Source organism: Telopea speciosissima, chromosome 4, assembly GCF_018873765.1.
Source record: "Telopea speciosissima isolate NSW1024214 ecotype Mountain lineage chromosome 4, Tspe_v1, whole genome shotgun sequence".
NCBI lineage: Eukaryota > Viridiplantae > Streptophyta > Magnoliopsida > Proteales > Proteaceae > Telopea > Telopea speciosissima.
In genome coordinates this window covers 1,786,811-1,929,150 of record NC_057919.1, presented here as the reverse complement: position 1 = coordinate 1,929,150, position 142,340 = coordinate 1,786,811, and the positions used below count along the sequence as shown (strand labels likewise).

Sequence of the window (142,340 nt, the reverse complement as noted above, 5' to 3'; positions counted from 1 at the left end):
GAAAAACTCATCTGTTATTCAATAGCAATAAGTCAATGTTCACATGCATGAGGCTATTAGTACTGCTAATGCAGATCTCAGAATGCATTTAAACAAATCAATCAATCAATCAACAAAGTGTTATACTGTCATTAATAAATTAGAGGATTCCTCCCTCTCTCTTTCTCTCCCTCACCCCCCCCCCCCGGGCGGTGCTTTGACAATGCCAAAAAACAAAGTAAGAACTAACACATTCAACTGAAATGATGATACTTCTCATCTTAAAAATAAAAAACTGAAGGTATTCTTTTGAGCTGACGAAAGTATAATTGTAGAAGCAACATAATTTATTATTTTTTATATGTAAAAACCTAAAAACATAATAAAAAGAAAAGGAAACAAGTAAAGAAGGTTCACCAAAGTGCTTGTCAACCCCCTTAAACAAACCCTAATGGAAGGGGATAAATTGGAAACCAAGGAAACAAACCAGTCTCCCTCTCTGCATGTAGAAGATTCTTACTTTACACGAATCCTGACCAACAAAAAAAAAAAGAGGGAACTTTGTTAAGTTGGCACACCTCTAGAAAAATTTTCTTCTGCAAAAAATCTTCAATATCGAGCCTAGCAGCTGTAGCCAATAATTTTAGAGCCCTCCCTTCCTGCATTCACAAGGGAGAAAAGAGGCATCAGACAACCATATCCAATCAGTTACGTGATAAAGTTGGTGGCCTACGCAGTTGGATATGTATCTACAACATCACAGGTAGAGAAGGCACACTACAATGGGATAACTCAGAATGAGGACCACCACATCCTAATTAACCAGAAAGGCACTATGCACTTACTTTCCCAATGAGAATTATCTTTTGGGAGTTCTTCTCAACAACTATTTCAACTTGAATAAAATCTTTTGAAGTGGGCCTGGTTTTGTAGTTTACCACATTGACCTGTAAATTGCAAGAAATATGAAAAATCCCAAACTCTATAAACATATTTAGTCTAAAAAGCAGCTCATTGAAAAGGCATTCCAAGGATAATAGAACTATATTGCAAATTAATCATAACTTCAAGTCAAACTGAATATACCTGACATGCATATGGGACTTCATTACGGTATTGCATAAATATTTTCTCTCTAACAATTTCAGCTACAAAGAATCTTTCGGGGTGCTCACTGGCAATGTCCTGTAAACTTAACAGAACAAAAGGGTAAGTGTTCCTACAAACTGCTCAGAGATAAACTATTAGTTTAAGAGAAGAATATGTTTCTCAGAGGCTTCACCTTTAAGCACAAAATGCCACTACCTAGGTGACAGGGATGCGAAGAAAGAAAAATATCCAATTCATATGAAGACTAAGATACAACTTACAGAGGATTAGCAGAGAAACTAAGGGGGGAAAAAACTCCAGTTAAGAACCAAGGAAAAATGTCATTCAGATCTTAGCCATTCATCATTTTAGATCTTTAGCAATTTATTACTATTAACCTACGATTATTTTTCTACTAAAAAACAAAAAACCTAGGATTATTTTTATATTTAAGTTTTAAATTCAGAGTTAAGAGTTTAGATAAAGAAGAGCAAGGTTTAGGTTTAGCATTCAATGTAATTTGGTATTTCTTTTTAGAAATTTTGGGTTTTATGTTGATTTTGATATTTTCTGTAACTTTCTTTTTTTTTTTTTCACTATTTTTGGTTAAATGGTGGTTAGTATTCATAGCATATTAAGAGTTCAAGTTTACTTATGAATTAAGTTCTCAGTACCACTTAAGTTCAACTCTTAGGGTATATTAGGGTTATAAGTTGCAGTCTTTTTATGAAATGAATCTCATAGGGTTTTTCACTACACAGTAGGATAGTTGAAAAGCAATTGAAGCAAAGCTCAAAACTGAAACCTAGGAGAACCATTGGTGATCATCTTCTGTCCTCAATTATTATTTATTCTTCTTGTGTTTCTACTTGTTTCATATAATATCATACTCTCATTATCCTTTTTTTTTTTTTTCTAATCTGTTTCCTCCCCACTATTTCATCCATTTTTTCTTGGCTTTACCTAAAATCTTCTAAACCCTTTCCTTTTTCCCTATTTGCATTTCTAAAACCAAATCACCACCCGGCAATAGACCCTAGAATAGAGATACAACAGTTGTCACCAGTTAATCCCACCAAAAAGGAAAACCTTAACTCCTTTCCCACCACCCGTCTAGTAATACTGATGCAAGTAGACTTTGAAACTTGCAGATAACAAGCCAACTAGAATTATGAACATAATTGTTGCAAAATAGAAGAAAAAAGAGATAAGAGGTTTGTTCACCATGAACAAAGCAAAAGTTTGACATTCAAACACTTGGAAGAGAACCATTCCCTCAACAGCCCAAAAAAACTAACCTATTCCACTCAAAATATGTTAAGTACAATGCTTTATAGTTGATAAGTTCATTCATTAATTAGACTCTTCGATTCTAACCAGAATTCTAGATAAGGGCTCTTAATATGATTCAAGTTACAATTTAGCAACCACCATGAGTGCTTAAACCCTCTTTTCTTAAACAAATAATGACACTAATTATGAGATTGAATTTAGCTAGAATTAATCTAATTAAACTTCTTCCAATAGAAATTCGGTCATAGCTTGACACTCTATTGGTCATAACTAAAGATAACTAAATAAGCTTCCAAACCACAGATTGAGGGATCAGTATTGTATGGGCCAAGTTAACTTGGATCGGCCAATCCAGCAGATACCATTGACCTCCCCCGATTATCCCCACATGAATAGGCAAATACCTGCTGAGTTAACTTGGAATTAGCCAGGAGTGACCCAATTCAAAGTTACGACCCTAAATCCTGTTACAAACGGCACTAAAATCATGCTAAATGGATGAGTTTGACCTTTCACTCCAAGGAACAAGGGCGGACATAAGGATGAAAAGGGGGGGGGGGGGGAGCACTAGAGTATTTGAAAACCCTTTGTGTCACTGTATGTATACGAAAATTTAATATACTCCAATGTATATACAAAAAATACATATAGCCTGTCCCCACCACTTCATTCATATGGTTGTATGTATTGTAAATTGGTTGGAGGGTGAAGTTTAGTCTCACGTATTTGTGACTGGATGAGTTATATTTTATTAGTCTACTTTTAATGTAATTCTCATCGTTTGCTTTAATTTTTCTCCATCACATTTATTTAATTTAGTATTTAGTATATATTGCCAATATCAGGTTAATTTTAAATGCTATTCATGTGTTAATCATAGAATTTCGTTTCACAGGTTGACCATGGTTTGAGAAATTTGCCACGCTTAACAACTGAAGTGTTCCAAATTGTGTTGGCATTTGTTATTTAGAGACAAGACCAAAGTTTACCTCAACCTTTTGAAACTCTTTAACTACAAGCAGGATTGATAACAGAAGCCCAGAGACACTACATAAGTACAGATGCAAGTCTTTTACATTTAGCAACACGCAGATCTTTCAAGCCATATTAAATAACTGACTACAGCAATTCTGTAAACTCAATACACCGTTGAAATCTCAAAACTTGCGTGAATTTTTTTTTTTTTTATAGGGGGGGTGGGGAAGGTAACAGCCCGGAGACTCGAACTCGAGACCTCCTGGTGAGCATGGGCATGAAGCGCACCACAGCTCACTAAACTGCGCCTTGACTTACACTCTCTAAAGACAACAAATGTGAATAAACTTGAATGCTTATAAGTTATAACTAAATTTGTGGTGTTCAAGAAGCCAGATAAGTAATCCATGGAGGACTTTGGCCTTCAAAATTAATATGTCACTCTTTTAAGCAGTGTCATTCTTGTTCAAGTTTTCAAATGACTTCCTATAATTGTATTTTCATACTTAAATATCTCAAGAGGACAAGTTTTGAAGAGAAAGTGTATTTTGTTAATGAAATGACAAAGCAGAAGAAAAAAAAAAATACACAATGGCTTTACACAAAAACAAGAGTAGCCTTTAATGTACCTTTGGATAGTAAGCTGGACCAACAGGGAGTTTTGACAGTATCCAATCCTTCACATCATCCACTCCGTGACCATATTTAGCACTCACAGGTATGACCTCATCAACATCGGTGGATTTCTCGTACCACTGCAGTGACTATATTACTACTTTTCCATTTCTTTTCTAAAGATGTTGAATCTAAATAAAAGCTAAAGATGAAATGTACGTAACAACTAGGCTAATGCTGATGTCAATCAGTAACAGTGTGATATATGCAAGGGATCAGATCCAACAGCCAATGATTCCCCAGAAGCCCTTCACCAAAAGCTGAGTGGACCCAATCCAATACCTGAACTATCTATAACATAGACATTTCCTCTGTCAATAAGGTATATTTCTTTTCTGATTATCCAAGTAAGTTTCATTTCTAAGATTGTTATAAACGATAATGAACCATTTGGTGAAGTAGACATCTTGGAAGACTCAATTTTGATGCTTCTCAGATTGCATGTGTGTCATATCGACTCCATACTTTAAAGTTATTAAACGGAAAAAATGAGAGGGAAAAAAAATTTAACTCTGTTTGCATTCTGGCAAATATATAAGATCCCTCTCAATGTCAGAATAATCATAGAAATTTCATAGGGTACTAACCTCTACTTTCTTCGCGATCTCACCTGGCTTAATTAGGTCCTTCTTATTCAACACCAACAAAGTAGGTACCTTATCTTGGATACTTCCAACCCCTTCTTCCAATACCTTGTCAATCTAGAAACAAATGAGAACAATTTAGAAAAGGCAAAAAGAGTCCCAAAAATAACTCACCCAAAGAAACGTACCTCTTCAGGTATTTTACATGCATCAACAACAAGAAGTACACAATCTGCATTAATAGCTGCACTGCGAACATTGCTCATCATCATATCATCCAACTTGTGCATCTTCTTTCCTATAACACCAGGTGTGTCATAGAGTATCATCTGCACGCTAACCCATAACTTGGATGAATAAAAATATTACAGAATCCACCACAGATAGAGGTTCACTTAACTTAGTTGCATGAAATAGAAGCAGTAGATCCTATGATAAAAATTAAAATTAAAATAAAAGAGGTTCTTCTTCAGTATATATGAAAAGTCAGAAAAATGCACATGATATTCATATAAATTTTAAGAATAGAACAAAATCCATACAGCTGACATCAAATAATTGGAATAAGACATTGATTCCATTATTTTTCCACATACATCTTACCAGCCTTAGCCGTTACAATTATCTGGAAAATGGTAAAATAAGATGTTGTCTGCAATGATTCATGCTAGCCACCTCCCCCCCCCCCCCCCCCCCAAAAAAAAAATAAAAATTTCTTGCATTATGGATGTGACCCTTGTGCTAGTTGACATACCAAGGTGTTTGAAAGGTGGTAAGAGGGGAGTGGAAGATTCTTTCAGCCGCTGCAAGCTCAGATAATTTGGTGGGGAAGGAAAAAAAGAATCTAAGATGTTAGCTTTCCAGTTGACCCAAATGAACTAGGATGATCCTACAGTCACCAAGTCACTCTGGGCTTTATTATAGTTTCAGTACCATTTTCTGACTCCAGGCTTGTAAAGTCAGCTAGTTACATGATGCTTTCTCTATATCAGGTCCATTGATCCTCTAACTCTTTCGCTTTATGAACTAATTTTATATATAGCATGTGCATCTACCTAGTTCACAATTTATACAATGGAGTCTTTAGATTTTTCCCAATCAGATCTATGATCCAATTGTAACATGAAACAAAGAAAGCTTAAAGTTTTTCAAGGTAACAAATTCCACAAGAAAGTAATTATTGTTGAAAGCAATGCACCTGATAATCAGGGCCAGAACATATACCAAGGACTCGATGCCTTGTGGTTTGAGGTTTATCAGTAACAATTGAAAGCTTTTGACCTATCATTTGGTTTGACAGTGTACTCTTCCCGACATTAGGCTTGCCCAGCACAGCAACATAACCTGCATTTATTTCTCCGAAATTAACATTACTTTGAGGAGCTTCCCAAAGTTTCATAAAAGTTAAAAAATGAAGTTCAAGAACACCTGCAAGTAAAACTCAATATGATAAAGAATAACTGATGTAAAAAACTAGAGAAACAACATCATAGCCCAAAATTTTATTTGCTACTATGTGACATGGTCTCCTAGCTGACTGTGTTGACTCTGTCTTTTCATCATCAACCCCAGTGGTTGTACAGAGTGTTTCCCACATGAAAATGATAATTCCGATAACATAACATATAGAATCTGCCAAGATTACATGTCAAACTAACTAATAACAAAAAACGGAAACAAAATAAACACATAAAATAAAGGGAAAACAAGACTAACCGCTTCGATGATTAGGGTCAGTCTCAAGGTTGAGTCCTTCCATCTCGTAATCGTCGAACAAACTCAAGTTCCTGTCTGGTTTATCACTCAAAGACAACAAAGAAAGTTCGTCGGAGGAGCTTGTCCAAGCTCGGTACTCTATTTCTTCCTTGAAATTTCCCATCCTCGTAATCCGCTTCTCCCACACGAGCTCTCGATTTCGCCCGCCGACCAACGTTTCCCGTGAAGGGTTTCGGGTCGTCGACCGCGGAAATAGGACCTTATCTTGAGGACAATGAGATGAATAACAAAAAACATTTTCACCTGGAAGAGTGGTTGCACGAATATGTCGAGCGACCTCCATTGGTTTCAACTTTGGAGCGCCAAACGTTCCATTTATCTGTTCGAATTTAATCATCATTTTGGGTAAGAAGTCTGAAACCTCACCCGCCACGCACACCCAAACTCTTTTTATTTTATTTATCTATTTTTTGAATATTAAAATTCTTTTTTATTTTTAAGAGCATATGGCATAGAGTACGACGAAATGGTATTTTACATACGGGCACGGCAAGATCATTTCATGTGAAGAGAGAAAAATTGATAGATAAATATAGAGGTGCTAGTGTATCCTGCCCTGCTGAGAGATAAGTATAGAGGTACTAATGGAACTCAGCTAAGTTCATGTACGAAAACATTCTCGATTTCTCATATACTTGCAAGTCATCCAGATGGAATCCAGAAGAGATAATTAACTCTTTTCCCTTTTTCTTTTCATAGACTGATTTTTATTGGATTGCTCTTTCATGTTAAAGTCTCACCTAAATGAAAGTACCCTTTCCCAAGCTAATTCAAAGGGATTAGAGATATTTTCTTCACAATGGTGTAGAGAAATTCGGTGCTTTTAATATTGTCTTGTATTATTAAAAAAATATTTAGGTCCAAAAAATTCGTATTAAACTACCAATTCAAAGGGTTATTTGTGGAGATTTTCTATTACCATGGATGTAGAGAAACCTGGTATTTTCCTTTTTAATAATGTCTTCGGACTTTGGTCAAGAAAATTTGAGTTAACACTACAAAAGAAACACATGAGTGTGTGTGTGAGAGAGAGGAATTGAGCTCCTCTCCAGGAAGCCCGGAGCCCAGCGCCCAGGGAATGCCCAGCGGTTGGGCTGTGCTGCAAACATTCCGATGACTGACTATTTGCACTGAGATGTGTGCGGCACTGCCCAGCCCTTGGATGCCCCCTCCCCCTGGGCATTGGGCTCTCTGGAGAGGAGCCGGATCCGAGAGAGAGAGAGGAGTCTGATTAACCACGTGGGAGTTGCAACGGATTAACAACCCATTATCTTTGTTTATATGGGTAACATTCACTCTCTTGAGCTAAGCATATTCTCGTGTTTAAATGGGCCATTTGATTTTGCTTAGCTTTATCAATCTTATAGAACTTCCCTTATATGGGGTAAAAAAAATTTACCTTTTTAGGCTTATTTGATTTGATTGGTGTTTTGGTCTTCAGATCAATCAAGAATCCGGACCATCCTGTTCATGATTTTGGCCTAAAAAATTAAAATGGTGGAAACAGATTATACCTGGGGAGTTGGTTGCAGAGGTGTTCAGACACTGTATCATTGTATAAAAACTATCTATAGAGTTTTTCTCTTTTCCCCAACCAACACAAACCCCCCCCCCCCCTCAAATTTTTTTATTAACTAGCAAATGTAATTATTTGAATATCATGGATAAAACAAGCGTATTAGGGTTATTAGAATCAGATGATTCTTCAGAGCATATAAAACAAAGATACAATGGACTAAGAATACAAAGACTGGTGCAAATGCCTGCCTTGTTGCAGATTGCTTAGAAAAAAGGAGATATCTAGTTGTGCTCAACTGCCTATACAAATTCGGTGCTTTCACACAGCATCTAGCAATGGGGAATATAGTGTAACTGATAAAAGCAAAATAATGTCACTCAAAGGCCAATGTATATGACCTTTCCTTCGCTTTTGAAGCTTCATTGAGAACATGGTATCATCGTCATAAGCTTACGCCTTGGTTGCATCATCACCATCAGGAGCTTGAGAAGACATGGAGTGATATGATTCTCTTCCTGTTGGTAGAAAAGACCATGCTAGGGCCACAGCACCAACTGCAACTGCAGTGCCTATTGAGCTCCAAACCCACCGACTCATTCTTTTCCTTCTATGTCTTTGACGCCGAGCCACCTCTTTAGATACAACATAACAGAAATGACATAAATCATAATAGCAAAAAGATGGGTAATAGAGAGAGGAAAAGAAAATGGATGGAAGACCAGAACAGCTACTGTCTAATTTCTTGCAGGCAAATGCATTAAAATAAGTATTTATGTATTTCAAATTTTCTACATGCATATATATAAAATAACAAAATAGCATTTCTAATCATAGAAGTTTCGGCAGATTGTGATGAGAAAGAGAGAGAGAGAACTCACCAACAGCTTCTTGGTTCCTCTGAGACATCTCACGATTCACAGCTTCATAATAATGTAGCCGGTCACATAATCGAGCGATTTCAAAGTTCTTTGACTCAATTTGAGATTCCATCTCTATCTCAACCTCAGCCCTTGCAGTGCCTCTCGCTATAGAATTGGAAACCATCTGTGCAATATAGATTTGCTGCAACAGCTCTTCTCCATGATTAAGATCAGAATTTTCATCTTCTGCGGCAATGGTTGAAGCTGCAGGAATTGTCAGCCCCAAAAGAGATAATTGTTCCCTGATCCTTTGCCACTGTTTATGCATACTATTGAGGGTTTCCTCTGCTTGCTTCCGCCTCTCAATCTCTGTTAATAAATTCAATCTAATCTCACGCAGTTCAGCTTCCATGTCACGAAGGGATGCCTGCAGTCCACCCTCACTGGAGAGGTCTGCACTGACTAAGATGTTAAAGCTTGACCATGATATATTAAACACATTTGTTTTCTTCTTAAAGATAAGTCATCACATGATTACCACAACAACAACAACAACTACTCAGCCTTATCCCAACTAAATGGGATCGGCTAAATGGATCCTTACCAAGACAATAACTAAAATAATAGTAAAGGAAAAGACTATGACAACATCGACAGAAACTCAGGAAAAACCCACCTAAATGGTGTCGGCAACAAGGACCGTTGTCACATGATTGATGAATCAATATTTAGGAAATCAACTAATAGCTTCAGAAACTCAATAAATGGACTCAATCAAAACCAGCCCATTTTAAGGGGTAAAGCATTTACTATTTGAAACCTCAAAATATCCTTGTACAGCTTGAAAATCTTGAAAGAACTATTATAACTCAATTGAGTTCAGGGAAAAAAATAATTAATGAGGATATAGGCAGATGATACCAAAAGAACTTGTTTTTGGTAGGCTCAATTTTTGAGTCTCTTGTGTAAGCATGATATAGTGCAGAGACAGTAGGCTCAGTCTTGGAGTCCCTTAGTGTACACATGATATAGTGCAGAGCTCCAAATGGTTATCAGGGAAAAGCCTCTCTCTCTCTCACCTCCCTGATTGGTGCATTCTCCAAGCCGCCAGCTTGTAGAACCCTCTCCTTGTTATAAACATAGTATTACTGAAGATGAGGGTACCAGAATGCCCCAGATACAGCTCAATAAAATCAGATTTTGTAACACTTGAAAAATAAAACAAAGTGAAATTATTTTCAATTAGGAGTTAATGATGAACTGCAAACAACCACTAGAATTGTCATTATTTCCGCACCCCCCTTCTTTTCTTTTCTTTTTTTTGGGGGGCGGGGGGGATTGGGTTTGGGATACCGTTTGGTGAACCCATACAAAGTTTATGTTATTAAAAAACATGGCTCTTATTAAGGCCTGTAGCATTTATTGACCCTTTTTTTAACCTTCACCTCCCCACCTGGTCCATGAACTTCATTCTTTCCTCATGGAAATTCTTGACAAATCTCCTGCACTGGGGTAGGTGGTTTATGTTGATGTCGGGTCACACAGATCAGGTAATTTTTGCCCTATCAATTAAGTAGAAAGAATGTATACATCTGCCTAGTCAACAAATGTTGTATTATCTACATGTATACAGTTATACCTATAGAAATAGTTACACCAATGCACTCCCTCCTGAAATATCTAATCCAAGTCCGCAAAAGCCTAAATGTGCCCCTGCATGTCTTTGACCCCTGACAATTCACAAGACACATCTTACCACTGATCTACAGCTTTACCAGAGAGCAATATGGCATGTACTTAAGTACATTTTATGAAAATTAGGGACATTGAGCATCAAAAGGGATAAGGCTGGGCTACCTTGCCCTCCTGTGTCCAGCCTGTGATGCAGTGATGGTGTATGCCGTATGCCACTAGCTTACCGAAAGCTGGTGGCATGCCCAACCCTCCTCTCCTCCAAAGGTTGAAAATTAAAGTCTATATGTTGGGACATTTCTTAATTTTTGACACACAAGATCTAAGTACTAGGCACTATGACTATGAGTGACAGAGGCAAAGATGAAGAATTATACAAAGATATTGGCCAAAACAAAAAAAGATGAAATGCAAACGGATTAATGTAAGTACAAGGAAGATAAAGAGGAAGGAACTCTTACCGTCCCAAGCATCATAATATTCCCCCATCGGAGTAGTCAACCTGGACAAACGCTCAGCCCCACCGCTGTCGTCCGCATCATTATTGCTGCTGAAACTCATGGACTCCTGAGGGTCATAGAAATCTTCAGCCTCAAAGTCTCTTTCCAAATTGAATGTGACCGACTTTGGCAAATCCTCGGTCCTAACCAACCTGTTGTCATCCAAACCGCTGTTTCCAATAGCGGGGTCGTCGTGGAAACCATTCCGACTCGTCTCCTCCTTATTAGGGCAGCAAGCAGTAACAATAGCAGGAGGTTGAACAATCTGTGTCGAACCAACAACCGTACAGTGTGCGTCTCTTCCATTTTCATCGGTGGTGGAACCTCCTTCTGTAGGTGTAGCTCGTTGGTTCAAGGAGATGTCGTCTTGAGAGACGCTCTTAAGAAGACGGGGACCACGCCGTTTGTGATTGATGATGTAAGGGGAGGGAGGGAAGGATCCGGATGACGGAGAATCGGGGACAGGGGTTACCTCAGGGGTGGCGTAGAGCGCTGGAGATAGCTGTGGCAAGTGCTTTTGTCCCGTTCCCGCCAATGAATGTCGTCTACTCAGCTTCGAATAGGGAGGTTTAGCAATGGATTTCGAAGCTCCTGGATTTCTTGGTTCTAGAAAACTATCCAGGGTGACGGCTGTTATAGTCGACGGCATGGACTCCTCGCACGATTAAGCAATTTTGAATCACCGAAACCTTATTAAGCCCAAAAGTGAAACCCTAAATCCGAAACTTTAGGGATCAACTCCAATCAAAATCACAAAACTCAAAAAGGAAACCCATAAAAACACACGACAATATCTTGCTGTCCTTTTTCGTTCTAAGGCACCATCACCATGGCAACCCAATCAATTCAAACACTGGTAGCAGGCTCCTCCCTTCTCAAGGTCTTAATAGCGAAATCCAAATCAAATCGAATTGAATACCGGCAAAAGAAGATGGACATGATGGACCTGAGAGAAGGGAAAACCATTGATAATCAAAATATATATATATACATGCAACAAAAAGAAGTTAAACAATTTCGACTTTGTTTGAGATGTAAAAATCAGGTACAAATATTTGGAGAGATTATTACCAATTAAATTGTAAGTAATCTGATGAACAGGATGGTGGTGGTGGTGGTTATTGTAAGAACAGTAACAACCCATCCTTCCTCTTCACAGGTAGTCAGGAGGACTTATTAGGATCAGAAACGGAAACCCCCCTTTGTACGCTCGGCTCCTTCTCACCCACCCGCAAAATTTTGAAAAGACCGCATTTTAAGTACAGGGAAGTCGAAGAGGTCCTCTGGAAGGAAGTTTGAACGAGCTTGATGTTGATGGTGAGTCATGTCTACTCACGAGTCACGAGTGGGGGGTTCTTCACTTTGTGGCCGGCCACATGTCACACGCTCCAACGTCAGGGATCGTTAATAAACTCACAATCGTGTCTTCTTGTGAGTCACGAGCTTAGGTAGATGCCATCTGGCGGCCGGATCCCAGCTCACTATTCAGCCGTAGAGGCAGAGATGATCGATGATAATGGTTTTACTGTACGGTATCAGATCGGGTATCGATTACCTGTAGAATCGATACATTATCAGTATAGAATGATCGGATAAATTTACCTCTAAAATTTTTTTAAAAATATATTTTTTGATATTTATTTTAAACAATTTGTCTATATGGTAAATCAAATTTGTTGACTAGCATAACCGATATGGGTGACAAACCTCAAACCATGTTGTTGTTGAAGGAGGAGTTTTGCTTTGATAACAATGGAAAATTTTTTTTTTAGAACGCTAACAATGAGATTTAGAACATTGTTTGTTGAATTTGATCTGTTTGGATTGGATTTGGTCTGTGACCAAATTTGAGTGTAGACATTTTGGAGCATACAAAAAAGAATTTTGGGTTGGATTTTTAAATCTAAAGAGTAAACTCCAAAGTTCTTGGGGCCAATTTTGACCCATTATGATTCATTTCAAATCAGAATCGGCAAAGATCAATTCAACCCTAATTTTGAGTTTAAAATCCTTGATTTGGGGTCTTCTAGCTAGGGTTTATAATTGCCTTAGCCCTAGATTTTGGACAATAATTAGTTGGATCGGATCTCAATTTGTTTTTTTAAAAAAACCATGGTTTGTTCATTAGTGTTACTCTCTCACTTTTTTTTCCCGATATGATACCACCAATACTTAAAATCCTTGGCGCATGCGCAATGCCCTCTTCTGCCCTTTCTTTATTTGCAGTTTAAACGGTTTTATTTATTTATTTATTTATTCAGTTTAAATGGTGGTAGTGCTCTTTTTAATATATACGTTAGTTGACAACTCATTTCCATTCAATTTCTGAGCAATTCTTAAAAAAAACACGCTTTTGTCGTTCCCCGTTTAAACTAGTGATGAACGTTGAACCCATATCTGGCATCAACAATGTGACTTTTAATTGACTCCTCCTGCACTGAACCGTAGTCCAACAGTCCATGCATGTTTATTACTTACTACATGTCCGTAGGAGTTGAATCGTATAATTAAAGTATAGAGACTGGATTGTAATTAGGAACTTTATAAGGAACACAGAAATCCTATAAGTGAGAGAAGATATATATATCACAACAGGCATGCTGGTCCTATATATATATATATATATATATATATTGGGAATACAGAAGAGGAGGAGAGGGAGAGACATGATTTACAGGTAGTCCAAGTTGCACGATATATGGAAGTGGGACACATCCAAGCTGCGCTGCGCTGCGCTTGATTCAACGGTTTCTGGATCGCATAACCTTCAGCTTCATCAATATTAATCTTCTACTTATTTTGGGAGTTTTGGTTTCGTTCGTTGCTGTTTCCATTAATTTTGCGTTTCAAGTCGTCTTGGATTCTGACAAAACAAAAAAGAGATCCAGTGTCCCTGCTGGCTTTGTCGATCTAAGTTGCGGGACGCCATGGCTATGTGAGGATAGCTAGTCGCTGCAGCACGTGAAATCCAGATCTGACCAAGGATGGGCTTCATAAATGAAATCCATCTAGATATCCATGTGACGTCCCTATGTAAATATGAATGTTACCCAAGTAAGTTCCCTACACATTTACAGTTCTGCACAAACCCTCTCCCCAAAACCTTCCCCCCCCCCCCCCCCTCCTCCACGAAAAACAAAAAAAAAAAGGAATATGTTGGGTATGTCATCAACTTTCGGTAAACTAATAGTATACACCAATCACAAGGCTGGACACAAGAAAGTAAAAGAGTCTTTTCCAAAGGAGAAAGAGAGAATGGCACATGCTGGGCACTTTGGTGGTATGCTCAACCTTTTTATATAAATAAATACTTAGGTTTTCACTAAGCTAAATATTTATCATGTTGAAGATTAATTTTATTTTGGGAGAGATCACTATCTGGTCGTGTCGTGCCTGCATTAGGGCCAATAAGAGCATGTGCAAGAGCATTTAATTGAATGGAATTTTTTAATAGAGTGTTAATTTTGCATGGTCCTGTATCTAGGTGCAAGAACTACACGATCGGTTAGCGTTCTTTTTCCCTTTTATTTTTAAAAAGAAAAAAACTTATACCACTCGCATATCGTAAGCTAGCACCCAGTGTGTCGATCTCTCTCTCTCTCTTCCCCTCTTTTGAAATGATCCTCAGCCTCTCAAAATGAGAGATCCTATGAGTAGGCATGTACACCTTTTTTCTCTTTGATTTTATGACCAAGTGTCGAAATTCCAATGTGTAGCAGGCTATATGGTGGAGAGGGCGGATCCGAGACTTGACATATGGCTAACAAGGGTTGTACTTATGTAAGATCTAGTAAACCAGCCCTCCATATCGCCCAAATTGGTGAACAGGAAAGGGAAGCAGTCCTCCGTAGGACCCTGTAAAAAGGGCATTTGCCCATGCTGAGAAAAGGACACAGAAACAAAGTTATCCCGTATGATTGTGAATCAGGGCATCATTGACGTTGAGGAGGTGCCGGTTTTACTTGGGTTATAAATAGACGCTCCTCACAGATTCTAGCATCGTTTGTCCCTAAGAAATTCTGTTGGAACCTCATAATGTAGCTAGTTGGTCTGTAAGCCTTCGAATGAGCTGTGGCCTGTGGATGAGTTGATTGTGATCCTTTGTGCCTAGAGCAGTCTTTTGAATCCAGAGAAGTTGGGTCAGTTGATATTTAGTTCTGTCATTACCACTTCTTCCATCCCTAATGAGATGTGGCAAAATATTACTGTAATTTCCGGTTTGCAATGAAATGTCAAGCTTACAGGGGGGGACCGGGAAACCCTGATGGAAACTAGAGGTAGAAATTAACAATTCTTAAAATCCTAACCATACACTAGATCAGCATTCCTGTTTCATTCTAAGGTATTCTCTTGCAATTTTGCTTCGTAGTTTGCAGAACTCAGAGAACTCACCCTCCCTCCTCACTCATGCCGAGGTAAAAAATTTTCACCATGAAATAAAAAAGCCTACCCAGTGCACAAGGCTCCTGTCACTACGGAGTCTGGAGAGGGTCATAATGTACGCAGACTTATCCCTGCTGCTTTCACAGAGAGACTATTTCCAGACTCGAACCCAGAGGTCACAACGGAGCAACGTTAACCATTGCACCAAGGCCCGCCCTCAAAAATTTTCACCATGAGAACCAACCAGAAATAATTTTGTTCCCCAATGAAAAAAGCAATTCGGATCAGAAACTGGTGATTCAAAAACCCCTCATAAGGAATTACGGATACTCCTAAAAAATAATCTCAGCACGTCGTGTAACTACAAGATAGTGAGCAACGAAAAGAGAGAGGGAGCAGTTCACAGAAAGAGAGGAGGATAATTTGGTCTGAAAATTAAGATAAAAGGCTTGAAATCAAAAGAAGGCATAACCTCTTAAAGTAACAGTGAAATATGATACACAACTGATTGTAAATGGGAAAATAGTGTGTTTACCTTGAAATAGAAGTGTGAAGTAGCAGTCGAGAGTCGAGAATCCTATTTCTGGAAACCTGTGGTACAGTGAAAACAAGCATGGCTATGAAGAAACATAAACCAAATGTTAGGAGGTTTTGGGCCACCGACTACCCATGCTATCTTCTTCTTCAGACTTTAAAGAAAGTAAGAAAATATGGAAATAAGAGTATTTTGTTCCTTCGCTCAAAAGAGAAAAACATGTTGGTCAAAAGTTAGTTACATTTTCTCAGGTTTTTTCTCACCTACGCAACAAACAATCGGATCTCCTACTACGTAGTGTACAACTCGGAATATTTTAGGACCCTCAAGTATTCCAAACTACCAATGGACCCTTTCTCCTGAAGACACATGGCCGGTAACCATTCATAGCTTTCCCCATCAATGCCATTGCACCAATGCTTGGGAATTGCTTCTTTTCAAGTTCATATAAAGCTGCCTTGGAGCTTTGAGGCTCACAAACCTGATTTCCGCCTCGCTTCACCAGTTGTGCTGCTGTCTTATTATGGCACCATCTCCGAATCCAAGAGTATGTAAGATCTGAACATTCCTCAAACGTCTTACTGTTCATCTTCCCCTTTCCAAAATTTTTAACCATCATGTCCTGTGAGATGCTAGTGCTGTCATTCATAATTTTGCTGTTATTTGCTTTTCCACTTGTGGATGCTTCACCCATTTTCAAATACTTGGTACCATGGGGAAGAGAATCAGAGGCATTTAGCTTGATACTCTTAACCCGTCTTCTGTCTGGCTCGAGGCATTGGTGGCTGTCTTGATGAGGACTGAAGGTTGAACTACCAGGCTGCTTACCGAGGGAAAGGAGGTGCTCTGCCTCCAAACTCTCAGTTCTTGACGAGCTCAACTTCCCGTCACCCATACCATCTCCTTTGGCTGAAGCAGGTGGCTCTTGGTTCATATCTGGTAAATCAACCACTGCTTTTCCTTTTTCAACCTTTTTTCTCAGTAAATTCATTGTTGCTTGAAGTTCTGCATTTCTTCGGCATACATCCTGCAAAAACAGGTATTTTGAAACAATTGAGATAGTGGTTCCAATTTTTACAACACGAAATCCACTGCTACATCAGCAGATTCAAAGCACCAAGGGGAAATCAAGCAACCTAAAAATGGAATTCACCCCCTTCCCCCCCCCCCCCCCAAAACATCCCCGGGCGAGAAAGGGTGACCATTCACCCAACGCCTATGCCAACTATCAGCAGAGTATGACAACAACCTCCAGAAATTCTTTCTATTAGGGAAGAAAAAGAATAGAATAATGTATTTTAATGATCACATACACAAAATAATGTAAACAATGGATATATCAAATAATATACTTGATCAACGAAAATTCATATGAAGTCTGATAACGGAACATGTTGTGTCTGAAGACAGGATTCTTCTTAGCGAGGAAGATCCACATCCCAGAATCCATAAACAGAGGGATCTAATGGGGCTTCATTTGAAAAGGTACTTGTACACAACATTAGCATGAGTTTCCAGCTTTCCATGATGGCCCTTATCCATATTTGAGCCTTTTAATTGCTATGGGAGTAATATATGTAACGTGACATGCTTTAGAGAGTCAAAACTAGACACTAGTCATTTTTTCTTTGGCTTAATTTAGGTGTGGAAATGTGTCCTTTCAGATAGATTTTTGGGCCAGTAGTAAGGTTTTTCAGATGTCAATAACCAGCCCAAAATCTTGCAAGTTCAATTTGATATGGGAAATGTTATGATCAGAATACTTGAAACAGTATAAGCTTATGAGGTGAGCTTTTTTGGAATTACCTCAATTAGGTGTTCGTGACAGTTTCAAGATTTCTTTAGGATTAGTAACAGTGTTTTATATTCCATCCATAAAAATAGAGATGAAGTTATATAAAACAAAAATCCATCAATCATTAAAGAAGAGTTTCTTTGGCTGGCGTATATTTTTGTGCATGGTGTTGCCAGCTCTATCAAAACCCTGCCCAAGATCGTGCAGACTCTAACACATGCTCAAGACTTAAGAATTCAAATCCTTTGAACATGTAACAGCAAATCATATGCCCTCAAAATACCGGATAACCAAAATGGATGAATTGATTGCGAACAAGGTTTTAGAGATCAGGATCCAGAAATGGATCCGGATAGCCCAATCCATGAAAAAAACCTAGGATCGGATTGGCCAGAACCTTGAGGAAAGGATAGCCTTTACCTAGGATCGGAGACGATCCAATCTGGCCGATCCGCGACTGGATCCATGGATCCTTGAATCCTTGATGGAAAATGATGTGTCACAAATCAGATTGCCCCACTGAGATGCATCAGATGAAATGCTTATATTGAGTAAGTCAGGAAACAACTGTTTGGCATCATCAGCTGATATATTAAAGAAGAAACAAGTTGGGGACTAATGGTTGTGTGTGTCACAATTGTGCAAGGCTCAATTGTACCTTTTTTGACAGATACGAAGCTGCACCTGCATAACATACAAGAAAAACCAATGCATCAGGTCAGAAAGATTATTACAAGAGGGAATGTTTACAGTACCATATTTCAGTTGTATATTTTAGCAAATATTACAAGGACCTAGCTTTCCATAATACACATTGAATATTTAGGTAAGTTTTAAAATATACCTGGAAGCAAGTTGTTTGCCTGAAAAACATCAACAGTCATGGCATCAGCTTCAGCCGATAATTCATTCTTTAAACCTTCTGAACTTGGCTTGGCATTCCAAACATCACCTGTTACATCAGTTGCTCCAGAGTTCCTTTGAGATTGCAGCTTAGCTCCTAGGTTAGTATCATGACGAAAATCAGGAGGCAAGGTCAGCAATTCATAAAATGCATTTCCTTTGTGTTCGGTTGATACTGTTGATTCTCTGAGCATTTTGCAACCCTCAGACAACAGTAAATGATTATTTGCCTGAGAAACCTTTGGAGGTCTTTGCGGCAGGGCCTCCGCAGAATTCCCAGTTGTCCATCTTCTCAGTGCTTCTCCATCATGAACAGAACATTTAGGCAGTCGGCGTAGTGAATGACTACCATAATTCAGCTCTTCTGATTTGGTGACCGCTGGAGGACAGCTGTGGCTTGGTAAAAACTCAGAACCAGGAAAGTTACACCTTTTACCTTGTTTGCCAATAAAAATTGGGAATCTCACTTCACTGGTTGAAGGATCACGTAGTTGCTGACTCTCACAATTCTCCTCCAGGGGGGAGCTTCCAGAATATGTAGCAGTTAGTCGGTCATCCATCTTCTCATGGCAATTACAGTTTTTGTGTTCTCTAGTGGCACAATTGGACTTTGTGATACATTCATTTGATGTTAGAGGATTATTTTTCCTGTTTCTGCCCTCATAAGACTGTATCGGTAATCCTCGGGTCTCAAACCCATACAGCAGAAAATTAGAAATTGAGGCTGTATGATTTTCCTGCAAAGTCCTTGAAACAGGGAAGTTTTTCTTCTCCGGAGATTCATAAGGTGTCACCAGATCGCCGGAACTTTGTGACACACCTTCAGCAGGATGATGTGCTCTCCATAAACATTTTACTCCAGTTGGAGCTGATGCAAGCACTCTCAAAGAAAGGTGAGCCTCATTCTCATGCACAGAATTTGTACCAAATTCAGACCTGTCATCAATCTGAGATATTGGTTGATGTCTTCCATTGAAAGATAAGTCGTTCTTAGAAGTCAAAATACTCTTTTTCCTTTCATCAAAGTTAGACACTGGAAAGGATTGCCATTTTCCGACATTGCTGAAGTTTAATGACTTCATTGACAATGCCTCATTCCTCATTTTAACTCTTTCAGTTTCAGTTAATGCTCCAACTTTGGCAGACTGGGGACCATCAGATTCTATCTGCAAGCCCCCCGGACATCTCCATGCACTACCATGCTTAGAGAAGTTACTTGGACTGGCCTTTATTACATCCAATCTAGTGTCCTTTCTAGGTTCATCAGCTCGAACCAGCACGGATGCCTGCTTATTATCATGACCATCTTTCTTTTTCTCATCATCAAATGAAAAATGTTTATCAACCCCTGATGCTGACTCACAGCTTGTTTGCTTCCAATGAGCCATCCACACAGAGTGATAAGCATGCATAGATTCCTCAGGTCTTGCGTCAGTTTTATCACAGTCCGACATTTTAAAGTGGAAGATCTCAAACTGATTGAGAACAAAAGGTTCCTTTTAAAGGCTTGTTAGTTGATCCCTTTTGAGAAATGTTGCCCTGCTGGCAGTGGCCAGTGTCTAGATTTCAACCAAGGATTTGGGTTGTTCTACATCGGGAAAAAGGAGGGGGAGGGGGAAGAAAACTTCAATTATCACATTGATGAACAAAGGATAACAATACAATATGTCAAAATAGCGAAGAATTCTATTTAAGGATTTCATACTGATTTAAAGTAAAGGTATGTTGACCACTGTCTCCATCGCTAGCATAAATATGTAATATTACTTTATGATTTATTGTAATTGTATGATTATCCATGTTTGTAAATGTATTGTCAACAAATATCAGTACATGAAGTATAAGTTCTACCATTAGGTTCATTGTGCATTCTTAATGGAGGTTAATTCCTCCTAAATTTCCAAACATATAAATTCAAAATTTATTTATATTGAGGAAATCATCCTGCAGTAAACTCGTTTGCAATCAATATTCATGTAGAAAAGGACCTGAATGCCACAATGCTTGCTAACCATGGTGATCAATTACACATAAGATTTATTATTTGCAGGGACTTACAAGTATTCTTGTAATTTTATTCCTTCTGAAAAGGAAAGCCAAAACTTTGGCCCAACTTGGACCATTTCACTCAGTTACCAGTCAGTATCCAAGAAAACTGAGAGAGAGTTGTAGTCTAGCACTTGCTTGATAATGCTAGTCTCACATTTTTGTCTTTTCCAGACCAACACCCCGTCCCTCAAAAAAAAAAAGTCCCCCAATTTTCACGATTCATAATTCACAATATTGCCTTCTTTATATCCGAACAGAACTTATATTCTACAGTTCTTCCCTTCACAAAATTAGTATTGAACACATGACCTCAAATGGCTGACTTATGGCTGGAAGTCTAATAGAAAAAAACTCACAGAAGTGACTTGGCGTATTTGTTTGAATGGGAAACTTCTATAACAGGTTTGAGTGTAAATAGGCAGATCTTGCTCAGATCAGCTATGATCTTTCTAACAGAGACACACCCTTCATATAATACAATGCTACAGCTGCGACCAGCCACCAGTATCTTCCTTCCAATTGATTTTTGGCCTACACCTTATCAAAGCAAAGCTCATCAGGCATACTTGAAGACTTTATAAGCATTATTTGCAGACATGTAATGCAACATGATTTTAACTGACGTACAGAATAATACCAGAGGGGATGCATAGATTTTTTGCCAAGTGGCATTGGACACAACTCAGTAACTTCTCTTAATTACATATTTTTCCATGTCAAGCAATAAACCAAATTCGAACTAAACAAAGCCTTAAACAAATACCTTGGTTTGGCTACACGAATCCTATTCTGCCAACCTCTCAATCTAACTTCCATCACTTCTTTTCTAATGTGTATGAGAGAGGGTGGGGGAAGCACACACACACACAGAGAGGATCACATGAATTTAGCAAGTTATAGTCAAATAATAAGCAGCATACATTCCATAAAAAAAAATTGAAATGTTCTAGGGTAGATAAGATACAATTAATAGAACACAATGCCCACAGAACAGAAACACAGCAATCCCAACAATACACAATATGGCAGAATTAGAAAGAGTTAAGTAAAACAATATCCACCAGTCGGATGAGGCTGATATTTGGATCGAATAACCCTCTTAATATGATAGTAAGACACTCCAAACGATAAACTGATGCAAGGGTTGGATCTATTGCATTCAGTGTAACAGAACTAGAAACTTAAGGACTAATAGAAATTAGTTACTAGAAAGAACTGTCATTACTTCCAATCAACAAATCAGATGGATTAATTCTAACTCCCACATGATGAAAAAAAGAAAAAGGTCTCCAGAAGAAAATGATCCTATTTGACCGCTGTACATTGCTAACATCAAGAAATGGAACAATCGGGAATCTCGAGTAACTGGCCAAGCTGCTAAAGTAGCTAAAGTTGTTATGAATCCTGTCAATAAAATACCATCAATACCTCGGTGTAGATCCGGGACAATCCTTTGTTCCATACCCCTGGGGCTATTTACAACTAGCCAATTAAGAATTCTCCGATGTACTGGTACTAGCAGTGCATCAAAGATGCAATCATCGATTCTCCCGAGAGGCTACAATTACCGCAACCCGTAATCGCAACAACCCAATTGCAAGAGCAGCGCTCTACCAACTGAGCTATATCCCCCCGAGCCAAGTGGAGCATGCATGAAGGAGTCAGATGCTTCTTCTATTCTTTTCCCTGGCACAGTTGGGCCATCCTGGACGCAGATTTCTTGTGATCAATCTTCCTTGCCACAAACATATGTTTTTTACAAATTATAGTAAACTCAAGTTATTAATAAGTATCGCTTGAGATCTGTACTTCAATACCACGGAACATCTCTTTTTCTTAAGGATATAATAAAGAATTAAATTTAGGGCACAAAAAGGGCCAACTAAGAAGAACAATATACTAAAAGAAGGGATCAATCTAAGGGCTGGATTGTCCAGAATGACAAACTGATTACCTGCAACCAGAATTAGAAGGTTTAACAGAAACCACGAATCAGTCCTGCAAAACAGTGGATATCAGTGACTTTCGATGGATGGAACAGTAGGAGAAGATAACTAGAAAAGTAAATATCATTCTAAATCGTGGACTGACAAGAGGGAAGTCAAAAGTCAAAACAGCAAGAAATATTGAACTACCAGAAAACCTGCAGAAACTAATATAACAATATAGATGTAACAGCACAGTCCACAGAACCTTTAAAAAAAAATGAGAAAGCCTAAGAGAATAACCACAATTTACCTTGCTGGAATGGAACTGACAGAATAATAGAAAAGAAGAAATAAAAGAGGGAAAAGGGGGGGATATGACCTGGCTTCACCACTAAAGCCTGCAGGAGGCTTCACCACCAGTCCACCACCCAACCTAGGCTTCATCACCTAGGGTTGCTCTTGCTTCTCCATAAGAACTGCAGCTCCATTGAAGAAGAAGACAACAGTTTCTTTGCCAAAACCATGGCCTACTGTAGCCCTATGTCTTTAATAACAGGCAAAAAAAGGCTGCATGGTCGCATTCCCCTGCGCCGACTCACAAGGGTGTGCGATTTGACCGCCACCCCCCCCATCTTGTTGGATGCCCCTGCGTGCCCCCTCATTGCCCCCCCCCCACATTGGTGCAGGGGCCACGCAACCAGGTAGCATCTTCTTCCCATGATTATAATTATAAATGGCAATACAAGAATAGAAGCTCCCTCTTGTATGGGGAGTAGCTTAGCTGCAAAAAAAAAAAAACTTATATGAGAAATATTTGGAAATAGCCAAGTGAGGGAGATCCCGCAAAGTGACCACTTTAGATATCTGGGATCAATTGTAAACAAGAAGGGCGATGTAGATGACGGCGTCGCCCAAAGGATTAAAATAGGGTGGATGAAGTGGAGAGGTGCAACCGGAGTTCCGCATGATCAGCATATCCCTTTTAAGGCTTAAAGGAAAGTTTTTTAGGACTGTCATTAGAACAGCTATGATGTACGGGGCAGAATGTTGGGCAATGAAGAAGAACCTTATAAATAAATTGCGTGTTGCAGAGATGAGGATGTTGAGATGGATGAGTCAGAAAACTAGGAAGGATAAAGTGAGGAATGATCATATTAGAGCTGGGTTGGGAGTAGCTCTGATACATGACAAACTCAGAGAGAGTCGTTTGAGGTGGTATGGCCATGTACAACGGAGGCCTCTAAATGCCCCAGTTCGGAGGAGTGACCTGGTCCTCATTTAGGGAACCAAAAGAACCAGGGGCCGGCCTAAGATAACCATAGGAGAAGTGGTGAAGAAGGACATGCTTAGCTTAGGCCCTGTACCTGGTATGACCTTAAATAGAGTTGATTGGAGAGCTAAGATCCATGTGATGCTGTTGGAGCATAATGATGTGATGCTATTGTTGTTCTCGAGGCCTAGAGCAGAATGTTGGGCAGTTAAGAAGCAGTACGCAGCTAAGAGGGGACAATGCCCTAGAGTGTGTAGATGTTGCATGCTCCCCCCCCCCCTTTTTTACTTCTTTATTTTTTTGCGGACTCTTCTAGGACCCATGTAGCCAACCCCTTTAAGTTGGGATAAGCCTATGATGTTGTTGTTGTAATTAGCTCAAGTTTACTAACTAAATTGCAAATAAATGGAAATAAAAACTATAATAAATATAAACTTTAAAAGATATTGGCAGCATCCCCTCTATCCCACGCCACCCCGTCCTCATGTGGCCCACAAATCTGTTAAAAGGCCTCCTTAACTGCTGCTGGTCTATGGTTACATGGCCAGAACTTGGGCTTGAGTTATAACTTCAATAGAAGGGCCTGATCAAGGGTCTCTGGTTTCGACCAGGTTTCGACCTGGCTGAAACCGAGTTTTGGTCGAAACCTGGTATTTTCTCCCACACATGGGGAAACCTTGGTTTCGGCAAAGAAGAGCGTGTTGACTTGACTCGGATACCTCTCAGCAGCTTCTTCTGTGGTCTGTGGAAGACTCAGTCAGCCATTACCACCAGTCTTGCCTCCCACGAAGAAAGAATGGCACATCATTCCATAAAAAACCCTTAATCTTTCTAAGAATTTCAACTATGCCATCATCAATACTTCCCAAATTCCCTCTCAGATTCCGATCCATTTCCAGATATCACCGGTACCATGTTATGTAGCTTACAACCAAAAACACTGAATCACTTATTAGTTAGTCTTTGCCCACAATGCACGCTTGAAGAGGGCTTATTTGGTAGAGCACAAACCAGATTCATTGCAAGGGTAAGCAAAGAAGAAGAAGAGAAATCTCAAGGACCAGCAGAGAAGTTAAAGGCAATGGATAGAGAACCAGAGGAACTTCAATTCCTGGGTTTGATTGACATCTACAAGGAATCCTTAAAGATAATCTTCACATGGTGAAAAGTTTTCACCAAAATCACTTTCACTCATCCTTCCCCTTACCTTCATCTTCTTAGCTCATATACAGATCTTTGAACTCATCTTCTCCAAAATCATCCGAAACAAAGTAGTTTCGGTCGAAACCACCGATACATGGTCGAAACCCTGCACTTTTAAAACTCCACCCCTAACTCGTCTCGGAAACCTGTGACACCGAGATATCTCGGTGGTTTCGACAGGTTTCGACCGAGTTCTTGATCCATGGGCCTGATATGGGCTTAAGTGACTTAACACACGTGGTCCCAAACAGATTGAAAATAAAAGAACTTAAAGGACCCATCATGGGGCTGTTTAAAGGCTCTTAAAACAGCTAGTTGTGGGCTAGTTGGGCTGGCTCCATTTCTAATTTAGCTGGTCTTGCACTGCATCAAAAATTCTGTTTTAGAAAAGATGGCTTAGTGTTTCTAAATTTAAGGATTTTATATGTAATAATTTAGATTTTTTTTTTTTGGGGGGGGGGGGGGGAGGGGGAGAGGCAATTCCTAGATCTACGAGATAAGAAAAAGAATTACAAAACAAGTAAGTTTACAAGACAGAGTATAAAACAAAGTCAAACCTAATTGTATTGTAATTAATTTTCTTATCTCGTAGATCTAGGCAATTTTCGACAAACAGCCTCTCCATAAAGCGAGGTAAGGCTGCAAACATTATGACCCTCCCCAAACCCCACAATAGCAAGAGTCTCATGTACTGGGTACGCCCTTTGTAGATCTAGGCAATTTCCATTTTTTTTGCGAGGGGGGGGGGGGCTAGATAAGTAGTTAATTAGTTATCGAAACTTAATAATAGTGTAAAAATAATGAAAATGCAAACCATGCACCCGTGGACTAAACATTAAGAAAAAGTTTCACAACACCACAAAGTATATTTGCTTAATGTCAACAAACTTATTTAGCCGTTAATAAGTATACCACCGACCTTATCTTAGACTGCATTCTAAATTCCTAAATATAAACCCCACGTTGGTTTCCTGCAAGTAGGACTATGTAGATGCTATTTTAATGCCTTTCTCCCCACTTCTTTCAAATTAACACCACCAATATGGGTTCATCGAAAGCACTTTAAATAGTACCCTTCGGTATAACCTCATAAAAATGATGAATGCAATTTAGTACATAAAGTTAAATCTCATTTAACAAAAATAGTAGAAGTGCCCTTTTACTACAAGAGGTTCAAAACAAATTTTGCTATAACAAGTAAATCAGAAATCCTTGAAACATCCCTCCCCTTGATGTACAAAGCTGAACCAAAATTCTGGTTTTATGCCAATAGTTGTGAGATGCAGTTGAGCCTAGTGAGAAGCTAGGTTGCTGGGTGAGATGCCTTATTTTGGTTGGTAAAATGCTAACCTAGGCCTAGGTGAGAATCCTTGGTCATATCCCTCTTACTTCTTTCTTCTTCTTTTGTTTCTCCAATTTCCTGAATTTATTCACCTATTTGTTTCTTAAGTTATGCTGGTAGTTTTGCTTTTGTTTGATGGATTCTTGAAGGTGTTTGGTTGTTGATCATACCAATATTGCTCTGGTTCGGATTCCATATTTTAGACTTTTAAAAAGTGCTCAATTCTGGTTGTGTTCTCACCTCCATGAGATCTTATCTATTGAGGTTCTCGTTCTATTGCAAGGATTGAACCACGATCCCATAAATTTGGCATCGGAGCCATGGCCAATGGTAGTTCTAATACTCCAAACCAGCCCCTAGACTCCATGGCACAAGTAATTGACATGTTGAAGCAATTAATTGATTGTATGACCATGATGGAGCAGTACTTTGATTTCATATATCCACGGAATGGTGGTCAACCAATCCAATCGACAAACAATAGCATCCATCGGTTCATGAACTAACCAGCATTTAGAAACACTCCTCTGCAGCCCACTTTTGAGGAGCATATGCAATCATATATTGATCAAAGGCACATCGCAGCGATGCCAAGATAATACTCACAAAATGAAGATGGAGTTTAAGGAGTACAACAGCAAACATGACCCTCAGATATTCTATGATTGGATGTGTGTTTAGATGATTAATTTGATTGGTTTGAGCTTTCTGCAGCTAAGAAGTTGAAGTTGGCCAACTCTAAGCTGGTTGGACCAATACAAAAGTGGTGACAACTATGAGAGGAAGCTAGAACGACGAGGAAGAGAACCCACCACATGGAGGAGATGCGTGAAGAGATAAAGGATTAATGTCTTTCTTAGACCTTCCAAAGGCGTCTATACGACAAGCACAACACTCGATGTCAAGGATTACTTTCAGTGGAAAAATACATGGACCAGTTCGACACACTTCTTTCTCAGACCGGCTTGGACGAAGAGGACGACCAATTTGTTTTCCATTTCATATTAGGGCTGAAAACTGAAATACAAAACAAAATTGGGGGTGACAAGTATACGAGACTTACAAGACTGCTTCGAGAAAGCCCTACAAGCTGAAAACCTATTAAACACTTGTATCCGGGGATTTAATCCTCAATCCGGAGAGGGCAAACAAAGCATTCTATCCACCAGACCTACAGGTTCTACAGGTCGAGTTCCACTTTCACTCGCAGAGAAGGGGAAACCTCCTATAACTAGTGGAGGACAGACCAAGTGTTACAGCTGTAACAACTATAGACAATTTGCTAAGTTCTGTCCACAACAACGCAAGTGTAATTCCATAATAGCAGCCGTAGAAGCCAATGAGGAAACACAATTTTGTGACCTCCAAATGGAGGATTAGTAGAACATGCAACTACTGAGGGTGATAGCTATGAGGTTAACATAGGAAATGAGGAGCCTGAATTTGAAGACACCTATGAGATACACGTGGTGAATCGAATTTTGATCACCAAATCCAAAAGATAAGATTGGTGTTGACATTGCATCTTATACACTAGTATGTCTAGTGGACCATGTGAGGCACAAGTCATCGTGGACAGTGGTAGTTGTGTAAATGTAATGTCACAAGCATTTATCATGGAGGCTAAGCTATGTACGGAGAAGCACCCCCAACCTTACTAGTTTCCCTCTTGGATGGCAACACTCTTGAGGTAAATCAACAGTGCCCCATTCCATTAAAGTTGCCACATTATGAGGAGATTGTATGGTACAATGTCATTCCTATGACATATGACCAATGTGTTGCTCAGAAGACCATAGATGTACTACAATGACGAGCTGGTAGGAGGAATGAAGAACCAAGGCTTCTTTGATTTCAACAATAAGCCCAGGCTATTAAATCCAATCATACCAGCCGAGAGAGCAAGCTACAGTCAGCCAAGCAAAGCGTAAGCAGATTCTACAGTCACTAAACAAGGATCAGTAAGCTGGAAAGAGTGCAACCAACAAAGGGCCACATGTGAACAAGCAATCCAGCAATATGGTTCGCTTTGGGCCCACCTAAATGACAAACGGTTCAAAATTTAAGGTAATGGCAATTCTGTAAATAATTTGAAGTCCAAAGCCTTATTAGAAAGAATAAATGGGAACAAGGGCAGAACAATAACTAACATTGAAGTCGGAGGACAATTTGGGGATTCTCAAAAAGAATGAACATGAGTTTCACATAATAGTAGTAAATGAGGGGCTCAATTGTAATTAATGAAATTTATCATCCCCTACCTCTCGACAGCAAAACTGGCAGTAAGATATGTGGATTTCGATTAGGATAACTCAATCAATTTAGCACTTGTGGAGTCGAAGCTTCAGGATAAGGCTTCTAACCCACAACCTTATGAATCCTAGCAAACAAACAATTAATTCAACTACTTGAAGATTAACAGAGTTTTGACGAAACAAGAATCGACTGAATAGAACGAGCAATAGTTATTGGTTCCAATCACAGCAAAGGCTGATTTGAGGCATAAGAACCCAAGTGTTAGGCTGCCCTAGGGTAATGCTATTACCCTAAAGTCCAAGGAAGAAAGGGATTGTGAAGAGAGAGTTCTAACCAAAATAGATGGACTGCTACTATCGTGCACAAGGCTTTTTTTCTTTAAGAACAATTGCAACGGAGATTAAATTTATCAGTTTACTAGTAGCGAAACAGGAGAAACAATAGGATCAAACCTGAGAAGGAGAATACAAATTCTATTCGAGCTGAGAGAATGAGAGGAAGGAGAGAGAAATCATTAAGCCAAAGCTTGTGCAACAACAACACAACATAAGGAAACTATTCCAATCAATTGTACATCTCGGTAAGTGTTCACATATATAGGAAAAGAAACAAAAAAAAGAGGTTTCCTAATCAAACAAGATAAAATAAAAAAAGCAAATTGCATAAATATCCCTAAGCAACCATGTGCATAACTGCATCATCTCTCCCGCTCTTAAAAAAACTTGACTCCGTCGAGTCAGGTCACAAACCCAATATATCTATAGTGATCTCAACACTGAGGTGGCACATATCTTGGGGAAGATGGTCGAACTACGACTCTATGAGTGGGGAGGAGAGAGTGACTCATAACTGGAGGAGAGAACTGTTTTCATCGAGGCATGTTCATCAACATGTGAAACAAAATCAAAAAACGTTCGCTCTACTTGTTTCACCTTGATGGTGTTCTATGCATCATGATAGAAAATTCTAGCCTTTCATTGCCAAGGTCGCCCAAATAGAATACCACAATGCACTAGGGGGCTGACTAGGCAAAGCACATGGTAGTGAAGCAGCCAAACTGTAGGTCAACTAGTATTACTACTCCGGCCTCTTCTTTAGCATTAGGCCTAAAACAACCTTGCGCATATATTTTCTTTAAAAGATGTTTTAGCGAGAGGTTAAGTGCCCAAACTAAGTCCATGGAGATGAGGTTGGCTTCCGCTCCTGTATCAACAACTGTATGCAGTGCACTGCCATGGAATACTCACTATGTAGCAGAGTACCCTTCTGACAGAAAAGGAGAGCCTTCTCCACTAGTCCATTTGAAAAGGAAGTAAGGCTAACTGAATTGACTTCAACTTCTTCATCATGGCCATCATCTGGAATAAGAAGACATCTCATATAAACCTTTATGTCATCCTTGTCGTCTATATTTTCCAACAATGTTTCAACCATGGTCAAAGGACGTGTCTTATTGGGATACTTGTTGCCAAAGTTACCTTTCTCACCAAAATTGCTTCACACAATATTCTTTAACCATTCACTACCCTTGAAGGTCTCTGGCTTCTTTTCATCAACCTTACGGGGATCAGCTTTTATTTCTTTAGTCTTGGTGTAGGTTTGTAGGTTGAAGAAGTCTTGAGCATGTCCTTCAAATAATTGTACTTTTCTTCAACGGTCTTGGCATATGCAGCTGCCATATCGACTAATCTTAAGTCCCAGTTGGGAAGCTCTAACCAAATATTTGTGTTTTATTTACTGATGTAAAATACCCGTTGTTGATACGTTTCCTGGAGTCTGCATCTGGGGGGACAATTTGTGTAATTCCACGGTATAGGCATCCACACTTTTATTTCCTTGGTGGAAGTTGACCATCTTGTGGAAGAACATCTTCTAAAGTTTAGGAGGAACAAAATTCTCATTCAATATTTGATTCATAACCCCCTACATTGTGACCAGTCCAAGTCACCTAATGAGCATTGACTATAGCATGTCATCCCACCACGGACAAGCATACCCAGTGAACTTGGTAGAATTAAGTTTGCGCTTCTTGTCATCTGAAAAGGACTTGTAGGCAAAAATCCTCTCAACTTTAGTCAACCAGTCAAGAAAATTCTTGGGTCCCTTCTCGCCATCGAACTCTGGAACCTCAACCTTAATGTTGTAGTTCCTATCAGAGAACTGCCTTGTAACATCCTGGGAATAACTGGCTCGTATTGCTGTCCCGGGGCGTATCCACAATCCGTTAAGAACCAAACTGAGGGAGTGTAACGGTCCTACTTCATCTCACCTTTCGATTCTCTTCATAAAGGCAAGAATCTCAGAGAAAGGGCTTTCAGTTTCTTTCACGAACTCGTCATATTTTGTCTCACTTCTCTGGCTTTTTTGGAATTCCTTGTACAACTTGTAGAGCTCAGGGTTGATGTGAGAGGGTCTTGTCAAAGTTGTAAATTGCAAGATATTCAACTTTGATACCAATTGATACGATCCCAATTCAACAAACTTGATTATGGGTCATTACAGCCCACTCAAATGACAAACAGTTCAAAATTAAAGGCAATAGAAATTCTGTAAATAATTTGAAGTCCAAAACCTTATTGAAAAGGGTAAACAAGAACAGGGGCATAACAATAATTCACTTTAAGGTGGGAGGACAATTTAGGGATTCCCAAAAAGTATAGAGTTAACTAGAACCAAAGAATGAATAGGAGGGTTCCTAAGTAATAACAGTAAATGGGGGGTTGATGCAATCTCCCTCACAGGTTTGCTTAAACTTGGGAGAGTAAGCACAACTTAATTACAAAGAGGCTAAATAGGACATATTCAAATTGGGTTTTGAAGCTAAGAGACAGGGCTATAACTTTTGTGAAATAGGATTTTCTCAATTCCACATGGACGAGGGTCAAAATGGACCATCAAGGGGCTGTTCTCGCATAGGTCCAAATTTGGGAAGGGTTTGAAATTGGATTCAAGTTTCAACACTTTAAGGTTGAATCTTGGAGGCTATGACTTCAACTCTGCTAGGTTGAAAGGTACAGCTCTTCAAGGCTGAATGAAAGCCCAACTCTTCAAGGAAGGGAGAAACTCGGCTTAGTTTGTATGGAGAACTCATCATAGTTTGTGTGTGCACTCAATGGAGCAACAATAATTTTCATTCATCAAAATTCAACTTCACTATCCATTACATGTGAATTGGCCACTATTTATAGGCCTTACAAAGCATAGAAAAAGACGACCATGCCCTTACAATCCAAAAGTTGAAATCATCAGCTTGCAAAACAAGAAAATAGATTTTTCTAGAAAAGATGCTTCTAGCTTTGTAGTCTTTAAGGAAGACTCTTTCGAGTGGCCTTCTTTGTAGTCTTCAAGGAAGACTCTTGGGAAGTGCATGTGAAGAGAATGTACCAAGAGAATACTTGGGAGAAGTGCTGCCAGATCACCAAGCACCAAGGAAAAAGAAGAGATCTAGAGAGACTTCTCATAAGATGGAATCCCGTATACACAGTTAGCTCTGACACACTTTACCAAAACGGTCATAAATCCTTGTAGAAAATAGCAAATCATGCACCCTTTTTTATTTTGGGTTGGAAAGTAGACTTTTAAATCTTTCCATCCATATAAGGCTCATGATCTAATTCCTTCAAAGTTGGTACAGGTGTCATCGTGAAGTTGACCCAAAATTGTTGATTAATGGCATAGGACCCACTTGCATGAGACTTAAGATGGACTTGGGCCATTTTTGTTAGAAGTCTTTTGTATTTTCTAAGAGTATGAGTAGAGAGTTGGTTAGGGTCAACCACATGGGAGCAAGCGTGGCTAGCATCAAGGGTTTAATTGTAATTAATGAAATTTATCAACCTCTACCTCTCAACAACAAAACCAGCGGTAGCATACGTAGATTTAGATTAGAAAAATTCAATCGATTCAGCACTTGTTGAGTCGAAACTTCAGTACAAGGCTTCTAACCCACAACCCTATGAATCTTAGCAAGCAAACAATTGATTCAACAGAGTTTTACTGAAACAGGAATTGGCGGAAGGCATAGAACCAACAATAGTTCTTGGTTCCAAACTCACAGTACAGGTTGATTCAGGGGATAAGAACCTGGGTGTTTGGTCGCCCTAAGATGGTGATATAATCCCTAAAGTCTGAGGAAGAAAGGGATTATGAAGAGAGAGTTCGAATCAAAATAGATGGATTGCTACTACCATCTAGAAACAAGCACATGGCTTGATTTTTTTTCTAAAAAAAGAACAATTGCAATAAAGATTAAAGATATCAATATAATAATAGTGAAAGACGAGAAACTATAGGATCAAACCTAAGAAGGAGAATACAAATTCGATTCAAGCCAAGAGAATGAGAGGAAGGATAGGGAAAGCACTAAGCCATAGCTTGTGTAACAATGACACGCAACGTAAGAAAACTATTCCAATCCAACTGTATATTTTGGTAGGTGTTTATATATAGGAAAAGAAACAAAGAAAGAGGTTTCTTAATCAAGCTCTGAAACTGACTCTCAACTTCCCTACGTGTCTAACTCTAACAAGATAAAATAAAAAAATAAAAACAAATTACATAAATATCCCCAAGCAACCACGTACACAATTGCATCAAAATTGTTGGCCTTACCACAGCAAGACTTCATCGAAACCAATAAGGGATCAGGTTTGATATTAACCTTATTAACTAAGGAAGTCACTCCCACTCTTTATAACATAAACTTCCTAAATCTATACAGGACTTACTCATGTTGCATACCTAGTATCCGAAGATCTGGCTGGGGCGCAGGTGAGAAAGAAATTCATCCAACAAAGCACGACTCCATGCGCTATACCAGCCCTATTCATGTCGAAGGATGGGTCGTGACACATGTACATTGATAGTCGAGCAATCAATAAAATCACCAGAAAGTACAAATTCCCTATTCCTCGACTTCATGATATGTTGGACATGTTGACAGGAGCGACAATCTTTTCCTAACTAGATTTCAGAAGTGGCTACCATCAGATTTGCATTTGTCCCAAAGACGAATGGAAGACGACCTTCAAAACAAAGGATAGATTCTACCAGTGGAAGATCATGCCATTTGGCCTTACCAATGCCTTTAGCACCTTCATGAGAGCTATGAGTCCCTTTATCGACAAGTTTCTTATCCCTTCATGCAGGTATTGCATCCCTTTATCGACAAGTTTCTTATTGTCTATTTTGACAACATTTTAATTTATAGCAAGGAAAAAGAGGACAATCTTGACCACTTGAGGTGTGTGATGCAAGCACTACGAGCTGAAAAGCTCTCAATCAACCTCAAAAAGTGTTCGTTCATGTTGCCCAAGGTTGTCTTCATTGGTTTTATTGTATCATCAAAGGACATAGAAGTTGATTCGGAGAAGGTCCAAAGCATCGTTGATTGGCCTATACCAAAGAGATCTTTATCGTCTCCATTTATCTGCCCCTCCATTTCCTCTATTTCATCTCATAGGGGGCAGAAATGACCACCCTACCCCCTGCCCAAACATTCTGCCCGGGTGGGGTCCACTCCCCCCCTATTAGATGAAATGGAGACGATAATTTTCCATACCAAAGACCCTCACCAAAGTTTGGAGTTTTCACTACCTCGTATCTTTCTACCCATGATTCATTAGAGGATTCAGCTTTATCATGGCACCCATCACTGAGTGTATGAAGCAGAGCAAGGGCAAGTTCGAGTGGACTCTATCTACTACCAAAGCCTTAAAACTCCTTAAGCGGAAGATGACAAAGGCTCTAGTATCAATATTGCATCTTCCAGATTTTGATCACATGTTTGAGGTTCCCACAAATGCTTCTCACGTTGGCATTGGTGTGTATAAAATGCAAAGAGCCTACCCCATCACTTTCTATGGCGAAATTTTGAAAACGATGCAAAGCGGTACTCTACCTATGACCTTGAGCTATATGTTGAAGTACAAGTATTAAAAGTCTTCTCCAATCATGAAGCACTAGCACTCTCAAACACACCAAATGGATTTGAAATATAAGCCCGGAAAGGAGAACATAGTGGCTAGCGTTGAACAGAAAAGTACAGACTTTAAACACCTTTTCAGCCCAAGGCATGGGTATAGATCATGTCAAAGAGAAGTACCTTTTAGATTCAGATTTTGCTATTGTTTACCAGACCTTATAGCAAGGGGTACAGATGCAAAATTTCATTGCATGAAGGATAACTCTTCTTGGGAACACGCTTATGCATTCCCAATACATCCTTATGGCAGTACGGCAGTACCTTATTTGGGAGCTACATGGAGGTAGACTCAGAGGACAATTTGGCAAAGATAAAACCCTTTCTCAGGTGGATGATCTCTACTTTTGGCTACATCTTCAAAGGGATGTTCAGCACATAATAAAAAGGTGTCGTACGTGCCACTGAAATTCGATAACTGATCATGTCATGGAAGGGAAAGATTTCACTTCTAAATGAGTTGGTAATGGCCTCTTCCTTTATGTATATGGTCTCACAATCACAACGTGCAATAATCTGTTTACAATTGATCACATGTTCCGTCAAGTAGACCACTAATTGGATCGATGAAGGATATCCCCTTTTGGGCTCACTCTTCACACCTTTCTCAAGGAAACTTCAGCTTTCCAAGGGGGCGAAGCAAAACACAGGAATGACAGGATTATACTCTCCGCTGCCCACTCCTCATGCACCATGTGATAAAGGGTGTACCCAGTGCACAAGACTCCCACCACTACAGGGTCTGAGGAGGGTCATAATGTTCACAGCTTTACCCCGCTTCGTGAAGAGGTTGTTTCCCGACTCGAGCCCATGACCACTTGATCAGAATGGAGCAACCTTACCGTTGCACCGAGTTCCTCATGCACCATGTGATGAGTTTTACTATATCAAAGTAAGATCCTAAGATTAAATGCCTTTTCTAATGTTTTGATTGGATTTGTGTAGAATGTTTATATACAGTGTGATGCATGGGATCATGCCTTTGTAATTAAAAAAAAAAAAAACAACAAAAGAAAGAAGAAAGGGAGAAGAAGATTTCATCGTGGGACGAAGGAACTGAAGTCGGAACCTTTCTCTACTACTTGCTTCCTTGGTCAATTGGTTGTTTATCTAAATTATTTGGTTTTAATATAATGGTGAAAATTATAAACAAAGAGATAAGGAAGGAAAAGAGAAAATAGAGTATAGTTGGTGGGTGATATTTATCCAATTGTGCCCACATGTCCTTTTCCAACCTGCAATCTCAACAATGTCTCTGTGTGTCATGTGACTGCTCATCTCCTCCGCTCCACTACCCTTATGATTTGTGTTATATATATGAAAGAGAACGCTACCTAATCGTGTGTGGTGCGCGGCCCCTGCATCCAAACAAAGGCCGCACAAAATTACCACCGCACCCTCAAGGATTTCTGCCCTTCCATGGGGGAGAGACAGTCATTTCATGTGCCCCTGTGTCTAGGTGAAGGGGCCGCGGGCCACATGTGACCAGGTAGCGTTCTTTCTCCCACATATATATATATATATATATGTGTGTGTGTGTGTGTGGGTGGGTGAAATTGTTTGTCCTTACGTTACAGACTTAAAGTACACCAAAGGGGACTTTAGAGTGGACAGTTGTGTCGATGAACCCTGCGGCATTATTTATGTCTCTTTGGATTTGAGAAGTATGAATGAAACTATATCCATGTTTTAAAATCGTTCATGCACGCTTAGGTCGCCTGGGCGCCGCCTAGCTGCTGCCTTATCGCCTAAGCGCTTAGGAAGACCCTCCAATGCCTTAAGTCGCCTAGCACTCTGACAACTATGGTGTAGCCCCAACAGAGAACAACAACATATGAAAATTTGAGCTTGATCCAAGGGTTGGCCTAGTTGAAATCATTGACAGAAGTCTGATATCACAAGTGGACAGAAACTACGGATGCAAGGACTGAAACAAAGAAATAGAACTAACAGAACATGGAGTGAATAATACTTAACTAAATCACAGAAAATGGAATCAAAGGCGGTAAAATCGAACCCAAAAAAGAGGACTTTCAGATTACACTGGCATTCACCCGCACACACACCATGTAACTTGCTGAAATTCAAGTAAAGAAGGAAGAAAAAGGGAAGAGGATATGACCTGGCTTCACCATCAATGCCTGCGGGAGGCTTCACCACCTTGGGTTTGTTGCTGATCACCACAATAACATGCATTTCACAAAGAGAATTAGGTAGAGGAATTATAGCCAAACTGTGGAGCTTGTACTCCCTTGCTTGTATTTACAATATACCAATGCTTGCTACAAAAATTAGTAACTCTCCATGCGTGGAAGAGTACTTGGCTTCCAAGTAATTCAAAATTAGTAACTCTTCTATAATGGGGATCTAATAACTACTACACCAAAAAAAGTATCAAAATAGCAACTACTAAAGATTTATTAACTTCTAAGAATCATTACAAAAATAAAAACGAAAGTAGTAACAACTGATAGAAGATTCCAGCAACTTATTCAAACCAGGACCCACATAAGAATTCTAAAACAAGAACCAAAACCGTGGATCATTGTAGAGCTTGGTTCTTCTTCTTGGACTGAACTGCATCATTGTGGCTTTACATCAGTATGGACTTTGTACATGGCATACCCACTACTCGGGAAAAGCACGATTCCATATTTGTGACGATGGACAAATTCTCAAAAATTGCTCACTTCCTACCTTGTTAAAATACCTACGATGCTAGCCATATTGCAGCCATATTTTTCAAAGTAGTGCAACTACATAGACTATTGGAATTGATTTCTGATCATGATATTAAGCTCGTGAGTTACTTTTTGGAAGACTAGGATGAGGACGAACACAAAGCTACAGTTTTCTAAGGCCGGCCTTTCACCCACAAACAGATGAACAAACCTAAGCTTAGGCAGCCTCTTGCGGTGTCTTGTATGAGACTATGAGAAGACTTGGTCGTCAATACCCAACATTGTTGAGTTCACCTACAATAGTTCTATCAACCGCACCACAGGTCAACCACCTTTCGAAATAATGCTTGGTATCCATCCCAAGAAACCAATAGATTTGGTTCCTCCCTTTTCATGTTCAAGTTAACATCAAGGCTAACGAGTTCACACAGCACATCAGTGAAGTACACACTACATACTGACATACACCGCCACATTGTTTAGTGGATTCTTGAAGGTGTTTGGTTGTTAATCATACTGGAAATTGATCTGGTTCAGAAACCCTATTTTAGAGTTTTTAAGATTGCCCAATTATGATTGTGGTCTACCGTGGATTCTGATTTTGTAGCAAGGACTGAAAGGTCCCATTATCCCTCCCCCACCCCAAAGGCCTCCCCACAAATCTAACAGAGGTTTCTCTACTCTCTTGGTCAGATTGATTTGGTACTTACTAGTTACATAGGATTTTTGTACTCGAAACATCAGTGTAAAATTCAGCAAAGCCACATTATTAAACCTGCTGATTAATAGCATAAGCAAATTTACTTTATATAGAAGGAAATAATAGTTATCATATGAAAGTGAGCTCTACATATAATTGACCATCTCATGGCTTATGTTCGATACCTGCAGATAAAAGCATAGGTAGTTAATGTAAAATGTAAATTTACTTTGTGCAGGTACAGAAGGAAAACTGGAAAAGAGACATATATGCACTTGTACAGGCACAAAAGAAAATACAGAAGCTTCTTAGCAGAAGGGAGTGATGTATCGAAATCTAACATGTATTGAAACGGATTTTAGACATATAGAAAGTTAAATGCAATATAGGCATGAAGCAATATCCCATCAGCTAGTTTCGTTTCAGCAAAACAAACGTGATCCTCCAGAGTTAACCAAATCAGCCTATTCCGATTAGAAAGACAACTAGCAGCACCTATAGAGAGAAAGGGAGATATCCAAAACCGCAAACTCCAATAGCATCGCATAGTAAGCAGCCTTAAGAATACACACAGAGCTAGACAGAGAGAGAGCGAGAGATTCAAACCCGCTAATTTCAATTGGGTCGCATAGCACCAATCACTACATCGAGAGGATTTAAAAAAACTCGGTAAGGAAAATTGGCAGAACAAGACAAAAGAAGCAACTGAGGGAGAATAGAAACTAGAAAGGAATTCTCGTAACTCTCGTTTAGGACAACCATTTGGAATGGACTTTTTTTTATTAAAAATAAAATAACAATACAACATAAATCTTCACCAAGGATTCGAGAAGGAGATCAATATAAAAAATGGCCATATCCATTTGAAAATCATGTTCAGACAGAACAAAGAAGATTGAAGATCAAAATTCAGAAGTCCGACTGAACCTCAATATTCAGTGTAACTAACCTGCGTCTCCGAAAGCAACAATATTGAGAGTGAGAAGAAGCTCCACAGGACAGGCGCAACGACCACTACAGTCACAATCAGTAGCTTGAGCGATCCCTAATGCAGGAAAGAAAACCAATCAAAAACAAATACAAGATAGAAAAAGAGCGTTTCCGAGAAGAAAAAGAACGAAAAAGAACAGAGCTCGTACGGAAAGAGAACGAAGGAGAGTTGTTTGATGCTTCTTGCCTACTTCTGCAGTTTTAAGTAGAATATAATGTAGAAGAGTCAGTACATATATATTGCCCCCAAAAAAAAGAGTAAGTACATATATATATTATATATATAAATATAAATATCTGGCCCCAGAGGGAGAAGGGTTTGGCGGAATGGCGGTTCTTTATTTTTTTTATTTTTTATTTTTTGGTGGAAAGCGGTTCCTTATTTTGTTCGACAGCAGATGAAAGGTAAAGAAAAGCGAACGCAGCCTCTAAAGCCGAAGCTCCCCTTCTGCCACGTAATCATCCGCTCCAATCCAAAGTACACCACCCTCTTTATAAACTTTTGGTGCTTCAATAGGCATCATCTCTGTACGGTTATCGTAAGCCCTAATATCTCGATTATTCGGTCCATTAGATAAGAAAATTAATTACACGATAAATAGGTTTAAAATTAATTTTACATCTATTAGTTTTTATTTTGAAAAGATTTACTTAATCCTCAAAGTTAGTTATTGCTTATGAAAAACAAAATTGTACTTTTTAAAATAACCCTCACATCATTTTATTTTCTCTCCATGTACTTTTTTTTTATATTTTTATTCAATAATTTCGTTTTTAATCACATTATGTGGGACCTATGACCTCCTCTCATTTTCCTCTTCAAAAGCCGCATCATCCCTCGCCTGCAACCCTCTCACCTTGTCCCTGCAACTCCCCCAATCCCCCTCCCTCTCCCACTCTCACTCTCACCTCCCCTCCCCTGCAACCCCATCCCATCATGCTCTCATCAACCCCAGCCCCATCCCCTGTTGCTCTGCCCTCCCCCGCCCCACCCCCTGTGTTCAATCCTTCTCCTCTCCATTTGAGTCCCCACCGGCCCCGACTCACCCACTCTTCTCTGCTTCCCCCGCTACCTGTCATCCCAACAATTGCTACAACCTTCTCATAATTTAGTTTATCTTTCTCGTCTCGTTCTGGTCTATTGTGTGATCATATAACATAGAGAAATGATAGAAACACTAGATTCTCTTTGACCTCCTCCTCTCTCTCTCTTTTCGGTTTTTGTGTTCTTTTGATTGATGAAAATCAATTTTAAATATATAATGTGCCTACAAATCCTCTTCCCAAGTAAGCATTCGTTTCCTTACTACGTCTTGTCTCCATTTTCGCACAATTTGATTCCACCAAATGGTGAAATGCACGTCAGAGAATACAAAGGATACAGTTCTCTCTCCTTAAACATTTTGGCATAGCACCGACTCACAATTTTTCTCTTTGTTACCACCGGCGAATCACTTTCAGTAATGGATGTCTGACAATATATAAATTTCCAAGCACTTTCAATTTCGAAACATTTAGTTGTTGTTCTCTTTCTCTTTGTCGCATCCGTTAGGCGGATAGTCACTTGTGTCTCACAGGTTCGTCTCATCAATGAGGATCCAATGAATGCCAATTTGATTCTTGTTGGTCGTCAAATTCAAGATGGAATCCACAATGTTGAGATTGGTGCGGGTTTCAAAGTTTTCGTTTTGTTGTTGTTTCTATGTTCTATTTCTGCATGTTGTGGTTTTAGGGTTTGATGGCACCGACTTAATTAGAGAGAGAGCAAATGGGAAGAACAGGGACTAGTCCCTCCTTTACTTTCCTACAGCTCAAGCTTTAGCTTGGTTCGTAATGAACTTTTTAGCTTTTTATTTTGTGTAAATTCAAAGGCTCTATAGGAATTCCCTTTCTTGGTGAGGATATGGTGATTTGCGTCCTTCATCCTATTTGTATATTCTGTATGTTAAAACTAAAGGGTTGTGGGTACACGGCTCTGAGTTCTTGAATTCTCATGTTGTTGACTTTGCTGCAAGTCTGCAACTCCAACCTGTACTTTCCTCTGTTTTGTCGTTGTTTGAGATTTCATGGCAATACAAGTTCACAGTAACCCCAGTCTGCGAGAGCCACCGCTGTTAGTGAGGGGGTGGATCCCATATAATGTGATTATAAAAAATAAAAAACATGGAGAAAAGATGAAGTAATGTTAGGGTATTTTAGGAAGTTCAGTTTTATTTTTAAGGAGCAATAACTAACTGTGGGGATTATGTAAATCTTTTCAAAATGGAAACTAATGAATGTAAAATAAATTTTAAACCTACTTACCTTGTAATTAATTTTTTTATCTGGTAGATCTAGGAAATTTCCCCTTAATATTTTGGGATTGGTGTGTGGTTTGTGTGATTACATTTTCATTAAAAAAAAAACAGCTCGATTATTCAAAATATTTAATATCTAATGTAAATTTGTAACAATATAATGTTAGTATGTTAGTTTGTCAGGAAGACAGATTCTTATCATTCATGCTTGATTACACCGAACAAGATTCATATTAAGTAATATTATTATAAAAAAAAAATTGTTGTAATTAAGATTGGTAAAAAAAAATCATAGCATTACTTGATTGTCTTTTTAGTATAATATATTCTTTTCATCAAAGATAAATCCAATCATTTCAAATGCTTGTTTTTTTTAAATATAATGACAAGTGATTTTCAAATTATTTTAAAAACTCTTCTTAACCCCTACATTAAGTAACTTTTGAAAGTAGGATAAAGGACAATAGAAAAAAGATTACAACTTCTCACTTCACCATTTAGTGACAACAAAATGCACTCATTATATAATGAAGTAAATATGGTTGGTTGTTACTAAATCAATATATTTCATATTGTTCTCTTCCTTGAGATTTAACAATAATTATAAAAAAATTGGATTGAGCCATTGAGGAGGGCGATAATATTAAAAAAAATGTTATTGTTTTTAGAATGTAATGTTCAGTTTGGGAACCTTACTTATGATAGCAAAAGCAAGTTGTTAATGATCCACCCAATCGCAAATTAAGAGTATTTACTCTGATAATGAGAGCTAATCTTATTGTCTTCAACGATGATAATGCATTGTTCATTATAATAACGGAAACATGTCTCTGAGTTAGCAGCATAAGCTATGTCAATATTCTCTCTCTCGGTTGGGTATGTTGCCAGCTTTCAGTAAGGTAGTGGCATACACCAATCACAAAGCTGGACACAAGAGGGCAAATGAGTCTTTTCGAAAAGAAGAGGAGAAACGATATATAACACATACTGGGTAGCCTGACAGCGTGCCTTGCCTTTTCCCTAATAATAACAAGCATTGATTTAGTTGGAGCTTTTTTTTTTTAACTTTTGTTATTTTGAACTTTTGCTGTCAAATTCCTCCCCTCCCCCCCCCCCCTGAGCATTTGTTTTGTCATGCTCTTTTCCCCCGAGAAAACCATAGAACTTATATCATCTTTGGACAATTAGACAATACCTTCTATAATTTTTAGTGCTATCTTATTTTTGTTAAAGAGAATTTTCATGCACAACCACATAAGGTAGGCAGGTGATGATGGGTCCAATAGGGGGTTTGATCATTTCGACCCTCTCTGGACCAATGGCAAAGGTATGTGCTTGATTGTACATGGTGCTTGGCCATGCACGAAACGTTTTGCCTTTTGTTATCAAGAGAGGGTTCGGAATACCACCAACTTTCAGTAAACTAGCAGCATATACCAATCACAAGGGTTGGACACAGAAGGGCAAGAGGATTTTTTCCAAAAAAGGAGGATGATGCATATTAGGCACCTTGGTGGCGTGCCCAACCGTTACCCTTCGTTATATTATTCTTTTATCTTCCCAAATTTTTAGAGATAGTAAATATTACAACCCACATTTTAATTGAGCTTTGGTTTAGCATCGGGATATGACTTAAAGTTTTAAGTCCCATATCTCCCTTGAATGGCGTCTCAACATATTAGACATTATTTGGACCAACATATTTGGCTTGACTCCATCGTCCCTAAGGTTGGGTTTTTTCAATGTAAAATATATAACAAAATTTGTTCAAAATCAATACAATATTGTATAAGGATTAGAAAAGGGTAACCATTATACTAAATACAATACAAAAAGTTGGGAAATAATATTCATTTTAAAATTTAATATGTTAGTTTCTTTGTTCCCTCACTCAATCATGTTTAGATATGCTTATTGGTCATGTCAAATAAAAAAAATATTAAATGGTATAAAAATATAAATAAATTTTAATTTATAAATAATACTAATTTTTTTTATAAAATTACAATAAAAGAATTACAACCTTAGCTTGTTTACTCGTAGGATGATCTTATGCGAGTCAAATGATTATGAGATGTGAGGTAATATAAAAGGAAAAATGAATTATTCTATTTTCTTAGTTGCTAGCTTTGTAGTAGGAACATCCAGTGTAGCAACAAATTTTTTTTCCATGATTAAAGGGAGTAATAATGGCAATCAAATCGTGGATTTTCTTTCTCATGAATAAAAATGTACTTTATTCGTAAAATAAAGTGTGGTAATATTATACAATTAATTTCTTATTCTTATGCTCATTTAACATCAAAACAAATACAACCTTAACAGTAATGTTTTGAGGTGCCCATTGGACTAAATCAATGACTTGTCCTCTATGGTAGCTAGCCTACAGAGATATTTGTTCTCTAGCTATCTTAAAAAAAAATAATAAAAAAACCTATAAGAGGAGGCATAGGTTGTCCGCTTACTTGAAGAAGGCATCCAACAGCAACACCCATATGTGAAACACGTCGACCCCATACCCTCCCAAAGCTCTGAAGTTTCGCCACGTTGGCTCATCTATAAAAGATTGGAACCTGCTACTCACAATTTTAAACAATACTAATAAATAAAGCCCCTTTCAATTCATTTTTTTAGTATCAAGTTTTTCCATCCTTTTAGCTATGTTGTATCCCGTTGAGTGGGTATATTGATGCAGTAATTTACAGATCTAAGGAACCAGTAAGAAATAAAAATAAAAAATAAAAAAAATGAGGGAGAGAGAGAGAGTGATTAGCTACTGAATCATTAATGACTTGTCATGTTAGCTGTTGAGGGATATGATCTGATGTTCTAATTCACCAACTATCTTTTATGATCTTCTTTTTTTTTTTTTTGGTAAATGGGAAATTTATTGAGCAAAGGGGTGTGTACAACCAGCAGTTTCAACCCCACAGAAATGTTGAAGCCACTGCGTGGAATGTGGCCAGTCTGTCACACACACAATAGACAGGGCCTTCCTAGCTAGGGCATTTGAGATCACATTCATAGCCCTAGGAACAAGGGAAAAGGAAACCGAAGAGAAAGAAGCCGAAAGACTGAATACATCTGCAACCAGGTCTTCCACTTCCCAACCCGGTGTTTTCCGACCAACAAGAAAACCAATCGCATCAAAGCAGTTTGATTCCACCTGGATGTTCTCAAAGTTCATCTCCAAGGCTAACAATAGAGCACATCTAATTGCAAGGACCTCCCCTATAACAGCCGAGCCAAAGTGAAGGGATATGGAACGGGCTTTAAGGAGAGCACCAGAGTGGCTTCTACCAATCACTCCCACCCCTCCTTTAGTAGCACCTTTAGGAAGAGCTGCATCACAATTCAGTTTAACCACACCCACTGGAGGGGGTTCCCAAAGCCGACTAGGGGGAGGGACATTCGGTCTAGCCCCAAAAGAGCTACCATGTCGTTGCTCAGCCGAGGTGAATTCCAAGAAAGCTTTCTCAGCTACAAGGATGACATTTGAGGGCGACCACACCTTACCGCTAAAGACCTGATCATTTCTCGCCCGCCATAGGTACCAACACAAAAAAGAAGCTCTGGAAAGCGATTCCTTGGCCATTCTTTTATCTTATTTAAACCAGGCGTCCCACCCTTTGATCCAGTCAGCTAGCCCCGGGTTATTAGAAGGGGGGGTAAAATGAAGAGGACTACCGAACCACACACTTCGAGCAAAAGGACAGTCAAATAAGATATGATCACTCGACTCAGAGGAGGCGCCACACTTCAGACAGCTAGGATCAATTCTAAACTGCCGAGATAACAGCCCTTCGCCTGTAGCCAAGGCCTCATTGCAAGCTCTCCATAAAAGAGACTTGATTTTTGGAAGAGTATGAATAGCCCAGATTCGATTCCAAACCTCATTAGGGACATGCTCCCAATGACGAACTTTAGAAGTAGAAGCTTTATTCCCCAAAATCCTCTCTTCTATACGAGCTAACAAGCGGTAGGCAAACTTAACACTGAACTTCCCATCCTTCGCAGCTCCCCAAACACATTTATCCTCCGATGAAAAGAAACTCAAAGGGATTTGAAGTATAGCAGCAATTTCAGAAGGACTAAAAATAGCTTGCATGAGATTTTCCCTCCATCTACGAGTCACCGGGTCAATAATATCTGCTACTTTCATAATAGTACACCCAGCCGGCTTTTGAGAAGTCAACTTGCAATCCTGAAGAGCAGGGATCCATCTATCTTCCCAAAGGTTTATATTAGCCCCATTTCCAACTTTCCACATAAGCCCTTCTAACAAAACCTCACACCCAATTAAAAGACTTCTCCAACCCCAAGATGGGCGGTTCCCAATCTTAGCTTGGAGGAAATCACAGTGTGGGAAGTAGATAGATTTTAGGAATCTAGCCCAATGGGAACCAGGGGAGGACCATTACCTCCAGGAAGCTTTTGCCAGAAGAGCTCGATTCTGCAGCCTTGTGTCTTTGAAACCTAACCCCCCTCTGCATTTAGGCTTGCACAACCTAAACCAAGACATCCAATGTATATTTTTCTTCTCTTCAGAAACACCCCAATAGAATCTGGTCGAGGATTTTTTAACTTCATCATGAAAAGAGGAGGGGAGCTTGAAGTGGGAACCTGCAAAGTTCGCCATTGGAGCCACTGCAGCCTTCAGGAGGACCTCCTTCCCTGCATGAGACAACAGCTTCCCCTTCCAACCTTGCAACTTGCTCAGAGTTTTCTCCTTTATATCATTGAAGACCTCTTTCTTTGAAACACCAAAGTGAGTGGGTAAGCCCAGATACTTGGAAGGACCATCTCCAGGCTTGACCTTTAGAATCTTGGAGAACCACCTCTTGATTCTGTTATGAGTATTGGGGCTAAAAGTTAGGCTGGACTTATGCAAATTGATGGCTTGCCCTATAGCATTACAATATAAGTATAGGCAGTCCTTCAAAGCACTAACTTCCTGCAAGTTCACCCTTCCAAAAAGGAGACAATCATCAGCAAAAAGAAGGTGAGTAACAGGTTCTCCTCTATGACGAACCTTGACCCCCCTAATGGTGCCAGCCAACTCAGCTTGTCTGATGATAGCAGTAAGGGCCTGAGAGCACAAAATAAAAATAGCAGGAGAGATGGGATCACCCTGCTTGATCCCCCTAGTCGGAGAGATGGCACCCTTAATACAACCATTCACAAGTAAATTATATGACACTGAGGTAATACAGACCATCACCAGATTAACCCAAGAGGCTCTAAAACCAAGCTTCAGAAGCATCCCCTCGATAAAGCTCCACTCCAATCTATCATAAGCCTTCCGCATGTCAAGCTTTAGAGCTAAGAACTTATCCTTCCCTTTCTTTTGTTTCTTGATGTAATGGAACATCTCATGAGCGACTAAAATATTATCAGAGATAAGTCTGTTGGGAATAAAGGCTGACTGGGCAGGTGAGATGATCTGGTCTAGAGCCCCGTTCAGTCTATCAGCAATCAGCTTGGTAATGACCTTAAAAGTAATATTACACAAGCTAATGGGGCGGAGGTGATCAGCACTTTCAGGGGCCTTAACTTTAGGAATAAGGCAGATAAAGGTCTTATTAAGTTCTTTTGGAATCTGACCAGAACTAAAAAATTCCTGAACCATGGCGATCAAGTCCTCCTTAACAATGTCCTAGTATTTTTGGAAAAAAATTGGGGGAAGACCATTCGGACCGGGGGACTTGAGAGGGGCCATTTTAAAAAGTGCATTGTGAATTTCCTCCACACTGGGGGTCGCACACAGCACATTGTTCAGGTCATCAGTAACAACTGGTTGCATCGCATCCAAGACCAAATTAAGAGCATCATTATTGATAGTTTCAGAAGAGTACAAATTTTGAAAATGAGAGGAGAGGATATTACAGACCTCGGCCTCAGTGTTGGACCACACACCTTCATGATTTTTGAGCTTTAAAATCCTGTTGTGGTGTCTTCTTCACAAAGTTGTCACATGAAAAAACTGGTGTTCTTATCTCCACTTTTGAGCCAATCCACCCTGGACTTCTGATGCCACATCTCCTCTTCTCTTTGAAGTTCAAACTGAAGTAAAGATTGGAGCTCAGTCTCCTTCTCTTGAGAAAAATGAGGACTCGATAAGGCCTGAACCTATTCCAGCTGAGCTTTGAAGGATTTAATTTTGTCGCCTACCCTTCCAAAGACCTCTTTGTTCCACTTCTGAAAGACCTCTTTGCAGTGCCTAGTCTTCTTTAGAACCTGATTAGTAACTGAGCCTGTAGTAGGAATGGACCAAGACTTCAAAGTTGCATTTTTACAATCTTCATGCTGGATCCACATAGACTCAAAACGAAAAGGTCGTTTTCCTTTGAATCTTCCACCCTCAGTATCAACCACCAGTGGGTTATGATCTGAGCCAATACACGGCTTCACAAAAATAACTGCATTCTCAAAAGATTGTCTCCACGCCGGGTTACACAAACCTCGATCTAGTCTTATCCTGATATTTGTTGCGCCCTGCCTCTTATTATTCCAGGTAAACATTGGTCCCACAAACCCAAGATCCATAAAATCACAATTGTGTAAGAAATCCTTGAACACCTCATCATCATGCGCACATCTTCTAGACCCACCATCCTTCTCGTGCCAAGATAAATAAGAATTAAAGTCCCCATAGCACAACCATCTGTCCCCCTGATGATTCAAAGCCGTGATCTTGTCCCAAACCCTTTTCCTTTTATGCTTGGCGGGGTCACCATACACGCAAGTGAGGAAGAAAGAGGGAATGCCCACCATATTCACTGCCACATCAATGAAGTTCACATCTGTTTCCAAAACCGAAATGGTGACACTATCTTTTCAAAGGAGTGCTAAACCTCCTGAAGCCCCAACAGGGTCCACTGTGACAAAATTACCAAATTTTCCTTTCCTTTTCACCTTATCAATAGTAACCTTCTTACATTTTGATTCCATGATGAAGAGAATCTCTGGGTTTTCAGAATTGAGGAGGTGATGCAAAGCCTAAACTGTCAAGGTACTCCCCAAACCTTGACAGTTCTAACCACATAACTTCATTATCTCCCGTGGAACTGGCCCTCTCCAGACTCCACGGGGGTAACTTGTAAAAAATGACCATCCTCATCAGTATCAGTAACCTCCAAATTATTGCTACTACGCATCCTCTTTGAAGGCTGCAGCCAACGCCCTTGAGAAAGATGGGAGGAAGCCAAGCCATGTGGATAACCCAGGTTGTCGAGATGGGCTGGGGGTGAATGGAATAAAGGGTTTGAGTGAGTGGTTGAGGTGGGTGGGGTGGTGGAAGAATGGTTTGAGATGGAGAAACCCGAGAGGTGAGGAAGGACGGAAGCCAATGCTGCTATCAATTCTGGGGTATGGGGGAGGTTTGAGAGGATTGAAAATAACATATTTGGATTTGAAGTATGCAAGGGAACAGGGGCATTTTGGGTAGGGGTGATAACATTTAACGGCTGAATATTTAGGATAGGATTTGGGGTAGGGACCATGGGGTCTGAATTTGAGGAAAGGTTAAGATTATTGCTAATAATAGGAGAGTGATTTACGTAGTATGGCTGGGGATTTGCATGGAGCTGATTTGGAAAGGGGTGAGAATATTGGGATTGAAACTGAGATTGCGGGGGAGTCGCCCGATTTTGGGGATTACCTGTTGTCTCTCTTGGCCGAAAAGACGCCGGTTGTGGGCTGGGATCCTGTCTTCGATCATGGCTGTGGGTGGAAACAAGCTTCTTTGGAAAAATCATCACGGCTTCTTCAATCAACCTTGCATCAGGGCTGGGGCAACGAAGGGAAGGTGGGAACTCTCTTCTCTCAAACTCTGGACAAGAAAGAGAGGGATCACATTGATGGATCTGACGATGGCGAGCCTCAGTGTCATACAGGGAACGACATCTCTGCTCATCGTGGCCTATCTTACCACAGAAATAACAAAAAAGCGGCAGTCATTCATATCTCACCATTACCCACTAATCCAGGCCACTCCTCCTCTTAATCTTCAGAGACTTCTTTAGAGGCTTAGTAATATCGATGGTGATCCGAGCACGATAGTAACAAACTCTCTTGCCCCCCCTAACACCATTAATTTCCATCAACTTTGAGGTTTCCCCCACCTTTCTGACTAGCTTAGTGACAAGATCCTGGTCATGTAGTTCATCTGGCATTTCATGGAGTTACACCCACGTGTCCGTAAAGGAGAAAGTCCAGTCCTTCGACTGCTTCCATCTCTCAAGCACGATCAAGTTCCCAGCCACCGTCCATGGAGTCTCGTTCAGCACATTCAATAGATCCATGGTATGATCGAACTTGAATAAGAAGGTATCCAGACGAAGAGGGGAGACTGCTATCGAATACGAAGGATTCCACGCATTGATCAGAGCCTCAGTAACAGCCTATTTTCTGAACCTCCGTCCTGCGAGAATAAATCCTGCCAACGTTAGAGACTCGCTGTGTTCAATCCTATCTTCGATCTCATCATCCACAATAAAGACGTCATCTACCAAATCTTCATCCTCTACAGAAGTATCGTCTTGGATACTTTGTCCTGGTGGTGGAGTACTCGGTGGTGGGAGAGGTAATGAAGGCAAATCCATGGAACCAGAAGGGAGAAAAAATTTCAGAGAAAGACCAGGAGAAGAAGATAGAGCAAACCGAGTCACTCCCACGAGGAGGAGAGAAAAATCACACCAAAGAGACGGTGGAGTATTAAAACTCAATGAATGAAAAACTAAGAGAAAGAAGAAAAATAACAAAAGAGTAGCAGATTTGCAGCTATTATATACAATGGAAAGGGTAAAGTAATAACGTTCATCATTTTTTTTTTTTGGAGAAAGTTTTTCTCCAACCATAGAGGACGGTTCACCCACCATCATAGGGTTCACAGGCCCTATAAGATTTTAATATACTCCCAAAATATTCTCTCGATGCAGGAAAGTATCCTTTCCCGGCCTCTCCCCATGCTGTGATGAGTCAAGCAGATGCGTGCTCGTTTAATATCTTTGATTGTAGCTCTTTGATTGAGATTAACTTTCTAACTAGTCTCTATCAGTGTCCTTTTTTTTTGGGGGGGGGGTTTGATGGTTAGGGAGCGTGTGTAATTGTTGAGAGCGGATCTTTTGGATATATAATCCAAGTTGAGAGCATGGAATCAAAACTCGGTTGAAACTGCAAGGACAACTCGGTTTCGACAGGTTCTGAGACGAGTTGGGCCTATACTTTTAAAAATCCCTGATTTCGACGGTTTCGACAGTTTCGATATGGTTTCGACATGGTTTCGGTCGAAACCATTGGGAAACCGTCGAAACCATGGCTGTCATTTCATTTTTCAATGGTTTTTCAATAGTTTTTGAAGAATAACAGTACACAGACATCTGTGTCGGCTCCACCTTCTTATACTCTCGGTGAACTCTTCCCTAGATTGGGATATCTTGGACAAGTTGATGATGGGGCTTATCATTGGGTAGTAATGGACTATCAGACTAATTGGTCCCATAACATGTCATGGGATACGTATCTTGTGCATTCGGAGGAACGGCTTCGCAATCTTCAGTGGTACATTGCTTGTGGATTAGACCCATTAAGAAACTCCGCATGGAATTGAAGAGGGGCATTTTAATGTTTTTTTTGGATTCAATGTATTATTCAGGGTTCAAGTACTTTATAATTATGTAAACTAATTATGAATTTATAATACCACTGTAGTGTCTGTATCGTATCAACGTGTATGTTAGTAAACTTGGGTCAATAACCACAAGTACTATTTTCAGTGATTTTTTTGTCAATGTAATTCATGGATTGTGTTTAAAATATGAAAAATAGGCAACCTGCAAAAAATCAGGCCTAAAAATCTTATTTTAGGGTCGAAACCTTGGTTTTTCCATCAATGAAAAAAAATCCTCAAGTTTCAATCGAGATATGGTTGAAACCGAGACGAACTCAATTTCTGACTGATCGAAACCTTGCCAAAACCCAAGTTTTAAAACCTTGATTGAGAGTACACATTCTCCATGGGGTCAAGGTCACGGCCGAGACTTCTCCAACTTTGGGGTCAATATCCAAACAAAGGGTGGTTGCACAAAAAAGAAGTCAAAGCCTAACCCTTGACGGACCTCAAAAAGATAGATGCGGCCTTAGATCAATCTTTAGACCATCCCATCTCTACCAAAGAAAATCCCCTAATGTGGTGCTAGAGAGTGTTCATGCCCCAGATCCTAAGTTTGGTTCTACTAATTAGGCTCCAACCCCCAATGAAGCTACTTCGAAAATATCCGATCAATAATTCCTTTCATAATTCAGACAACATCTGCAGGCCGAGGGTAACGCCACAGTTATCCCCCCTCTTTGTTTGATTCTGTTGTAAAAAATATTATATGTAATGAAATTATATTCAATTTCATTCCATCTCATCATACTAAAGATTCAAAAGGTCTTTGTCACATGTGGTCTTTGTCTTTTGTCTTTTGTCTAAAAGGTATTTTCACCTATCTTATTCAAATTTGAGTTTTCATTTCCCTCCAGATTTTGAGTTGCATTTGTAAAAGAACCAATGTTGTTTAGTCCCACATTGGTTAGCTTCAAGGATGTGAGCTTGCTTATAAGTATTCATGGGTCCTTAAGGGACATGGGTTCCTTAGAGAGAAGTGTGTCCTCTCACTTGTGTGGGGGGTTGATCCGGGGTGCTTTTACATCGCGCGCGCCGAGCCGAGCCAAGCCGAGACCGGGTCCGGGTCCGGGTGTGGGTGTGGGTGTGGGTGTATATAAATATCTTAATTTTGTTTTTATACATGCACCCACAAGTACCTATACGAGTGTGTAGTGGTACCTGTACACACATAAGGAGACACTTAAAGTACCTGTACGGTATACAGGGATGCCTGTATACGTACAGTACCTTTACAACCTGCCTCTACGTATTCTATATATACGAGGGTATTGGCAGGGGTAACTTCACTTCGTTTTCTTCCTATTTTGTTGCTTCTCAAGGCGTGGTTCTTCTCTGTTTTCATCGAGAGTGTTTCATCCGTCCTTCTTCGTCTCGGTGTGTTGAGTATAGCTTTCGGACCCCTTCTCGTAATCACTTTGGGAGTGCCGTCTTTAGTGATTAGTGGATCGTTTCATCTTGGAGGTATAATCGCATTGTTCGCGTGCACTAATAAGGGGCGATTAAAGACCTTAAGGAGAGTGTCTTCTAGATACGACTCGATCCAACCCTCATCGTCTCCTTTGGCGATATCCTGCAACTACCAAGTACGTATATTTATTTGATTATTTATACTCTTGTTTCGTACTACAGTTTATGCTTTTATTACTGTTTGTATTCTTATATTGTTCTGCCCATAGTCTGGTAATAACAATCTTAAGGTCTTTAATCTCGTGACTGTTTCTAACAGTGGATCTTAATACTGTTATAAACAGATTTAAGACTATGGCTGGACAAGATACACTTGGTCAAAAGGACACATCTAGTGTTGATTCTATTCCAACTAATGTGGTCCCTGCTGTTACCACTCTTCAACCCGCATTGGAGAAGATGAGTATTGTTGGAGAGCTCGATAAGATCGAACAATTTGATGGGCAAAATTTTAAGAGATGGAGGCAAATGCTTCTTTTTGCTTTAACCCAAATAGGGGTTGCTTTTGCATTGACGGATCCCAAACCACCACAAAGTGAGATCTTGGAAGAAGATGTAAAACAGATTGCATGGATTCAAGCCGATTTTCAGTGTAAAAATCGGATATTGAATGCGCTTTCCATTGATCTATACAATGTGTATAACTCATACGAGTATGCATATATGATCTGGAACGCTTTATGCAACAAGTATACTCTTGATGATGCGGCAAAAGAAATATGTGGTAGCAAATTTCTTGAATTTTGAAATGACCGACGACGAAAGCGTCTCTTCCCAAATTGATAAGTTTCAAATCTTGGTGGGAAGGTTATCTAAGGAAAATGTTATTCTTCCTGATGTTTTCGTCACAAGTTCCCTCCTTGAAAAACTCCCTCCCTCTTGGACTGATTTCAAGAATAATATGAAACACAAGAGAAAGGAATGGTCCTTTGAACAGGTTGTGCTCCGAATCAAGATCGAGGAGAGGAACAGGAACAAGGACAATGGTGGAAAGCCTCTTGGGTACACAAGACTCAAAGCCAACCTTGTCGAATCAAACAAACAAGGTCATTTCAAAAAAGGTCTTCAAGTCAAGAAAGGCAAGAGTTTCAAGAGGTCAAAAGTGAAGTGCTTCACATGTGGTAAGCATGGTCATCTCAAGAGAGACTGTCGGAACAAGAAGTCTCTGAAATCTGAGAAAGCGAAGGCTAATTTACTGGAGGAGGACATTTTCACCGCCATGATTACAGAAGTAAGTTTGGTTGAAAAACCAAAAGATTGGATACTTGATACGGGTGCAACTCGACATATTTATGGAGATCGCAATGCGTTCGGTACTTACTCTGTTGTTAATTCGGGTGATCAAGTTTTTATGGAAAATTCCCAATCTTCTAATGTTATCGATAAAGGAACCGTCACATTGAAGCTCACTTCGGGTAAGACACTTGTCTTAAGGGAAGTGCTTCATGTTCCGGCGAAATTTGGTTTCGGGTCCACTTCTGAATAAGGCTGGGTTTAAACTCACCTTTGAATCTGACAAACTTGTACTGTTGAAGAATGATATTTTTGTTGGAAAGGGTTATGTAAGTGATGGTCTTTTTGTAATCAGTGTTCTGAATGTAATAAAAGATAAGCCGAGTGCTTCTTCCGTTTATATTGTTGACTCTTTTAATTTGTGGCATAATAGATTAGGACATATTAGTGCTCCCTATTTATCTAGATTATGCAAGTTAGGTCTTATTGATAGCCTTGGAAAGCAACCGATGTCTAAATGTACTACTTGTGTAGAGGCCAAACTGACAAAGAGGCCACATAAGCCAGTAATGAGGCAAAGTGGTCGCCTTGACTTGATTCATAGTGATTTGTGCAATTTTAAATCGTATGCATCAAGAGGTGAAAAAAATTATGTTGTTACCTTTATTGATGATTACTCAAGATTTACTATGTTGTATTTACTGAAATCAAAAGATGAAGCAAGTGATGCCTTTATATCCTATAAAAGAGAAGTTGAAAATCAACTAGGGAGTAAAGTTAAAAGACTTTGAACCGATAGAGGTTCAGAGTATTTTAATCTTTACAAATTTTGTGACGAGAATGGTATTATACATGAAACTACAGCTCCATACCAACCACAATCCAATGGAATAGCCGAAAGGAAGAATCGTACATTGAAAGAAATGATGAATTCATTCCTTATCCGTCAGGTTAACCCTTGATATGTGGGGGAAGCTATTCTAACGGCTTGCTATATTTTAAATAGAATTCCTCACAAGAAAACTGGTTTAGTACCTTTTGAGTTATGGTTTGATAGAAAACCTAACTTAAAGCATTTAAGGGTATGGGGCTGTTTGGCAAAAGTATTAATACCTGAGTCAAAGAAGAAAAAAAATTGGTCCTAAAACCTTTGACTGCATTTTTATAGGATATGCTTCGCATAGTAATGCTTATCGTTTTATGATTCTCAAAATCATATATGGTGTTTGTGAAGAAAACAACATAATAGAATCAAGGGATGCAGAATTCTTTGAAGATGTATTTCCTTATCAATCCAATGAAGTGGGTGTTCCTAATGCTAGTAGTGATTTCAAAGATGTTGTATCAAAGAGTACAGCAAATGATACTGTTTATCAAGATGATCCTATATCTAATGATAATGACGAAAGTCATTTGAGGAAAAGTAAAAGGCAAAAGAAAGCTAAGCACTTTGGTAATGATTGGGTTGTTTATTCTATAAACGAGGATCCCAAATTATATAATTGGGTTGCCCATATTGTGGATAAGGATCCTCTTACGTATAATGAGGCAGTTACGTCCCGAGATGCCGTCTTCTGGAAAGAGGCAATAAAAAGTGAAATTGATTCATTATTATTCAATCATACTTGGGAATTGGTAAATTTGCCACAAGGTTCCAAAGTATTAGACACCAAGTGGATATTTCGAAAGAAATTGAAACCAGATGGATCACTTGATAAATTTAAAGCCAGACTAGTCGTCAAAGGCTTTAGGCAAAAGAAGAACTATGATTATTTTGATACTTTTGCTCCAGTAGCAAGAATCACCACTATAAGAGTAATGGTGGCTGTTGCATCAATTTACAATTTGGTGATACACCAAATGGATGTAAAAACAGCATTTCTCAATGGCGATTTAGAGGAAGAGATATACATCAGACAACCAGAAGGTTATACAGTGCCTGGACAATTACATAAGGTATGCAAACTTGTTAAGTCCTTGTATGGACTAAAACAAGCGCCAAAGCAGTGGCATGAAAAACTTGATATGGTACTCATATCAAATGGATTTCTTGTAAATGATGCCGAAAGGTGTCTATATAGTAAGTTTCATCACGGAAAAGGTGTGTTCATCTTACTTTATGTAGATGATATGCTAATTATGGGCACCAACCTAGATATAGTGAGACATACTAAAAATCTCTTAATGTCCAATTTTGAAACCAAGGACATGGGAGAGGCTGATGTGATTCTAGGAATCAAAATCGTCAGGAAGGAGAAAGAGATTATCTTATCACAAGCCTACTATATAGAAAACATGCTTAAAAGGTATGGATATTTTGACTTATCGTCAGTTAAAACACCTTTTGAGATGGGATGTCATTTACAACGACATCAAGGTGACCCTGTGAATCAGAAAAGATATTCACAGATAATTGGTTCTGTTTCTTATCTAATGAATTGCACTAGACCTGATATAGCTTTGGCTGTGGGAAAACTGAGTCAATATACTCATAACCCGAGCAACGAACATTGGGATGCTATTGAAAGACTATTGAGGTATCTAAAGGTACCGTTGATTATGGTCTTCATTATAGCGGAAACCCAACTGTACTAGAAGGTTTCTGTGATGCTAACTGGATATCAGATACAAATGAATCATTAGCAACTAGTGGATATATCTTTACACTAGGAGGTGGAGCGATTTCGTGGAAATCGGTTAAACAGTCCTGTGGGACAGGATCCACGATGGAAGCAGAATTTATTGCCATGGAAAAGGTAGGAACTGAAGTCAAATGGCTTAGAAATTTAGTGGCAGATATTCCACTATGGCCAAAACCTGTTCCTTCGATATCACTTCATTATGATAGCATGGCGGCTATAGCTAAAGCTAAAAGCAGAGTCTATAATGGAAAAAGGAGGCATATTCGCCTAAGACATAATCTTGTGAGGCAGTATATAAATGAGGGAACAATAGCTATCGATTTTATAAAATCGACCTGTAATTTAGCAGACATGTTCACAAAACCAATGCCTACAAAGATTTATATAGAATCATCTAAGGGAATGGGCTTAAAGCCTGTGACATAGGTCATGTGATGGAAACCCAACCTATGAAGAGGTTTAACTCCTAGATTAGGTTCAAAGGGTACAAACGAAATCACCGGATGATCTGATGAGTACTACCAATAGTTGCTCATTCTGTTAGATGGAAAGGTAGTACCACCACAATGGAAGAGGTTGAGTTACTAACTCTTAATCAAACCAAATCTCACGAAATGTGGGGGTGTGTTATCTGTGGTGCACACTGTGGGTTGACCTAAATGGATGTAGGAGGTGAGGCCGCCTACCAATGAGAGTTTTAAAGGCGAACTCTCTAAACGTCCATAATACCAAGATATGGGACAAGGTCGGATTCTGTTTGAAAGACAGAGTAAAATGTCCGTTTAATTTATAAGGGTACGTCACGTAAAGTCGACTAATAGGATATGGGTGGTGAGCTTGCCGGCTACACCAATGAGGAAAGGTTCAAGAAGTTTGACTTCACCCGTACTCTGTAGCGAAGTTCATCAGACCTAGTGTAGGTTCAAGTCCGAAAGACACCTGCAACGATGTGTCCTATTATGTCTAATATACTCAACACTTTTGTCACTCTATCGACATTTTGAATCTTGTGGGGGATTGTTGTAAAAAATATTATATGTAATGAAATTATATTCAATTTCATTCCATCTCATCATACTAAAGATTCAAAAGGTCTTTGTCACATGTGGTCTTTGTCTTTTGTCTTTTGTCTAAAAGGTATTTTCACCAATCTTATTCAAATTTGAGTTTTCATTTCCCTCCAGATTTTGAGTTGCATTTGTAAAAGAACCAATGTTGTTTAGTCCCACATTGGTTAGCTTCAAGGATGTGAGCTTGCTTATAAGTATTCATGGGTCCTTAAGGGACATGGGTTCCTTAGAGAGAAGTGTGTCCTCTCACTTGTGTGGGGGGTTGATCCGGGGTGCTTTTACATCGCGCGCGCCGAACCGAGCCGAGCCGAGTCCGGGTCCGGGTGTGGGTGTATATAAATATCTTAATTTTGTTTTTATACATGCACCCACAAGTACCTATACGAGTGTGTAGTGGTACCTGTACACACATAAGGAGACACTTAAAGTACCTGTATGGTATACAGGGATGCCTGTATACGTACAGTACCTTTACAACCTGCCTCTACGTATTCTATATATACGAGGGTATTGGCAAGGGTAACTTCACTTCGTTTTCTTCCTATTTTGTTGCTTCTCAAGGCGTGGTTCTTCTCTGTTTTCATCAGAGAGTGTTTATGTCCGTCCTTACTGTCTCAGTGTGTTGAGTATAGCTTTCGGACCCCTTCTGTAATCACTTTGGGAGTGCCGTCTTTAGTGATTAGTGGATCGTTTCATCTTGGAGGTATAATCGCATTGTTCCCGGTCTGCACTAATAAGGGGCGATTAAAGACCTTAAGGAGAGTGTCTTCTAGATACGACTCGATCCAACCTACTGTCTCCTTTGGCGATATCCTGCAACTACCAAGTACATATATTTATTTGATTATTTATACTCTTGTTTCGTACTACAGTTTATGCTTTTATTACTGTTTGTATTCTTATATTGTTCTGCCCATAGTCTGGTAATAACAGATTCTCCTTTAGTGTTTTCCTTATAATGTGATGCTCGCCGTTATCGGGGGCACCATGCCGTTCAAAGACGTAATATCAGCTGTCGGGGGCAGATTGAGAAGTTGCCTTCAAACCCAGAATTGTTCACCCTCTCAACCGTCGACAGCTTTTACAAATTGCTTCACGTTTTCCAATTCACCGAAGCTCTGTCGAGCAACCTTCTAATGAGGTTGTCTACCAGACTCTCTACCAATTGTTCCCCAAAGCTATTTCCATTCCATCAATTATTCTTCTTCTTTGATTTTATTCAGAAAACAGGGCAAAGCAAAGACATGTAGCTTTAAGAGCGCTCTGGACCAAAGGAAGTGGATACCTACATAAAGTGAGATCTTGGAACAAATGTAGTGGTTGGGTGATGGAAACAATGGAAGGTCCCATTCATCGTGGGTGGAGAAAAATTCCATCCTTTTTTTTTATTAATTAGGGGTAAGGATGAAATTTTCACATATAGTATATTTTGTGGCTCCCCAGTCACATATGCACAATTCCAGTCCACTATCATGGAATTTGTGTATGATACACCCGAAATGGGTACTAACCTCAGCCCTACTTGTCCTTAATGGTTTCAGACAGTTCGATTTATGTGCTTTTTGTCGATTAAATGGGCCACGATGTGGCAGCAGCAATTACTTGTATTCTCGATATTTAATCTGAACCGTTGATCAACTCTTTGTACGCTTTTAACTTGTCATGTGTCCTTCACAAAACGGACAACCTTCTCATTCGCTAATCATTTTTTATTATTTTATGTTACCAAAAAACCCATTTTTAATATTTAAATATTATACAAAAACAACGGGGGCCAACATGCTCTTTCTCCATCCATTGGACCACTACTCCTCTTACCGAAAAAAACAAAAAGGACCACTAGTCCTTCATCGTCTTCCTAGGGCCTAATCCAAAGACTCAGAAACCACGTCCATCAACCGTTTGATCCGAAGGTTTGATTACCGTGCGCTCTGCAACTATCGGTCTTCACGAGTCACGACTCAAGTGGCGATAAGTTCAGATCTCTAGGTTCGAATCCGAGACCGCTAGAGCACAAGTTCAAACCTGAGACCTGTCGGTCGAAGTGATATTGGGATGTTGCAACCACTTGACCAAAAAGGGCTACTGACTTATAAATTACCCTTTGAAAGTGATTGTACACTTTCGTCGGGAAATCCAAAGATATGTAAATCATTAACTTAGAAAGAAAGAAGAATCAATATATTCAAAAAGGATTAATAGCAATTTGGGGTGTGTAGAAGAATTATAATTCATAGTTCAACTTGTATTTTGTTTTTTTTTTTTATTTTTTTTATTGACGTTGGACGCGTATGAATGAGTAGGTTTTTTTTTTTAACAAAACAAATTTATTATTTTTTATATTATCATGATCCAAATTAGCCGACAGTCATTATTATCTTACTCATTTGCAAACAATCATTATTATTTTTATGTTATATTCCAGTCAATTGGATCGAGAATTGAGGAATTTGTAATAAAAAAATACAGGAAAGCAAATAAGAAAAACTGTTATTAAAAAAAGAGTTATCAAATTATCCAAATGTATAAATGCATTCCGCAAAGTTTATTAATTTTAAATGCATCTCTATTTTTCAAATTTTGTAATAATCTAATCTAATCTAACTCGTTAGTCTAGAATGTTAATTAGACGTTAGTTTCAGTGAATCTAATGATCAAAATGTCCATATGATAAAAATCTATCAAAATTAACGAGTGCAGTGATCAAATTACCCTCATCTTTTTCAAATCGTTTAGGGTTTAAAACTGAAAATTGAAACAGCAGTGAAATCAGTCGATTTCAGGTGAACGTTATCCCTCATGTGAAATTCGATCAAAGTGAAAGTTCAGCATGAAGTGCCTAACTTACGGGACTTTTGATTTCAACCAACAATCACTCAAACAGCAATGAAAACAAAACTTGGCGGAACCAGTAGAACTAGGTTTGGTTATTGGTTTCAATCCCACAACAGAAGATGATTTGGGGGACAAGCACCAAGGGTTTGGGTAGCCCTAAGGGGGAGGAATTAACTCCAAAAATCTCAATGCGATTGGGCTTGTAACCAAGGAGTTCGAACACAAAGTCTGGGGCTGCAAGTACCTCCCAGAAACAAGGAATGGGAATAAAGATTTAAGATTCAACCAGAGGAAGAAATAGAAAGAAGAATGGAGGAGGAATACGAAGAAAATAGAATAAACAGAAAGTTAAAGGGAGGAAACAGACCTGGGAGGGAACATTAATCACAATAAAAGAGAGACAAGTAGGATTTCTTAGCCAGTGGGGCAGCACACTAAACTCAGAAATTTTCCAATTCATTCAACTCAAATCTTTCTCTGGAACTGGATCCTCCAGCCCGATCTGGGCCTGGTGAGGATTTGGCATTGCAGAGATTCAAGGAAGATATGAAGAATCTGCCTGAAGATAGAGGATTTGATGAATTTGTTGATGTTCCTGTTGAGGGTTTTGGGGCAGCGTTACTTGCTGGGTATGGATGGAATGAAGGGAGGGGCATTGGAAAAAATGCCAAGGAGGACGTGAAGGTTGTCGAGTATACGAGGAGAACAGGGGCGACTGGGTTAGGGTTTGTTGCCGATATGCCGGATGCAAAGAGCCACCAACGTGATTCCAATGCACAGAATGTTCGGCGGAAAGGGCTTAATGAGCAGATTGAGCACTGTCAGGTGGCAACGGTGATCTTGCAGCTGTGTCTAGATCTTGGAGCAGGGACAGTTGCAGCGTAAATGGAGAAAAAAATTTCAATTTCAAACCCTGAATAATTTGGAGAAGATGAGGGCAATTTGATCACTTTACTCATTAATTTTTTGATAGGTTTTTAATACAATGGCATTTTGGTAATCAGATTCCCCGAAACTAACTTCTAACGTCCCATACTAACAAACTGGTTTAGGATCGTTACAAAATTTGGAAAGTAAATGTGCATTTGTATATTTGGGCAATTTGAGGGAGGTATTTGAAAAAGACACTTAAAAAAAAGCAAGACCGATTTTCCCTCCACCTATGATGAATGGGATTCCATTCACTGGGAGGTGGGAGAGGGCATGAATGAGTATATAGAGGGTACTTTGAAACATACAAAACCCTAGGAGAGATTTGTGAACCGTCCTATAATCTAGCTGGAGTTTTTGTTTTTTGGATAAGAATCTTAATTTTAACTGTAATGACAAAAGAACAATAGAGGTGAACCCTTGACAACATGGGAGTTGCCCTCTACTAGCAAGGCACTGACCAACCCACTTAGGAGTCGTCTTAAAACCACATAAATATTCAAATGTTATATGGGTTGGATGTTTCAGAAATGGCCAAATGAATAGACTCTCTTATCTTTTCAGTAATCTATTTTCTTTCCTCATAAAAAAAATGGTCAAATGATGAATTTATAATTTAAATTTCTGCACATACCCTCCCATATATGTCCATACACCCTATTAGAGTATTAGTATTTCGTGCATTCTCTTCGTGATCCATAAATTATAAATGTTTTATTTTGTTACCAAACAAACTCTCTATTTTGTGTTGAAAGTTGTTTGCGAGTAAAGTATCTTTATGACCTACGTGTTCACAAATTTAACCTACCATATAGCGATTAGTGTGTGTAAAGAGACTAGTTGATCGAGTTTCATCTAGACAAACTAGGAGACCCTTACTCTTTTTCTTTTTTTTTGTCTTTGTATAGTTGTCATCCAAACAAATTTAGCAAGCAAAAAGATGTGAGTACGGTATTGTAGATGTAAAGTATAATTCCAACAAGAAATGGATTTCCTCTGGCCGTGGCAAAAGTTGGAGGGTCCAACCCTACTAAACGATAGCAAAAATAGGGCTGGGCTGGTCATTTCCCAGTCGCCTGTGAAATGAGCAGTCCACCCCTACTTTTGTTTTAGTGTCCGAGCATGGGACCCTCCAGCTCCCGCCACAGCTGAAGGAGAACCAAATCCATGTAAACCAAACCGTTGGAAGGAAGAAAGAGACATTGATGCGCAAAATTTATGACCTCATATTGTGTTTTCTTTGTTTTTTCAATGATCATGATTACTTACCTTTATTTTTTTGTCTTGTTTTTTTGTTTTCTTTGTTTTTTCAATGATCATGATTATTTACTTTTTATTGTTTTTGTTTTCAATGATCAACAATTACTTAATTTTATTATTTTTTTCAACGATCAATAATTACTTAAACTTTTTGTAATTAAAAAAATTGATTTGAACTCAAACCTAACACATTAGTAAAGAATTTAGGTAGGACCTACTTAAAGGCCCCACCTAAATCGGGCCTACATCCACTCACCCAATGTAGATTACCATAGTTTTGAATCATGCAGTATTTTTTATTTTTATTTTTTTGGCGCGTAAAAGCCCCAAAGGGGCAATTCATTGAGCCATAGAAGGCAAAGAGTCGGTTACAATGCTTAGGAAGTCATCCGAAAAGGAATGTCTCCACATACCCAAGCGAGGGTAGAGCAAAGTCCACTTAGATAAATTATGAGCAGACACATTAGCATTTCTATTTACAAAACAAAAGGAAACAGCCTCAAAAGAGCAAAGGAGGCTCCTAATATCCAACAAGATCGTAGAGATCACAATCGGAGGCGCCACGGACTCCTCGAGAAGACAATGGATCACGACCTGGCTTGGTGCGTGGAATATCAGGGGGGATGAATGCCCCTGATATTCGTAGGACAGTCTTGGACTGGGCTGCGAGTAATCAGTTGGCTTTATTTGGTATTTTGGAGACTTGTGTGCTATCGGACTCTATGGTTGCTATTCAGATGATAGTTGGAACATTTTAGATTTCTTGGGCTGTTCGGTGGCTCATCGGGGATATTGGGCAGTTGCGTGGCACCTTTGTTAGCTGTATTTTTGCGCACCATGTTCGTGAAACCAATAGTTGTGCAGATTTTTTGACTGATTTTTTGCACTCCACACAGGAAGTCTCGCTTTGTGTTGATTCTCTTACCTCGACACTGTCTCTTTTATTGCAAAATGATGCTAAGGGGAAGAAATACCCAAAAATATAATTTTTATTATGATAATTATTAATATATAAACTCCCTTTTAACCAACAAAAAAAAAAAAAACATACAAAGGAGTAGGTTATCCACGTTTTCACCAAGAAAAAAAAAAAAAAGAGTAGGTTATCCACGTGGGTCAGTGGGTGACAGGTGTTTTCATGGGCCCACCCTATTTTATTTTTTTTCCGTATGAGAAAGATATTAACCGAGATAGAGACATCATTTCTCTGCAGTCCATGTGGAAAAATGCATAGACAGCGACACAGACTCACAGAGTGATCCACTTCAGGTTAGAACACCGTTTTCCGCCAATTTATATTGGAATCGGCCGAATTAATTCAGTTGATTTCGGTGAATTTCAATTAGATTCTGAAGATTTTTCGTCTAGTCGATTTAAATTGGAATCGTCAATTTAAATCGACTGGTCTTTGGACAATTTCACAGTTTTATTAGATATATATAAAACTGCTATGACTAAGTATGGTTATGTAACTATAATTAAGCAATGGCGTTCTTATGATTCCGTTGCTCACACTCTAGCTAGAGTTTGGTTTCTCTGCACGTGTGCAAGTGCACGTAAATGTGAGAGGCAATCACCTGTTCTATTTTTACCGTTAACAAGCGAATGAGGGGTATTCATAAAAACAAAATAAACATGCGACTAGCTCTAAGATGTACAATCACCTGCACATATGCAGATGATCCATGAAAAGGAGCAGAACTGTTCACCTAAGACTGTATGTGGATGATAATGTTCTTTGTTTTCTTAATCTAATTTAAGTTTCCTCTCATTAAAATAAAATCGGATTCAACATTGCTTTGATTCGAACTCCGACTCTGTTGGAGTGGCACATGAATATCAATCACCAATGGCAAATTGCCAATGAGTGCAAGATCCTATGTATCGGTCATATTGGATTAGATCGCACCATCTTGCCCCTCAAAAAATGATATCTTGGTTTTTTAGACCATTTTAACCTACCTTGTACTAATATTGCTGCTACGGTATCAGTACCAAGTACTCACAATATCAATATGTATCGATTGTATTCGTCGTGTACAGCAAATGGTGTGCCCGGTGCTTGTTTGATAATGACATGAAAAATTGAAACATTAAAACTGAGAAGCATACTTTTTTTTTTTTTGGCAACAAACTGAGAAGCATACTTAAACCTAGAAAATATGAAGCATACAACTGTTATGAGCTGAGACCCAGTTTCCTAGCTCTGATCCCTGGCTTAACGATGTTTTTCTCAGGGAGGATACCCATGTATCTTTTTCCCTTTCTTCCAAATAAATTTCCACTCAGCCAAAAAAAAAAAACAAAACAAAACCATGGTGGAGATAGAATCTCTTCATTCATTTCAGATAAATCCTCTTAATTATTAGAGGGGAAAAGGGTATTTTTGGATCATGAACTAAGGGTTGAGAGTTACTGATGAACCCAAGTCAGTTTTAGTGTCCCATCACTGTCTTCACCCTTGGTGAAGGAAAACTTAATCTTATGATATGTGCTACTTATGATTTATTTTTAGAGTGGTTTGGAGGAGATGTGTTATTTTAAACCATCGTTAATAAAAACGAGAACCACAAAAAAACGAAAACAAACGGTATGGATTTTTTTCATGGATTGAGTTTCCTTCCACTCACGGTGAATGAGAATAGGATCTCATTCATCGTGGGGCGGGAGAGGATATTAAGAGGGTATTTTGGAACAAACAAAGACTCTAGGATGGTCGGTGAACCGTCCTCTATGGGTGGAAGGAAACTGAGGTCTTTTTTATTGACACACTTTATTGTGTCATATAATTTGCAATTTTACTTTTTATCTCTATAAAAAAAAAAACAAATTTACTTTGTCTTTTTAACATGATATATATATTTTTTTTCAATGAAGATAAATCTTGTCATTTCACACTTGCATACGAAAACTGAGCACAACAGTGACAACTTCTGATAGTGACATAATGATATGTCACTTTCAACTAAGTTTTGAAAACTCATTTTTATCTTTGAATTTAAAAACTTTTAAGACTAAATTTTGAAAACTCATTTTTAATCCTTGTCATTTCACAATTCATACGTGTTGGTCTATCAAAGAATTCTCAAATGCAAGGACCATCCTATTATAAGACCAACCGTAATTGCAATAACAACGGAATCGGCCATCATGGATTCCAGTTCTAATTTTGATTTAGCTGAAACAAGCCTAAACCCTAGCAATCAAGAACAGATTGGCTAATTCGACTCAACAGGGATTGGAATCAGCCATTTCTATACGATTCGACCGGAATCGACGATGTGATTCTCATTCCTCAATCATGATGGGTATGCAGATGCTCATGAACCAAGATTTTTATTTTATTTTGTGGGACCAAGAACGCATTGTGCTTACGATTAAGAATTACATATAAGTAGGGTATTAGGATTACCGGATTAGTAACCTTTAGACATTGACTGGTTGCTAAACCCCACGTTCTAACAAACCATGTATGAAGGGTTAGATCGATCGGAACCTGAAATATATAAAATGGGGCCGGACTCCGGAGTGAACGACCACAACAACTCCGGAACGAGAAGACTTAGAGTGAGGTGGAAAAGATAGATAGAGAGAAAGAGAGAGAGAGAGAGAGAGAGAGAGAATGGGCAGTGCCGGTGAAATGAAGGGCCCGGTGGCAGTGACTGGAGCTGCTGGTTATGTTGGATCATGGCTCATCATGAGGCTTCTCCAAGAGGGTTACACAGTCCGGGCCACCGTACGGGATCCCAGTTCAGTATCTATCTCCATCTTCAAAGTTTTTTTTTTCCTTTTTTCTTCGCTTTCTCGCAAAGCGACTGTTTGTAGCTTAAGCTCTATTGCAACTCTCTAACTGAAGTGGAAGAATCCTCCTTTACACAACTTTTCAGTTTTTTGCTTCTTTCTTCTTTTTCGGGTGAAGGAGTTGCAGAGAGTAGAGCATCCTAAATTCTTAAATCATTATATTACCTAACTACTTCAAAACTGAACTTTTGACAGCCAATCTGAAGAAGACAAAGCACTTGTTGGACCTACCAGAGGCAAGCGAGCGACTTACACTCTGGAAGGCTGACCTGGATGATGAAGGCAGCTTCGACGAGGCATTCCATGGATGCACCGGAGTTTTCCATGTGGCCACCCCGATGGACTTCGAATCAACAGACCCTGAGGTACCAATACCATACGACTTGCACGAAATCCCCTTTCAATTTTCATCGATCAAAAACACTTTTTCTCATCCCATCCTATTTTAACTTTGCTTTTAAAAGGAAAAATCATTAATCTTTTAGAAGCTTGAAATTAGGCGCAATTCAACTCGATAGTTTCAGATCTTATGCAGAAATCTCAAATGAGTATCATCTCGATTATCGAATCTCCTCCGGACTCCCCGTTTACCTGTTACCAGTTAACTTTCTTTGGAGGTATTGAAAGAAAGAATAACAGGATTAGTGTTACGATCATAGGTAGATGGGTTATTGTGATGGGTTAGTCTATTAGGGGTAGATGGGTAATATTGTGTTGGGTTAGTCTACTAAGGGTAGTTGGGTAATTAGAGGGTAAATGGTTGTTATAAATTGAGGAACGAGGGTTATGTAAAGGTGTCGAAGAATTAATCAAACTCTCTTTCCCTGTTTATCTTCTTCTTCTTTCCCTGTTTCTAGGAGGTTGCCCCCTCGAAGTGGCATTATCCCTTCCATTACAGCCAATTCCATTGCAGGCCGATACGTGTCAATTTGTCAATTAGTCCGTCAACAGATTATAAATACTGGATTTCCCAGATAAGTCCAGAGAAAATGACACTAAACTTTGTCGAGCATTACTTGACTCTGTTCTTCAATGCAGAATGAAGTGATCAAGCCAACAATCAATGGAGTCCTGAATGTAATGAGATCTTGCAAGAAAGCCCCAACGGTGAAGCGTGTCATTTTCACATCTTCCGCCGGAACTGTCGACATCCAAGAGCACCAGCAGCCGCAATATGATGAAACCTGGTGGAGCAATGTCGAATTCTGTAGGCGAACCAAGATGACCGCATGGGTTAGTCTCTTGTCTTATCCTCTGTGCATATGTTCTCAGTTACAGCATCTTTTAAGCATTTGGCATGAACTTGACCAAATGGTAGGGGATTCTCTGTTGTGTAACATTGGCCGCCCTGGGAAACAGTTGTGGTGGTTTCGTTTTGCTTAAGGCTGTGTTTGGTAGAATATGAGTCTTGAATGCATAATGTGCTGGGACTGCATCAGTGACAGACTTCATTTTGGTTTTTTTTTTTTTTTTTTTTTTTTCAGATGTATTTCGTGTCAAAAACATTGGCAGAGCAAGCTGCATGGGACTTTGCAAAGGAGAACAACATAGACTTCATCAGTATCATCCCAACACTCGTTGTTGGTCCTTTTATCATGTCAAGCATGCCTCCAAGCATGCTCACTGCCTTGGCTCTGATTCTGGGTATCCCTTATTTATGAACAGTTAAACACTAGAATTCTGTAATTCCAATTTAGCTTTTACTACAGCTTAGGAATGTGTGTGTCTTCTTAATGGAATTCAATTCATCCCCTTTATTGGATCTGTTACAGGAAACGAACCCCACTATTCAATTTTGAAGCAGCACCAACTAATTCACTTGGATGACTTATGCAATGCTCATATCTTCGTGTTGGAGAACCCCAAAGCTGAGGGAAGATACATCTGCTCTTCCAGAGATACCACCATTTTTGAGCTTGCAAAAATGTTGAAAGAAAGATACCCTGAATACAACATTCCCACCACGTACTGCACTGCTCTGTCTCTCTGATAACGGCTTTCTTCCATGGTTCTTCAATATTATCTTGACTTGGGCTCAGCTAATTTAACTACTGACATGAACCATCTATTTTGCAGTTTTAAGGGTATTGATGAGTCGATCAAGCCTGTACATTTTTCTTCAAAGAAACTCACAGATCTGGGTTTCGAATTCAAGTACACCATGGAGGATATGTTTGATGGAGCTATCCGGTCGTGCAGGGAGAAGAACTTGATTCCACTTAAAACAATAGAGAAAGTAGGTGGAGTTGAAGACAACAATAATATCTCAGCAGTCGGAGGAGAGAACCAACCCATCAAGGCATAGGCTCGTTTCCCTGCTAGAAACGTTGCTTGTGTGCTGCTTTTGCAATCTGTTTTGATGTGATTTCTATTTTGGAAGCTTAAGGAAGTGTTTGGTTCGGTTGTTTTGAAGAATTAGATTCTAATTCTGGATCAGGTTCTCTAAAATCAGATTCTGTGGATTCGTAATTTTGAAATTTAATTATTTGGTTACCCTGATTCTATAACATGATTCTTCACAAATAACTGTTTGGTTACCCTGATTCTTTGTCTTGATTCTTTCTGAAAGACTGTTTAGTTACCCTGAGTCTGTCAGGTGGATTCTTTTGAATCTATATGAATAACCGTTTGATTATCCTGAGTCTATGACTTGGATTTATCCTGAATCTATCTAAATAACTGTTTGGTTACCCTGTGTCTTGTAGTTAGATTCATCCTAAATCTACCATGTGTATAGTTGATAATGTGAAAAGGATATTGGTCACATCATTAATTCTCAAGTAATAAAAAAAATAGACAAATCTCCATCTCCTGGTGGTGTCAGTTACTGATGGCCAGATGTTAAAATTCAAATCTCTCTGTTGCTCACTTTCTAGCTAATAGAGCTTCAAAGTTGAAACATAAAAAAAAATATGATCCTGTAAATCACTACAAACGCCCCAAATACCCTATTTAACTAATTGGTTTCAATGTCTCAGTCAATAGCATTCACATGACAATTAAATTCAATTACATAATAAAATTCATTGCATGAAATTTTGTTTAACAATTCCAAGGCATTCAAGGGTATTGATGCCCTTATCATCTTCTTTTCCCACTTCCCACACTTCTTTGCTTGTTCAGGAAATACAGTAAACCTAGAGATTGTAGAAGCAGGGAAGAACACATATTATGGACTAGTGTTCTATATCGGGGGTGCCGTATGATCTCTTCTATCATTTCTATTTTGCTCTATACATAACTCTAATTAAATTAGAGGTGGAGCATAACAGTACGTTAATAGCCTCTGCTACTACAGTTCTATTTCCGGGATAACTTAATTAGAGTTCTATATCGGGGGTGTCTTATGATCTCTTAATTAGAGAGTCGAGAGTCAAGACTTGTTCCTGGCCGATCCCGTATCAGTGGATCTGAATCTACAGGGAAGAACACATATTCTGGACTGGATAACAGATCATATATTCAGTGCCCTCTCATCCACCACAAACTCCATATTCTACTTCTAAAATATCTATCATGGCATCTGTTACCTGTCACCTATGAATTGTAAGTACTAAATTTCTAAAAGATACAGTTTGAAAATGCTCCTTGGAATTGTTTTTTTGCCTCCCTGTGTTCCTAGTATCAACACTTGCCACTGCTGGAAATGCTTGGAAACGTTCAAAATCCTCCCACAATATTTGCTAACAGATATATGTTATCAAATGAATATACCGTGTGACTCCACTGTTCTTCAATATGGGATTAACAAGAGCAGTCATTGCACACAGTTTAGAGAAGCTAATAACATCATCAAGAGGGTTATGGGCGGAGAGATTTATCTAATAATGTCATGATAAGTTTCAGATGCTTCAGTGTATTATTAGGTACTGAAATATCCTTTGGAGGGGTTACAAAAAAAATCACACAGGTATAAACTGGTAATTGTTGTTGAAAGAAGTCGAAAAAATAGATCCTTCATTTTTAAGGCATGGACGGTTTCACAACACCTATAAACCTCTTGCCTTATTTTCCCTCTGAACTCAGTTTCGATCAAATAGTACAAGAGATTAGTATCCAGTTCTTATATTACACTTTTCAACAATAACCAATCAAATAAACTACAAAGTAATAGGAGATGCATTGCTATCTTCACAATTCAACAAATGTTAGCTATTTGATGTTAGTGCTGTAAAAATTAAAGACTCAGAACAGAGATGTAGGCCATAATTACATGAGATTCTCTAGCAAGGGAGGAATGGAGAATAGTCACTGTTTTGTTCCTCCCAAAGTAACAAAAATAAAACCGGGGTCATCAATTGCATTGCATGACATGGTCGGGACAGTCAACTCTTGGGTCCCATCTCAGAGTGTGGCCACAGAACCCAAGTGTATGTGCATTGAAGACTATCCTGCAGAATACGGATGGAGAACAACCAATTAGGAGATTGTTAGGACATGGATGGACTTCATATTTATGCTTAATACAAAGAAATTAAAAATACAAGGTTCATCATACATCACCTCACACCACCTCTTATGCTGCAATAGTGAACTTCAAATATTGAATAAAGATGGGCAGGGCAAGTGTACTTCAGATATTGAATAAGCTCCTGAAAATGACAAGAAATGCCAGGGGCTCTCTCTTTTCTTTTGGTTTGATTCAATATTTTGAACTCTGAATGGTGCTCAGTGGTCTGGGTGGTTCCACACGAATCTGGGTTTTGGTCCTTTTATTTTCTGATCCTGTGTGTGGGGAATGTTAGGATAGAATTTGCTACTCTTATCCAAATTATTGTATTGACCGATCAGAAAACAATCCCAAGACAGCTTTAATACACAAGAAATCTTCAATAAGAGCGTGACAAAAACAAAAAAAAACGTCTCATCAGCAAAAAGCAAATGGGACCCACACTTCTACAGCGCAGCTGCCCATAGCGGCATGTGCTGCCCATAGCGGCATGTGCTGCGCATGCAAAGATCGCCTTATCCCTGCCCAAACGCCTTGCCCGAGTGGGGGTATGGCAGTCATTGCGCACGCAGCCCAGTCTACGCCACACAGGCTGCTACGGGCAACTGCGCCATAGACGATCTGCATTGGTAGGTGTGTGTGACGAGACACTTTAATACCTCTAATAAATCCTAAATCTCTATAAGTAACCAACAGATGAGAAAGAACCTTCATCGTCGTAATAAAAAGACAAAGGCTAAGAGGACACCTTCGCTGAATACCCCGCAAAGGTACAATATTCTCCAAGGAACTACCGTGCAACATAATAGAATAAGACACAGAGGAACAAATGACTAATAAGATTGCACCAAGAATCACTAGACCCCAAGAACTCAAAAGTCACTCCCCCACTCAAGATAATAAGCTTTGGACATATCCAATTTAATAGCCACATAACTCGTTCTAGAATGGAAGGTCTGACTTATGTGGTCAACAGGGTTGAGAACCGATTATCTGCATAGAAAGCTAATCTTGTCTCTTATGCTAGATGCACGGTTCTCATTCAATTGGTTTTAGTTTCCATTCCGGCTTTATTAATGCAATGTTTTACTTTCCCCAGAAAATTTGTAATACTCTAAATTCTAATGGTTTACGTTTTTGGAATGGTGATCAGGGAGTTAAATCTTATTGCATGTCATAATATCCGCTCTCCTAAAATGCTTGGTGGTTTAGGCTTGAGGGATTCTTATACCCAGAATAAGGTTCTCTTGTTCAAATTAGGAAGGCTTCTTCTTAATGAAGACCATGCTTTGTAGGTCAGAATTTTTTTTTTTGGTAAGGGGGTCAGAATTCTTAAAGTTTTTTTTTTTTTCCTTTATTTTTTTATTATGAAAATGTAATCACACAAACCACACACCAATCTCAAAAGGTTAATCGACTTTTAGGAAGAATTCTTAAAGTTAAATAGTTTTTCAATAAATCTATTTTTGTGGATAAAGCTATGACGAAAAGAGGATCATGGACTTAAAATAGTATTGTTTGTATTCTTCCTCTTTTACGACAAATTGTGTTTCGTAAGATAGGGAATGGTCGAAGTCTAACCCTTGGGTACCAACCCTGCCATCTTCTTCTCTACCTTTGGTTCATAATCAGTGGGATCCTTATGCCAAGCCTTGTGCCAAGGTAAGTGATTTTATTTCTTCTTATGACTAGGCCGGTAAACGGATCGGATTCGGCACGGATACAGATCGGATGTAATCGGATTCGGATATTTCCTGGTCGAATACGGATGGATACCTCTAAACGGATTCGGATGGATTCGAATGCGGATTGAATTCGGATTTTCGACCATCTGTTTACACCTTTGTCTTGTGTAACCCGAACCTTCCTCCCCCTAGTGGATACAATTCACTCTCAATCCATAGTTTTAGATCATGATTCTCTTCTCCTCATATTCTAGAACCTGTTGAATCTTCAAAAACCCTCAAGATCATTATTTATTTACTTTTTTATAATTAAGTATTTGGATTCGGATTTTTATCGAAATATTCGGATTTTTTTCCAGATATCTCTAATCGAATACGGATGCCCCTAAACGGATACAGATGCGGATCGAATTCGGATTTTCGATTATCCATTTACAGCCCTACTTATGAGTGGAATGTTGGATTACTTTCATCTTGTTTGCCTATTAATGTGATTTGTGAGATTCTTAAAATTTCTCCTTCTTCAAAAGCAAGGTTCCTTTTCTACTAAAGTAGTTTCTAAGTTTGTTCACAAGGTTAGCCTTCAAACTCTTGGTGTTTTCTTTTCTAGAAGGGCCTGTCTAATTGGTGTGATTTTCTTTGGAAACTTAAGCTATGTTTGGATGCCACACACCCCCCTCCCTCAAAAAAAAAAAAAAAAAAGAGCAAAAAACATAATGAGACAAAATACTTGATGATGCAATGATTGATTTATGTATGTACCTCTCTCCTCAAATTCAAAATTTTTTGAATTTTTTTTTCTTGGCATCCAAACATAGTCTTAATTAGGGTTCTTTCTAAGTTTAAGATTTTTTTTATGGATGGTCCTACATGATAGGATTCTTGTGTGAGATATTTTAGGTAAATGGATTTCTTTAGAACTTACTTGTGTTTTTTGAAATTCCCATATAGTGAATCTATTTGGCATTTATTTATCTCTTATGAGTTTTTTAAAAGAATATGGATTGTAGGTCCATTGGGCTTGGGGACTGAATTCCTTTCTGATTCTTCCTTATTGTCCCCTTGTGTTTTCTTGTTAGGGTCCTGAGATTTGTCACTTGTGAACCGTTCTTGGTTGTTTTTTTTTTTGTCCCATGACTATCACTATTTATTGTCTTTGGTACCATAGAAATGAAGTAGTTGCTTGCACTGTTCAGCCTAACCCTTTGTTAGTCTTAAAAAATTGTTCGTCGAATCAGCGACAATCGATACCACTGATACCATGATAAAATCCATTATAGTAGGTCTGATCAGACCGGACTAACCGATTAGTAAACGGCCTGGTGTCGAGCCTAGCCCAATTATGAAAAGGGACGAAGGGTAGATAATAGTGTTTGGTTGTACCCCCAATGGGCACCCAACCGAGACTGATCGACCCGACCCAGTTAATTGACCATTTATAGTCTAATTAGCTTGTTTAAGCCCATTTAGTCCGATTATTACCCAATTAACTCATTTAAAGCCCGATTATAGTTGGATTAGTCTGATTATTATGAACAATTTAGCTTTTGTTTTGTTGGGCTGGACCCTCCAGCTCCTGCCACGGTTGGAGGAGAGAGCCAGATCCTACTATGAATCAGATTAACTGAATAGAAGAAGTCTGTCTATGCCCCAGCAGGACTGTTCCTGCAACCCGGGTAGCAGTAAAAAAATTTTCTAACCTACGAGGCTCATTTACTAAAGAGACGATAACGATGTGAGAACTTAAATTGGTGGTAACCGATTAAATCCTACGGAAACCAACTGAGCCTGACCGGTTGACACCCGTACCTGTAACATTCGTCGTAGAAAAATTTACGGTTGTTTCATTTTGCTTAAATTTTCTCAGACTGTATTAGGGACGACTTCATTTGGTTTCTTCAGATATATTTCGTGTCAAAAACATTGGCAGAGCAAGCTTCATGGGACTTTGCAAAGGAGAACGACATAGACTTCATCAGTATCATCCCAACACTCGTTGTTGGTCCCTTTATCATGTCAAACTTGCCTCCAAGCATGCTTACTGCATGCCTTAGCTCTGATTCTGGGTCAATTTTGTAATTCCAATTTAGCTTTTCTACAGCAGCTTTAGGAAACGAAACGTACTATTCAATTCTGAAGCAACACTAACTGCTAGTTCACCTGGATACATGACTTGTGCAATGCTCTCATATCTTACGGTTGGAGAATCTCGAAGCTGAGGGAAGATACATCTGCTCTTCCAGGGACACCACCATTTTTGAGCTTACAAAAATGTTGAAGGAGAGACCATCATAAAGGGTATTGATGAATCACTGAATCACTGACCAAAGTTTCGAATTCAAAAATAATTTAGAAGTGATTTACCATTGTGTCATTATTAAAGTTGTCTTTAATTTGCATATTTTTTTCAAGAACACATATGAAATGACAGGATTTACCCTCATCAAAGAAAAAAATTGTATACTCAAAAAGAAAAAAAAGTAAAATTATAAATTATTTGACACGTTGAGAGGTGTCAATAAGAAAAATCCAAAAATTAAAATTACTATTTATTTGATACCTAAAAGCTATGTTTTAAACGTAAAAAAATAATAATAATAAAAACATAATAAAATAAAAGTAATGATTAAAATATCAATGAAATAACTTCTCTCTTTTCAATTTGTTTATTTCTTGCTTTCCAAATTCCAAACACAGCCTATGTGGTGGAAATTATGATATTATTGGTAGATAAAGAAAATCCTATTTTAAATGAACTTTATTTGTGAACAAATATTACTTTCTCACCTTTGATCACACATATTCTTGGTATATTTGAATCAGAATTGATAGTTCTGATTATCTCATACCACCACTCCTAAGATTTTAACCTTGAAGGGCAAAATACATCATTGTCATGTGTACTCAAATAATATTGTGTAAGACAATGACAACTCTTTAAAATGACATAATGGTAAATTAAATAACTCTTTTTACCCATGAGTTAAAGAATTTGTGGGAATAAGACAATGGACAATTAAAAAAATGTTACATGCTATATAGATATCGTTTAAGCGATTCCTTTAAAATAAACCCAATTTCTCTCCACCCATTAAGGGTGTTAATCGGTCATTTGATCTAGTTTGCAACTATTTAGCCAAATCAAAGCCAAATTGTTAAGGTGATGTAGAACGTTGTTTGGTGGCACACCCGTACGCATAGGGAAAAAAAACATTGTTTGATAGTGTGCCCCTATGCCCAAACATCGAGGTGGCGAAATGACCACCCTCCATGTTGGATGCCTGGCAAGTGCTCCCATTGTCCCCTCCTACTAGTGCAGGGGCCATGCGACCAACCAACGCTCTCTCCTTGTCTTGTTGTACATTAATCTTTTTTAACACTTTACAGATTTTGATTAGACTTAAATTGACATATGAACAGAGGTTCTTAGTGGGGGAAGCACAAAAACATTCACCCTATTTTTTATATGGGAGAAAGAATGCCACCCAGTCGTGCCAGACACGCCGCTGTCCCAATACCCGGTCACAAGGGTGTATGAAATGACCACCACACCCCTAGTTACTTTTGGAATTTAAGGGGTGCACTGATCATTTTGCGCACCTCTATATCAAGGCATCGCGGCGGCATGTGCTGCGGCTTTTGAGACCTTTACACAATGGTGGGAAGGAGTAATTATGAAATCCCAATACAACTTCTCCTTGATCTTATGTAAAAAAAATTTATCCAAGTCTTCCTTCATTCGTGATTTCGTGGTGGAGAGACATTTTCTTTACTTGTGGGTTCCATGCTAATGCTTTAATAAAACTCAGAAAGATGTGTCAAGAGGACATTCATCGTATATGGAGAGAGACAGAGCAAGTGAATAGTTGTGTAGGAAGTCTTTGGATGGGAGTCATGGGATACTGGTCCCCTTGAAATATCCGGACTGCCTCCCCCTATTGGCCTAATCACTACATTACGAATTTTTCTCCATGAGGGTATTCGCAATCATGCATGAACTTTTTACCCTTCTTTTTTTTGATTAAGATTTTCTTCACCCAATCAATATAAATTTCTTAATTTCACAGATGATTTGTTATGTAATTGGACTTGGGCTGTCAAAATCAAACTGAAATTGCTTACCGATTGGCTTCATCGAAATTGAATCGAAATGTTTAAACTGAAATTGTGAAACCGTTTAATAAATGGTTAGATTTTGATTTCCAATCTGAGATTGTTTAAATTTTTTTTTTAACTTAAATATTACTTGGGACCCAGAATGAGCCGTAGATTTTATTGATAAAAAATGCTAAAGAATAAAAGAAGGGGGGGACATAACCCGCCTTACTCCAACCCAAAAACTCGCTCCAGAAAACACGCTCAAGCTCAAACAAATTTACAATCTAAACACTGAAAGACAGCTTTGTCTTCATGCAAAATAGTCGTAAGAGTAAAAGGAAGATTTTCCCTTGCGGCTCCGTTTGTTTCGATGTAAAATTTTACCTGAAAATTTTTTCTTGGTAAATTTTACTTCGTATGTGTAAAATTTTATATATTGCAAAATTTTTCAATGTTTTTTCCCATAAAAAAACAAATATTGGAACACTTATCAACATGTAAAATTTTACATGTCAATTTTTTTGAAGTGAAAATTTTCAAATAAAGAATTTCAAGTAAAATTTTAAGTTGAAACAATCAGATAGAATTTTAGTCAAGATAGAACAACGGTGATAAACCAGAAAGTCAGTTATTCTAAGACCATTTAGTTAAATGATTTAAATCGAATCAAATCGAACAGTAAGAAAAAACAAATCCCACTAGGAAATTATGAGACATTCAAACTTTTTAAATACAACATTAACACATATAAACAATGACAAAGTTTTCCTCCACTCATGTAGGACGGTTCACCCACCATCCTAGGATTCACAAGCCCCTCCTAGGGTTTTTGTATGTTTCAAAATAACCCCCATACCTATTCCCACCTTCTTCAGCGGCTTAGTGAATGGGATCCCATCCATCATGGGTGGAGGGAAACTCGGTCCCATAAACAAGGGTAAAGTACACGTACCCCCCTAAGGTTTTGAACAGTCCACGTACCACCTCTACTTTACCCCCCTAATTTTAGATAAGTCCAAACCGTTAAGTTTAGCCGTTAAGTGCTAAAAACATGACCATTCTACCCTTTCTTCTATGTTTATAAATTTGAAAAGACCTAATTGCCCTGACCTATTTGTTCATAATATGAAAATACCTTTTTGCCCTAACCTAATTTGATAATACTCTTTTACCCCCACTATTTGTGCTTAAGAACCTAACCCCACCTAATTACTAAAATGGCCTTGCTAAGATATAATTACCAAAATACCCTCATCTTCCCCAAAATCCATCTCTTCCATTTCTAAAACTTCTCTCAAAATCCATCTATCTATGACTTTGGAATCCCAAAAAGGAATCCAAAAGAAGTGAAAGAAACAATTTGAAAATGCAAGTAGTGGAATCATCTGAATCGCCATCTGGTTGTTCAAAGTTCCTGTACAGGTACCAGATTTTTTGTTTGATTAGAAAAAATTTCTCCAAAACTTCCAGTCCTCCATTGAAAGGCGAAAACTATCACTCATAGAAGGACAAACAAAAGGTAAAAAGAAGCAATAATTGGTCACAGCCACGGATTCTAACATATCCAACTCGTAAATACATCAATCTATATACAGCGGCATAGTATAATAATCGCCAAATCATCGAGATTTCAAAGTGAGATAGAGAAAACCCACAAAAAAAAAAAAAAGAGATTAATTGGGGGCCCAACAACTCAAGTACATAACCGTCCGAAGGGGATTTTACTGAGGGAGAGTCATTTCAAAGTAATCTAAACCTTCTGCATCCCAACATGGGGTTATTGTAATATATATATATATTTTTTGTCTCAGGCTTCCTTATGCTGGTTTCCTCTGGTTGTTATGGCATTTCGTGTTGGAGCTTCTGCATCTGGGTTTCTCAGAATTTGATAAAAGAATCACTATATAGGTGGAGAAAGGATTAAAATAAGTGTTTATAGTTTTTATCTTTCTTCGTTTCAAAACCATGGGTGAAGCAATGAGAGGTAAACCCTGTGAAATCGAGCATCACTCTTTGCCAATGGTTGGGTACCCGATAGATCTATTGAAGAGATTCACGTCTGTGAGTAATCGGGCGACCGAAATTGAGGCTGAAACGGGAGATATTGAAGGAATCGAACTGAATCTTGGGCTTTCTTTAGGTGGTTGCTTTGAAGTAGACCCCAAGGAAAAGAGACAACTCATACGTTCATCTTCGGTCGCTGGGTTAACGACTTTTTTGCGGGAAGATGATGCTGTTACTCCACCACCTGTTGCGCCTTTGCCCAGAACCTGTTCATTGCCTACTGAGATAGAAGAAGAACAAAGGAAACAGAAGGAGTTACAGTGTTTGAGGAGGATGGAGGCGAAGAGGAAGAGCAGAGATGTGGATTCAGTGTCATAGCAGGGATTTCAAATAATGACCTGTTGTTAGGATGACAGTCGGTCGGTTCAACTGAGGAAACACGTTCAATGACTCAAATTGTGCTTGGTGAAATCAATGGTCACCAGGAAAGTACGTCCTGCAAACCTGTTTCACACGTACGTAACGCGATCACTCACCCTTTATTTCAATTAAAAAAAACTAAAAAGTTTACCCCAAAAAAAAAACTAAAAAGATGAAAACCGTTTGAATTAAGAATTAAAAAAAATAATTTAAACCATAAACCATTTAAAATGGAAACCGAAAACGTTTGAAGCAGTTTACACCAAAACTGAACCATTTGACACGTCTACACTCCACGTCCATACCCTAATTGTAAAGTTGGAAATTATCTCTTACCCAAAAAAATTTATTGAAAATTACCCATCTGGCCTCCTTGATGTTCTTTTTGGGGAGAATTGCCTAGATCTACTTAGATAAAAAAAAGATTTACAAAATTGATAGATACAATGTATATTTTACTATGACACGTTATGACGTTGAAAAGATTTACCAAATCCCCATCCCAGTAAAAAAGGTTACATGAACAACCTAAAATACCCCTGACAACCTCCCCTTTCTTCATCTTCCTCCCTCCCTCCACTGGAAACCTGCCCATTCTTTGTAACTTTCATCCCTGAGTGGGTATACGGTAGATTGGCAACACGTTTAAATCTAATTAGGACTTGGTTCAGAGGCAGCTACAGTTACGAATTGAAGTTCAAGGTAACTACCTAAAAAAGATAATGGAAGAACAACAATGGCTCGGTGGTTTCTTGGGGAATGCCTGGTTCTGTGCTTCCTGCGCTACCCTTTGTGTGGAAAACCAGTTAATCAAATCCAAAGAAACTGCTCACAGAATTCAGTGGAATTATCCCAAAATAAGAAGTTTGAAAGAGAAAATTTTGCAATATTGAAAAAAGAAAACAAAGGAGAAACTTTCTTTGATTGCTCTTCAACTCCAACTCCCTCACATCCAACAAATTCCCTTTTGGAGAAAACCAAAGCTAAACCCTATTAAACAAATTGAAGACTAAAACTATTCCATAAACGTAACGTGAACCCTAAACCTAACATTGGAAGGAAGCAGAAGAAGAAAATGGATTTCTTAAAACCAAATCAGTCTTATGTCTGGCGTCATAGATTTCCTGACCTGAGCAAGCAAATGAATTTCTCAAAACAAGATACTGATTTATTCAATACAGAAGAGTCCGAGCAGGAAGAAGCAGAGTAAGAGTGTGTGAGGCATGAAGAGGATAGTCATGGCGACTATTCTTCCTCTACTTCTTCCTCCAACGGTAGCGGTGGAGAGACTAATAGTTGCGGAAACGGAACCAAAGCGCAAACATATATTTCTTAAGAGAGAGAGAGAGAGAGAAGAGAGAGAGATTGTTTGGGATTTCTTATTTATTCTATTCCTAGCTGCTTGGATTGTTTTTCCTTTTATTGAATGATTCATTAAGGAAGGAGACCATGGTAGTGGGTTTGCAGGGGAGGGGTGGGAGGGTGGTGGGGGCGGGTTAGTAGAGGGGGGAAGAGGGGGATGGAGGAGAGAGAAAGATGGGGGGTATTTTTGGTTGTTCATGTAGCTTTTTTTACTTGGATGGGGATTTGAAAAATCTTTTTAATATGGTAGTTTGCTATTGTAAAATATAAATTATACCTACCAATCCTGTAAATCTTTTTGTTATCAAGTAGATCTAGGCAATCTTCCTTTTTTTTTTTTTTTGGGTAAATGGCCTCCTTCATGTTATGGTATCATTTTTACCCGAAAAAAAAAAAAAATGTTATGGTATCGTCCCAAAAAGAAATGTTACGGTACAAACGGGAATGTAAATTGAGATTCCCACTACAGAGAAACTTTTGTTTTCTTTTGATGAGAAAAGTAATTTATTTGAATTATAGCGAGCAAAACACATTTACATTATAGAGAAAAGGGGAGATAATAGTTCTATTAGTGATAGAGAAAGTAGCTAGAGAGCGTAATATACTGATCCACATATTGTTTTTATATTTAAACTGTACAGTTGAAAAGTTTGAGGTTAGTTCAGCTAGTTCAAAAAAAGTAGAGATGATGTGCCAAGGGATACTAATATTCTGATTGGCAACCAAAAGGTTTTGTAGGTTCTTGTCAGTGATCCATATTTCTTTTAGTTGGATTCTATCCGTCACAGCGTGTTTCCACCCTTGCAAGATTCCAAGCAGTTCAGCCTTCAGATCATCAATTGAAGTAGCAAATCCTGCAGATGTTAAAACACTCTGACCGTCAAGCAAAAAGTAGTAAACCCATCCTATTAGGCCTACAGATGGTTCAGAAAGACCTGCGCAACATAAAACAGATAAGTTTATTTCATGGTTAGTGTTTAAGGAGGCATCCAAGTTAATGTGTGCACTAACAAAATGATCACTCATTTGGTTGTCCTTTCTTTTACTCAAAACAAAAATAAACATGTGTAGCTCAGGAAGCGAGGTCTTGTGATTAAACCTTCGTCACTGTATAATTTATTGAGACCATCCGTCCGAGGCTCACTAGGACTCAGAAACTCCCGATTCATGCGTGGTGTGGGGTCATGTATGACAATTAGGATCCTCTACTTCTGAGCTGTCCGGTGGGATCGTGCTGCCCAGACACAGTGTTGTGCACAATGTCTGTCTTACCCCTACCCAAATGTCTTGCTCGAGTGAGGGTAAGATGATCATTGCATCCAGCACCGTGTCTGGGCAGTACGGTCCTGCCGAACAGCTTGATAGTAGAGGATCTGGATCCCATGTATGAACCCAAAAAAGGATTTAATCGGCCTAAAGTCGGATACCCCTCCTGTCTCCAAAATATAAAAAATTGGCATGTGCAGGACCACCATACTGATAGTCTGACTCTGATCTGATCATCTGATGTTATAATAAGATGAAGACGTGACAAGACTCAACGAGCTCATCGACTCAAGCGAGTGCGAGTGCGAGTGCGAGTGCGAGTGCGAGTGCGACTGTGACTGTGCGAGTCTGCGAGAGAGTAATAAGAGGATAATATTACGTGTGAAATGGCGCAACTGACTTTTACACAGACCACTGATCCACCGTCCGATTACAACGGGAAACGGATCAACATTGAGATCGAAGAAGAGTTGGGAAGATTCGGTGCATTTCTGTAAATTCGTTCTACAAAGGAGAAGGGAGATAGGTGAAAACCCAAAAAACCCGAAAAATAAAACAAACAAACAAACAAAACAGAGGGGTCATGTACACAGACGTTAAGTTATAAGTTATAACTAATAATCCATGACTAAAACCAGAATTTGAGTAGATCTGGCGACCACAACAGCGATGGCGGCGATCTCTTGCAGCTCCTCAATGGCACAACTGGACACCTCGTATTTCACTTCCTCCGCTCAGATTTCGCGGCGTCTTCGATATTCACCGGCAAGACTTCCCGGCGTATCTGTGTCATCTCCAGCGAGATTTCCTCTTCTCCGCCGCCTCCGGACTTCCTGCCAGAGCTCCGCCTCTGTATCTACTATCTCAACCTCCGTTGATGGAAAAGGTCTGCTGCTTCCATTCTCCTTGTTTTTATGCTCTCTCTTCTATTTAGAGCTATATGGTTGGACATGCACTTACGTAGTTGTCATTTGTTGAAATCCCCTGGTACACTCGAAGAGATAAAATGTAGGGTTGTTCATAATTATTATTTGCAAGTATCTGATTTTTAATTTGAATTGAGTTTTAATTTGTATAGAAGAAGACCGATTAGTTTTATCTAATTGTTAAGCTGTCTGCATTTCGTGCTTGTATGCTTCCCAGTCTGATGTCTGACATGCAAGTGTAGAATCTGGTGAAAACTAGGATCCATTTAGTGGATCGACCATGTCTGAACGAACTGTAAGTTTGACGTTACGTTAAAAAGTTTTAAAGATCAGGATTCAATTTTATCTTTTGCTAAAATCCCTCTGCGAATATAGTAAATTTAATAATGTTGCGTACTTACTTTTCACCAAGTTGAAGCACCTTTTTTAGCATTATACTTGAGAGACTGTGAATGACCTACTTTGTTTGGAAGAATTCCTGCAGAAATCTAACAGAGGCGATTTTATGAATTTTAATTTAATCTCAGTGCATCTTACCGTGACGTGGGATAATCTCACGAGAGAATAATTTCTATTTGGGGAGGCTGTCTTCATGCTCTCAAACTACTGTGTTCTGTGTTCTTTAATCCTTTTTCTCTTCTTCTTTGTATTTCCTCTGATATCCACGAGGAACCTGTCTTATGCCTCCTCTTTTTGATGATAAAGCTTTGATTTGAGAGGGGGGAAATGGAACTGTAAATCACTTCTTATCAGAATTGTCTGAGCAATTCAATTCTTAATAGGTTGTCATTTCACTCATTTGGTTTCAATTGTTGGAAACTTCTTTTTATCCGAAATGTAATTGTAACACCAATTTTCATTGCATTCCTTACCTTTTATTCAAGTATTCGGAACTTCCTTCTGTGAATATGTTCCATGGATTTTACGTGTCAAGTTTATCCACTTCCTGTTCTTTCTTACAGTAAAAGTTTTCTCGAATTCCAAACAGAATGAGAGTAGATGGAAAGTAACTAACTTAAATGTGCATGTAGGAATAGTAACTAACAGGATGGTCATTGTGATAGATAGTGAGGACAATCTGTTGATTTCAGTTGAATATTTGTTGATTGAAACCCCAAACCCAACCCCCCCACCCCCCAAAAAATTAATAAATAAATAAAAGGGACAATGTACAATGCACAATAGGAATATTAATTAACAGGATGGTTTCTTTCTGATAACTGTTAGTATATTTAACTATGTTGGTTTCATACGAGTAAATTTGGTGATTGATCCCCACCCCCTCCAAAAAAAAAAAACACAAAAGAAGCAGGAAGGGATGATGTAGAAAGCACACTTGTTTGAGGTAGAAAACAATCTAACAATCATCCTGATCAAATGAGCAAAGACATGTAGTCTACTTTTTTTCCTTTTCTCATCAGATACATATGGTTGGCAGTTAAGAGAAAAGGCATATCCTATGTATCAGATAATGAAGATGTCCAATTGACTACATGGCCTGTAGCATCTCCTTGCTCAGATCAGTTTAATGGTTTTGCCCAAACACCATGCATAGAGTCCACATTTGTTGCTATTCCAGTGGAGGAGAGAAGAGTTCGTATCTATACTCAAGGTGTAAGTGGAATGTGAAGGTCCTTAATGGTTGGTCTAAATACTGTGCATGCACTACAGGTTTTCTTTTGTTTTAGGTGGGGTTCAGCTGTGTTGGAAGTGTATCACAGCACTTATATTGTTGAAACTGTACCTAAATGCAGCCAGCTCCAGTTGAATATCCTGTCCACGTCTTCAGTTTCCTGCAAACCAAGGAATGCACTGGCAGAAAATTAGGTCTGTCTTTACCTTTGTTCCCTGACGTTCTCTTTCTTTTCCTTTCCCCAGCAAAAGCAGAGCTGAAGGATTTTCTGCACATTAGTGATTTTGACAAAGACACTATTATGAACATCCTTGGTCGTGCCGCTGAGGTCAAGGCACTGCTAAAGTCAGGGGAGCGGACGTATCTTCCATTTAAAGGGAAAACAATGGCAATGATCTTCGCAAAGCCATCCATGAGAACTCGGGTTTCATTTGAGACAGGGTTCTTTCTACTAGGTGGCCATGCCATATACTTGGGACCAGATGATATACAAATGGGGAAGCGAGAGGAAACCCGTGATGTTGCACGTGTGCTCTCTGGCTATAATGATATCATTATGGCTCGTGTGTTTGCTCATCAGGTAATATGGTGAGTCTCTTTTGTTATTATTACTACTGTCTCCATCATCATTTTTCTGCCCTATTATAAATTATTTATAATAGGTGGATTTGAATTTCTTCTGTTAAAAACCTTTACGCCAATATGGCAATATCCTTTCTTCAAGTCTGGTCGTACTCTTCACTAAGTTTAACAACTTTAAGAAAGTTGATCTTTTAGTCAGTTCTGCAATTAAATTTGGAATTTATTCAATTCATTCTAAAACAAAATCAGCACTTCATTGCTGTTCTATTTGACAAAGAATCTTGTATGGCTCATTTCTGCCTTTAAAAACCTAGAAACATCATTTTTGCATTGTTGTATAGTTTGTATGAAGTGTGCGTAGAGTTCTCTTTTAGTTGGTGTTTCCTCCCCCCACATCTCCAATCAAATTTATTTCGTATTGAAGAAGAAAAAATTTGATACAAATCCCATGATTTTATTCAATACATATGGAAAACAAACCAATAGTTGACCATGATTTTGTATGATAATAATCATTTGCTCATTTTTTAGTTAGGACACAATTTCATGTTTCTCAATATGTAGTAACTGATACTTTTCCTTGTTGATTCAAGGGAACCGAAGTGTAATTGGTTCACAAAGCCATTAGATATCTCTCCTAAGGTTCGAGGAGTAGATTCGCGAAACCACCGAAATCTTGTCAAAACTTTGCATATTATGGTGGTTGGTTTTGTTTGACCATTTTAGTGGTCAACGACCAGAAATTTTAGGGAGACCCTTATTAACATCCCCTAAACACAATGGAACCTTTAGATTGTTAAAAAAACACACTCAAAATATTAGTTTGGTTTCGTACCCTAGGTTGACAATATATGGCATACCTTGGCTGTATATTTCTCAAATATAGTGTATGCTACACATAAATAAATGAAAACAGCTAAAATATATAAAGAAAAATCATTTAATAATATTAAATGTCAAAAATGTTATAAGTACGTCGTACACTCGTACCATGCTGTACATTTTCTCAAATGTAGCCTATTCTACACATAATTTAGTATTAAAGCACACAAAATTCAATGAAAAATTGAAAACAAATAAAAATGTGCATTTGGAATTAAGAAAAACCATTTAATATTATACAATCTCAAGTACAAGTGTACAAGTGTTATAAGTAGTCAAGTACAAGTGTACAATCAAGGTTAAAACACCCCTATGAAACTGATCTTTTAACTCATGTCAGAACCACATAGAGTTTCCGGAAAGCTCGAAATCTTTGGGGAAATGGGTATACCTCTAAGTTTGAATCTTACACAAATCTTGCTCAATGCAGCAAATCGTCACTGTAAATGCTTTGTAATAGTCCCCAACACTTTGTTCCACAAAGAAATGTAGGTGATTTGGCAAAAAATATCAAATCTGGGATTTTTTTTATTCCCCTCTAGCAGGTGAACCCACTTGAAACCGAAATTTCAAATGAAACAATGCTTTTTATATGTATTGTTTTGTACCAAAACCAAGTCAAAACCAAAGTTTCATTTGAAACCCTGCATTCCTACTGAGTCGGATCCGGTTTCATTTGACCTCGTTGAAACCAAAATATTTCGCAAATTATCAGTGGTTTCAACCAAGATTTCGAACTATGATCTCTCTTGTGTTTAAGTTGTATCGGGTTCCCCTTATTGATCAAATTCAAGGTTAGAATATATCTTTATTTATTTAATGAAAGCATCTCATAAGATATGAATTTTTGGTCGACTTAATGCAACCCTATTATCAATTCTTTTTTTTCTTTTTTTTTTTTTGGGGGGGGGGGGGCGGTTTTGTGTTGGCCTCAACAGTTTTGATGATGATATTAATGATTGTTTGATCTAATAAATCCTGTACATGCATCTAAAATAAACTGCTTGATCGCTGGATGAAGACCATTAATTTGACCAGCATCACAAAATTCACATGCAAAGTAGTGCTTGATTTGGTAGAACGTATTTAGAACCTGAATTGACCAGTTAATTACCAGTATTACTGAAATCGACATACCAGACATCGTGCCAAGTCTTTAACCTTTGGTGCTTCTGCTTTTGCATGTATCTTCTGTTATGATATCTACATTTTTTTGTCTGGTTCTATTTTACCTAGTGGCGATCAGTGTTGCAGGATATCCTTGGTCTGGCTAAATATGCTACTGTCCCTGTGATCAATGGCCTAACAGACTACAATCATCCTTGCCAAATTATGGCCGATGCACTCACCATAATTGAACATATTGGACACTTGGAAGGGACCAAGGTTAGCTAATTACATTTCTGTCTTTTAGTGTTAGTGTCCATGTCACATACCGAAACACATTCTCCATGTCCATATGTTTTTTTAATCTCGTGTTTGATGAAATATACAATTGTCACAAATCTAGTTGAACCTGTATTTGTCATTTTGCGAGTTCCAGGTTGTCTATGTTGGAGATGGAAACAACATTGTGCATTCCTGGCTCCTGTTGGCATCTGTAATTCCTTTCCATTTTATCTGTGCCTGCCCCAAAGGCTTTGAACCTGACAAGAAGACAGTTGAGAAGGCCCGAAGCACTGGTATTAGCAAGATTGAGATAACCAATGATGCAAAGGAAGCTGTTAGGGGAGCAGATGTTGTATACTCAGATGTGTGGGCCAGCATGGGACAAAAGGAGGAGGCTGCATATCGCCGACATGTCTTCCAGGGATTTCAGGTACTTTTTTTAACCTCTTTTTTTTTTTTGGGGGGGGGGGGTGTAGGGGGAAGGGGGATGGGGATCTGTTTTATTATCTTCTTCGTTTAAGGAGGGAGTAGGCATAGTTGTCAAAGCATCACCTAGGTGACAAGGAATGCCTTGATGACCAACTTGACCAATTGCCTTGTGTTTTGAGGTGCCCAGAGTCCCAGACCCAAAGGATGAAGGGAACCTACCTGTAACATGGAAAAATATGCCTGGGATATGGCGCTTGCCTTCGTGCATGTGAACTATGGTATTGGCTTTAATGTGTTCTTTTGCTAGGGCTGGCCACAACAGGTTGCCTGAAAATGCCATGTGGCAGCTTGGTTTGGAACTCGAATTTTCTGTACATTTAAGCTCTTCCGTTCACTATTCACCTGTTAATGTGAGTTTTTAACCATATTGGAGTCTTCCATATGGCAAAATGGCAGAAACGGCATAAAAAAAACAGTTGGACCACAAAATTTGACCTGTAGCCAATCCAAGGGATTACAAATCGGAGGTTCAGATGGGCCATGAGGCTCAAAAATAGAAGCATGTTGCTTTGCCGGGCACAATGCCTATTATGTTATACTTGTTTTCATTTTATTTTCATTCCTAGTTTTAAAGGATCATGTTTTGAAAAGAACACAGGCACTGTGATATTAAGTTGCCAACTATGAGATTGGGATCTCAAAGACACCCATCACCCAGTTATTGACATAATTGCTACCGATTGATCAGCATTATGTCTCTTGCCAGTCACTAACCTTTTGAAGTTTTAATTAGTTGGTTGAGTGCTGTTTTGATGTTAATATCCCACACCCAAAACTGCTCGAGAAAAGGGCCTCTTGCGTGTATGGCTTCAATTTAGTGACCAGAAACTCTTCTGCAAGCACATGGAAGAAAAAAGAAACAAGCTGCTGTTTTCTTATAGGATAGTATGGGACTGGATTATTCTCACCTAGTGGCCCATGGTGTGGGTGGTCCGACAAAAAATCCATTGACCATTAACAAGGCCGATTGTAAACAGTTAGTGCCTTTTCCATTTTTAAAGACAACTCCGAGAAGCATGATTGTCCACATAAATGCCGTTACTTAAAAAACGTTTTCCCTGATGTGCTGCTTTGTTTGCTCACTGTGGAAATCATCTACAGGTGGATGAAGCCCTTATGAAACTGGCAGGGGACAAGGCTTATTTCATGCATTGCCTACCGGCAGAAAGAGGGGTGGAGGTAACTGATGGAGTGATTGAAGGTCCCAAGTCTATTGTGTTTCCACAGGCCGAGAACCGTATGCATGCTCAGAATGCCATAATGCTTCATTCGCTCGGTTTTTGATAAATGAGGCCAAGCTATAGGATTTAAGTAATGGTATTTCTGAGACCAGGCCAATTTGCAGGGTTTAAGTTTCAGTTTTACTGACACTAAGTTGTTTTTTGTTTGAACTAGTCATGTTTTGGAGGATTTTTTTCTTTTCTTTTCCGGTGGTCATCTTGTAGGCTTTATGTTTTGGAGGATTTTTATTTTTGTGGTAATCATGTAGGTGCTCCATTAGATGTCTCGACGCATGTGTTGGGGAAAGGAAGGAAAGGGTCTATGAGAATTACTGTTAGGGTGTCAATCAGTGGGTTCGGTCCAGTTTTGGTCTGGCTGAATCAGTTAGTCTGTTATGGGCCAACCCAAAACCGAACCACTAAGTTAGTTTCGATTTCAATCCTATTTGATCCGATTTCTAATCTCTTTTTTGTCTTTCCTTTTAACGATTTCTACTATCGAGCTCGGTGCAAACTGGTTTCTGTTTTACATGTATACATAAAGAAATCTATGTGAAATTCTGGTTTTTTGTAAGGTTTAATCTGTTTTTTATTTTGGTCAGTAAATCTGGCCGGTCCAGTTTGGTTTCAGTTTCTATGAGTTCCATAAAACTCAACCTGAAATAAAAATGATAGGGTTTGTTTGGTCCAGATTTGGACTGAACTGAACCGATTTCTTTCTTTCTATCTGACGGATTTGGGTTGAACCTTTTTTTTGGGCCAAACTTTGGGCTGAACTTTGACACCCTTAGATTACTTTAAGCATTAAAATTAGGAAGCGATTGGTATTTGGTCATTCCAGCTTGCATGATACTTCAGAAGTGGCCAAAAGGTGTACAAATATTTTGTAGCTCTTGTTATTAACCCTTGTCTGTTTCTTTTCATTAATCTGGAATTAAAGAGGACCGGATGGAAATTTTTGTTTCTGATTTGGTTAACAGGTTCATATGGCTTGGCTGAATTAATGGCGAAACTTGATTCACTTATGCCCTTAAATCTTTCTTCGCCTTCTCTAAGGCCCCGTTGGTTTGATGGGGGCTTTTGATGGGGTGGGATTTAAAGAGTGTGATAGTTATACGAACTATTCCACCCCATGAGAATTGTGGTCGATCGGTCATCAGGGGTGACATTTTGGGTTTACAGCCATTGAATATTGCTTTTTACTTGTCGGGCCACATGGCACTACATTTCTCCCACCTGACCCCTTCCAAAATCCCACCGTATCGGTTGGACTTTGCCGAAAATCCAAGGATAAACAGTTGGAGATGGTGCGAGAACACCACCTGCCCATCGCTGCAAGCTCGCCACCGTGATTGGTGTCCCCAGCCACGGTGGCGAGCTTGCAGCGATGGGCAGCCCTCTCTGCAATCATTTGATGGGGAGAGAGAGATATCAGGCCGTTCCTAAAGGCTTCAATGACTTCAATTTGTTTTTTTCCTAATCTGTGAATTTGAGACGAGATGGGCAGGGGATTAGAGCAGAGGGATTTTGTGAAGGGAGCTAAAGGAGATGAAATGGGAGTGGGCATGTGGTCATTTCAAGTAGAACCGTGAAGAAAACAGCTTAATGTTTTACAACTTGACGTGAAATCACATTTGTTTTCCCTACATCCAAGTGCATACAACTAATATTAAAACGCAACTGAAGTAAGGTTACAAAATCTACGAATAGGTTATGAAAAGACTAAACCCTTCTTTTTCTTTGTTGGGGGGGGGGGGTGTCAAAGAAGACATTATGCATTAGAAATATAATACCAATCAAATTCAAGTACTCCCCAAAGAAAGTAGAGGGCATAACCACCCATTTACAAAGTGATGAATCGTAAAGGGAGGATCCAAAAGAAGCTAGGAGACGTGCAGAAGAGTTTGAAGATCTCAAAACATGCATAATAATAACAGAATTAAAGTTAGAAAGTAAACTCCAAATGTCATGCATGAGAGCTAAAATTACATAAAAATTTACGTAATGGTACAATATATTACAAAAATGCAGATGATTGCGGATATGCATAATCTGCAAACAGAAGACGCAGAAGGATAAAAAGCTACCTCTCCTCCGAATTGAATCTGTTCCAAGCATCCTGAGAATTTCACGAACCACAAAAATGGTCAGACCCAGAAAAGATGTCCCAGCATGCATAATTCTGAATCATTAAAGGATGATGACAACTATAAAATCAAAGCAGAACCTGGAGTCATGATCCAATCCAAAAAGGGTATCCAATCATATTGTTTAAACCAATTTTTAATAAGATCAATACGCTTCCAATGTACGCTAACCCCACGGTTATGAAAATTGTAATCCATGAATCAGTTAGTGCCCATCGGAATCAGTCTCAAAGACGCTAGAATTGGCCCCTCAAATCTGAAAACCCAGTGATCTTGTGAGAAAAAACCTTAGATTTGACCAGATCAGAACTTCCAGAATCGGGTGGGTCACCAATTCAACCGATCAGAATCAGCCCCTCAGATCTGAAAACCCAGTGATCCGGTGAGAAAATACCCTAGAATCGGGATCGGTCACCGATCAACCAATTTGATTCCAGTTTTTGAAACAATGCTTCCCCTTTGAAGCAGGCAGCTCAAAGCCCCCACTACTCGCAAAATGGCATAACCGACCTTATGCATGACCTTATTTTGGCTTTGAATCCTTCATGCTGAAACTTAGCCCAATGGTTTTAAAAAAAGGACAAGAGGCTGGATTGTTAAAACAGAATCAAAATGGACTAATCAGATTCTTTCTGGATCATTCAAGAAAAAGGTCCAGCGTGCAAACCAGTTCGATGTTCCTTAAACACTGATTTGGATAGCATCTATAGCTCTGAAGGGAGTCATTTGGCAAACGGCACATTAACTCGTAGACTTAGTTCAAAATGTTGGGTGATAGGAAGAGGGGACATGGAATCTAAAGCTGTGTTTGGTATGCATTCTCACAATAGACTTTGGGTCTAAAACGCATACTGAAACACGGTTCTCTGTTTTCTCACTTCCAGAAAGCATTGTGGACCTAGAATCTACTCTGAAAATGCATTCCAAACATAGGCTAAGAATATGAGCTACAAATCAATAATTCCTTATCCTAATGGGCTCACCATGTGAATTCCTCTCTCACACATTCTACTAACCTGAGTTCCCAGAGACGCATTTGTTTCCCGCTACACGCCTTCTAGAAAGGACATCTAAAGATTTAATTTTACTATACCACACATTGCAGTTTCGGTGGAGGGCCAAATAAGCGGTAATGTATACCCATCCCCTGTGACATTTAAAGTGATAATTTTCTGGATTTTTTACTTCATCTCCTCTAGATGGCTCAAAAAAGATTTTACTGTAAGCTTCAAGATATATAGTAGGTAAAAGGATTGAAGACCATTAAATGCAGATACTTGGGCTCTGAAGTCAGTTATAACTTTAACTGTAAGATAAATTATAACGCTGGCCACTTGATATTAATGCCAAATAGATCATTATTAGTCAAATTAGGAATCATGTTGAAAAAGGAAGCCAGGAATGTACCTTTAGAAGATCGAAGACTTTCTCGCATATGTACTTCTGTTGAATGCTTGCACGCTTTTGCTGCAACTTATCAGGATGAACACAAAGTGTGGCTTTTCTATAAGCTTTCTTTACCGCAACTGCTGTTATAACTTCTGTCAGGGGAATTGGCTGCCAACCACTATCAGACCCAAGAATCTGCCAAAGAAAAAGAAAACCTACTTATAACATCGACTAGTGGTGCTTGAGAATCCATGTTTTCATCACTAGAGTAGGCATATTTTAACACAGAACACTAAATATGATGAACATGAAAAAGATGCAACAACCACATACTCCAGGATCATCCCAAATAATTTTATTTTAAAAAAAAAAAAACAAAGTTAATCAGGAGAACAACAGCAACTTTTAGCAAGTACATTTATGCATATTTTATATGAACAAGGAAGCATATTACTTTCACCCTTCCTCACCATTGACTAGTCATTTCTTAAAAGATGTGGAGAACACAAGGACTTAAGAAAACAATCTATAACTTCTATTTATCCCCATCCACCCCACCCCCCAAAAAAAAGTACCTATCTACATTCCCTAGAATCTTAAAAGATTCTCATGCCAAGATATATTCCAGTTGATAAGGTCAATAGCAACTTGGGAGATGCAGCCCACAGTCAATGCAAGTGTTGTAGAACCTGCAAGATCATAACACATACCCATAGCTGTACAAGGTTATTTTTAGTTCCATAGTTTGGAATAATGAGCAGGTAATCTACACCCAGTAAAGGATGAATCATGCATGCATGCGATATAAATGCAAACAAACAATGCATAACTGCATAAGCAGTAAGCTCATCAATCAAGGCCACTCAAAAAGTAAAGCCACAAGAATGAATAGTTGCAGCCCAAAGATTGGACAAATGAATAAGCAGTAAGGTAAACAATCAGAATCAGCAATTACTGAATGCATAATCATTGTCAAGCTGTTAGCAGACCACAAGCCTATCTTGGTAAAACTCACACTTGGACAAAAAGGTTATATAAAATGGTCATGACTACGAAGTAGATAATGAAACTTGTTTCCAAATGGAGGATAGCAATGGGGCAGACTAAAACAGATAGGCCCCCCTCCCCCCTGCCCTAATGGTTTAGATATGGTATAACCCATACCAGGTAAGGATCAGGAATGGTATTTGACGAAGTGTGAGGTTGGAGGATTTGAAGCATGAAGGCAGGATTTGATGCCAAGAGCAGGCCGCAAAAATCCAAGGTCCTTACCACTGGGCAAGCAGCACCTTTCTGGTAACCACCATGGTTACCCTGTGCAATTAGGGAGCCCATGCATGTCCATCAGAGTGAATCTGGACTGGCTTGTAATATTCTATAGGAGTTGGGTGTGGTATTGATGCTACCCACACCACATTACAAATTCTGTGATGATATTGGCAGAAGCAAATTTCTAATACAATGTATTCCAATCAATGCATCAATAATTCAACCAGATAGAATTACAATAACAGCAGTACACTAAAGCATGTTACAAAAAAGCTAAGCAGGATGGTGGCTCAATAAAGCCACATGTTCAATTGCTGGCCCACCGTGGATTTGACTCTTCCCTAAGTATTTTCAGTGATCCAAATTTTACCTTTTTGGACAAAATTGCCAACAGAAGAGCTTGCTTTTGCCACAGCGCAGTCGTTTGACTAAAATTTGATACAAGTAGGAAAGAGAGGGCCGCCATGTTTATTGGATGCCACCTAAGATGGCATGTGCCATATAGGTAGTAGTCCTGCTAACCTCCTTACTACAGAAATAACAAGAAAGAGATATAAATGTTTGTGCTTACGTATTGTAGGGTTGAAAGCAATGCACGCAAATTCCCTTCTTTCCCACTAGACCATCTTTTGACCTCAGCATCCAAAGTTTCTGCTAGTCTCTGCACTCAGAGTGAGAAAGCGGACATTTAAATTTCAAAGAGAAACAAAAGCTGGTTAATCGTCGTCAATCCAAGATGATGAAAGCAAAGTCAGAGGTAGAAATCTTTCAATTCTAGGAACAATAAACTAACATTTCTCTCTGCTTGCTCTCTTTGTGCAAGAAGATCGCGTATGTTCTTCTCTGCAAGAGCTTTTGCCTGAAATAGAAACAGAATGAGTTCACCTTTATTTTAGATCAAAAAACTCAAATTCCCAATTTATTCTCCTAAAAGAACACCTACCGCACGTTCAACAGTTCGTTGGTGCCTCTCTAACCTAGCTTTACACCTCTGAGCTGATTCACCTTCTGTTCCTTGAAACTTGGCTGAAGTATAGGAGGCTTCATGATGAAAGAGAAATATTGCTTATAAGCAATATAGTAAATGAAAGTAAAACAACAGATACTACATTGTAGAAAACACTTTATGAATCACATACCATCATGAACTGAAGAATTTGTATATCTTGAACTACTGTCAGAGCCTGAGCTTTGAAGTTGTGGGTCTTGTAGGTCCTGAAATTCAACATGTAGCTAATATGCATACAAAGAAAATGCACAAATAGAAGATCTAAAGAGGAAGTATTATGTAATTAAAATTCATTATACTCACAGAGAAAGAAGAGCTCTGCCTCATTCCACTATCTCTGGAATTTGTAACGGAGAATTTGTCACCAACAGATCTTTCTACCCGTTCTCTTGCATCCAAAACTGCTTTTTCTGCAGCACGCTCCCGAGCCTCTGCAATTGCTCTTTCCACCGCAGCACGCTCTGCCTTCAGCCTGGCTTCCATTAAAGCTTTCTCAGCTAATGATTTCTCCCTAGCCTCTGCAGATGCCTTCTCTAGTTTTTCTCGGGCCTCTGCCATCGCTCTTTGTCGTGCTTCAGCGGTTGCCCTCTCTACAGCAGCTCTTTCTGCCCTTTCACGGGCTTCAGCAAATGCCCTTTCACGGGCTTCACGGGTTGCTCTTTCCACAGCCATCCTATCTTTTTCTCTTTCCCTTTCCCGTTCTTTCTCTTCTTCTCTTTGCAGCCTTTCTTCTTTTTCTATTTCAACATTGGAACATGTTTTATGGTAATTCATCTCTTTCCTTTCTGTAGATTGGCTCTTGTTTACCTCCTGAGCTATCTTCTGCATGTTCCCCATCTCTTCCAACGACATAATGGGTTGAACCAATCCAGTTTTCTTTTCAGTTTCAATACAGTTTTTCACCCCTTCAGCTGCTTCATTGCTCTTCTGGTAAGCTCCCCGATCATTGGCAACTTGAGACTTACCAAGGCTTTCCTGGTTCCTAGACACTTGTGATGTTCTCTTATTATTTTCATTTGACTTCAGATCAATTACTATTTCAAATTCTCCTAGTTTATTCTCATGTCCATCTAACGAGAGGTCTTCCATGGAATCTTTGATCTTTTCACACCTATCTTGTTCAGGAGCACATTGAGCCACATCAGCATGCCCGGATCTCCCGCTTTCATCTTTGCCATTTCCTGCTTTAGCTATTTTCAATTCCTTTTCATTACCTTCACATTCACATGCATCTTTAGCTGCTTCAGTCATCCCACCACTCCCTGCATGTTCAATTGCTTCCAGAGCCAGTTTCAGTTTCCTACTGTTCTCTTCATCTTTGAGGTCTTCTTGATTTGCTTCAAAGTTATTATCGTCAACAGGTTTAAATGAACCAGTAGCTGTCATAAGATTCTTGTCAACTTTAAGATCATGGGCCTCTTGATTTGCTTTTACTGTATTTTCCTCCTGTTCACAAGCCTGTTTTTCTCTATTTTCATTTGTCCCTCCCTCATTTGACTCTCTCTGTCTCTGCGCATCTTCTACAAGCTCAAAAACCTCTCTTAGCTGCTTCTCGTTTTCTTCCATTTTATAGACCTCTTTTAGTCTATTTTCATTTTCTTTCAGCTCACGAGCCTCTTTTAGTCTCCTCTCATTTTCTTCCTCCTCAAAGGCTTGTTTTAGTCTTTTTTCATTTTCCTCATGCTCATGAGCCTCTTGTAGTCTCTTCTCATTTTCTTCCTGTTCACAAGCCTCTTTCAGTTGTTTCTCATTTTCTTCTTGCTCCTCACCATTTTTTTGTCTCTTGTCATTTTCCATCTCATGAACCTCCTCTAGTCTTCTCTCATTAGACTCCAGCTTGCAAGCCTCTTTTAGTTTCTTCTCACTTTTTTCCTGTTGACAAGAATCTTTCAATCCCTTCTCATTTTCTTCTCTCTTGCAAGACTCTTTTAGCTTCTTCCCATTTTCTTCCTGTTCGTTAGCATCTTTCAATCTTCTCGCACTTACTTCACTCCATGAGGCCTCTCTTCGTCTCTTCTCAGTTTCTTCCCATTCACGAGCCTCTTCTAGTTTTTTCTCATTTTCTTTCGGTTCATGAGCTTGTTGCAGCGTCTTACAATGTTCTTCCAACTCACAAGCCACTTTTAGTTTATTCTCATCTTCTTCAAGCTCGCAAATCTCATGTGCCATTTTTAGTTTTTTCTCATTTCCTTCACACTGACTCATCTCTTGTGCCACTGTCAGTTTCTTCTCAAGTTTTTTCAGTTCACATGCCTCTTTAGCTGCTTCTGACATCCTCGAATTCTCCTGCACACAAGTCTCTTTTGAAGCTTTTGATTTCTCACCATTTTCTTCTCGCTGTTGAAAGACTTGTTTCACTGCTACCTTCTCACTTTCTTCATGTTTCTGGGGTATTATCGGTGTCATCAATTTTTTCTCATTTTTGGCCTGCTCGAAGACTTCAAGGGCTGCTTTTGACTTATCTGTTTTTGCCAGCTCATAGAATTGTTTCTCTACCCTCCACTCTCCTGCTTCTTTGTCAATATGAGATTGGGCAGATCTAGGTTCCTCCGTAACTTTTTGTTCTACAAATTCTTTACCTATATTCAGACCCTTTTTGCTCCCTTCAAAATCTGGAGCTACCTGAGCTGTCCTAATGTCTTTTTGCCCTTCCTGCCTTCCAAACCCTTTCATTCCAATATCCTCTATTTCAGCTGCCCCCTGAGATCCATTTTCTCTAAATCTGAGGGCTTCATGATTAACTTTATCATCCTCTTTTCTGGCCTTACTACTCAAATCATCCTTCAATCCCAACTTCAGCCGGCTATGAAGACCATCCCTTTTTCTCTCCATCAATTCTTTTGCACTTTTTAGTCTAGCTTGGGCTTTCTCCATTGCTTCTTTCATAGCAGCTGCTGAGGCTGCAGCAGATGAATTTGCATCTATCTCCACATCAAAAAAATCGGGTGAACCGTCAACTGCAGCACCCTCCAGACCAGACTTTTCAGAAGCTACCTTAGACTCTCCCTGTTTGATAGATAATTTTGGTGGTGGTCGCATCGGTGCTGGAACTAGGGAGGGCTGCGTCCGAAGGCTTATTTCAGATACGGATATTAATACATCATTAGAATTAGATCCATTCCCATGAGATCTTCTTTGAAGTTCAAAATCACTTTCAAAAGTCCTTGTGATGGAACCATACATGGGAGGAAGTGACATGGTTTTCTTCAAATTCTTTTCTTCAAATATGCCTCTATTGTAATCCATATTGCCACCAATATCATTAACTCCACTGGGTGATGTATTAATAATTTCAGTCTTTTGTGGAGGCGTGCTTCCATCAAGCACAAGCGTAACCCCCGGAACAGCATGGTGTTGTGCACTGTGTGTTTTATCATTTGTCACATTTTCCTCACTTCTTTGCATAGTCTCATAATTAGAAACATTGGATTGCTTGATACCATCAAATGTGTGATGAGCAACTCCATCTGACACAAACTGGTTATTCTCTGAACAAGCTAAAGTATCAGCACTGGAGCCTTCTGAAGGAGAACGTGTTCCAGCTGGGGTCCTACAAATGCAATAAAAGAAGAAAGAGAACACAATGAGTACTCAAATAAGTCTTCTCTAGATCAAATCACAAATATCTGGCTGTTCATTCCCATGGGTATCACAAAATATTTGAACCATGGAGAAAGAAATATTAAGACAGTAAACCAAATGACTTAATGTTGGGACTGCAACAGCAGATTGTCGGCAAATTCCCATAGTAGCAATGAGTAATCTTACACAGAAATCCTAGAAGTTTCCCAACTTGCAAAAGAGTATGTCTTTTCATTGCACCAATAACTAATGTCAAACATGCTAGAATAAATTCAAAGAAATCTCTTCATTTCACCATACCAAGATGGCAATATGAGAAATGGTTCGAAAACTCGGCAAAATCTCGCCAAAATTTAAGAAATTTTGGTGATTTCGAAGTGGCCAAGTCAAAATACCATACAAATCAGAGAATCAGCACTGACTCGGTCAAATTTATATGCAATCGACTCGAGTCAGATCGATCAGAATTGGTTTCGTCCTCAGCCAATCCAATCTGATTTAAATCGCTACTGGCTGTCACAAGTTTTTAATTATCATCTATGAGCCTGGCTTTTGTGCATGGTCTAATGTATGTAAATGGCCGACACTTTGGCCGGGGTAGAAATGGTATTACACAACCCTCCCTAATACGACGACTGATATGTTAGTCATGTATATTATACACAGCAGTGCATTAAATCTTTCGCCTTCATTTATTTTTATATTGAGCAATCTTTAATTTCTTTGTGAATGTTGTATCAATATCATCATTCATCAAAGGAGAGTGGGAAGGAAGAAGAACAATTGATAATGACCAATAAGGCTGGTAACTCTGCATTAGGAAACATGACCCAATCCTAGATAAAGGCGCAAATTTCCACCTAATAAAACATCTAGTTAGGAAAAAAAACCTTTATTTTCTCTGCAGGACGAAGGAAAACCCATATTTTGGTATAATTTTTACCACTTCACCTCTACACAGTGTTGGAATACAGTGTTGGGGGTTGCCACATCACTCCAAACGACATTGTTTACTGCATATTGATGAAGATTTCGTTTCCTAACATCTGGTACACTTGGTGTATGTCCACTACAATATGAGGCTGAAGATGCAGCATGTAAGCATGGGTATAAACAACGATAGGGACCCAATCAAGCTCGCCGACATTTTCGAGATGGAGTCAGAAGAGGATTCCTCTGTGGAGTTGGTAAGGGATAGAGGTGACCCAGGGATGGATCAGCTTGGGGTAGGCCTGACCCCCAGATAGTCGTCAGTCAAATGGGTGCTGATGTGGATGAATTTATGGCTTCAGAGGGTCACATACATTCACAAACACCCTGACTGTTTGAGCCCCTTGCTGATAGGGATTATGAGGAAGAGGACCTTAACTAGTACTATTTCAGTGGTCATATTCACACACTATCATTGTCTGCTCATGGAGATGATGGCGGCGACGATGATGGTAGTGGTGACAGTGGGGGTGGGGGTGATATATATGCTTCCCTTCGAGAGGAGGATGACCAGGCAAAGGAGGAGTGGAAGCCTGACCTGAAGCCGATTTGATTCACTAAGGAGACCCAGTTTGATCATACCACACAAGATATGAACTACGGTGCACGTCCAACCTCCTCACGTGCAGGCTACACGAGAGGGCCTCGTCCTCGTTTCCAACTAGATGAGCAGATTGATTGTAGTAACATCGACATCAACATGGAACGCTAGTCTGTCACTCTTGGAGGATTGAGTATAGGGGCATTGGACATGGATAGTGGCATGCCCCATCCTTTGCCACAGCGAGCACTGGGTCAGAGTTCAATGTGTATGGTGGCGGCTATAGTGGTTTCATTGGCGTGGGAGAGTATACATCTTCATCCATTCCTGGTGTTTATGAGCTTGACGCCCACTCACAAACTGGATCGTCCATTGTGGATAACCTCTTCCCCTACCCGGCTCGCTAGCCATACATGTTGGCAACACCATCAAGTTACTAGGGCTCAATGGTTCGTTACAGTACAATGATGTATACCCTAGGATAGATTACCTCCAATATGTAGATGAGGCCATTTACAGGGCAATTGTGGAGGACTTCAAGTGTTTCTTTTGGCACACTATGATGTGGCATACATTTGCCATACAGTCAGAGAAAAATTGGCGTCGGCACCATCAGTCCATGAGGGGGCTCGATCCTCCATGTAATTCTATGTGGTATTAGCCATTAGGATTGTCTGAAGGGTCCACATTGTACTCATGTATCACCACACAATATTGCACTGTTGGGACAAAGGTTTCTGTGTCAATGTTACATGTACTATGTACTAATTCATAATTAATTAATATTATGTTTCTTCATTCATGGTGCATAATTTACTTGTTTTACTAGCCTTTTTTGTCTTCTAGTATAAAACAATGTGGTAGAATAGGAAATATTACACAAGGTATACAATAGGGTTCAACGTATACTGCCAACCAAGGGTGCAAATCCGAACGACCACTTTGTGTGACTTTTCTTGCAATGTAAAGGTTTATATATGTTTACATAGGCTAAAAAAAGGACTCCCGGGAGTATCGGAGCTTAATATGGCCATTTGCCCCCGAAATGGCTAACCGAAAGTCACCAGCAAAAAAATGCACTATTTCGGTGAAATTTCAGCCATTTAGGCCGAGATTTCGGATTTCGTCTGACCGAAACCCAAGTTTTCTAACCTAGATATGAGGACTAGCTTCCATGATAAGGTAACCATTTAGCGAATTGCCAAAAAGATGGAGCCAAAATCCACAAGCTAATAAAGTTGACAAAGCATCCATTCTTTTCTTAGGACACATGATCATGTGACTTGGTACATTTTGGCAAGCAGAAAAACTACATATACATGTTCAGAAAAGTTAGTGCCTTGTGGTTTTAGATCCCTGGATCCTACCAAAAGACCATAACATCAAAAAATGAAAAACTTGCTTCTTGTCCATTAAAAAATAAGCTGATATTCAGCTAGGTAACCTTGCAACATAATTTGAATGACGACATAGATGAGTTTCATGCTTGTTAGTAGCCTCAGATTTGAGAAATGTACTTCGTTGCAGGAGGTATACTGACATTTTCTAAATAAACAACTAGAATCATTATATCAAGTTGGCGTAGCAGTGGGATGTTATACTTCGAAGATCCATGAATGGAGAATGTTGATACTTTGTGTATGAGAACCTTTAATTTGAATCACATAGAAGTAACTCGGACCTGGCCTCTCGTGTTGTATTTGAACATTTAAGAGCACTTTCCAAGTCCCCTATCCTGCTGCAGCTTCGGAGCACAGAACTCTTTTGTCCTTGGTTGGTTTCTCAATTGATAGAGGTACTTTTAGTCTTCCAGAAATAGTGAGACTGCTTCGGGTCGTCAACAGTTATAGCAAGAGAGCATAGGATTGGCATTGGGCTATCCCGTGACTTAAAAAAAAAAAAAGAAGTTAAAGGTATTTCTCAAGTCCTTACACTCTTTGTGGTGGTTTGGGTGGGGGGAGGGGGAGGTGCGAGCTGACGAAAAGGGTTACCAAATGGCTAATGTGGTTTCACAAAATAATTCACCAAGATTGCAGTTTCTTCGACAGGGTGACATAACCTAGCCTAGGAAGTAGAAATTGATTCAACGAGTGATAACTACGAAGTCGTCTCGCCCAGATCTTGGTGCAGGGAAGTTAACATTGATTAGGCCTGGAGGATATTTTGAAAAAGGTCAGATGGTAAGCCAATGTTCCGCAAAAAGTACTAAATTATAAGTATTATTCTTAGCAGATAGTCGGTCGGAGTTGAAAGTCGACAAACACCAACAAGAACGCCATAATCGAATTAGTAAAGAAGAGAAAACAAAGTCAAGTAGTGTCGAGCATGCAGATTCTTCTTGTTATTGTTCCTTAGGGGCGAAAAAAGAAGAAGAAGAAGAAGCCAGAGTAACAACTGAGGAGTTCGAGAAGGAAGTACGTACCAGGCTTCCTCAGAGGAGCTTTCTCCTCCTTTGGATTCACCAAACAGCTCCTCGTGAGAATCGAAGAAATCAACACCATTAAAACCCCCGAATATTTCTGAGTAATCAAACTTGGAGGCACGGACGTCAAGAGAAACATCGCCTGCGTCGGGAACGGGAAGATCTAGAACCGGAATGGAGGAACCACATGAGGAGTGAAATCTACCAAATATCTCACTGTAATCTTCAATCTGAGCCGAGAAAGTCGGGACTCCGAACTTCGGAGGGCCACCAAAAACGTCGTCGTAGACGGTTCTGGGAGTGAGGCCATTTCCATTTGCATTGGAGATTTTCTTCGATAGAGTTGGAGCAGACGCTTTGTTCCTGTGGAAAGCATGAGAATAATCCTCCATGGCAGGACAAAGGAGAGCGTTTTAGGGTTTCTCAATATTTCTTCTTCTTTTCCTCTGAATTACTCTGCAGAGCTTCTGTCTCAGTCTCTCTCCCTCAGGAGCCAGAACTCAGAAATGAAAAGAAAAGAGAGGACAGAGGTGACTAGGTGAGGAACTGAGAATGAGGTGGCAGCAGTACTACTGCCTACTGGCAGGAAAGAAAGAACATTGTAAACCAATTCGTAATTTTGTATTGGAGGGACGCAAAATTATCTAAACTGCTCCGTGCCCGTGGTGTATGGGCCATAAGTTCCACCCAAACCAAAACAAAACAAAAAAGAAAAGGGTTTTTTACAATTACCACCCTAAAATCTTTACTATCTACTATTACCCCCCCAAAAACTTTCAAACAACTGTTACCCCCCTCTTATGCATATTAACCACTAACTGACCCCCACCGTTACATTTTCGTCACGGTGGGGGTTAGTCGTGACAGTGTGCCGTTGTCACGAATTTTCTAAGACCAAAATGCCCTTTTGGGTTGGTAATTGTAAAAAAAAAAAAAAAAAAAAAAAAACCCATCACCGATTCACCGTCCTTCTCCTCCTCCTCCTTCTTCTTCTTCCTCCTCTGCAACCCCAAACAGAGAGGTTAAAAGGGCATCTCTCTCCTCTACTCTTCTCTCTTCCCTCATCCTCCTCTGTTCCATTTCACTTCATTTCAAGTTTCAAACCTTCATAGTCTTTACTGATAAAACTAATCAAAATCGAGTCCAAAAACAAAATTGCTTAAAAAGGCATCTCTAATATATCCATTTCCAAGTTAGAATCAATGGCGACAGAGTGAGACGAACTATAGCAAGAAGGAGCCTTTGTCACTCTTGCTCTAACAACCTCCTCTCTTGAGCCCTCCTCTCCATTTTCTCCCTCCACTGCATCTCCATCCTCTGCTGCTGATTAAAGAACTCTTGCAACATCTCCTGAATGCTCCCACCAATAATCCTCACTGATCTCTCCGAGGTCCTCGGCTGCTGCAGATGCTTATCCTTATCAGCTTTCCTCTTCCGGCGGTTTCCACTCCTCGTGAGTCGCTCTTCTTCGCTTTCATCTTCATCCTCTTCATCGTCCTCTGAGAAATCATCAGAAGATCGATCTCCCCCACTCAGCTTCTTCACCTTCTTCTTCGCCTGCACATTCCCAACCTCTGATTCCAATAATAATCTCTGCATATTCTTCTCCCTTTCAACGAAAACCGCATGTAGCTCCTCAAAGAACGGACATTGCCGTCCATTGTCTGGATCAGATGTCTCTTTCCCCTGCATAAAAAATTAACCCAAAAAAATAGAAGGCAATTTTTTTCAACCCAAAAAATCAATCCCTAAAAAAAGGTGGCAAATTTCGATATGTGTTTTTCAAGAAATGATCAGATTAGGAATCACCTTGTATCGATTAACGAGATTCTTCCACTTGCACTTGCACTGATTAGGGCTTCTTCTGTAGCATCTCTTCTTCATCTTTACTGCAACGCTCTCCCACAGCGTCTTGTTTCGCTTCGTAACAGTGAAATCCCTCTCTAATTCGGCTCTGATAGTGATAAAATCTTTCGTCTCTTGATGGCTCCACTGAGGAACTCTATCATCCTTTTTGAGTGAAACGCTCGTCGATTGCATCTCGCTGGTGGATGGTTGCACTTGCAGCGGCACAGATGAGATCATGTTCAGTCGACCTAAGCCTTCGTTATCTCCGCTTCCCATCATCTTCTTTCTCTCTCTCAGGTTTGGGGTTGCAGAGGAGGAAGAAGGAGGAGGAGAAGGACGGTGATGTTTTTTTTTTTTTTTTACAATTACCACCCCAAAAGGGCATTTTGGTCCTAGAAAATTCGTGACAACGGCATACTGTCACGACTAACCCCCACCGTTACGGAAATGTAACGGTGGGGGTCAATTAGTGGTTAGTATACATCAGAGGGGGGTAACAGTTGTTTGAAAGTTTTTGAGGGGGTAATAGTAGATAGTAAAGATTTTGGGGTGGTAATTGTAAAAAACCCAAAAGAAAAAGGGTTTGTGGGAGGTGGGCCATAGTGCCCATACTACCATCTTATACATATTTACACAGGGAGCTCAAGCATTTTGCACAAGCAAAAGGAAATGGAAAATTGAAATCAATTTTAGATGAAATAGTGAAATAACTGAGAAACTATTTTAAATTTTTAATATGGAAATTGAAATCAATTTTAAGTCTGCATTCCACTTTAATGAGCACATGTTAACAATAACGGTAACTGTGTTGTGTTACATGTTTAAAAAAACATGAAAATAAAATTATTCTATTTTATCGTCATCAATGATGCCACCCATCACGCTCTCATAAGAAAAATGAAAAACATATTTTCAGAAATTGAACTATCAAATAGATTTCTTATACTTGTTGATATGATGTATGCAAAAAAAAAAATGACTGAAATCAAATTGAACTGAGCGTTTGACACCATACTTAAATCATGTAATACCACATTTATTCTCGCTGTTTAAACCTCAACATCATCATAATTGCTTGTCCTAAATAGAACTGGATCAGAGCCATGGTTTAAAATTTTGAAATTGGGATTAATCAATTCAGATCAGAATCGTTCATGATCTATCCCAATTCCAGCCTATTCCGTAGTGGCCGATTTTAAGGTTTTTGTTCATATAGTGGATTTTCATATTTGAGCAGCTGATTCCATTGGTTTTTTTATCGAAATAGGTTGGGAGCGATTCACATCTGATTCCCTTTGTATTTTTTTGGGGTGGTGGGATAAGAATTTCAATTTTAAAATCATTGATAGAACCTTCATTGAGTCGAATTCATTTATTTCAGTTTTTATTTGAAAAAAATTTGTGTACATCCCATGTACTACGGTCCGATTGCTTGTCATCCCCAACTTTTGATAATATTATTATTCAAAACCCCATGAAACCTGACGGTGTAAGTTATTAGTGATTGAGTAAGAAATTCCATTTTATCCTTCTGAGTTATAAGGATTCAAAAAACCCCTTAAATAGAGCAGGAAAAGACAGAGATATCCCCATCTTCTTCCTTATGCCCTGGACAAACAAAATACCCGCGAGGGTTTCGTCCGCTCAAATCGCCGCTGCCCACGGCCAAATCAGGAAGCCATTGGTCAACATAATACCGACAAATGACGGTTTAATGCCGATAATCCAAATGGCAACCATTTTTTGCCAGTAAAAAAAACCTCCCAAAAACCCAACGCTCGAAACCCGATTTCATGGTCTGAAATTCCAAAACCGCCATAGAACCCGACTTTAAAACCAGGGAAGAGAGAAGAGAACTACTGAAGGGAGCATTGAGGCCTTGGTCACCAAAAAAAAGCGGTAGCACTCGAATGTACATTTAATTACTTGTAGCTTGAATTGAAGGACTTCCTTCAATCACCACTAAAATGAAAAGAAAAGTATGCCTTTCAATTGGGAAATTTACACATACCAATCCTGAGATTTGACGAAAGGATATTAATACCCCTTAGTTTTGGAAAATTCTGTGTACCTCTTTGAGATTTGCAAACGATAACAAATAAGCTCATTCCGTCAGTTCATGACTAACACTGTTAAAAATTAGACTTGAACTGACGAAATTGCCCTTATAAGAAAAAAAACAAAAAAAAACACATGCAACTCATCTTCCCCAAAATCCCCAATCTATTTTGGGGAAGATGAGTTGCTGGTTTCAAAACCCTTTCAACCCTTAAGGAATTTAGGACTTCCTTCAATCACCACTAAAATGAAAAGAAAAGTATGCCTTTTAATTTGATTGCTCCACGGACTCCCTTTGGTAGGTTATTTATAACCTTCAGTTCCCCAGTGCCTCTGACAAGGAGGGGGCACAATGACCACCCTACCCCTACCTGAACACTTTACTCGGGTGGGTCCACTCCTCCCTATTTGAGGCAGTGGGGAACTGGGTCGAACAGGGAACTAGAGGAGATACATTTCCCTTTTTTGTATCATGAGTTGTTCTTAGCAGGGCTTGCTAGAATAAGTTAATCATTTGAGTTTATGTTTTTTAGGCACTGTTTAGTATGCATTATAGGATGTTTTTAATTGGATGATAAAAATAGCTTCTTGTTTTTTTAAGCATCCGAGAACACAAAATCAACCTAGAATGCATTCCAGAAATGCATACCAAACACAACCTTAATGTCCAGGTTAGGGTTTCAGATAAGAGAGGGATTTTAGAGAGGGTTTTGTGGGAAGGGTTAGGGTTGTTTTAATGGCCTGCGATAGGATCACCATGACTGCTTGCTTCGTCTCTCTGGAGTCTAAAAATTGCTTCATCTTTTCCAGCATTTGTAAATCGCCACAACAAGAGCAACAAAAGAGAGTGGAGGGCTTGTTCAACAATGAAAGACAAGGTTCCCTTTGCTATAGCCAAAAGGTAAAAGGGTCACTTCACTACTCTTAAAGAATAGTTTGAGTATTTAAGATTTTTTTTTTCACATTAAAAAAAAACTCTTAAATGCAAGGGGTGGGAGCAATCAGGCCATGGTAAATGGGTGTACACTAAACGGAACGGGCCCTAATTGTTCCTTTTTTATTTTCTTCTTTCTCATTAAGGCTCTCTTTGGCATAGTTTAAATTTATGTTTATTTGACACATAAACATAAATAGATGTCTTTGGTACGATTTATGACCCCTATTAGAATAAAAAATTGTAAGCATAAATTCATAACTAGCTCGAGAGTTGTTTATGATTTATCACCATAAATTGTTAATGTTTGTTTATGCGGTACCATTAATGAACATGTATAAAATTGCTATTTAAGTGGAGATAAGATAGTAAAATTAACAAAAATTAGAACAAAACCTCTCTCTCTCCAACCCACATGGATAAGGTATCAATCACCCGCAAAATCAATACGATATCGATACGGTATTGGCATGGATCGGTCGTATCAAACAAATTTGCCTCTAATTTCCCTTTAAAAAATAGGATTTGTGATTGTTTTACCCCTTGCTCATACCGTGTCACCAATACAATACCAGGATCGGAAACTAGTAAAATCGTTACGTATCACCCGTATTGGGTGATACGACAAACCATGCCACCCTACCCCCATGGTTTTAGTGCACAGTATCGGATCAAGTATCAGTCACCTGCAAAACCCATATGATACCAATATGATATCAACATGGATCGACCATATCAGACAATTTTATCCCTAATTTCCTTTGAAAATAGGATTTTTGACTGTTTTACCCATTATCAGTACCATGTCACCAACACGATATCGAGATAAAAAACTAGTAAAATCGTTACGTATCACCCAATACAGGTGATACGATGTCGATACCTCAAACAATGCCACCCCACCCTCACCCCCACCCTCTCACATATCATATATAATATAATTTATACTCTCTCTCTCTCTCTCTCTCTCTATATATATATATATATATATATATAAATAATATATATTATGAATAAATATAATATATAATATATTCTTCACGTATATGAAATATATTTTTCATTATATAACCTATTATTTCTAGTAGTAACTAGGAACCAAATGATTATTGTTTATAGGTCGTAAGCTATTATCATACTTGATTATTCATAAATATAAATATGGGCGCTGTTCTCTGTGCCGCAGCATAGGCTGCGCCCAGGCACATGGGGTGGGCATAATGACCACCTTGCCCCCTGAGTGGCAAGCCCATGTGTTGGGCACAGCCTACGCTACGGCACAGAGAACAACGCCCATATTTATATTTATGACCTATTTATGAATAATCAAGTTTGATAATAGGTTATGATCTATAAACAATAACCATTTGGTTACTACTAGAAATAATAGATTATGTAATGAAAAATAGGTTTGGTATGCTTAAGTGAAGAATATATTATGTATTATGGTGGGGGCCGAGTGGGGTTAGAGAGAGAGAGGGGGACAAAAGAGAGCCTTTGTTTTAATTTTCATTAAATTTACCAATTTACCCCCACTAAAATAGCAATTCTTCACATGTACATTTATGCTATCTGGATAAACAAACATTAACAGTTTATGGTGATAAATCATAAACAACTCTCGAACTGTTTATGAATTTATGCTTATATTTATTTATTTTAATGAGAAATAGAGATTACAAATCATACCAAACACATTTATTTATGTTTATGTGTCAGATGAACATAAATGTAAATTATACCAAAGAGAGCCTAACCATAGAGTGCATGTAATGACCACTCTAACCCTGAGTGGCAAGCCCATGTGCTGAGTAGCACCCAGGCACAGAAAACATTATAAACCTTTTTTAATATAATATATATATATTTTTTGATAGAAATATAAATATAAACCATGCCAAACAGAACAAGTACGGCTCTCTCCATTATCTGCAACTACAAAGTCACCATCTCCTCTTTATTGTTAACCTTGGGGAGAAAGAAAACTCTCCAAGTCTTTTTCCCATATACTTTAAATGGTTGAGACTTGAGTGCGAGTGTTAGTATATACTTTTTTGTTTTTTGGGTTCAAGAGTTAGTATATACTTACTATATACCAGCAGCGGACCTTCTTCCTCAAGAGGAGAAGAAGAAAAAGCACGAGGAGAAGGGGACGGGAGTAGAAGAAGTACATTAGGTTGAAAGAGAGGAAGCCTGGGCAGGTCTTTGAGTGTTGGATTGGGAAGATGTTCAGAAATCAGTACGATACAGACGTGACCACATGGAGCCCCGCGGGGCGGCTCTTTCAGGTGGAATACGCAATGGAGGCCGTGAAGCAAGGGTCCGCCGCCATTGGTCTCCGATCGAAAACCCACGTGGTGTTGGCTAGCGTCAACAAGGCCAATTCGGAGCTCTCCTCTCACCAGAAGAAGATCTTCAAGGTCGATGATCACATCGGTGTTGCTATTGCCGGCCTCACCGCCGATGGGAGAGTCCTCTCCAGGTACCTTCGATCCGAATGCATCAATTACAGTTTCGCTTACGAGTCTCCTCTTCCCGTGGGAAGACTGGTCGTTCAACTTGCCGACAAGGCCCAGGTGCAAATCAACCCTAGTTTTTCTTCTCTTTCTCTCTCCGACTCTAAACCAGTTATAGTTGTTCTATTTTCACCGCCTCTGGTTCGTTCAATGAGAGCAGAGGGCTTAGGGTTTGGTTTTGAAACTGAAAATACGTATGTAAGCTTGATGGTTTTTAATCTGTGTTAATCATTAATTGGATTGATTCTGACCTAAGAATTGAATTTTTAGGGCTTTAGACTATGGTTTTCATATCTTCCTCTCTTGATCATTAGATTATGTGATGTTGGTATTGCATCTGCTTTGTGGTGAGTGGTGGTAAGATCTTTTCTGAAACGCTGAAAGGTCAAATGTGATGGATTTGGATTTTGTTCAAAAACTACGTGGCAGTGATGTAATTTAGTTTCGATTATTAGTGGACTTGGGGAAACAGCCTTGTAAACTGGATACGGCCCTTTTTTTTTTTTTTATTTATTTTTTTTTTAAAATTAGTGGGCTCGGGGCTGAAAAATTGTTTCAAACTACTGGTTGCTCTGCGCCATTTTGGATGATGGCTTTATATCTGTTTCTTTTCTGGTGTAACCTTGTAGTTCTTTGCTAGCTTATGTGAAAGTTATAAAATAGTTAGGTCAGACGTTGTGGCTTGAACTATAACATTTGATTCTTAATTTGTTAAGAATACTCTCCTACTCTTCTATCCAGTCTATTGAGGTGTTTCTTCTCTGTACACCATCCAGTTTGTGGTGCTGCATTTCCTTTAAACTTCCTCTTCCTAGTCGTCACCGCCCTTTCACATTTCAGTTTCTAATATATGTATCATCAATATTGATATCATCAATAAAATAATCTTTAGGCTTGTCATCCAGGAACTTGTTCGAAAATACCGTAATAAAAGGAACATAGGAGTTTGCCGCTAGGTATTTGACCAAATATGCTTGTTCAGTTCCTATGGAACCTATCATTAAAATACCCCTAGAGGGGGATATGGCTAAGTGGAGCGAAAAGGGTTTTCCATGAGATGGGAAATGAAAACTATTAGCCCCACACAAGGTTTGTGAATAAGTGTTTGTCTGATAATGACCAAGGTACTGTTGTGATCTTTATCCTTCAAAAACACTACTACATTAAGATGCTAACACTATGAAGTCTTATCCACTTATTGACACTTGCCCAGGGAAAACCCATTTTGGTTTCATCTGTCCACTTTGTTCCATTTATTAAGAAATATGCCTATGAAACAGTTCAATTTAAATGGACTTTCTTTTATGACCTAGAGAAAACTCACTTGGATTTCATGACTTGTAGAATATTTTAATTTTCTGGACTTTTTTCTTAAGTCATGGTATTTTTTTTGTATTACCCTTGTCTAAATCTGGGATATAACAAAAAATGGAATTTTGATTTGGTGAGATTTTCGGGATATTGGTCCAATGTAATGCTTTTGGAAGCCCTCCTCTTTTTTTTTTTTGGTTTCTCATGTTGGGAAGTGGTACTTAGAGGGCAGGCCTTGGTGCAACGGTAAGGTTGCTCCATTGTGACCTAGCGGTCATGGGTTCGAGTCTAGAAACAGCCTCTATGCGAAAGCAGGGGTAAGGCTGCGTACATTATGACCCTCCCCATACCCTGCAGTGGCTGGAGCCTCGTGCACTGGGTACGCCCTTTGTTGGGAAGTGGTACTTATGGGTTTCGTATTGCTTCCTTGCGAAGGGATAATATCAAGAGCATCAAACTTCAGGAATGTTAAGGATTTCTTAAACCATAGCCATATGTACACACACACACAATGCTTTTGTAAAGTTGCCAACACAAGGATTTTTTTTCCGGTTTTCTTTGCAACTTCCCATCTATTTTCTTGGTTTTATTTTATGGTCTGGTCATTGTACTTCTCCTTTTTTTTGGGTGGGGGTGGGGGTGGGGGGTTGGGTTGGTTATCAAATTTTATTGCCTATTTTTGATTTGTCACAATTATTAAGGATTAGATTCGTAGTCGGTCAATTTTAAATGGAAAGCCTGAATTTTTTTTAACCTTTTATTATATTATCTAATTGTAAGGGATGGGGAGTATAACTTATCAATAACATTTCTAGATGGTAGGTTAGTTAGAGGCTGAAAAAATAGGCATGTGTATTCTAGTCGAAGGTATGAGAAACTTTAGGAATTTTATGAGCTTAACTGTATAATTGAAGGAGTTACTGTATGAATTAGGGAGTCAAGTTGCATTATTTGTTCTATCGAGGACATTTAGGTGAGATTTTCCATTTGAATGAGAACCTCTAGTGGGTTTGAAGTTTACGGAGTGATATATTCTGCTAGTTGATTGGTTTATGTTGTAATACGGGTATAAGGATGGAATTTTCTATAGGGCTATTTCTGTACTTCTACCCTCTTCTATTCTATTATAAATAAAGCTGGCCTGTGTCTCATTGACACAAGTTATATTTCCCCTAACAACATGGTATCAGAGTTTGGGATCCAAACCCTGATATCGTCTCTTTCTCTTTTTCTCAGTTACATCACCTACCACCTCCACCTTCACTGTAGCCCTCGGTGGTGCTTCTCTAGACCACCGAGGTTCTAGGTTTATTATTTCTTGGCAGGCCTTAACGTTGAGTATGATCAGATTCGTGCTCAAGGCCTGAGCCATAATATGGGTATAAGGGCAGAATTGTCTATAGAGCTATTTCTGTACTGTACCCTCTTCTGTTCTATTATAAATATAGCTGCCCTGTGTCTCATTGACACAAGTCATATTTCCCCAAACAGCAGTTTTAAAGTTCTATTACTTTCTCCTCTTGTTTTGCCCTAATTGTTGTGTAGATGCCCTTTTCTTCTTGGTTGTTTTCCCATCTACATCTTGGATTGATGTATAAATATGTATCACATTAGCTTCTGTCATTTTTGACAAATAAAACGGATATAAGCTATGTCAGAACTCGGAAGTATTGGCCCAAGCCTATCAAAGGCCTCTATGATAGTGGTACCACACAATGAGCTTAAAAGAGTTGATATCAATCAGGTTGATGTAGTTTCTAAGGAGTGAGCCTTTTGTAAGTTCGCAAAAACTTAAAAGGAGTGACAGGAAGCATGTAGACAGGGATTTTGTTATCCAGCTAAAAATAATAGCAGAGTATGGTCGAAAAACAGGAACACTGCCTCCCTTAATATGGTCCCATCCACACTTTATGATATTTTCATTTCTTCATTTCCTATTTGTAAGATTGTGGTATTAGAATTTACAAAGCTTCTCTCATTTAGATATTTTAAGGGTCATGCTTTGTGTGACCACGGGTAGTTACATTGAGCATATGACCATTTTTTTTAATGATGAAACTACCCTTCATAATGAATCTGAATCAGCTGTACATATGCTAATAAAGCGACATGTGTTCCAAGGCAAGAAGAAAGTAGTTTCATCTGTTAACTTTTTCTTTAAGTAATTTGATAAGTGTGTATAAAAGTAACTTCCTCTTACCTGTCCTCCAATTTAAGTGATTTTAGAATATTCTTTTAGAATATAATATTTTTAACTTCAGTTATATTTTAGGGTCCACAACTCTCCACAAATTTTAGAGTGGGAATGTTTTGTATTTAGACACAGCTTAGGATTCCTATTCCTAGGCTGCATAGGAATTTAGGCCTTTGGCCAATATAAATAAAGCTAACTGTGGGGCTCCTCTTTAGCTCACTGTTTTAGAAAATTCTGCTCAAGCTGCTCTGCAACTTTGTTCTCTCCTTTGGAGATGGTCTTGTGATCAAGGCTGGTGAGATTGGTGTTTGATCCAATCGACACCTTGTTCTCTCTTCAAGTTATACTTTCTAGTTTCAGTCAAAGATGCGTTTTTTATTCAAGTTCCTCCATCGACAAGCTGCTGCCAATAACATTCTGCCATTACAAGCAAGTCTGAAACATTCCCCATCCCCCAATTCTTCTTCTAATCCTCTACAGCCCCAAACCCTAGCATTCCCCCTTTGTTTTTTTTTTTTTAAGTTTTCCCAAAACCCTAAAACCTGCACAGACCAATCCACCCATCAAAAAAATTACCAAACCGGAGCTGAATTACCCTCTGTACCCCTCTTGCACTCGATCCTAAGCCCAGCCACCATCTCCCATTAAAACGCTAACATCCCACCTTCTCAAATCAAAACCCAAAACCCTAATTTCTTCCCAACCCAAACCAACCGTCAGAACAGTCTACAGATCTGACCGATTATCCCTCATACCCTCCTAAGAGAACCATTCAAGTCTGGTTAACTTTTGTCTAGCCAAACCCTAGAAATCCATCTTTTCCTCTTTTTCAAAACCCTAACCCTAATTTGCTGCACATTCAGGTTTATACACTTCCATCCATCAAAACATCTCAGGACCTTCACTGTTAGACTCGCTTACCTTGACTTGACATATCCCTTAAACCAAACCCTAACCCTAATTTCACCAAAAGCCCTATTTTGACCTAGCTGATTCACCTGTTCATAACAGACCCTGGTTTACTGGCTCCTAGTTGGTCCCCTACCAATCTAGGTCTACATCAATCTTTGGGTGGAACACTGCAAGTGCCAACACTGGAATGCCCACCTCCTAAGAAAGAGAAAGATGGGTGTTTTTTATCACTGTTGCAAGTGCTGGTTGCCACTCCCATTGCCGCCATGAGTTTATTACTCCTGCTGCAAGTTCTGGTTGCTGTTGCAAGTGGCGGTCGTGCCAACACTGCAGGTGCCTTTATGAGTTTGGCTGTTGCAAGTTCTGATCGCCATCTTAAAAACCACTATTGTTCAGGTCCAGGGATTTCTGAGTTTGTGTCTTTAAAGCTTATCATCTGTTTATGTTACTTTCTTTTTTGGGTATTTTGAAGGATGATGAGTTAACACTGCTCATGTAAGAAGAGGAAATCCCAGAGATTCCTGTGGTTTTTGATCGACCACCTTTTGGAGACTTCAAGTAGCAGTACTTGGCGGGTTTTCCATGGTTTCCAACTCAACCTCCTCCAGACTATGGAACAAAGATTCCAGCAATAGCAGTTTCGGAACAATGGAGGCCAAAGGAGTAGACTGAACGATGATGGGGATTGAAGATGACTATGTACAGGTCACCGGAGGTCAAGAGAAATGAGTGGGGTTATGAGGGAGTTGAATCCTGACTGCAGTAGACTGAGCGATGATGGGGATTGAAGATGACTATGTACAGGTCACCAGAGGTCAAGAGAAATGAGTGGGGTTGTGAGGGAGTTGAATCCTGACTGCAGTAGACTGAGCGATGATGGGGATTGAAGATGACTATGTACAGGTCACCTTAGGTCAAGAGAAATGGTGTTGTGAGGGAGTTGAATCCTGACTGCAGTGACAGCAACAACATGCGGATCCGATTGTGTGAGGGAGGGGGAGGGGGAGGGGGAGGGGGAGGGGGATACTTAATTGTTACATATGGGGAATTAATTCAGTGTTTCTCACCATTTTTCTCTGAGCATTTTGTTTCAATTTTATTCTTTTGAGTTGAGATTGGATGTGGCTGTTCATTGTATTCTATTGCAAGTATTCCAGATAATTGCTATATTTATGTCAAAATATTGCACCGCCAGTGGAATCTTGGTCAGTGTATTGACGCCTCCATTGGAAGAGGTTGCACATGTTACTCTTAATGGAAGGAATACTGCCATTAGCCATGGATTTGTGGTCACCTGACCCATGAGATTTTTGTCCTTCAATGCTCCAATAATACATATTGGTATATGACTCATCTAACAACATATTAGTACGTGTGTTGTATGGAGAATTTGATACTTCACAACTCTTATGGACTTTTATTTTTTATGAAATAACTCTTATGGACTTTTAATCTTCTTTCGGTTTCCAAAATACATTTTTCATGATTTCTCATCTTTCCCTTTATTTATTGATTACAATAGGAATCAATAATGACTACTCCGGTAATGCCTTGTTTGGGTACCTTTTTTCGAGGAATATACAACCTATTCAGAATTGCCTATTTGACTTATTTCAAGTCCCGAACAATTAACTATCATAGAGTTCTTGGAGATTTGAATTTTTAAAGGTTTACTGAGCTGAAACTTAGGAAATTAATGAAAAGACTTCTGGTTCATTGAATTTTTGAATGTGAAAAAGGGGGGGGGGGATCAATCTCTTTCTGTCTAACCAAAAAAGCTTGTGCGGTATGCATAATGTTCTCTTGTTTGCAGGTTTGCACACAGCGTTCTTGGAAACGGCCATATGGTGTGGGTTTGCTGGTTGCTGGGTTGGATGAATCTGGTGCTCACCTATACTATAACTGCCCAAGTGGGAACTACTTTGAATACCAGGCTTTTGCCATTGGATCCCGCTCTCAAGCTGCAAAGACTTATTTGGAGCGCAAGTTCGAGACTTTCATGAGCTCGTCTCGGGAAGATCTGATCAAGGATGCATTATTTGCAATCAAGGAAACATTACAAGGTGAGAAGCTTACCAGCGCTATCTGCACTATTGCCGTGCTTGGAGTAGGGGAGCCTTTCCACATAATGGATCAGAAAACTATACAAGAATTGATTGAATCGTCTGAAGTGAAGGAGGATGAGCCTGTAGCTGACCAGGGCACAGCTATGCAGGAAGACCGGAGCCCAGAAGCAGCCCCCATGGATATTTGATGGTGCAATTTAGTAGCAGTGTGGCCTCTGCGCTAAAATGGGAAGTCCAAAGACAATGGTGATGAGATGATGTCATTGACATCTAGTCCTACCGATTCTGTTGTTGCATTTCGTTGCTCTTTATCTTGTGTCAATTTTTTATGCTATCATCCTTTGAAACATTATTTTGCATTTTCACACTGTCCCGGCAAAAAATTATACTATTGTGGGTTCGATCCCTGATCAATTAATTCCAGATTATTGTTGTGTAACTATTTCTCATCGGTTTGGTACGTAGAGTAGACCAGATAGACACATTAGCAGTGCATGCATATGATGTGACAAATACATTTTTGTGAAGCAATGGTTGTTTGGAACTCTGGCTTCATTTAGCCGACGCTTTTGCTTTTGGGGTAGAGGTACATGTATAGAATTTGTGTTACGTGCTCGGCATATGGTAAGGTGACAAAGATCTTAATCCTGCCTGCTACTTGAATCCTAAGTGCTTTCGTCTGCTTGAAGAAGACCGTTCTCAGTCTGATCATATATTTACAATCTGAAAGTGAGTGTTAAGCACTTTTTTTTGGAATTTGGATTCACCAATTGTCATTGTGTTGATTTATTTGTGGGTTTTAAGGCAAACCTTGGCGTAACGGTAAGGTTGCTAAATTGTGACCTAGTGGTCGATGCTTACATTAAGACCCCTTCTAGACTCCAGAGGTGGGGAGCCTAGGACTTGGCACAAGCCTTCACGGATACCCAAGTCCCTTCCCATCCTCTGTTTCTATGTCATTACGGAAAAGGACTTGGCTCCTTTCTTGTTCCAAAGTTTCTATGGGCACTTAGCAAAACTGCATTTTTTGACCTAGAGTGAGATCAACGGTGAGTCTGAGTCGTTAGAAATGCATCATATTTAAGGGATCCGGGTTCATCTTGGAGAGGAGATTAGTATATCTATTGGGTTGTCTTTCCTGCACTGTACTTCAATTTTTACCATTTAAAAATTAATATTACAAGGTGCATGACTAGGTCTATCCGAACCTGGTGGAACAATGCAAGCCTTGAATTCCCGATAGGCTTAACCCCTGAAACCAGCTTCATCAGAAGGGGCTCCAACGACCTGAGTGAAATGGGTTTCGGGCAAAGCAGCGAGGCAGGCAGAAGAGATGATTCTCATGTCTGCTTGGAATGCTAGTAACTGGGTCCTAGTATTCTAAGAGATGACCAGTAATGTGGAAAAATTGGACTAGTAGGTGGTGCTAGTACTATGTGTCTTGAGAGGGACCTTGGGAAGTAATTTTTGCGTTCTATGTTTATATCACACAGGAACAGTGTCCTGCAGAATTAGAAGCCAACACAGGTATCAGTGTGGTTTTGACCACTGGGGAAGAAATATTGATCTGAAACAAAATCTGAGGAAGCTACTGTGTTTCTAATGGCCACTAGAATAACTAATCGACAGTTAGCTAGTGCAATAGCTAGCATCTATATAATCAAGGGCTAGCAATCGAAGAGAACTGAAGCAGTAAACCCGAAACCTAACCATCATCAATAGATTGAAGCTGCATACCTTGAAGACTTGAAATAACTATAATATGAAGTTATGAACGGAACAATAAAACATTCCGAAGTATATCTTTAAGTAAATGCCTCATAATGATAAAATTGGATGAATACCATTGCAATGGCTCTCCAATTCTGTATCTTTTACAACTGTTAGAAATAACCAAGTAAACTCACACCACAAAATCCAATTAAAATCATAAGCCGAGCAGCTGTGTCAGTCTTCCTCAGAATTTAATATTAAGATTAACAAAAACCACAAATTACAAGCAGAAAGCTCCGGAATAGGATCTTTTCACCTCCACAGCACTCCTTCATTCCACCCTGCTCTCAAGCCTAGATGCTCTTTCTCTAAGCTGTCAACAAGACCAATAGCTGCCTTCTCCAAAGAGCAGGCTCTCACAATGAAAGACAATTATCCTTCTGATTGACCCAGAAACACTTTGATCTGTATTTAGGGCTTGCAGAAATCGGGAAGCGGGAGGCCTTTTACTTCCATTTTCTTGTACATCCATTGCCAGTTCTTGGGTGTAACCTCACCCCCGAGTGAACGGATGACAGAACCACCACTGCAGGATCCCACTCTGCAGCAGTCTTCAAGAGACAGCCCTTTCACCAACCCATACAAGAAACCACTTGCAAAGAGGTCACCTGCTCCAGTAGCATCAGTTGCTGATGTCTCCCCTACGGCTGGAACTCTGACCATCTGAAAGTAAGAGACCCTCACTATTAAGTATCACCAAAGATAGATTTTACACTTGCACCGAGTGGAACAACATGCTTCTTCACCAAGAGAAAACGCAAAGAAGGATTGTCTAACACTAGAGATGGATATGCATCAAATATTTGCCACCCATATCTGTAGATTTAGATCTTCAAAGGAAGAACCTTGGTATGCACTTTTCTATAGCAATTACTGGCAAGTAAACATGTCATATGTGTACATTAAAGCACAAAGCTAATTAAAAAGTATGCAAAAATCCATCAATTTACCTGTGAAGTAAGTGATTCAGAAATAGTCATTTTAATGATGTATGCGGTAAACAGAATACCAAAAAGTTAAATCTTACTGACCTCTTTCCCATGCTTCACTATGCATCCATTACGGCCTAGTGTAACCACGGCCCATTGGCAATGTTTGGCCAGAAACCCCACAGCAGCCTCTGCACCAGCATTTTGCTCACCCCTAAAACCATTTGAAGACGAACCAGATTGAGTGAATACAGGTCAATCCATATCATAAATCAATTAGCTCTGGAATAGAGTACTTTATGTCAGATATTCTTATCACCACCATGGTCCTCTGGACAGTGATTTATGAATCCCTAACTTCGGTTGACATTCCCACCAACAAAATTTCCATTTGGGTAAAATGTTTTACTCCTTTCCCACTTCCTTTCTTCTTCTTCCATCCCTTTATGTGAGAACGGCTCGAGTGATAATCTGACTATAAGCATTCTTCTGGTATAGTTTAGATTTAACCCTACCTTCGTGACAACTATCACACAACTATAGATTTTTCAATATCAACCTTCATGTACATGGACTTGTCCCAAGTTGAACATTTGCTCAAATGCAATATTGAGTGAGAAGAAACCAGAAATGCAGATGAAATTTATTTAATCTTCCCTCGTTGTATGAGACACAATTGGTCAGGATTAATATAATATAAAGCATGACCAGGTTTTGATCACCTTAGCAGCTCTTTTGCTTCATCCTCATTGGCAAAACAGAGGTCAATGTCCCCAGATTCAAGTAACTCTAGAAGCTGTGGCTTGGAGTTTCGAATCATCTGCCCAAAGTTTTAACACAAATCAGATAAGAGAATTGCACCATAGTTTAAATATTAAATTTCTTTTTATTAAAATTACATTAATACCTCAAAACTGGCCAAATCCAGGGAGACACAAACTCCCACTTGTTTAGCAATCCTAATTGCCGCACGAATAACTTCCAAATTGGAAATTGCATATCTCATCACCAACCACTGTAAGAAAATAGGTATATCCAAATGGATGGAATCACAAGGAGCCTCCAAGTCAATACAGTTTATAGCTTACCAATGTATAAATGGGATATCTAAAGATTCATTACATGTGGCCCTTATTCAGACATTGGGATAATAAATTGCAGGCATCCCATGAACCCATGCAAATCTCGTTTACCATCCAAAAGAAATCCAACAATGGGTATATTTTGACCTAAGAGATCGCATAGGCAAAATATTACAAAAGAATGGCAGGTCCAAAACATGTGCTCTGCTACTCCACCTAAACAGCTATACTAACCACCATATTCAATAGCCACATTTTACCAGACAAGCTTATATTTTATTTGTTCATGTTAATATAGGTAAGGAATAAATCTATGAAATGATCAAAATGACAATAGAAGTGGTGAGGAAGGACATGCACGTCTAGGTCTTGTACCAAGTATGACCTCGGACAGAGCCTATTGGAGGGCAAAGATCCATGTCGCAGACCCCATTTAACTAAGAATCTCTTGACGTGCTGGGCTGAGCCTCTTTCCTCTTCCATCTTTCGTTTGTTTTTCTTTCTTTTTTTTCATTTCCCATCTCTTTTCACATCCCTCTTTTCCGAATAATTATCACCTCCAATTCGCGGGCACCTCCAATTCCTCCAATTCCTCTAATAGGGGGGAGTGGACCCCACCTTGGGCAGTGTTTTTGGGCAGGGGATAGGGTGGTCATTTCTGCCCCCAAGTGAGATTTTGGAGGAATTGGAGGGGATAACGATTCCTCTTTTCCCATCTCTGTTTCCCTTTTTGGTTAGAATTATGTTTTCCCTACTTTGTTTTGTTTAGATCCATGTAGCCAACCCCATTAAGTTGGGACATGGCTGAGTTTGTTGTTGTTGTTGTTGCTGAACATAGGTAAGGAATAAATCTATGAAATTAAATGTTTAGTAAGAAATGCTTTACCTTAGAACCTTTAAAATCTTCTGTAGTTAATTCATCTGCCTGAAAGAAAACCCAAATAATAAGAAAGCATGTAAACAACCTAAAATATCAGCAACTGTCTTCTAATTATTCCCTATCGTCTTTTATTCCCTATCGTCTTTTTATATTTTAGTTGATTTATTTGTTTGTAATAGGTAATAAATATCATTAAAGAACCCTAAAGTTAAACTAGTCAACAAAAACCCATTCACCTGAAGTCTAACGACATTGGAGAGACAGGGTCGCATAGTCCGATTGCCCACTGCATCAACCAAACAAACACACTAGGATATGTGATAAATTAGTATGGGATCAACAATGATTAAAGATAATTTAATGAATGAAAGAGGTTCCAATAAAGAAAAAAGGAACTCACTTGTGCAGTAGGTCCCTTCTTCAACCTCAATCTTGAGAGGTTCACTCCATTAGAGCTCATATTATGTACAAACAAGTGGCCCTGCTCATCATCTGCACAAGCCCCAATTATTCCAGATGGGATCTCAAATCCTACAGTCAGACCTCGGATCGTATTAGCTACACTACCACCAGCTATTGTTATGATGGGAGATGGATCACCAGGGGTTGGGAGAATGTGGGTTTTCAGCTCATTCAATATATGCTCCAGCTCTTCAATAGCAACCTAATCAGGATCAGAGGAAAAGCTTCAGTTCTCCCAAATATAAAATTTATCCCCTAACAATGGCACATCATATTAGGAACCCTTTTTGTTCCATTGTAAAATCTTCCGTGCAAATGATATTTTACAAGAAAATTTTCTCCACGTATTTTTTTTCTTCTATTTTTCAATACCTCTTTTTTTCTTTTTGTTGGCATTTAAAGTTTTTAAAAAAAAAAAATTGAAAATTCCTATTTTAGAGAAATAAGAAATCATTTCCCATATTTTTTTTATGGAAAAAAATGGAGCCTAAGGATCAAATAAATGAAAAAGAACAAAGAAAGTACAAAATTCAGCTTCCACAACAACTGAAATGATCAGTAATTAATAGAACAAAAAACACTTTTTAGGTATTTTAATGTATCTGGTGAGGCCGAGAAACCATGAACTGTGAGAGAACTCATGATGCACATTCCCGTCCGAACAAATAATAAGAATCCAGAAGAATATATGCAACATGGTAGTTCGGGAAGAGAGCTTCTAGCATAAATGTAGGAACTGGGACCTGATCATTCTTATAATACTGCTAGAACCAAACACCACAAGACCACAGATAAATACTTAAAAAATCAGAAATTCAAGCCTACATTAACGAGACAGCCAATAAACTACCAACAAAAAAGAAGAAGAAAACGAGAGTTAAAGTTGAAAATTTTGGAAGTTAACTTCAGAAACGAGAGATCCTATAAAGAAAACCTATAAGAAGAAAAGAGAAATTATGAAGCAAATCATGGAAGACAAATGGGTTTATCGTAGAGAAAATAATCAAAGAATGTGTGATAGGTGTAGGTACCAGCTGAGAACCGCCTCTTTCTCCGGGAATATGGTCCAGCAAAGACCAATCCACCCTAGCAATATGATCAACAATGGCAGAAGGTTGAAGTCCGAGTATAAGAGGAGACCTCCTTTCATTGTTGGTCAGGGAGGCCTGTAGTTCCTCTGCCCCCATATTGCTCCCTAGCTTTCAGAAGAAGCTCCCTCCCTCCCTCCCTCCCTCGCACCCAGAGTCCCAGTCCCAGTTGTCTCCCAGTCTCTACACGTTACTCTCGCACATATTTATAGACACTTGGGGACTTGAGATTTGAGATGCACGGAGGTGTGAAAAAGGAAATCGGAATTCGGGAATGACAGACGATCACGTACGTTCTTTTACTTGCAGAATCTGCCCTCCTTTGTCAATAAAATCACGCCTCAAGCCCTCATCAATGCCCACGATTAAACTAAAATTAATAGGGGCGCTGTTCTCTGTGCTGCAGCGTAGGCTGCACCCAAGCACATAGGGTTGGACGTAATGATCATCCTACCACTTGAGTGGTAGACCCATGTGCCTTGACATAACCTGTGCTACAGCACAAAAATCGCATCCCATAAGGATACGGCACTTACCGGTCACTTATCTCTCTCTCTCGCTCACTTGGAAGTTATCAAATAACAACCCTGATCGTAATGCTCTCTCTCTCGTGTCCTTTTCATTTCCTAGTCTGTGGCTCATTCTTTCATAGTCGCGCTAGGGTTATTGGAGAAGTCAAGGGTGGCAATCAATTCAGTTCGATTTTTTCATTTCATTTGGTTTATACACGGTCTTGGAAATTCGGTTCAAGTTGAAACAATAAAGTTGGGAAGAAAATTAGAATCTCTACTAACAAGGTATAATCTCATAGAATTAACAAAAAATTCTTAGTATGTAATTTCACACAACTCAACAAAGCCACATAATTATAGGATTTAGTATAGTTTAAGTTCAATTTGGCTAAAATCAATTGTTTTAGTTAAAAAATCAAAATCAAATTGATCTGGATTTTTTCGGTTTGTTATAAATGGCCACTTTCGGATTTTAGTTCCAGTTCTAAATAGACAACCTTAGTAGAAGATAATAAACGACTAACCTAATTTGTGTTTCTGCTATAAACTGAAGGGCAAGGGATCTTTACATGCAATTACATTTTTAATATCAAGCCAATGGGCACACGAAAATTCACTTATCTCCCCTTTAATTTTCCTTGCGATCAAACGAAGCCTTTGTAAGAGTTGTTTTAGTATGTTCATTTTAATCCTCTGTTTTTGTCCAAAATTAAAATACATTTAAAAAAAAAAATACAATCTTTTAAGAACAATAAAGCTAATTACACCTAATCTTTATTGTTTTCTTTTTCAACTTTATGTGTTTTCAACATGTTATTTCTATCTAAACCAAATTTGAACTGAATTCTGAGACCGTGGTTGAAGCGAATGAAACCGAATAGAACCAGTTTAATTGTGATTTTAAGATTATAAAAATTATTTTATTTTAATTTATACATATTGTATCTTGAATCGAACCAAAAAACAAAGAAAGAAAGAAAGAACCTGAACCAATTAACACCCTATGTTCTAATATTCCCTATTGCTTTGACTTCCTATGGGCCATGAATGTATTGCGAACTTCCAAGTCTCTAAAGTCTAATCTATACATAACAGAATAGAGTGTAAAAGACAACGGAATCAACTAGGATTATTGAATTAGGGTCAAAACTTCGAATCAAATGGAAATGGAGGACTACAAGGCAAAGGAGCATGCGACTTGTTTTCTTTAGTGATTCCACGAGTGGAAAAGCAGCTTTGGACAAGATTTCTTTTGTTGGCCATTACAGAAAGATATCGCAAAGGGATTAAAATCCTCTCAAATTTCCTAAGGCTTAAGGCTTTGTTTGTTTGACGGAGAAAAGGGGTGAAAAATTTGTACTTGTTTTTCACAAATTATCACAAATGTGACAGTTTGGTTACATGAGGTGGAAAACTTCCAGATAAGCTCATTAAATACATTTATTCTTGTCCGGTGAGGTGGCATCCCTTTTTTTCCACTTCATTTATTTGGTAGGACTTTGGCACTATTCATGAAAAAGTTACTTTTGAGTTTTTCTCTCTCTTTTTCTTATTTCGTTTCTTTCCCAAGGAATCCCAGTTTTTTTTTCTTTCTTTCTTCTCAAGCTTGGTACCGTTGGATTTAACATCTTTCAAGTGTCAAGCTCTCAGCCCTAAACTGCACTGCACTGTACTTTTAGGGAATTGGAACGGATTTTTTCTCCTCAAGTAATGGGTAAGAGAGTTTAGAAAATATCTCCAAATTTTGCGTCTCAAAAAATACATGAACCCAACTGCCCAAGTTTCTCTCTAAATTGTAAATAAGGCTATAAATAAAGTTTGTCCTGAGGGGTCTGAGGGTCTTTCTCCGTTGAATTTGGAATCATTTTAGCCGATACCAAGTGATAAACCGAAGACTCTCTTCCTTTGTTGTGGTTTTTGAATTTAGGTTATGTTTGAAAACTAAGAAAAGAAAAAACATAATAAGACAAAAATCATAATGAACCAATAATTGATTTATGTGTTTATTTATCTTATCAAATTCATTTTTTTTTTTGAATTTTTCTGTTATTTCTTTTCTTGATTTCTAAACATAGCCTTAAGGTTGTGTTTGTTATGCAATATCAGAATATATTTTGAATTTAGAATGCATTTTAAAATTAGGTTCTTTTGTATTTTCCTTTGTAGTGGAATTTTTCTGTTTTTGGTGAAAAAAAAATTATTATTAAGACTAGGAAGAGTACAAGGTAGATGGACGCCATCAGCCGTTCACGCATCATTGATATAGAAATTTGACAAAAAGACACTGATCTCTCTTTTTATTTAAGATTGCTAGCATAATCTCCCCTTCTTTTTTTTTCTCTTTTTTTTTTAATAAAGTGCTAACATTATCTCTCCACTTTAAAATCAATAAATTCAAAATTGACCTACCTTTCTTTGATGGCTTCTCACTTGAGCCAATACTTTAGTTCTCCACCTTTACCATTACTGGGGTGAAGATCTTCTAGTCTCCATCTTATGCAGATGCTTGCCTCCCACCCATCAAGTATTCCACAAAGAGGGTAGAAGTGGAGATATTGATAGGTAGTTGAGAAGCTGTAGTAGCCCCCAGCTGGTGATCGGTTACAACAATTTTTAGATAGAAAATAGGGATATAAATTTGTAATCTTCTAAGATCGTTTTCTTTCGTCTGGTATCTCGTAGAGATAAACGAGACACACAGTGCAGAATACATGCTTAACCCATTAAGGAAGAAGTAATATGTTGTTTTTCCCTCTTAAGAGTTCTAATTAATCAATTTTAAGTGAGAAAATTTTATTACTTTTCTAAAAAGAAGACGGATGGAACCGTGGAAGGTGTGATAACTACGTAACATACAGTGCAGAATATATGCTTTCCTATTTTTTCCTTTTCTTATACAAAAATTTTCCATGAAGTGCATTAATTATTCAAATAATCCCCAAATGATCAGAAATTATGAGTACAGAAAAAAGATCTTCCAACAAAAAAATATTCTCTTGGGTACAGAGAGGAACTGTCGCATTAATTTTCTCTAGAAACAGGAAATAGGTGGGGTTCTCCATAAACAAGAGAGAACAAGTAAATCCAGAAGCCAGAAAGGCACACCATGAATGATCCTAAAACATGGCAGGGTTCAAAAAAATTATTTAAAAGAAAGGAACCCATATTCAATAAATCTGCACTTTTAAGGCAAATTTCCCCTCACGAAGAATTTAAGAGACCCCATCTTAAGCTGAATCTTCCCTTCACGCAGCTTTGGGTGCTTTATCTGCCAAGATATTATCAGGAAGGATAAGCTGTGGAGGTACCTCGCGAACAACTCCAATCATGGAATCATACTCCTCATCTCGACGAGCAAATTTCTTGCGGAGCAGCTTCTCAAGCTCAATCTCATCAAAGCTCTTCGCATTCTCAGCTGCATGGACCTGTGCTAGATTGGTATAATTGGTGGCTGACTGGGAGATGAAGGCTATTTCTTCCTCCGTGAGCTTCCTCAAGAACTTTGCTGGATTACCTCCCCATACCTGTGGATTACAGATCACAGGAGATTGGAATTCTTTAATCCTGTAAAACAAAGCAGCATGATGGTACTATAAAAACTAAGCCAGTGGAGTTGATTTGTTCTAGTTGCACTCTAAAAATTGCAAATCCACTCAATAATATCTTAAAGAGTCAATATTGAAGGTACAAAAAGAGTGAACAATTGGGGTGATGGGGTCCTCTTGACCATGATTGTCACGAAAGGTTTCCTTCCAAGGATATCTACCATGACAAAGCACACCAGACAAGAACACCAAAATTTCATATTCTTCCAAGCAGATGGAATGAAACTTGACAAGCAGTACAGAGAATTTACATTGTCATGTCCACCCAATAGGGGTCAACTTGCCCAAAAGAACTCCGTGAGAGGGAACATGGACCTCCCCCTCCCCCCAAGAAAAAGGACCCCGAAACAAACCCCATAAGAAAGAGTAACAACAGAAACTATGTATGGGTGCTTTTATCAGGGAAGGCGGGTGCATCACCTGCTAAGGTTTCACTCGGACTACATCTGGTTGGATGTATAATTTTATAAATTAAAAAGGGGGTGGGGGGGAATTTAGAGCGAATATCAACATTAATTGTGTAACACTGTAACTAACTCATGACCTTGCTAATTGTATAATTTTGTTTTAAATTTTTAGCATTTTACATCCAACCAGATGGAACCTTAACAAAACTCAAAAATTTAGTCTCCAATTAATGCCCTAAGCCCCAAGTTTTCCATATAAGAACTGTCGTTTACAAGATAACAATTTGGTGCATGGTGTAAAAGATGATAATGGCCAGTTAGACTGGGCATTGCGTTGGTGCAGTACCAGAAAAGCAAGAAAGAGTTTTGTGTGGGAAAGAACATCATGAAAAATTTTGATCACAAAACTTGTTAAAATCTGCAAAGATCCATCATCCAAGGCAATCATATGGTGAATCTTGGAAAGGAAAGAAGCACTATAAAGTCCTTTCAAGCAGATCTGATGTGGACAAACCTCTCCACATGGGATTCTCGTATTCTGCCTCACAAGGGCTCCTGCAGCAACCATGCCATGCTTCTCAACCACCACCCCATCAAGCAGGGTTGCACCCATACCAACAAAAGCCTCGTCCTCAACAGTACATCCATGTAAGACGGCACTGTGACCTGCCAGTTAAAACCCCAATCATAACACAAGACCCAACAGACAAAACACATACGTCACTTAAGACAGACATTTATAGAAATACTCACCTACAGTAACATTGTCTCCAATGATTGTTGGTAAGACCTTCCCACTGAGATTAGACTTTGCTACATGCACGAGGGAATTGTCTTGTATATTAGTTCCAGACCCAACACTGATGCTGTTAACATCACCTACACAAAGAGGCAATTTTCTGATGAGAATATGCAACTGCCATGAAGAGATACCCATCAAAATCACCAACTAAACAAATAAATTAGTAATAGTCCCAAATCCTGCCATAAATAATTATAATAAATGGATAAAAATATGACAAATATATTGTTCTGGAGAAAAAAAAATCCAAAACCAAAAGAGAACAAACCAGATGATAGCTACAAGCCTACAAAACTGTCATGGAAATTGGGATTAAAATGGACAGCTGAAAATCCAGCTCCCATCTGAATATGCATCCAACTATTCTGATATCTTTCCACCAGATAATCAGATACCTGATATTGGAGGGTCTTTTTTTTTAAAATCCAATAAGCAATCAGACAAAAAATCAGCTCCACTAATATTTGCCCCACTAACATCCACAATGTATAGCATTTAGCTTCTACAATTAAGCATTGTACAGAAATTTAATACTTATATTGTCTTTAAAAAAAAGAAAAACGACAGCCATAATTATATTATATTTAATTCATCATGCCTTCGTTTTCCAAACCCGTCCTGTGTCCCAGATTCCTCTCCTTTGTAATGGAGAAGCCTTGAGCCGAGGGCGAGATCTGCCACAAACTCCCTATCAGCAAAATCACCATTCTCTGATTTGCACTTTGAGGAGGGGGGTGAGGCAATAGTTCAGATTAGGGGGCTGCAACATTCTGATGCCAGCTCGCACTCAAAGCAATATTTGTCCTGTTGTTCTTTCTTCTTCTGCCACTAATTCTAGTATTTAATCTCTTGCTTTCTTCCCCTTTTTCCACCAGGTTAGGGATGAAACACAGGCGAACCTGGGTCGATGAGCTTCAAACCAAACCAAGTTCGAACCAGGGTATGCCCAACTCAGTTTTGTTCAAAGTTGAGCCTGAATTCAGCCTCAGTTGCACCATTTCCACAGGTTCAACGCCACTAGGACTTTGATTGGGCTCAATGAAGGTTTGTGACAGCAAGCAGTACTTTAGCTAGATCATTTTGCATCTCACAATTGACTAGAGTTGGGTGTAGATGGTTTGGTCAATTCATGGTTCTTTGTGTGCTTCAGGATAACAAAGGATTGAAAGTCGGTGGAATCATGGGATTCCTCCTTTTTGTCAATTATTTACTCTTCTTTTTTTGGGGGACAAATGACAATCTTATTTGGGAAGAAAGATCCAGGAATCTTTATTATTGCAAGTCAAAGACCTAGGAATCTTTTCAGGGTTATTTTTTTTGTACTTGAAAACAGTCAAGTTGTAGTAACCTATGAGTATGCATGGCATCCAGACCCGTTTTATTTTTATTATTATTATTTTTTTGTGTGTGTGGGGGGGGGGGATTAGTGAAATATGCCAGACTTAGTTTTATGGGTATTGTTTTGGTTATGGTACAGAAAATTTCTATATTATAACAGTGGTTTAATGGTCAACTACAACTTCACTTCACGGTGAATAGCCCTTTCTCTTTCTTCATTCCCTCTTCAATTCTCCTAACTGCAATACCACAAAGAAGTTTCTTAGTATTCCATATGGTTTCTGCTTTTGTGTTGTTTGCACCAATTGTCACCTAGACCCACAGCCTATTCCACAAACTTAGTTGTAATTGATGACCCATCAAGAAGTAATGTTCCCCTTTATGAACTACCAGTCACAAGTATAGTTCAAGATTTTGGATTTCGTAAAAATTCGACCGAAATCTAGTACATTTTGGTTGGCCATTTCGGTGATCAGATGGCCATATTTTGGTCCGGAACTTTAGGGAAACCCTAACTAACCATCTCTAAACATATTTGAACCATTAGATTAAAATAAATGGCAGTTTGGCTTCGGACCCTAGGTTGGTACTGTACGTTGTATGTTTTGGTATTCTTTCACTTATATAACCTATTCTACACATAATTTAATACTAGAAAACATAATATTTAATAAAAAAAATTGAAATATGATTTAAGAATGAAGAAAAACTATTTAAAAGTATGTTTCAATTAATGGGGATTGCCTATTAAGCATGTTTACATATGTTTCAAGCATCAGATTGAAAAAAGAGCACCCAAAGTCGTAGTTTGGCTTTGGACCCTATGACGGCCAAGTTATCCTTTGCCTGAAGAATGTCTCAAGTTCATCAAAATAGCCCTACAGAAAATTTTGAAATTTGAGGAAAATTGGCCAAATGATGCTTCAAATCCACCCAAAAGTTGAAGTAAATGCTCCACAGTTGACCACCAAGTCTTGATTCAATAGTAAAATGAAGGACTTTGCCTACAAATTGTGATTTTGTATTAGTTCTGGAGTTCTCAGACGAAATGGGATGAAACATTGAAATCTTGCCGAAATGAGTCAAAATTTCGTCAAAATCTTGTCAAAATGACTGAAATTTCAATCGAAATGCCAAAATTTCGGTCAAAGTTTGGTATACCTGTAGAGTCGACACTGTTCGTTTCAAGGCTTTTCAAAACTGAAATATTTCGTGAAATCGAACCATACACATAAGGAGCTATTTCACTCAACACTTTCATAAACTAGGAGTAAACCACTTTAGACAAGAGCTTATAAACTATAAACTATATACACATGGCTAATAGACGGATAATCGGGGTAATGCAGTAGCATCCCAATGGCCCAATCATGTGGTCTAGACATGCTCAAAAGAGATCATCTGTTAGTAACTGGGAAAATTGCATCACAGGAAATTGGTTAATTCAATCACTTTCTCATGGCTTAATTTTAAATGGTCAAAACTTGTTTGTTTTGAACGACATTGATGCAGTTTGAAAGCTTATCAAGATACCCTTTCTAATAAAACCAAGATCTTGCTGATAGGTACATCTGTGTCCGGATTCCATTTTGGGAAGCCTAACGAAATTAAGAGTTCTACCTCAAGTCTATTTCTTAATCCGTAGTTTTCTTTGTTTAAGGGGTAAAGCAATCAACACAATTGCAATAATGTAATAGGAGTCCATTATTTGGTCGTTTAAGGATTTTCTTTTAGAAGCCAAAGTCAAATATTGTATTTGAAGAAGGTAATCTAAATAAAAGATTCTAAACAGCTTTATTTGGTGAGTTGAATTAATGAAATTAAGCCGTATGCCATAGTTGTCAAGGCGTCCAGGCACCTTGGTCGCCTAAGCGGGCGCCTTGGTCGGCTTTGTAGCCTTTTTGGTGTCACCTTGATTTTTTACCCTCTCCGCCGCCTTGGGTCGCCTAGACACCATGGCAACTGTGCCTTATGGCAATGGTTCTGGCACTGAATAAGAATCATGGACATTTTTTCCTTCCTACATTCTTATTGGTACTCTGAATCTAGCCTTTTTATTATTTCCTATTCTCTTCATTAGGTCTGCAGTTTCTTTTTCTTTTCTTCTCCATTAATTACATCTTGTTTAGATCTGCTTGGGATCTTCTCCTTTGAATTCCCCTTGGGGCCATTACCCCCAGGCATGATATGTGCTTTCCAATCCCTTGCCTACATTACTTAGACTTCAACCACCCATTCAGTCTGGACACGAACCACCTTCTCAAGGGTTGACTGCTGACCTCCTTTAGAGTATTCATGAAGTATCTGCATCTTTCTTTGCTAGTTGCTACAATGTAAACCATAATATGAACTTTTTGAAGTTTACAAACATATGTACAAGACAAGTTCTGATGCACAAGGGCTGAAACCATCCCAGCCTTGTATCATGACATATCTTCCATGTACCAAAATGACATGGACAACACCCATTGATAAGCATGACACGACACTTTGAATTCTGCCAGTCTGCTAAAACATTGAAAAACTAACTACTATATCAGCTAATAGCCTTTTGGCTAGTTTAGACTCTTCAAGTGCATAAGACATATGAAGTGACTTAAATTAGCAACCTGACATTTGAAAAAACTGCATCAACAAATTAACACAGAAGAGAGAACGAGAGAGGGGCATACAATCTAGAGTTTACAAGGCTTTTATATTTATATCATTTTCCAAATTAAATAACAAGATTCCACAACTCAAGATCACTCTGACAGTTTGTTCATCTCAGAGGGTGTGTGCAAAAATCACAGAAATTGAAAACAAAAACGATTCAGGCAGACAATACGCAGGCCAAGATCCACAAAACTCTTGGATCCATTCATTTACTGGCATGGATTACCATTAATTCCAGAACAATGGTCAAATGAAAAATGGCACCTGAATCAATTAGTTATTTCCAATAAGACTAGACTGAATAAGTAGTAAAGATGGCATGCAACAAAACAAACACATCCTCAAGAGATCTTAATGCAACTTACCTCTCAAAACACATCCATACCAAATTGAGGATCCTCTTCCCACTTGAACATCCCCAATGATAGATGCACTTGGGGCGACAAATGCATCTTTATCAACAACAGGAGCTTTATCAAATATATTCATGAGTGTCCGATGCCTGGATACTATAAAAAAAATCGAGAAAAGCGATCATTAGATGGTAATAAGAATGACATTCATCAAAAAGAAAGTAAAGACAACATGTATAGTTTCAAAACAGAGATGAACTTAACTATATTCTGTGAAAAGAAACACGAAGAATGACTTCCTCATGTATAAACAAATAATAACTTTAAAAAAAATTTCCAAATAATAACCATATTCTATGAAAAGAGCAGAATTGATGCTTGGATTGTGAGAGAGAGTTATTTTTTTCCTTCCTCTTTTTAACGGAGCTCTCACCTCTTTGGCATACATATCTTATACCAGATTGATTAAAAAGCAATCTAGTCAATAAAAAATTTAATCAGGGCAAAGCATGCTTTCAAAAAAGACACCCATTGAGCAGCTTTTTTTCATAAGATACACATCCATGTCCAAACACATGTCTAGCCATGTCACACGCATGTCCAGCATCACATGCTCTTTATCACACGTGTTTTTTTAACCACAAATAGCAATCGATTAAAGCATCAAACTGTTGACATCAGTCCCACCCTTCTTCCTCTATCTCTGTAGCATCATCTCGTTATCCTCTTTCCTATTCTCATTCATTTTATTTGTTAGCAGAAATAATGGCTGATCTTTTAATTTTTCAAAAAAAAAATTTGCCTTTTTCTCTCAGATAACAGAAGAAAAAAAAAATTTCCTCACATATATGATGGCTGCCTAGGCACCACTTTGCCTACCAAATCATAACTGCAAGTAACTACAGAGTAAATAAGCTTTGAGAAGAGTAATGAATAATGTTTGTGATTCATTTAATGCTCGGTGCTCAATTACAGTACAATTAGGGACGTTATACATCTGAGACTCCAGTTGATTGCTAAAAAGGCTAGAGCCTAGGAACTCATATAGTTGTGAACTTGAAGATGCGCTTTTGAAGACTGGAGTTTGATGTTTTAGAATTATTCCAAAAATAGATGCTTCACCTTTGCACATATAATAAAAGGCAGCAAAAATATGAAGAATTAGGTAGCTAATTATACCTCATCTCATCGTGGGTTGAAAAACTGGCATGAATTTTAGCAACAGGTTGTACAATTAAACCATTGCACTAAATGAATACAGACTAAAAAAAGGCCAAACAGTTAACAAGCCCATGTAAGAAGTATACAGTCTACCATTTTATAAAGCAATCATGACTCTTACTACTGTCTCTACATGGCACTGGAATGCATCCCAGCAGATGTCAATAAAATTGTTGGAACTTGGAAGTGAGGGGCTCTAACCCACAACAGATGGCACTCCCCACCTTTAAAAGAGTGACCATACACCAAGTTGTAAATTGATAAAATTTAAAAACAATTTTTACCAAAATTTAGTCATTGCAAGTTAAGAAGAAATGCACTTCTATCAACAATTAAGCATACAACCAAAACATTCAGTTGGGATGAATTACAATTTCTAAGAAGATTAGCATCAAGTAGAACTGGAGGAAATGGAATCAGTAACTTGTACATTTCCCAAATGCTGCTTAATTCTAACAAATTAAAGTGGATGTAGCAACCAGTCAGGTGTAGAGGAAATACTTAAACACGCATGGACATTGACGGAAGGGAATCCATCAACAGAACACAATTCTAACAACAATTAGATTGTATTTATTAACAGACACACATCATCTAAATGACATCTTTTATGATGAACTCACGTTTTAATCAGAACTGTCAATTATTGACGCAGAAAAACTTCAGGAACAGATCCCTTCCCTCAAAATGCGCAACAATGATCAGATTCTATCGACCTTGTTCAAAACGATGACATCTAAATATCGGTGTGAGAAAACCCTAAACAATCCAACTACTTACATAATCCTATAACGATCAAAATTGGACAATATAAAAAATCAAATCACAATTTGTTTCGACAACATTAGAGACAGCCCCGCCGTTGATTTGTTAAAGAGATGATAAAAGACGAAATTTGAAGCATAACAAAGCAGATGTGCTCTGCTATTATAGGTGGAAGAAATGAAATAGAGGGAGCCGCAAATCTGAAAAACCCGAAATAAAATGGAGGAGACTTATGGGTGGAGCGAGGAGGAGAAGCTTACGTTGCTCTTGGAAGTAGTAGTTGCCCTGGAGGCGGCAGCCGAGACGATCAAGAGCTTGGCCAGACTCGCGAATCCAGAATCCGACAGTATAGATCGCTTTCCCTAATGTTCCCATCTTCTGTGTAGATGAACTGATCGGCCTGTCCTCACACTGTTTTGCTCGTACCTGATTTTTGAGACGACGATATATGTTGTGACTCAGAAGCTGAGAGACCAAATGAAGGAGAGCGGAGAGAGAAAGGCCTCCAAGAAGGGTAGGGGAGAGAGAAGACACGGCAAAAGATCCGAAAGTGTATATCCCATAAAACTGGAGCCCAGGTTCGGCCAGCCACACACGCCCATTGCTTTCTGGCCTCGGCTAGAAAATCCTAGCCTGTGGCCAGGCGAGGGTTGAGAAGTCCCAACTTCCAACCGAAAGGTCAAGCCCGGGTAGGTTAGAACTTAAAGCCTGTTTTGGTTTGATTTCTATTTCAATTTTTTGTGTTGATTTTTTATTTTAAAGGTGTTTGATTTGATTTTTGCACTTTAGTTAAGTGAAATAGAAATCAAATGAAAGAGAAATTCTGAAATAAATAAGAAGTCCTTTTAATTACAAAATTGAAATTACATTCACGAGATTCGTGCTGCTCTTTAATGAGCATGTGGTGTTTTGAATCTGCATTTTGTACACCCCACAAAAAAATTGAGAAAAAAAAACAGAGAAAGCTGCGGCACAATTAAATGAAGAACCTTTACCCAAAAAAGATTAGATGAAGAAACAAGGAGCAAAGGGCTATTCAAAAGCACTTGCCGCCACCGCAACTTGTAGATATGGGGTTTTTCTCACCTCCCAAATTGAAATCGAAATCGAAATCATATCAAATCAGTCCTTAGGATTCACTATTATTTATGATTTTTTTTATTTTAAGAAAATGAATTCTGCCCCGGAGAGTGGCCCTTGCGCCAATGCCTCGTGTGGGCATCAATTGGAAAGGTTGTGATGGTCATTTTGCATACCCCTATGTCTAGGCATATGGGCACGCTCCCATACGAAGATCATGTTCATTTTTTTTTAACCAAAATTATTAATGATTGTGTGGTAAAGGGATGGGAAGTGAGATCAGCTTTAAAAAAACAAAAACCCCCTTCTTCTTTGTTTTTGGATCATCTACGATTATAGGGGGTTCACGTCATTAGATGAGAAGAGAGAATAAAACATGTGAAAGCCATATACACTCCAATTGCATGCTTGCTTATTTTTCAAAATAGAAATTAGTAAATTTTATGGACCCATCTCCACCCTGGATGAAGAGGGAATCTCTTAATTCATCCTATCTAACCCTCTAATTGGAATGAAAAATAGTATATTGGACCATGGACAATAAGGGGTAAGAGTTCATGATAACCCTGAGTCCAATCATAACATTACATTACCATTTGCGAAAAGATCGTGGGTGGAAAACTTAATTTTTATAATCATGATTATGTAACTATAGATTTAAATCATGGTATTGGTCTCGGTCGATACTGATACCAATATGGAACAGTCTCAGTTGGTGCCGATAGCAATAGGCGATATTTTGACCATTTTACCTTCAATAGATATCGAAACCACCGATGTATATCAATATTTGTCTCTGATGACATCAATATGTCGATATGATACTACTACTTAATACCATGTCTGTAACTAATTAAAACTCTTACTAAATATGGTAAGGGGGAGAGAACACTCCTTAGTCGCGTGGCCTTACACTAGCGTGGGGGGCAATGGGAACGTACGCCTAGGCATCCAACATGACAAGGTGGGATGGTCATTTCATCAATCTTGTGTCCAGGTGCGGACATGCGACCAAGTAACATTCTTTTTCCCATATGATTTGACTTTTCAAATTAAATCTTTATTTTCTTAATAAAAGCCAAAAAAATTGATTGTTAACAGTATGAGTAATTTTTAGAATTATTCACACAATCATGTCCGTAATATTTACAAAATTTGTGGTTGCATATTGAAAAGGATCAAGTTTTCCTCCATCCACGATGAACTGATCCCATATGATGCGGGGTGGAAGAAGGTGGGAAAGGGTATCGAGAAGGCATTTTGGAAATATACTAAAACCCTAGGAGGGGTTTGTGAACCCTAGCATGGTGGGTGAACCGTCCTCTATCGATGGAGGGAAACTTAGTCCTATTGAAAAAATGTAGTTTGTTGCTATTGATTTTAAAATAGCAAAACGTTAATATTTTTACAAACTTCTCCATTGATAAAAGATGTTTTGAGAGCAATTAGGGCTCACCACCATCATCATCTGGACTGGCTATGAGGTGTTGATAGAGCTACTTAACCAAGTGAGAGAACATTGGCTATAGGAGTTATTTAATTACCTTTTTGTTGGATACTCAAAATATTTATGAACAGTTTGATATAGTATTAGTTGTTAAACAATATAGGCAATTTATCCTAGTTACTCACCATCTAGCAAGTAGTGCTAAATCTAACAATATTAGGAGCATATGAACAATTAAGGGTGTCAATCGAAATTGAACCGGTAAAACAGGCCCGGCCTGCTTGAGCCCAATCCAAACTGAATCGAGCCCTTATCGGTTCACCTTTGATTTTTGGGTTAGAGCACAATTTGGGTTCAGCTCGATTCGGGCTAAACGGACAAGCTACTGATTGGCCCGACTGATAGGATCGAACCGAACCAAATACTACAACCAACCCCCAAACCTTACAAACTCTACCTAATTCCTACCCAAAACCAACCTATACCCCGGTTTCAAACAAAAGCAAATCGCATTGAAATCGAACCAAACATGAGCCCAACCCGAATCGAAGTCGAAATCGAAAAGGTCTTATTGATTCAGTTTCGATTTCCTGAAACCGACACCGAAAACACAAAAACCGAAGGGAACCGCCCGACTGAGACCCTTAGAAGAGTGATGATATATTACCTTTCTTCTCTTAATAGAAAAAATGCTTTGAATTTAATATTTCTTTATCCCCCCAAGAAAAAAGGGAAATGTTTCCTTCATGCCAGTTGTACATCATGCCACTTTTCTACCACTTGGATTGGGCTATTGGATAAACTTAATAGTTAATACCCACTGAGAGGCTACTTAGACATTTTCTTGTTCACTTTTGATTTTTTTTTAACTTTTAATTAAGGGAACATGTTTTTTGTCCAGGAGCATGGCACCTGTGTCGGCATGAGGCCAATGGGAGTGAGGTCAGAAGCATAAACATGGGTGAAATTTTCGTCTTTCATGGGGTAGGGCAATCTTTTTGCCCCATCCTATATATATGGGTATAGGAACCACGCTCTCGTATGGTCCCTTTTTTTCTTTAATTAATTATTGATAAACTAGAGCCTTTATTTATACATGTCCTGATTGATCTGAAAATTTGACCTTTAATAAATGATGGTATCGTTAAAATGTCTATTTAGATTGAGGCCTAACCAAACATCCATGTGGTAGTAATTATGGGGGCTGGCTCAGGCTTAGGTTCACGTACGAGAACATTCTCGTACGCTCTTGAGCCAATTAGATGGAATCCACTCTGGTCGGCTCGAGAGCATACAAGAATGTTCACTTGCACCGAACTCTAATTATGGGCAAGATGAAGGTTCAAATGCTGTTGCAATGGAAGTATGCCTCCAATGGAAAAAAAATAATGAGGAAATGATTCTTCAACGAGAGTGTAGACTCCGCTAACACTCCCCTCTCTCTATCTCTCTCATCCCTTCCCCTAAATTGGCTTATCTGCCCCTTGAAGTAATTCTTTATGAAGGTATTCATTGAATGACATAGGCTACACTATGGGAAAAGAAACACTCTCCCAAAAAACTATCAAACCTTTTTTTCTAGGCAAAAATTCTTATTCACCATGGGTGAAGAGAATCTAACCATTGGGATGTCATTATTCCAAGAAGAATCCTCTCTGGCGCATCTGATGGTTGAAGGCACTCGAGGGACTAACGTGCTGGAGAGAATCCGGGTCCCATTATTCCCTCCAATTTGGATCTTCTATGGCTTGGCAGGTAGCGGCCATTGTGCTGCCTACATCCAGATAAGGGCGTTGGCCCCACTCAGGCAGAGTGCTTGGGCAGTGGGCAGTTGGTAGGACGGTCATTTTGCCCGTGTCTGGGTGTAGGCAGCACAATGGCCGCTACCTACTCCGCCGTAGAGGATCAGAATCCTTCTTCGCTCTACCCCTTATTGTACAATGTCCAAATTATCCTTCACACTATTCCAAGAACTACATCCAACCATCAGAACCATGGATTAAGAGATTCTCTTTTCTCCCATGAATGGAAGAAATTTTGGTCATTTTTTTTGTATTGTAAAATTGTTTATTTATTTATTTATTTTTGGTCAAAATATTGTTTATTCATGTACACTTGGTCTTAGCCAAATCCAGTAGGCAGGCCAAGATTCCACTAAGCCAAAATGGGCTGGTTAGGGTCCGTACTTCTTTCCATCCTAAATCCATGATTGGATCCACCTTGCCAGTCCTCTGTCAACTCAGCCGAGTCCGAATACAGTAATCGATATTCACAGTGCCTGTGAAATTGAATAATGTAGGAAATGTAGAGGAATTGCCAAGGCAACTCATATCAGTCCTGGTCTGATTACTCTGATCTCGATGCGAGTCAGCCAAAATATGTCTAATATAATTCTGACCCCTAGACCTTGTCGTTCCATTATGTTCGTGGATCACCACCACCTCTGGTTATTTACTTAAAAAATACCCCATTACGCCTAATTCTCTATTTTTTAATTAAAAATTTTTTTTGGGGGGGAGGGTGGGGGGAGGAAGAACGGCACCCACTTGCGTCAGACACACTGCCCCTGTGCCCTGAAACAGGTGTGAAAAATGATCACTGCACTCCTGGTCTTTTCCGGATTCCAGGGGGATGGTGGCATGCTGACCTGGTGGAGTTCTCTTCCCCCTCCCCTCCCCTCTCCCTTTTTAGAGTTTTATCTCTCATTGCAAGATTTCTAATGCATTCCAAGTTCATTTTCAATGTTATCAATTTTAATGGTAAGGTGTTACAGTTTCTGTAATTCTATGATAATAAGCTTTAAAAGAACTACGATCGAGGGAGTTGGATTTGAAGAATAAAGCCCCAAATTTCCTTGATGACGATGACATAAAACTAAGATAATTCCAGATAGTTTTGATTCTAAGATCCAAATGGAGTCTTTATGGAATGATTTTTACCAAATGCACAACACAGGATCAAACTGACATTTTGGTACAATTAGGCATGTTGCCCACCTTCCTAGTAAATCAGTAAATGTAAAAAGCAGCTGTCTCTTTCATACCAAATATTTAGTGAGGAAAATTCACTGCCTCAAGCTTTCCACAATGTATGATGCATATAGATCCCTGCACCAGAAATAAATATCCACCATAAGCAAACAAATGGGTGAGAAAATTTAACACCTTCAACAGCTTTTATATCCACACATATATTAGATGCAGTCATTTTAATATAAAGTTAAAATAACGAAAGAGTGCTATTTTAAAATATTTGGAAAACTCACCTGGAGTATTTGATTGCTTTAATGGCCTCTTCAGCAGGGAGAAAGTCATTCACTGCAACTGCAACTGTTTTATTCTCGTTCTTCTTGTCTTCATTGCACATAACAAGTGAAGGTTATACAACGCAATGAAAAAGATTATGCGGAAAAGATACAGAATACATCCAATCTTTTGGTTCTTCAATGGATTATTACTGATGTCCATAAAAGAAAACCATTTGATGGTCTAGACCATCCAATTGGACTAATAGGCCAGCAGGAGACCTGGCTAATCACGACTAATAAATCACAAATAAAGAATGAATATTGAAAGCATAGAGTGGATACAGTCCTCAAAGAAGCGGCGGATCTCTGCCAGTCGATGTGGAGGACGCTCCTTGATATCCCGATAGTGGCGGAATTCAGGGTCATCTTTCATACCAAATATGTATCACTTTACTTTATTGTTTTTATGAGCTTCATTGTACCAAAATTAAGCCATAACAGCTTTAATTTGGGGTCATATTTCAGTTTCTAATTGGACATTCCCCTTTTATCCTTTTTCTGAAGTATTGTGAGGAAAATTTCCATGTGTTCCACAATATTCCTTTCCCCCCACCCCTTTTTGGGAAAAGGTAACAGTAATTGTATTCAGTCAACTCAAAAAAGGTATCCTGTACACTTAGATACTGTACAACTGTCACGGCCACAATCTGGCCCTTTAAAAAAAAGAAATCACTGCTTAGAAAGATCAGAGGACTGGCCTTGGTGCAACGGTAAAGGTTACTCTATTGTGACCAAGTGGTCATGGGTTTGAGTCTGGAAACAGCCTCTTTGCAAAAGCAAGAGAAAGGTTGCGGTCATTATGACCCTCTCCAGACCCTGCAGTGGTAAGAGCCTTGTGCACTTTTTTCTTTTTACTGCTTGGAAAGATCCTCCACCCAAGAACCTAAACCATTCCCTATATACATTTTTGCAGAATACTGTGATAGACATAATGGTTTCAATCCAAACAATCAGTTGTATCTAATGTCCGGAATCTGTTTGGGTACACTACAGCTACCATAAACTGACATAGGGGTAGAAAGTAAAAGCAATAAGGTCTAGAGATTGTTACCGTTGTCTATAAAACAATGATCGTGAATTTCGATAACATCTGTTAGTTTGGCTTGAACAAGTATGAAACCATACTCTTAAGGCCATGTTTGTTTCGTTGTAAAATTTTCTGCGCAAATGATATTTTACATAAGAAAATGTTCCTAATTTTCCAGATTTCGATCAGAACATCCTTAGCCTAGCTTCATCTTAGGTATTTAGACAACAGACGATTTCAATGGATCTATCACATCATACTGCATACTCGTTTGTTATTATTATTAGTTATCATTAGATCTTTAAAATCTTTCATCAACAACCAGTTAACGAATAAAAAAAGTCTACTTCCTAACCAAGTCAAACATATTTAAGCCAGTCCACAAGTAAGACAAATGGGCATTTTAATAGCAATACTGAGCAATGACAAAAAAGGAATCAAGTGGAGAAATCATACTTTTATAAGGCCACTTCTTGTCAAGCTCATACTTGACCTTGCTACCCTTCCCAATTTCAACTGCCACCCCCCCCCCCCCCCAATCTCCAATTCTCACTATCTCTTCGTAAAGATGTGAATCTTACAAAATTGAGCTATCGACCTCAGTTAACCCTTAATTGAGTGCAACGGGTCAATTAACAAAAGATTCATTTCTCAAACGCACCACTAAGGAGACTCAGCACTAGCTAGTAAAATTACAGACAACTTACACAATTGAAAACAGCTGGTGCACCAGGTCCTGCAGAGTGCTAATGCAAATGTAAGTACCCAAAATATAATATATGGAAACTAGACATACAAGTAACAGAAAGTTCAGAAGAATACTACAAATAGAAAGGCTAGAGAAGATGCTAAGCAAGATTAAGGACCATTAGAGATATTTGAACAATGAAAACCAAGAATGAGTTGAAGAATCAAGATATTTAGTTTCATGGAGTTGAGCTATTTTATATAGCAGGACAGGTCTGAGACGCATGGTTTGGTAAAGGCAATGGGAACCCCTGAGTTGCAAACTTGCACCTCATGAAGACATGAACCATAATTAATGAACCTGGATGTGTTCTGCAGACTACTACATAGATTGACCATGAAAACTCTTTTGTGAAAAAACTGAATAAATTTAACTTAGCAATAGAGAAAAAGTAAAAGGACATGGGAGCCAAAATCTTGGGATAGTGGAGTGACTGGAGTACATACCAATCTCAAGGTCATGCCATGGATGAGCAGCAACAGATCTTCGAGACATGGAAGAAAGTATCCTCTCATTAAGAACAACTGGAGGAAATTTTGAATTCTTCTGGCTCCCTTCTCCATCATTGCTAGCCATTTTTACCTTGAAATTTCTACCAAAAAAATAAAAATAAAAATAAAAATATTTACCTTGAAATATCCAAACATGCATTAAATTGGTAAACTTAATCCATAAGCCTTCGATCCAAACACAATGGAAAATAAATTAAAATCCAAGAACCAATTTAATTGGGAGGTGGGGAGAGAGAGAGATATTATTTCACTCTTCCAAAAATGGATAGAATCCAAGTGATGCTAGAAAATAAAGTGAAGTGTGTAGTGAAGCGAACTCACAGACAGCTACAGCGATTTACGGGGGTTATCGATGGTAAATGCCTGGAGATAAAGGCCTATCCGTGCTATTCATACTTTCATATTTCGAAAAAGGGACGTTGGATTTTCCAACTCAACCGGATGGTCAACATCAAACCACGTGAATCGACTGGATCGTCATTCTTCTTTATTTTTTTGTTGCGTCAAGAAATCGTTCGGTGGTCCTTTCGAGTGCCGTAACCTGAAAAATGACTTAGGTGATAAAGGAAAACCGGTGTGACTCTGACC

At 38.9% G+C, this 142,340-nt stretch overlaps 11 protein-coding genes and 2 long non-coding RNA genes across 20 annotated transcripts in view; 4 read left to right on the top strand and 9 right to left on the bottom strand.

The window, feature by feature from the left end:
- Positions 1 to 6,680, bottom strand: part of LOC122658383 (GTPase ERA-like, chloroplastic) — a 6,866-nt gene extending 186 nt beyond the window's left edge. The window contains exons 1-8 of the mRNA XM_043853315.1: positions 6,312 to 6,680; positions 5,794 to 5,939; positions 4,784 to 4,924; positions 4,599 to 4,712; positions 3,966 to 4,091; positions 1,066 to 1,164; positions 825 to 926; positions 558 to 638 (exon numbers count right to left, since the gene is read on the bottom strand). Coding sequence (XP_043709250.1) covers positions 558 to 638; positions 825 to 926; positions 1,066 to 1,164; positions 3,966 to 4,091; positions 4,599 to 4,712; positions 4,784 to 4,924; positions 5,794 to 5,939; positions 6,312 to 6,654 — 1,152 coding nt within the window. The 5' untranslated portion in view covers positions 6,655 to 6,680. The remainder of the gene's footprint in view (positions 1 to 557; positions 639 to 824; positions 927 to 1,065; positions 1,165 to 3,965; positions 4,092 to 4,598; positions 4,713 to 4,783; positions 4,925 to 5,793; positions 5,940 to 6,311) is intronic.
- Positions 6,681 to 8,084: 1,404 nt separating this feature from the next.
- On the bottom strand, positions 8,085 to 11,771 carry LOC122658382. The gene is made up of 3 exons (XM_043853314.1): positions 10,904 to 11,771; positions 8,769 to 9,203; positions 8,085 to 8,522 (listed from the first exon to the last, which is right to left on the bottom strand). The coding sequence occupies exons 1-3, from the start codon at positions 11,589 to 11,591 to the stop codon at positions 8,341 to 8,343; spliced, it is 1,305 nt and encodes a 434-aa protein (XP_043709249.1). The 5' UTR covers positions 11,592 to 11,771; the 3' UTR covers positions 8,085 to 8,340.
- A 4,414-nt stretch (positions 11,772 to 16,185) lies between these two features.
- LOC122658150 lies at positions 16,186 to 20,129 on the bottom strand. The gene is made up of 5 exons (XM_043853057.1): positions 19,144 to 20,129; positions 18,895 to 19,101; positions 18,500 to 18,852; positions 18,314 to 18,339; positions 16,186 to 16,887 (listed from the first exon to the last, which is right to left on the bottom strand). Exons 1-5 carry the CDS (start codon positions 20,010 to 20,012, stop codon positions 16,186 to 16,188), a joined length of 2,157 nt encoding a protein of 718 aa, XP_043708992.1. The 5' UTR covers positions 20,013 to 20,129.
- Positions 20,130 to 30,381: 10,252 nt separating this feature from the next.
- On the top strand, positions 30,382 to 55,613 carry LOC122658385. Its single transcript, XR_006332435.1, has 3 exons — positions 30,382 to 30,748; positions 46,654 to 46,657; positions 55,602 to 55,613. It is a non-coding gene; the product is annotated as an uncharacterized LOC122658385 (long non-coding RNA).
- Positions 55,614 to 65,930: 10,317 nt separating this feature from the next.
- LOC122660095 (dihydroflavonol 4-reductase-like) lies at positions 65,931 to 68,554 on the top strand. The gene is made up of 6 exons (XM_043855272.1): positions 65,931 to 66,113; positions 66,361 to 66,530; positions 67,204 to 67,398; positions 67,650 to 67,809; positions 67,938 to 68,130; positions 68,242 to 68,554. The coding sequence occupies exons 1-6, from the start codon at positions 65,987 to 65,989 to the stop codon at positions 68,468 to 68,470; spliced, it is 1,074 nt and encodes a 357-aa protein (XP_043711207.1). The 5' UTR covers positions 65,931 to 65,986; the 3' UTR covers positions 68,471 to 68,554.
- Positions 68,555 to 82,060: 13,506 nt separating this feature from the next.
- On the top strand, positions 82,061 to 88,658 carry LOC122660364 (ornithine transcarbamylase, chloroplastic). The gene is made up of 5 exons (XM_043855639.1): positions 82,061 to 82,336; positions 84,255 to 84,589; positions 86,728 to 86,859; positions 87,017 to 87,292; positions 88,453 to 88,658. The coding sequence occupies exons 1-5, from the start codon at positions 82,120 to 82,122 to the stop codon at positions 88,633 to 88,635; spliced, it is 1,143 nt and encodes a 380-aa protein (XP_043711574.1). The 5' UTR covers positions 82,061 to 82,119; the 3' UTR covers positions 88,636 to 88,658.
- A 771-nt stretch (positions 88,659 to 89,429) lies between these two features.
- On the bottom strand, positions 89,430 to 102,472 carry LOC122660363 (auxilin-like protein 1). 6 transcript variants are annotated; one of them, XM_043855638.1, is made up of 10 exons: positions 101,921 to 102,472; positions 95,600 to 97,935; positions 94,689 to 94,762; positions 94,516 to 94,591; positions 94,320 to 94,444; positions 94,170 to 94,235; positions 93,948 to 94,037; positions 92,126 to 92,302; positions 90,577 to 90,690; positions 89,430 to 89,461 (listed from the first exon to the last, which is right to left on the bottom strand). In XM_043855638.1, the coding sequence occupies exons 1-9, from the start codon at positions 102,310 to 102,312 to the stop codon at positions 90,655 to 90,657; spliced, it is 3,372 nt and encodes a 1,123-aa protein (XP_043711573.1). In that variant the 5' UTR covers positions 102,313 to 102,472; the 3' UTR covers positions 89,430 to 89,461; positions 90,577 to 90,654. The 6 variants fall into 6 exon arrangements, with proteins under 6 accessions (XP_043711573.1, XP_043711568.1, XP_043711569.1 ...); XM_043855633.1 differs by having other exon boundaries at positions 94,689 to 97,935; positions 101,921 to 102,470; XM_043855634.1 differs by having other exon boundaries at positions 94,320 to 94,438; positions 94,689 to 97,935; positions 101,921 to 102,470.
- A 693-nt stretch (positions 102,473 to 103,165) lies between these two features.
- Positions 103,166 to 104,066, bottom strand: LOC122658149 (trihelix transcription factor GT-3b-like). Its single transcript, XM_043853056.1, has 2 exons — positions 103,730 to 104,066; positions 103,166 to 103,606 (listed from the first exon to the last, which is right to left on the bottom strand). The coding sequence occupies exons 1-2, from the start codon at positions 104,045 to 104,047 to the stop codon at positions 103,166 to 103,168; spliced, it is 759 nt and encodes a 252-aa protein (XP_043708991.1). The 5' UTR covers positions 104,048 to 104,066.
- Positions 104,067 to 108,875: 4,809 nt separating this feature from the next.
- LOC122659658 (proteasome subunit alpha type-1-B-like) lies at positions 108,876 to 116,118 on the top strand. Its single transcript, XM_043854757.1, has 2 exons — positions 108,876 to 109,336; positions 115,507 to 116,118. Exons 1-2 carry the CDS (start codon positions 108,986 to 108,988, stop codon positions 115,945 to 115,947), a joined length of 792 nt encoding a protein of 263 aa, XP_043710692.1. The 5' UTR covers positions 108,876 to 108,985; the 3' UTR covers positions 115,948 to 116,118.
- A 1,235-nt stretch (positions 116,119 to 117,353) lies between these two features.
- Positions 117,354 to 122,098, bottom strand: LOC122660580 (uncharacterized sugar kinase slr0537-like). Of its 2 annotated transcripts, XM_043855950.1 has the most exons (9): positions 121,917 to 122,098; positions 120,824 to 121,087; positions 120,660 to 120,731; positions 120,430 to 120,468; positions 119,369 to 119,476; positions 119,184 to 119,281; positions 118,564 to 118,675; positions 117,931 to 118,195; positions 117,354 to 117,741 (listed from the first exon to the last, which is right to left on the bottom strand). In XM_043855950.1, exons 1-8 carry the CDS (start codon positions 122,070 to 122,072, stop codon positions 117,944 to 117,946), a joined length of 1,101 nt encoding a protein of 366 aa, XP_043711885.1. In that variant the 5' UTR covers positions 122,073 to 122,098; the 3' UTR covers positions 117,354 to 117,741; positions 117,931 to 117,943. The 2 variants fall into 2 exon arrangements, with proteins under 2 accessions (XP_043711885.1, XP_043711886.1); XM_043855951.1 differs by lacking the exons at positions 117,354 to 117,741; positions 120,430 to 120,468 and having other exon boundaries at positions 117,930 to 118,195.
- A 3,279-nt stretch (positions 122,099 to 125,377) lies between these two features.
- Positions 125,378 to 134,121, bottom strand: LOC122659766 (gamma carbonic anhydrase 1, mitochondrial). Of its 2 annotated transcripts, XM_043854901.1 has the most exons (6): positions 133,892 to 134,121; positions 131,658 to 131,801; positions 127,251 to 127,376; positions 127,012 to 127,163; positions 125,712 to 126,009; positions 125,378 to 125,593 (listed from the first exon to the last, which is right to left on the bottom strand). In XM_043854901.1, exons 1-5 carry the CDS (start codon positions 134,004 to 134,006, stop codon positions 125,731 to 125,733), a joined length of 816 nt encoding a protein of 271 aa, XP_043710836.1. In that variant the 5' UTR covers positions 134,007 to 134,121; the 3' UTR covers positions 125,378 to 125,593; positions 125,712 to 125,730. The 2 variants fall into 2 exon arrangements, with proteins under 2 accessions (XP_043710836.1, XP_043710835.1); XM_043854900.1 differs by having other exon boundaries at positions 125,378 to 126,009.
- Positions 134,122 to 139,213: 5,092 nt separating this feature from the next.
- On the bottom strand, positions 139,214 to 139,842 carry LOC122657800. Its single transcript, XR_006332362.1, has 3 exons — positions 139,748 to 139,842; positions 139,424 to 139,511; positions 139,214 to 139,265 (listed from the first exon to the last, which is right to left on the bottom strand). It is a non-coding gene; the product is annotated as an uncharacterized LOC122657800 (long non-coding RNA).
- A 1,012-nt stretch (positions 139,843 to 140,854) lies between these two features.
- Positions 140,855 to 141,825, bottom strand: LOC122657799 (soluble inorganic pyrophosphatase-like). Its single transcript, XM_043852593.1, has 3 exons — positions 141,687 to 141,825; positions 141,196 to 141,228; positions 140,855 to 141,008 (listed from the first exon to the last, which is right to left on the bottom strand). The coding sequence occupies exons 1-3, from the start codon at positions 141,814 to 141,816 to the stop codon at positions 140,896 to 140,898; spliced, it is 276 nt and encodes a 91-aa protein (XP_043708528.1). The 5' UTR covers positions 141,817 to 141,825; the 3' UTR covers positions 140,855 to 140,895.
- Positions 141,826 to 142,340: the final 515 nt, after the last annotated feature.

Coding starts and splice junctions, on each gene's coding strand:
- LOC122658382 (XM_043853314.1), bottom strand. CDS start 11,591: ATGCCGTCGACTATAACAGCCGTCACCCTGGATAGTTTTCTAGAACCA. Junction 9,204..10,903: donor ATATTATGATGCTTGGGACG/GTAAGAGTTCCT, acceptor TAGTCAGTGCAG/ACCTCTCCAGTGAGGGTGGA. Junction 8,523..8,768: donor GAGGAACCAAGAAGCTGTTG/GTGAGTTCTCTC, acceptor TTGTATCTAAAG/AGGTGGCTCGGCGTCAAAGA.
- LOC122658150 (XM_043853057.1), bottom strand. CDS start 20,012: ATGTCGGACTGTGATAAAACTGACGCAAGACCTGAGGAATCTATGCAT. Junction 19,102..19,143: donor AATTGTGCCACTAGAGAACA/CAAAAACTGTAA, acceptor TGACCGACTAAC/TGCTACATATTCTGGAAGCT. Junction 18,340..18,499: donor GGCAAACAACTTGCTTCCAG/GTATATTTTAAA, acceptor TATGTTATGCAG/GTGCAGCTTCGTATCTGTCA.
- LOC122660095 (XM_043855272.1), top strand. CDS start 65,987: ATGGGCAGTGCCGGTGAAATGAAGGGCCCGGTGGCAGTGACTGGAGCT. Junction 66,114..66,360: donor GGCCACCGTACGGGATCCCA/GTTCAGTATCTA, acceptor AACTTTTGACAG/CCAATCTGAAGAAGACAAAG. Junction 68,131..68,241: donor GAATACAACATTCCCACCAC/GTACTGCACTGC, acceptor TCTATTTTGCAG/TTTTAAGGGTATTGATGAGT.
- LOC122660364 (XM_043855639.1), top strand. CDS start 82,120: ATGGCGGCGATCTCTTGCAGCTCCTCAATGGCACAACTGGACACCTCG. Junction 82,337..84,254: donor AACCTCCGTTGATGGAAAAG/GTCTGCTGCTTC, acceptor TCCTTTCCCCAG/CAAAAGCAGAGCTGAAGGAT. Junction 86,860..87,016: donor GACACTTGGAAGGGACCAAG/GTTAGCTAATTA, acceptor TGCGAGTTCCAG/GTTGTCTATGTTGGAGATGG.
- LOC122660363 (XM_043855633.1), bottom strand. CDS start 102,312: ATGGAGGATTATTCTCATGCTTTCCACAGGAACAAAGCGTCTGCTCCA. Junction 94,445..94,515: donor AAATTCTTCAGTTCATGATG/GTATGTGATTCA, acceptor TATATTGCTTAT/AAGCAATATTTCTCTTTCAT. Junction 90,691..92,125: donor AAGTCTTCGATCTTCTAAAG/GTACATTCCTGG, acceptor TGAAATTCTCAG/GATGCTTGGAACAGATTCAA.
- LOC122658149 (XM_043853056.1), bottom strand. CDS start 104,047: ATGATGGGAAGCGGAGATAACGAAGGCTTAGGTCGACTGAACATGATC. Junction 103,607..103,729: donor ATCTCGTTAATCGATACAAG/GTGATTCCTAAT, acceptor TTTTTTATGCAG/GGGAAAGAGACATCTGATCC.
- LOC122659658 (XM_043854757.1), top strand. CDS start 108,986: ATGTTCAGAAATCAGTACGATACAGACGTGACCACATGGAGCCCCGCG. Junction 109,337..115,506: donor AACTTGCCGACAAGGCCCAG/GTGCAAATCAAC, acceptor TCTTGTTTGCAG/GTTTGCACACAGCGTTCTTG.
- LOC122660580 (XM_043855950.1), bottom strand. CDS start 122,072: ATGGGGGCAGAGGAACTACAGGCCTCCCTGACCAACAATGAAAGGAGG. Junction 119,477..120,429: donor AAGATTTTAAAGGTTCTAAG/GTAAAGCATTTC, acceptor ATTTTCTTACAG/TGGTTGGTGATGAGATATGC. Junction 118,676..119,183: donor GAAGCAAAAGAGCTGCTAAG/GTGATCAAAACC, acceptor AAATGGTTTTAG/GGGTGAGCAAAATGCTGGTG.
- LOC122659766 (XM_043854900.1), bottom strand. CDS start 134,006: ATGGGAACATTAGGGAAAGCGATCTATACTGTCGGATTCTGGATTCGC. Junction 127,377..131,657: donor GTATGGATGTGTTTTGAGAG/GTAAGTTGCATT, acceptor CTCTTTGTGTAG/GTGATGTTAACAGCATCAGT. Junction 127,164..127,250: donor TGGAGACAATGTTACTGTAG/GTGAGTATTTCT, acceptor TTTAACTGGCAG/GTCACAGTGCCGTCTTACAT.
- LOC122657799 (XM_043852593.1), bottom strand. CDS start 141,816: ATGGCTAGCAATGATGGAGAAGGGAGCCAGAAGAATTCAAAATTTCCT. Junction 141,229..141,686: donor ATGGCATGACCTTGAGATTG/GTATGTACTCCA, acceptor AGCACTCTGCAG/GACCTGGTGCACCAGCTGTT. Junction 141,009..141,195: donor AGCTGTTTTCAATTGTGTAA/GTTGTCTGTAAT, acceptor GGGGGGTGGCAG/TTGAAATTGGGAAGGGTAGC.